This window comes from Pseudozyma flocculosa, assembly GCF_000417875.1.
Source record: "Pseudozyma flocculosa PF-1 unplaced genomic scaffold scaffold00006, whole genome shotgun sequence".
NCBI classification, from domain to species: Eukaryota; Fungi; Basidiomycota; class Ustilaginomycetes; order Ustilaginales; family Ustilaginaceae; genus Pseudozyma; species Pseudozyma flocculosa.
This window is the reverse complement of record NW_006920874.1, coordinates 37,020-159,538: the sequence shown is the minus strand read 5'-3', so window position 1 is coordinate 159,538 and position 122,519 is coordinate 37,020. Positions and strand designations below refer to the sequence as shown.

Here is a 122,519-nt window from a genome sequence, read left to right as displayed (position 1 = left end):
GCTGCCTATGGACAGCCACAGTCGACCCCGGCCGCGACGCTCCAGCGCGAACCCGCCCGCTGCCTATGGACCGCCACAGTCGACCCCGGCCTCGACGCTCCAGCGTGAACCAGCCCACTGCCCTTGGATCGCCGCTCTCGACCCCGGCCGCGACGCTCCAGCACGAACCCGCCCGCTGCCCTTGGATCGCCACCCTCGACCTCGACTGTGGCAGATCCAGCGTGGGCTGGTTCGCTGCCAAAGGACCGCCGCTCCCGACCTCGACTGTGGCAGATCCAGCGTGGGCTGGTTCGCTGCCCATGGACCGCCGCTTCCGATCTCGACTTTGGCTGATCCAGCGTGGGCTCGATCGCTGCCCATGGACCGCCGCTTCCGATCTCGACTTTGGCTGATCCAGCGTGGGCTCGATCGCTGCCCATGGACCGCCGCTTCCGATCTCGACTTGGCCACTTGTCGGACTCGCGGCGCGTCGGGATGGATCTGGCCTCCAGCGTGAGCTCGCTGCCTACGGATCGCCCGGCTGGACGGCGGACTCGCGTTCTGGACCATTTGTCGGGCTCGCCTGCCCGCCGTCACCGACACCGACCCCAGCGAGGGCACACTGCCTATGGATCCCAGCCTCCGTCTCGACACCACGCGTTTCGGACAACCACCACCGCTTCTTTCGTCTTGCCTCGTTCCCCTTTCACTGCACTCGCCCTCTCTCCCCGACCCGCCTCGCCTGGACCCGCCTCGACCCTCACTGACCCGCCTCTTGATCGACCCCCCTCTTCCTCGTTTTCTCTCTGCTCGTTTCTGGCCTTCGATACCGACATCGTTCATCAACGGCGCAACGACCACGGCGACGCCTCTGCCTCGGCCGACGGCGGGTGAACTTGGTGCTCACGACGACGCAAGACTCTCGATGGCGGACGCTCGCTCAAGCCCAACGGACGACGCCTCAAGGTCCGAGGTCGTTTACGAGGGCCTCAGGACCAACGCGAGACGACGACTCAGGGCACTCGACCGCTGACTCCGGCACAAGATCCTCGACCGTCGACGCCAGCCCAAGATCGACGCACAAGACGGCGGTACCTCTAGGACCTCACCTCGTCGACTCCGCGCCCCGCTCGACTCGACTCGGCTCGGCTCAAGACACAAGACGCCGGCATCGATGCCCGGCTCCCCGCGCCCGCGATCGCTCAGCGGTAGCGCGCGACAACGTCTCCGCGTTCCACTGCCCTCCCAGTCTCGTTGTACCGCTCCCCTCCGTCTCTTCGCGCTCGGCGACCGTCGTTTATGACTCTTGAGCAATCCACCTATTCGCTCGCTCCAGCGACGCACCATCATCTCCACGCTGCCCTCTCTTCCACTCTGGTCTGTGTTTCGCCTCCTTCTACTGCACAGCCGAACTCGCTCCTGGCTGGATGGACGAGGTGAGTGACTCTGTCGAGGCGAGGCGTGGCGATGCGAGTCGAGTCGAGGCAAGACGGGCACGGTCGCGCGGCCCGGTGGACGGCGAAGGAGGATGAACACAGGTGAGTGCGAGACTGGGCGCGGATGAGCGAGTGTCCGATTGAGATCATACGAGACGAGACGAGACGAGGCGGGAGGTTACAAGTACAGCGGCGGGTGAGGTTACACGGCGGGAGGGGCAACGGGGTTGGCGAGGAAGGCGTCGATGCCGGGGCGACGACGAGTGGGGTATCGAAGGGGGTGGAGGGATGCTGTCCAGGGCCGGGCGAGCGAGCAAGGAGGTCGAGCGGCGTCGAAGGACGAACGGCTAGGCGGCGGCGCGCCTGGCGGCCTCGCGGGCCTCTTTGCGCCGCCGCTCGGTCTCGTCGGCGAGGGCGTGGCGCATCTGCTTGACGAAGGTGTAGAACTTGCGCGTCGAGTTGAGCTCGTCCAGCATCGGCTCGAAGACGGCGGGAGCCAGCTGCGGGCGGTGCGATGAGACTGGGATCGGTGCACGGCAACAGAGAGGAGGGGGGTCGACGGGCGGCGAGTGGGCGGTCAGCGACGAAAGGTGAGTGGATGGCTCTTCCGCCCTCGTCCTCGTCGTCGAGCTGCACCGAGCGCCAGACAGACGACCGCGCGGAGTGGTCGTGCTCACCTGCGTATTGGGGCTTGCTGACATCGACGACAAAGAAGCACTCGTCGGACCAGTCGTCTGGATTGACGAGCTGGAAGGTGAACCGGAGCTGGTCGCCCACCTTTGTCGGCTGGATCGAGCAGCCGGTGCGAGACTCGAGCAGCTTGAGTTCGGGCCCGTTCTGGTCGACCTGGGCGCGGAAGCGTTGGCGCTGGGCGTGCTTGGCCTTCTTCTTGGCCTCGAGCTTGGCCTTTGCCTCGCTGATCTCGGCCTGGAGCTCGGCGCTGCGCTGCGAGAGCGAGGCGCGCTGCGAGGTGAGTGCCTGGATGCGCGATCGTACTTGTGCGTCGGCCTCTCGCTCCTGGGAGACGGCTGCGATGATGGCGAGGGAGGCAGGGTGAGGATGGTGTGAAGAGGAGACGGTGTCAGCCAGGAGGCCAGACGGGCGGGATGCAGCTTGGCCTGGCGCTGAGGACGACGCCGCCACTCACTGTCCCAGAGCTGACGTTGCGCCGACTTTGCCTCTTCGATCTCGCGGTCGAGGGTGCTGAGGTGGTTGGCGTGCTGGAGGCGGCCCGCGTCAAAGTCGGCCTTTTCGTCGTTGATGGTGGCGATGGCGTGGTCGGTGTAGGCCTTGAACTTGCGCTGGAAGCGAGCGACGGCGGCAACCATGTCGGAGAAGTCGAGCAGAGGCCCTGACCCGTCGTGGTCATCGGTGGTGGCGTAGTGGGACTGGATCAGGTCGGGCCCGTTGAGGGTGGAGCGCGGGCGGAGGCGGTGTGGAGTCGTCGTCGTGGCCGAGACGAGGGGCGTGCGGGTGACGGTGGCCATCGTGGGCGAGGCGTGCAGGGGCGGTGCGAGGCCGCAAGATAGTGCCGTGGAAGGTGCGGATGGATAGAGGCGGAGATGAGGTGGCGATGATGGTGGTAACCGCGGTCGAGATGGAATTGGCGGCGGCAGGTGGCAGGGTTGGCCCGGTGTTGGTTGGGTGGATGGGGGGCGGGCAGCGGGCAGCGGGCGGCGGGCGGCGAGAGGCGCGGGTGTCCGTGTTGCTCTCGCCCTCGCCTTGGCCCTTGGCATTTTCCGGACCGCTGCCGCCTGATTTTCTCGGCCGGATAGAAGCGCGTTGCTGGCACGTGACCTGCACGGGATGGGGGGGTCTGGCAAGGCGATCCATTGGCCGTGTGATGCCGCCCTCTCTGGCACCCAGTGTGAGCATGCAAGGCGAACCTTTGCTGCGCCTGCGAGTACGACGGGCGGTGGAAGGCAGCGAGGGGTCGATGCGAGGGGCGCGATGCACGAGCGCGGCCAGGCGGCGAGGGGCAGCCTGCTTGGTCTGCCTGGCCTCGGCGCACCACCCGACGGCTTGGCCTGGCCTGGCTTGGCCTGGCTTCGCTCTGACCGGACGAGGCAGAGTGGCCGGCGTTGTAGAAGAGAGATGGACGCCGAGGCGGCGCTCCTGGGGCGTGCTTGTCGGCCTCAAAAGGGAGGCGGAAAGGCCGAGCGAGGCGGGGCGTGGCAGGAGGGGCAGGTCGGTGTTGATGTGTTGATCTATCGGGCGCGGTGGGCCTGCAGGCAGAGGCACTCCACTTTTTGGGGCCTGGGCTGGCTTGGCTGGGCAGAATGAGCGTGTTTGGCAGGCGTGGCCGTTGACTGCTTGCACCTGCCATCTTCCAGACTGCCCACCTGCCCGCCTGCCAGCCTGCCTTGGCTGCACCTCGCCCGCCGCTGCTGCCCTCGTCATTGCCATCCAGACACCTCGACCCGCCCCACTCCTCGCCCTATCCGCCTCGATCCTCGCCGTCTGGCTTGCACGCCACATTCCTAGCACAGCGCAACAAACACTCGCACCAGCACCCCACAACCCTAACCTTCTCTCCATCCCATCCCTCCTCGCCCTGCCACCATTACCACCAACACAACGTCGTCCGCAGCTCCTCTCCCAGCCTTCATCTTTCCCACCGCCTTCCCCGACCCCACACCTTCACGCCACTCCGCCACGCCCGCCACCATGTCGCAGAGTGCGGCCCCCATCAGCCGCGTCCTCGTCGACTCGCGCACAAACACCACAACCGCCACCACCCCAGCCGTACCCAGTCCGCTCTCGACGTCCAAAAAGGAGAATAGCATGCCGCAGCTTCCCGTCGCCCTGAACCAGCACTCCATCCCAAAACCCACACCCGCAAAGCAGCAGCAGCAGCAGCAGCACGCTCATGAGACACCAAGACCCTCGGCCATCCAGTCCGCCAGCACCCTCGACGCCCGCAACGACGACGTAAAGGGAAGCTGGAAGAGCTGGCGGCGTGGAGAGGGGCTGCAGCCATGGGAAAACGAGATCGCACTCAGCCCAGGCGTACAGCGAAAGGCGAACGTCGCACAGCTCTGTAAGCAATCGCCACTCCGAGCCTCTTTGTCCGACTCTCTCTCGCCCTCGCCCGCCAAGCACTGACCCGCTCCTCCTGTGACTGCACCGCTCGGTTCCTATCCGCACCATCCGCACCCTGTCAGACTTCCTCAACCACTACTTTGACTCGCTGCGCTACCTCTCTGACCGCAAGGCAAGGTACGCCCGCTTCCAGGAGTCGACAAAGGCGCGCGGCCTGCACCCCGACTGCCAGAAGGACGCAGAGGGATCCTCCGAAACCACTGCCGCCTCCGTCACCGCCGCCGCCTATGCCAAGGAGCGGGCTTCGTACCTCGGCAGGGAGCGTGTCCTGCTGCGCAAACGCCGCACCCGCCTCCAGCTCGCCCAGTTCCACATCATCACCCAGGTCGGCCAGGGCGGCTACGGCGAGGTCTTCCTGGCGCGCAAGAGGGACACGGGCGAGGTGTGTGCCCTCAAGCGCCTCCGCAAGCGTGTGCTCGTCAAGATGGACGAGGTGAGAAGACGAGTGGACTCATTCCATCGGCAGTAGGGCAGGGCTGAACGTGGTCGGCTGACACCTGTGCATCGTTCCCCGCCTCGGTCGACTTCAGGTCCGCCACGTCCTGACCGAGCGTGATATCCTCACCGCGACCAAGACCGAGTGGCTGGTGCGGCTTCTGTACGCATTCCAGGACAAGGAGCACGTCTTCCTCGCCATGGTGAGTCGCCGGCGTAGCGACAGCGGGCAGGGTCGACCTGCCGACGGAGCGACCTGCAGGCACGCTGACGCTGCGAGATCCGCTTCGCTTCCTCTCTGCTGCTCCACCACCCTCGCCACCCTGCCTCTCCGCGCCTCAACAGGAGTACGTCCCGGGAGGCGATTTCCGCACGCTGCTCAACAACAGTGGGGTGCTGCGCGAGGAGCACGCCCGGTTCTACATGGCCGAGATGCTCGTTTCGGTCAACGAGCTGCACAAGCTCGGATACATTCATCGCGATCTCAAGCCAGAGGTATGCAGCGTGGCCTTCCTTCCGGAAGGGCGACCCCGGCAGACACCCGGACGCGACTCGCTGACAAGTTGGCCGTTTCCTTGGTCACACCGCAGAACTTCCTCGTCGACTCCGTCGGCCACATCAAGCTGACCGACTTTGGGCTGGCGTCGGGCGTGCTCAACCCGGGACGCATCGAGTCGCTGCGGTCGCGCCTCGACGCGGTCAAGGACACCGACTTCATCTACCGCACGCCAGCGGAGCGGGGCTCGATGTACAAGATGATGCGGGCGCAGAACGCGCACCACGCCGACTCGATTGTGGGCTCGCCCGACTACATGGCGCCCGAGGTGCTGCGCGGGCGCGACTACACGATCAGCGTCGACTACTGGAGCCTGGGATGCATCCTGTTTGAGTTCCTGTGCGGCTTCCCGCCGTTTAGCGGCGCGCAGCCCGACGAGACGTGGGCCAACCTCAAGAACTGGCAAAAGGTGCTCCAGAGGCCCGTCTACGAAAAGCCCGAGGACCTGCAGTTCAACCTGAGCGATGTGGCGTGGGACGCCGTGACCAAGTGAGTAGCTGGCGGCGGTCCGTTTGCTGACGCACGGAGACGATCCTGACGCTCGCCGCGCCGGCCCTGGCAAACCCCTCCTCGTCCGTCTGCTCCCGCCTTTACCCTCACCCGTCAACAGGCTGATTGACACGCCGGAGAGGAGGTTCAGCTCTCTGTCGCAGGTGCAGGGGCATGGCTTCTTTTCGCCGCTGCAGCTGACCAAGCTGCGCGAGATGAGCGCGCCATTCATCCCGCAGCTGGAAAACGACGAGGACACTGGCTACTTTGACAACTTTGACGACCCCAACGACATGGCCAAGTACAAGGAGGTGCAGGAGAAGCAGCGCAACGTCGAGGCGGTCAACGATGGCGGCAAGGGCGTGGGCGGCCGTGGGCTGTGGGCCGGTTTCACCTTTGGCAAGAATGTGAGTGGACTGCAGGGTGGCCGCGCATAGAGAAAGAGAGAGGGAGAGGGGGAGAGAGAGAGAGTGATAGAGAGAGCAAGGCGGAGAGGCGCTCGGTACTGACTGCACCATACGCTCGTTTGTGGGACTCTGCAGGGTGTGGGCGCCAACGGCAAGCCAATCGACCCGACGGCGCCGACCAAGGACGCCGGCGACGCATTTGCGACCATGTTCTGACGCGGCAGGTGCCACCGCGACGGCGTCAGTGGGTAGATGAGCCCGCGGTCGTCGGCGCTCTCGCCGGTCAACGTCACCACCCGACCAGCACGGACAATCACTCTAGCCATCCCTGTAGAGTTATACCCTCGCCCGCATCCCCCTTTTTACGAAAGCAATGTTACTTTATGAAGACCTTGCGCGGACCGACGGCAGCGAGACGGGGTGCGGCGGTGCGCGAGCAGGCAGGCTGGACCCCAGCAGGAGGGGGGGTTGGGGGCCTGGCAGGCGAGGCAGGCGCTGGCAGGCGCGGGGCGGAGAGCGCGACGCGGCTGAGGCCAGGGCTGGCCAGGGCTGGCCTGGGCTGCCCCGAAATCCGAAATTGTGGTTTTCTGGCGGGCAGGCCAGGCCAGGCCAGGCCAGGGTGGTGCAGGCAGGGCGGCTAGTTAGAGGACGGACCTGCTTGGCTCGCTGAGCTCCACACGCGGCCAGGCCGCTTGACTAGCCTGTCTTGCCTGGCTTGCTTGGCCTGGCCTCAGCACCCCACCGCACAGTACCGCGCTCGACCCTTTCACCTTGTTCCCTCCCGTCCTCCATCCACCCTTGTCTCTTTCACACACACCCTCGCGCTCCATATTCACCACTCGCTCGCCGGTCGCCCCTGCGCACCGCCTGGCTCTGCTCCGTCCCCCGCCAGCAGCGACGACGCGCCACCGTCAGCTGTCTGGACCAGTACAGCACCACCCCGCTGCACGTAGCCCCTCCTATTCCCTCTCCCACCACCTGTTCGACGCTCGATTCACACACCACTTGGCTTGCCTTTTGACCGACGCCACGCACCGCCACCGACGACTTGCCACCCGCATCCATCCTCATCTTCAGTCCCCAACCTCCATCGCCCCTTTGTAGTTGCGACCGAGGCTCCAACCCCAAACCTCTTTGCTTCGGTCCCTTTCAACGCCATTCAGCTTTGGACAAAGGGGCTTCGGCCAGACAACCTCCCGAGCCCGCCGCCCACGCTGCATTGCACAGTACAGGATCCGCCCTCTGGCCCCTCGCACTGGCGCCGCGGCAAGCTGGCGAGCCCGGCCAGCTCGGGCTTCCCTTCGAGCCTAGCGCACCCTCCATCCTTCGATCCACGCAAGTCAGATTGCAGCTCGCCGCCGACCAGCTCCCCTTGGTCCTCCCCACGAGCCTGGACCGGCATGCTGCTCGCCTCTCGTCTCTCTCGTCCGCGAACCCTCGCATGAACGACGACCCGGCCGTCACCCCGCCAGACGCCTCTTGGTCTCGCCCGCATACGTACCCGCAGCCAGTAGCGCGGCCGCTGCTGCTTCCGTCGCCGCCATGGCCAACAAGAGGAGCAGGCCGTCGTCGCATGCATCCACCTCGGCGCGCCGTGGATCCGACTCTGACGATGCTTACCAACCTCCCAAGCGCAAGCGCAGCCGCCTCACGCGATCCCAGAGCCGCGGCCGTGTCAAGGAAGAGAAAGAGGAGCTCGATGACGACGACGACGACGACAACGTAGCACGCCCCTTTGTCTACATCAAGCCCTCGCCAAAATCATCGAGGAGCCCAGCGCATCGACGCTTCTCGCCCTTCCTGCACATCTCCTCGAGCGACCTCGACTGTCCGGGCCCCAGCAGCCGACCCGCGCAGCGGCCGACGGCGTGCGACTCCGCGGCCGACGACGACGACGACGACGATGGCGAGATGGACGAGCCGCATACCGAAAGCGACAGCGAGAGCGAGAGCGAAAGCGAGAGCGAAAGCGAGAGCGAAAGCGAGAGCGAAAGCGAGAGCGAAAGCGAGAGCGAAAGCGAGAGCGAAAGCGAGAGCGAGAGCGAGAGCGAAAGCGAGAGCGAGAGCGAGAGCGATGGGCACCACAAGGCGCCGCGAAAGCGTCGAAAGGTGCAGGCGCCTGTCAAGCGCAAGTCTGCGCCCGTTCGGAACAGCGAGCCAGCCACGATCGTCGAGGTGGTCATCGAGCAGTCCAATCGCCAGTCCTGGCATACGCCCATGCGCTTCCACAACAGGCACGGCCAGCCGAGCGCCATTCCGCAGAAACGGTCCTCGCCGAGCAAGAAGCCAAGCAAGAAGAAGCCCGCTCCGACGCCGCGGAAGCGCCGTTCGCCTTCAACGGACCTCGACGTTCCCGACACGATCATCACACCACCGCGGCAGACGCCGGCTGCCCAGGCTCCAGCCGAGCCGGCCGCCTCGCTGCGCCTGGCACCGAATGGCATACCTGCGCGTCGAAGGATGGTCGAAGCCGAAGAGGACGACGAAAAGGAGATCGCGCTGCTCGATCCCCCCAAACCACCGACGTCCTCGAAAGCGGGCAGTCCAACGAGGGCGCACGACCAGCAGAGCAACGACGTGATCGTCGTGTCGTCATCTCCGGCGGCCGTCGCAGCCGAAGAACCCGAGCCTGAGCACGACACCAAGCAGCTCGAGGAGGCCAGGGAGGAGTCGCCACCGCCGGCCGCCCCGCCCGCCGAGGAGAGCGACTCGGACGATGATGCCATGCTCGAGGAGCTGCGTGCGCTGCTCGAGGCAGACGGCGCCGGCAGCGAGACGGACGATCCGAACGAATCCTACGAGCAGAAGCGCCAGCGCCGGCTTCGGCAGAACGAGGCGCTGCTCGCCCAGCTCGGACTCGCAGACATTGATGGCACACGCCCCAATCCGGCCAACGACGGCAGTGCTAGCCAGAACGTCGGCGAGGACCAGGGCGAACACGCCCTTGAGCACGCTCAGAATCCCGGCGAGTCGAGCCAGGCGAACGGCGCAGCCAGCGGCGCCCCCGCGGCGACCAAGAAGCGCAAGAAGTACGTGCGCAAGATCCGCTGGGCCGACGACGGCACCACCAAGGACGATCCGCTGCCCGGCACCAAGTTCGCCGTCGCCTACGTCGAGATATCGCAGATGCGCGAGCGGCACAGGAACGAGTACCTTCGCCTCGAGGACCTACCCGACCCCATCGTCGAGGAGCCCTGGAGCGAGCCGGAGGAGGAGGAAGACGGCGACGGCGACGACGAGGCCGTCGACGAAGGCGGTGCGCCGAAAGCGGGGGGACGCGGCCGCAAGGGCGCCAAGAGCAAGAAGCCGAAGCTGGACGTGGGGGCCAAGCCGAAGAAGGTCATCGACTGGAACGCACCCGGCACCACGTGCCACCAGTGCCGCCGCAAGACGCTCGACGACAAGATGCGCTGCACCTGCACTCGGGGCGACTCCGCTTGCACCCTCTACTTTTGCAAGCGCTGCATCGAGATCCGCTACGGCCTCGAGTTCGACGCCGGCGCCACCGACTTCCACTGCCCACGCTGCATGGGCTTCTGCAACTGCTCGTGAGTATCGCCCGTCGCCCGCCCTCCAGTCGCCTTCCGCCCGTTTGCTGCCCGCCTGCTTCCTGTTACCACATTCTGACATCCTCATGCCCCGCATGGCCCCTGACCTCGACCCCATCCTCTCCTGCCTTGCCGATCTGCAGCATCTGCCTGCGCAAGGGCGGCCACGGCAGCCAGCTGGTCGAGACGGGCCCCAACAGCAAGCGCATGTTCTCGCTCTCGCACATCGTCCGCGGAGCCAAGGGCGACCAGCGCTACAAGAGCGTGCGCGACTACATCCAGGCCGTCGTCGGCAAGCAGGAGCTTCAGGGCGCGGGCGAGCAGGCTCAAGAGGACGGCCGAGCGGGGCCGAGCACGAGCACGAGCGCAGGCACCGGCGGAAAGCAGAGTCAAAGGCGACAGCCCACACGAAACGAGAGCAGCTACGGCGCGAGCGCAGACGGGCAGGACCAGCTCGTGGATACCCCAGCGCAGGCCGAGAGCGAGGCAAACGGGCCTCTCGACGTCACAAGCGCCTCGCGAGGCTACAGCCTGGCCCAAGCAAGCAACGAGACGCCAAAGGAACGGTGGCCGAACCTGGATGTCGGCGGGGACCCGCTGCGAGAGGACGACAAGGGCCGGCAGCGCGCAAGGGACATCAAGCACTCTCTTTGGGGCACCCACAGCATCTCGTCCGACGACCTCACCTCCGACGAGTCATCGCTCTCGTCTGCCGAGTCCGACCAGCCGAGGACGCGTTCGGCCTCGTCGTCGCTGTCGGCGCCGCATCCGCCCCCGACGCCGCGGTACAGCACGGTGCGCCTTCTCGACGACACCGGACGGCCCTCGCTCAAGTTCCGCTTCGTGCCGCAGCGACGGACGGCGCTGAGCGTGGCGGAGCTGGCGTCGAACCCGGTCGATGAGGCCGGACGCGCCATCCTGTTCCGAGGCGCAGCGGCGACGGCCACGCCAGAGACCAAGACGAAGACGAAGACGACGACGGCGACGACGATGACGAGGGGCCTCGCTGGCCGACCGCACGCGGCCAAGATTGCAAAGGAGGAAAAGGACGTGTGGGTGCGCGGACCGGCCGACCTGAGCAGCGACGACGAGAGTTGTGGCCTGTCGGAGTACGAGGACGCCAAGCTCGACGTTCAGCTGGGCTCGCGGGCGTAGGCCCCGCGGGGAGGACCAGGGGATGCGAGAGGGACCAGGTACCGACGATCGGGACCACGACCGGCGCGACGACTCGGGACGGCATCCTTGCGTTACCGCGACGACGACGACCGCCGCAACCAGGATCGGGGCGGAAGCGGCGGACCGCCCTTGCGCCTGCTTTGCGTCGCGTGACGGACGTCGGTGTATAGTCCCGCAGGTCCGAGTCGTGACCTTCTGTCGCGAGAGCGGGGGAGCGGGGAGCAAAGGGGCAGGAGCATTCGTATTGTTTTGTTAGCAAAGCGCGCCGATCCGCCCCCGAAAAGGGAGGCTTCTCGAATCGAGCAACCGCTCGGCATGCCGAGTGCTCTCAGCTACCCAGGAGGGGAGGTCTCCCCCACCGCGGGGGAGCGGGGGACCTTGGCCTACGCACCGCACTTCTGCACGGCGAGGCTGCTCTTCAACACAAGGCTGGCAAGCAGACTTACCCTGTCTCTTGGTACGCTTGGCGGGGGGAGGGGACCCAGCCCGGCCAGGGATCGACGTGCGGTGCGTCCCGTCCCTGATCGCGCTGCAAGCCACGTCCTCGACGCACGTAGGATTTATCGTCCAGCGCACCTTTCACGCCCCTCTGACGGAGTGGCAAAGCCAGAGCCAGAGCCAGAGTCCAAGTTCGAGTCTGAGTTCGAGGGCGCCGTACGTGGCACGGAGACTGGGGACGCGCACGCCCATCTCGGTCGGGTGGAGCGGCGGCACGATCCATTGGGCCTCTTTGCCCTACCCTAGCCTACCCTACCCCTCCCCCCGCCTCTTGTGCTTCTTGGCCGCGGTGAAGCTCGAGCTCGGACGAGATCCAGCTTTTGAGGTCTGTACCCCGGTCATCGCAGGGGAAAGTGGTATCATTGCGGGCGTCTCTACGACCGCCACAAACGAGGCGCGACGGGGTTCTAAGCTCGTATCGTCGTGGACACTTGTGCACGCACAGCCGGCTTCGGGTCGGGTTAAGCCTTCTGAGCGGGCTCGACGTCGCTCACGCCCGTCTTGGTCGCGAGGGCGTAGCCTGCCTTTTTCTCCAGCCCGACCTCGGCATCGCACATCTCCAACGACGACGACGAAGACGACGGCAACGGCGAGGCGGCGAGCGTATGCGTGTTTCCCGACCCGCCGGCGACGGCGGCAACGTTGTACCGCCGCGTGTCGACGGGCCCGATGGACCATGCTTGCGTCTCTTCGAACTGCGCCACGTTTGAAGCGGGATGGGCACCAGGCGACGTCAGTATCTCTTGCGCGACTCTGCTCTCCCGACATGGCATGGCGCAGGATGCCCAGGATACGTACCAGCTTGTCGACCGATTCCAGCGTCAAACCTTTCGTCTCGGGGTAAAAGAAGAAGGTGAGAACGATAAAGGATGCATTGAAGATGGCAAACATCTGCGAAGTGCGGCGTGGCGGCGGCGGCGGCGGCGGAGAGAGGGTTGGCCGAAGCGGTGACGGCTGTCAGTCCTCGGTCGCGCTATCGCTGTCTCTCTGTCTGACGGACCGAGCAGGACCCACTCACGACGTAGGTCTTGTATCCGATGTTCTGCACCGACGGCGGCGTGATGCACACGACGAGGTAGGTAAAGATCCAGTTGGAGCACGTGGCGAGGGCGGCGCCCTGGGTGCGGGTGCGCATCGGGTTGATCTCGGCGGGGTAGAGCCAGGGGATGGCGAGCCAGCCGACGGAAAAGAAGAAGTTGAAGAGAAACAGCATGACGGTGGCCACGATGCCCTTGGCCGTGTCCCCGACCGAGACCGTCATGGCGGCCAGGACGGCCATGCAACCCATCTGGCCCGCGGCGCCAAAGAGCATGAGCGGGCGTCGTCCGAGGCGCTCGATGAGGAAGATGGGGACGAGGGAGCTGAAAAAGTAGGCGAGGCCGTTGAAGCCCGACATGAGGAGAGAGAGGTTGTGCGAGAACCCGACCGACTGCTGGAAGATGACGGGGGCGTAGTAGGTGATCAGGTTGATGCCCGAGAGCTGCTGGGCAAACTGGCTGCCCATGCCCAGCAGGGCGCGCTGCAGGTAGCGCTCCTTGCCGCTGTTGCGGAAGATGTCGCGCCAGGGCGGCGAGCCGGCGGAGAGGGCACGCTCCTCTTCGATCGTGGCCTTGATGACGTCAAACTCGTGGCGGTAGTCGAGCGCATGCGCGGGGGCGTCTGGAGCGGCGGCGTCGGGTGTGGTGGCGCCCTTGCCCACGACCTCCTCGGCGACCTGCTGCGAGACGTCGAGCATGCGGAGCACGTCGAGCGCCTCGTCGTCGCGGCCCTGGAGCAGCAGCCACCTGGGCGACTCGGGCATAAACGAGATGAGGCCGACGGTGACGAGGGCGAAAAACACCTGGAAGGCGAGCGGGAAGCGCCACTGGACGCTGCTGCCGTGGATGAAGCTGAAGCCGTAGTCGATCCAGTAGCTGGTGCACACGCCGGCGATGTTGACGGCGAGCTCGATGCATACCGCCCGGCCGCGGTCGTGGGCCTTGGACGTCTCGGAGTGGTAGACGGGGATGGTGGCCGTGGTGAAGCCATTGCCGACGCCGGCGACGATGCGGCCCACAATCAGCTGGGGCACGTCGAACGACGAGGCCTGGATGACGGCACCGAGCGAGAGGACAAGCATGCCGTAGATGATCATCCTGCGGCGGCCCAGGCGCTCGCCCAGCCAAAAGGTGGCCAGCGCACCCGCAAAGCACCCAATCTCGTAGAGGGCCACCACCTGCCCCTGGAGCGTGGCGTCGTCGGCCATGCGCGGGAACTGGGCCTGAAACGGCGGGCTGGCCAGGAGCCCGCTCATTACGCCTTGGTCGTATCCGAAGAGCAAGAAGCCGGCTCCGCAGGCGGCCATGATGCCGTTGAGGAGGGTGCGGGGCGAGGCGCGCGCGATAAAGGCGCCGTAGGGCCTAGAGAGGGGCTTCATGGTGGGGTCGAGGCGGGTGGCAGGCGATCGGCAGCGGTGGCGCTGGAGGGGAAGAGGCTCTCGGTGGGGAGCTCGATGCGGGGTAACTTAGGGCAGTCGCCATGGGGCCGGAGGGAGGTGGTGCTTATAAGCTTCGAGTCGAGAAGGAGCCACCGGGGAGGGGATGCACGCGAGCGAGCCGAGGCGGTGTCAACGTGACAGAGCGCCAGGCGGCATCGTGCGTGGTCATGAGTGCCTCGCTGTCGTCGTCGTCGTCGGCGGCGGCGGCGGCGGCAGGGGCAGGGGAGCATGGATGCGCTAGGGCAGGGGACGAGCGGTGCCTGTGGGGCCCCGCGGGAGTAGAGGGGGAGCGACGTCGTGGATAGGAAGGAGGAGGCGGGCGGGGCGATTGCGTAGCCATTTTCCGACGATGAGCGACCGGGGTGCCGTCACGGCTGCAGGTATTCATGATTGCGTCGATGGATCGACCGACAAACAGCCGGGGCAAACGCCGGTGCGGGCAATGGTGGCGAGCAGAGGTCAGGGCGGTGGATGTGCAGGGAGACGGGCGAGGCAGCGAGCCAAAGGGCCGGCGGCCATCGTGTGGGGCCCCCTCCTCGCCCCTTGGCCCCCCACGCCGACGTCGACGGCGTCTGATTTGGCCGACGGGTAAACTGGTGGAATGGCAGCCACCATCTTCCGATGGGGCGAGACGTAGGGCCGGTCAATTGGACGCCCGACCGTAGTCACCGTATTGGTGAGCGTATAGAGCGGCAAGGTGCCGAGGAGCGACGATGCGATTGCGCACCATGGCCCTGCCCTGCCGCTTGACCACGCCGTCGCCGCCTCGGCGCCAGATAGAAGGAAGTGGTCGGTCGAGGCGTGCGGTAGTTGGCCTCGTTTCTGCGGGGCGCGGCGAGGCCGTCTGCCATCTGCCATCTGATGCCGGCCGAGGAATTCGAAACGCGGATTTCGGGCAAAGGGTCAGGTGGCGGCCTACTCCACATTTAAGCGTTCTAAAAGCCTCTCTTTTTTTCCCTTTGGCCGGCAGCGCTGTCGGTCTGGACGCATGCCCGACCCCCTCACCACCATCCTCTTCTTGACCGCCCATCACCACCACCACCACCACCACCACCACCGCCGTCTTGCCAACGCAGCCGACTTGGCGAATCGACTGCACACGGCTGCCGCGCGCTGCACCCCCAACAAACGACCATGTCGGCGCCCGTCCAGGTGGTGCCCCTCTACCGATCCATCCTGCACCAGGCACGCCTCCTCTCCCACACCTGGTCAGACCACACCCTCCTCCGCTCCCACGCCCACCTCGCTCGCCGCAACCTCGAGCCCCTTCTACCTCGCTCTCCTCCTTGCGATCCCGGTCCCAGCTCGAGTCGCAGCCGTGCGCCGCATCCACCAGCCCAGCCCCCGCTGCTCGACGACGACCTCGACCTCCAATGGCCCCCCTCGACGACCCAAAAACGCATCAAGCGCGCACGCATCCACCTCCGCCACCTCGCAGACGCCAACATCGGCTGGCCCCATGCCGTAAAGCGCGCAATCGACATTGCCTACGCCCGCCGAGGCAAGCTCCGCCGCGACGCCCTCGCCCTCCTCAGCCCACAACCCTCGTCGGCACCCGAGGAGCAGCGCTACCCGCGCCGGCTACGGCACAAAGACGTCCACCCCATCCTTGCCCACCTCCTCACCACCCAGGAGTCGATGCGCGGCGCAGCAGCACGACCCCAGCACCTCAAACGCCTCCCTCCGCCTTACCTCCCGGCGCTCGACGACCCCGTGCTGGTCAAGTTTGGCAAACGCGTGGGGAGAACGAGGATGGCCAACGCCTGGCGCAAGTGGGCAGGCGCACAGCTGAAAAAGGTCATCCTGCCCATCGACGTGCAGGTGCCGGGCGGCGGCCAAGCGGAGCGCTTCAGAGGGATCGAGGAGCGCGCGGCCAGCTTGGACTGCCCGCTGCCAAGGCGGCTGCGTAGCGGCCAGGCTACCACGACCGCGGGTGCGAATGCGGCATCGTCAACGCTTCGAGTCGACCCCGGGCCTCGCAAGGCGCCATCACCGCCCTACCTCGACCATGCAAGGGCGGAGGCGGATCGACTGAGCTCCGGCATGCGCCCACAGGCCATGCGCAAGCAGTCCCTCCGCACGCACGGCTGGAGCCGCACACCAAAGGACTATGCCAGGCATGCCAGAGCACGGCGGCGCATCTACGCTGGCCTGCTGGAAAAGTCGCCGCTCCTCCGCCTTGCATCGACTGCCGAGGCCGAAAGCGTCCAAGCATCGATCGACTCCGCTGTGCCATCGGCGCCCGGATCGGGTCCACGAGGAGGGGTCGGCCGGGATCCACTAGGCCTCAAGGCGCAGCTCCGCGATGCCATGGATCGGCCTAGCAAGGCGTCAATCGGCATCTCGGAGCATGCCACCAGGAGACGCGGACCCAGGGGTGCTGCGCCTGGGTCGGAACGCGCGCTGACGGATCAAGAGATCAAATTCCTCGAGCAGGCCGGCATCGTCAGCGCGTCCAGAGCGTGACGGGACGCAAGTCAAGTTGCCTCTTTGCCGGCGTCCGGACCGATCACGAGGCAGGCAGGACACAACGTCGGCCATGCGCGAGCAGCCCAGGAGAGAGAGGGCAAGCTACCCGGGCTCTAGCATGGAACTTCCCTTTGACTCGGGCGGCTCGTCGCCTTCGTGCTTCAGGACCAAAGCTCGCAGGCTACAGCTAGCCCGACGCCGCGCGAGAGCAGTCGCGGGGGAGCAGAGCTGCCCTCAACTGCCCTCCAGCTCGGGCAGCTCGCCTGGCCCCCTTTGGCTGCTCGCGCAAGACCCCTGAACGGCAGCGGCAGCGGCAGCGAGGGCGAGAGCCGGCGCGGTCGGCCAAGGGGCAAGTGCACGTCTCTTCCGCTGCCGTTGCGTCTCTTCCGCTGCCGTTGCGTCTCTCCCGCTGCCGTCGCGCCTTGCCATTGCGTCTGACCAGCGTCGGTCAGGGGGTTCATGCCGTGCTGCGACAAGGTACAGATCGACATGACAGAGAGTCGCCGGACGGTCCGGCAAGAGGCGGGCGCGCGCCCCACATTGCGCTACGCCAGACCGCCCGTCTCGAGAGGCGCCCGCTAGTACGAGTAGCGGAAGTAAGGGTTCTGGCGATCGGTGACGTCCATTTGAGCCGTCTGGTCCCTCTGGACGACGACGTCGATGCCGTCGTCGCGCATCCGGCGCAGCTGCTCCTCCTTTTCGCGGTTGGAGCGGACGAGCGAGGCGCGGAGGAGGAGGAAAAAGGTGGCCTCGAGGACGTTGCAGACGAGGATGCCGACGATGCCGGAGCGGTAGTGGGGCGCCTCGTCGTCGTGCATGAAAAAGGGACCGGCGATGTTGCCAATGGTGAATCCGATAAAGCTGGCCGAAATGGTGAGGATGCGCTTGGTGTGGCCGCCGACGGACGACGTGATGATGGAGAGGTAGAGGACGTAGGGCGCCTGGAAGCTCGAGGTGAGGTAGTAGCACCACAGGCGGCCTACCTGGCTCGACTGCGGGGCGAACAGGAGGCCGAGGGCGCCCGCGATGGTCGGGAGCATGTAAGCCGCCGAGAGGAGCAGCCGCGTCTGTCCTGGTAGGCGTTGGTTGAGCCAAACGGCGCTACCGATCCAGAATACGACAATGGCGCCATAGGGGATCTGGAGCAACGTGGTGTTGAGCGTGGAAAAGTCGAGGCCGCGCACGATGAGGGTGCCAAAGTTGGAGAGGATGCCGTTGGGCGCGTTGCTGACAAACGCAATGGCGAGGTAGAGAAAGGTGCGGTGGTCCAGCACCGCCTCCCTCGCCTGGTCGGGTTTGAAGCGGCGTGTGGCGATCCCGGACTGGTTGTCGCGGACGCGGGCTACGGCGCGCAGGCGGTCGTCGCGGCAGAGGCCGACGAACGTGGCTGGATGGTCTGGACAGAAGGCGATGATGACGAGGCCCCAGAGCAGGCAGGCCGCGCCCACCAGGAGGAAGATGAGGCGCCAGCTCGCGATGGGAGCGTCAATCTGGCCTATGCCGTACCCGATCAGCCCGCCGGCCGAGAAGCCGACGCCATTGGCAAAGTAAAAGGCGGCGATGCGCAGCGGCTGCTCGTCGTTGCGGTAAAACATGGCGATGAGGACCAGGAAGCACGGGTCGGCGATGGACTCGACGGCGCCGCTAATGGTGCGCAGCGCGACGAGGGCCGCAAACGACCGCACGCCGCCCTGGGCCATGAGGAACGCGCCCCACAGGACAATGTTGATGCCGAGGAACTTGCCCACGGGCGACTTTTGCAGCAGCAGGTTGGCCGGGACGGCCCATACGAGCCAGCCCAGGTAGAAGCAGCTGCTGAGCCACGCGTACATGTCGCCCGTCAGCGCCAGGTCGGCCTTGAGCCCAAAGATGGCCGCGTACGACAGCGTCGTCTTGTCAATGTAGTACCACGCGTAGCACACGGCGATCAGCGGCAGGATGATGAGGTCCAGACGCCGCCGGATGCGCGCGTCGTCGGCAGCGTCCAGCCCGCCCTCGCCGCCGTACCGCGCCAGCGCCTCTCGGTAAAAGGAGCGCGGCACCTCGCTCTGCCAGAAGCGCCGGTACCACGGCCGTGGCCCTGCCGCTTGTTCGTCGTCGCCGTCGTCGTCGTCGTTGTTGTTGATGATGTCGCTGCTGGTAAGGACGTTGCTCGCCTGGCCATCGGCTCCCGCAGCAAGGCCCCCTTTGGCCGCCGTCGATGGGGCAGGCGCGATCATCGCATCGCGGGTCTCGAGCTCGAGCTCGGTCGAAGGCGATGTCTTCTCCTCCTTCGTAGGGGAGCCAGGCCGGCTGCTAGGGTCGAGTGGCTCGGCGGCCTTCTCCACGTCGGCGTGTTGCGTCATGCTTGCGATGCTCTTCTTGCTTCGGTGATGTCTGAAAGTCGGAGAATCGAGGGAGGACGAGATCGCGGCGAGGTCGGGAAACAGTGCCGTAGCGGCGTCGGCGAACAGCAAGGGGAGCTGTCACCGCTGCTCTTATGTATCCCTCTCGCGACACATTGGGGGGCCGTTTGCGACAGGAAGCGGGGAAGAACCCTGTCGCCCAGCCAGCTGCCAGAGCGATGGAGCAGGGAGTTGGGCCACAGGCCCTCGGCACGACAGCGCCCCAACAGTCGAGATGGCATCGTCGTGGAGCCCCGCGCAGACCCTGTGACCAGGTCCTGATCAGTAGCACGGCGCTAGCGCGTAGTGTGGCTAGCGTTGGGCATCATGGGCGAGGGAGGGGCTGACGGTGGTGGCCTGTCGTCGAGGGGCCTTTGCAGGGCTCGCGCTCTCGCGTCCGTGCGCTCGAGAGACCTGGCGCGGCCAACGAGAGGACCTGGCATGGTCGCAGTGCGGAAAAAGCGCGGAATGCGGCCGGCGACTTTGTTGTACGTACGTACACACGCGCCGACAGGCGACCTGGCCTCCGCCGTCGCCGCCGCCGCCGCTGACGCCGCCGGTGTCGGTGAATTGAGCGGTGGAAGATGGCGGTGTTGGACTGGACCGCCTGACGTGACCGACTCCAAGACCCTGCCCAGGCCAGGGGCTTCACGTTGGACTAGCGCCGTTGGCTGGCTTCCATTCGCTGCGCTGCGCTGTGCTGTGCTGTCGTACAGCGCCCGAGTTCGCTCCTCCCCCACGCTCACGCTCGGCTAGAGGGAGACTCGAGAGCGCTCCAGGTCGGCAGAACCTCCTTTTCGAACGCAGCCTGTCTTGGGATGTCGTCCGCAGCTGGCAACGACGGCCTTCGTCGCGCAGCGCGCTGCTCTGTGCCGACCTGGCAGGCGTCTGCATGGCCGTTGATGCCAGCGCGGGGCCCCATGACCGCCCGGACTGAACGACTGGACAGACAGGTGGACGATCGACGCCGGACCAGCCATCCCACGCCGGGGGCCGAATCTGGGCCGCACTATAGCCGCTGGCTCGACTGTGGCGCCGCCTCGTGGCGTCTGCTCGGTAGCATGTCAGCGAAGCACCTTCTGCTGGCCATTTCTCCTCTTTCGATCGCCTGCCGCCGCAAGAGTCGAGAGTGGGCCGCGGGGCAACGAGAACGTGCAGGACCGGCGGGCCTGGACGGCTCCAGAGCGGCGCCGCTCGGCGCGGAGTTCTGGCGGAAAAGGCGAGGTAGCCGGCGTCGGTGCCCTGAACCGATACAAGCAGGCGGTCTCGGCGCCAGGCTTCTGCTGAGTGGTGTCTGCTGAGCCAGCTGAGCGCAGTTCATCCACCATTGCTGGATGACTGGGCAGAGACGGTGAAATCCGCAGCCGTAGCAGCCGCCGAAGGAGTCCCAGCAGGCCAGCAGGGCAGCGTCTCTTACCGGTGGCGCGTCTGCCCACCGCAAGCTGGACGACATCGGCCGGACCGGAGGCAGCAGCAGCGTGATGTTGTCGAAGCATGATACAGCCGGCGTCGGATCGCCACTCAAGCACCGTCAACGTATCCGATGAGGCAGAGGTCGCAGTCCGAGCTGCGGTGACCGCGATATGACCGGTGATAGGCGGAGTCAGCGGCACAAAACGGCGTCGGCTGGGTCGGAACGGGGCCGAGCGGGGCTGTGGCCGTGAAGACATCCAGCAAAGGTCGGGATCAACAGCATGAGGAGCGCCTTTCTCGTGGCTAAGACAGCCAGATCAGCCCTGAAGTGGGGCGATCGTGTCCGTCGGCGTGCAAGGGTACGGCTATGGGGGCAGCGCCAGGAACGGCGAGGCCCGATAGGACAATTCGCCTCATTCGCGGACCCTGTGTCAGAGTTCGGGTCCCGACGGGCCCGTACCGGGCTGAGAGCAGGTATATGCTCGGCGACGAAGGGGACAGCGACATCTCCGCCTGCCCATTGGATCATCGGGGAAGCCTGCGAAGATGCTGCGCGCGATTTCGGGTGGCTTGAGGCTGTCTGGCCGGTCGAGGCGTGATCGCATCGAAGACTCGATGCCGCGGCACGTTGTGTTGGCCCGTGACGACGGGTTGGCCCGTGACGTCGGGTCGCCGCCCTCAGTCCTGCTTCTTGGCCTTGGCGGCGACCTCATCGCGCGACCATGTCTCGAAGTCCTTGAGGCCGGGGAATCTGGTGCGCAGGTTCTTGATGTTGGCGCGGTAGCCGTCCTTGATGAAGAACTGCAGGGAGGTGGAGCATCGAGCGAGGGAGTTGTTGAGGGGAACCGAGCCGACGTTAGCTCAGGGTCGGGCCGCACCTTGCTCTCACTGGCTTCGAGCGATGGATAACGCCCAGGGAGAGGGGAAAGGGCCCGCATGCAACTCACCTTGAACATCATCTTGAAGTCGTACGGCATAAAGGGCAGCAGGAGGCTTCCGGGCAGCCACATCTTCCAAGGCCAGGTGCCCGTGCCCCTGTACCAGGCCTTTTGGATGTCGGGCACGGTGAGTTCGTCGCCCGAGAGCTCGATGGTCTGGCCCTGGAACTCGCTGGGCTTGAGGAGGCACTCTGCGGCGACCCTGCCAATGTCGCAGACGCCGACGTACTGGAGCTTTCTGCGGCCGCCGAGGAGGCTGCCAAAGAGGGAAAAGGCGAGGAAGCGGCCGATGCCCGAGGGCGGGAAGTTGTCCATGAAGGCGGCGGGGCGGAGGATGGCCCAGGGGATGCCGCTGTCGCGGAGGTGGTGCTCGATGTCGTTCTTGGAGGCAAAGTGGGGCACCTGTGTGGCCGTGTCGGCGCATCCGACCGAGGAGAAGACGATGTACTCTACGCCGCCCCGCTTTGCGGCGTCGATGAAGGCGATGCCCTGCTGCCTCTCGCCGTCGGGTCCGCCCTTTGCGAATGCGTCGGTGACGAGGAAGGCGGCGGTGATGGCATTGTGGCGGAGGGCGGTGACGAGCGAGTCGGTGTCGAAGATGTCGCCCTGGACGACTTTGATGCCGCGCGCCTTGAGGGGCTTTGCGCGGGGCGAGTCCGGGTTGCGGGTGAGGGCAAAGAGCTTCGAGGGGCGCTGCTGGAGGGCCGGGTGGCGCTCGAGGGCTTCGAGGACGGCGGAGCCCTGCTTGCCCGTTGCGCCGACGACGAGGATGTGAGCGGGGGGCGACGAGGGTGCAGACGAGGGAGGCATGGTGGCGGGTGTTGATGGGGGTCTATGAAGTGGTGGGAAGGCTGCTGCGGTGGTGGTGGTGGTAGGGGTCTAAGCAGGCGATGGGGTGGCGAGCAGCTTGCTTGTTAAGAGGCGGGGCTCCAAGAAGAGGCTAGGCTGGGGGGAAGACGTAGGTGGTGGTGAATCATCGCTGGCTGGCCTGCCTGCTGCTTGCCTAGGCCTGCCTGCCAGGCCGGCTGCAACCTCGACGAGGACCCTGGCTTAGCTTGCCGCTGGCTGGCTAGCTGGCTAGCCGGGGGGCAAGTCGGAAGTTAAGGCGAGCCCTGAATCAGCGCCCAGCCGTATGTCTGCTTGCCTGCTTGCCTGCTTGCCTGCTTGCTTGCTTGCTTGCCTGCTTGCTTGCTTGCCTGCTTGCCCGCTTGCCCGCTTGCCTGCTTGCCTGCTTGCCTGCTTGCCTGCTTGCCTGCTTGCCTGCTTGCTTGAGAGGCCCGCGCCGTCTGCTTCCCGAAGTTGCAGCCCAGCCCGACCGACCCCGCTGCGTGCGTGCGTTTGTCCGCTGCTGCTCGACTTTTGCACCCTGCGTGCGTCGAAACACGCACAGGTAGACAGACGCTGCAGGCTCCACGCCTATGCACCGGCCTGGCCTGGCGCACTGGCCATCCGCCGCTGCCCCTCCTCGCTCTCCGCCATCTGACCACCACCACCGCCGTGCACCGTACGACATCCAGCACCCATTCCCTGCTTCCTTCCACACCGTTATGATTCCACTCCTCGGCCGAACCGACGGCTAGGCCAGGCTACGGCTGGGCTGCGAGGAGGTCGACGAGCGGAATCCTGCGCAGCGGAACGAGGCAGGGGGGCCGGATCGTTAAGTCCGAAAGCGAGGCGCAGAGCCCGGCGATACCCTATCGTTCCGACGCCGCGGTCCTTGCTCCTTCTCTCGGTCGTCTCGCCGCTCGGGATGCCCTCCCGCTCTCTCTCGCTCGATTCATTTCCGTTGCACTCGTGATGAAAGGCGATGCTGCGATCCTCTCTGTGCTCCGAAAACCCTGCCGGTCGATCGGAGGGCATCGACGGACTTCCCTCCGCTCTCGACGGCATCGCTCGTCTTCTCCGACTGCCAATCATCATCGCGCCCGTCTTCTGCCGCTGGTGGTCCTCCAACACCGCCTTCCACCGTACCGCCCCGGCTTGCTCGCAGCGGAGCCGACATCCGAGATACATCGACCAACTCGTGATTGCAACGGTTTCTCGGGCGCTGGATCGACGCGCTCGTCCATACATCTGCGACGTGCCCACTCGCCGATCTCGACCAGCCCCCAGGTCTCCAGACCGAAGACGACGAACACGACAAAGAACGACGACCGCATCGCACCCAGCCCCGCGACGCTCATCCCCAGGCGGCCTTGATCTCGTCGTACTGGGCCTGGTTGACGGGCTTGACGGCGCCGTGCTTGAGCAGCTTGGGCATGCCCGGCGGGAAGCCCAGGTCCGTGTAGCCGTACTGCGTGATGCCCTTGTCGGCCGTGTACGGGTAGTAGCCCGGCGGGTTGCGCCCGTACTGGTCCAGGAAGACCCACCACTTGTCCGACAGGTTGTCCTTGAAAAACAGGCAGGCTGATAGTCCCACAAAGACGATAAGGACGAAGGCGAGGACGAGGCAGGGAGTCAGGGAGTCAGTCGCGATCGTATCCCAAGCGAGGTCGACCGCACCCCGCCACGCAACGCAACGCCACGCCACGCCACGCCGCCGCCGAAGACGACGACCGCACTCACCTTCGGACTGGTTGTTGTTGTCGACGTACTCCTTTGCCGATCCGATGTCGTTCCACTGGCCGTCGATGCCGCTGTTGCTCACCTGGCCGCGGCACTTTGACACGCTCTCGTCCTTGAAGAAGCGCACATACTGGTTGCCCTGGCCCGTCGGGTGCATCGTCAGGTCAATCACGCCCGTGCCGGCGCCCAGGTCGATGTACACCTCGGGCTGGGTGAAGCTGCGGAAGTCGGTCGTGTATGCGCGGTAGATCTTGTCGTAGTCGGGCGTGCCCGAGTGCTGCAAGGGCGGGCCGAAGTCGGTCGAGGCGCGAAGGTCAGTTGCGGCGATCCCACATGCTGGACCCCACTCCAGGTCATTCCCCCCTATCGACCGCCCGCACCACTCACCGAAGCGTCGGCGTACTTGTTCGAGGACCAGTAGACCATGAAGCTCTTGCGCTCCTCGATCCACATGGCCTCGGGCGCCCAGGCCATGCGGAACTCGGGCGGGACGACTTCGACGAGGCGGGGCGCCTTCCACTTGGTCAGGCTGGGACCCTCCGAGTCCCAGATGACGAGGCTGCGGCTGAGGAACTTGCCGCCGAACCCGCCGACGGCCGTCTGGTTGAGGTCGGTGGCGATGATATAGTGCTGCGACTCGTCGGGCTTCGAGACGAGGTACATGTCGCGCACGCCCTTGGTGCCCACGGTCGAGGTGAGGAGGGGCGCGCCGCCCTTGAGCGCCGTGTACGAGATGGCATTGTTGCCGTTCGACAGCTGCCCAAACACCTGCTCGCCCGCCGGGTAGGTGCTGTAGTCGCCGGGCGACTTGTAGTCGTCGTGGAAGTGGACAAAGAAGTAGCCCACCTTGTCGGACGCTGCGGCCCTGGCCTTGGCCGGTTGCTGCTGCTGTTGGGCGATGGGCGAGGCGAGCGCGGCCAGCGCCAGTGACAGGAGAGAGGTCAAGAGGAGGAGCCTCATGGCGGCGAGGATGGATCGGGAAGCGGCGGGTCCAGGAGCGTGGTGCCAAGCCGATCGAGTCTGAGGGTGAGGATCGAGGGTGAGGTTGAGGAGAAGTCGAAGTCGGGGAGGATGACCAGCAGCGGGATCCGCTCTTCTTATAGCGCTGGATCGCCTGGCTCCATGACCGCGATGCGGCCAGGGGGGTGGCAGGTCCTGTGCACACCTGAGGTCGAGCGCGGCCCCACATCCCAGCTGCTGTACCGGTAAGCGGCAGCGGATGATGACGGTGGTGGTGCATGGTGGGGCGGCAGGTGGGGTCGAGGTTGGGACCCACAAGGCTGCAGATCACCGTCAGACAGGCAGGCGGGACATGGTGGGTCTGGTCAGCTCCCGACCTCGGCGCCGGCTCGTGGCCATCGCTGCCGGTCGGGAATCAGCGTGCGGGGAGAGATTGCCGGTGCGATGCGGTGCGGCGCGGCAAGGCGGCTCCGTAGTGCAGAGCAAAGCCGCCCGCCGTGCGATGATGAGGTCGAGGATGAAGATGGTTGGTGGCTGTCGAGAGCGAGGCCAAGTTGGCGGGGGCTCGCTGCTCGCTGCTCGCCATGGCGTTCGCTTGTGCCCGCAACCTCGCTTGGGGCCCCGCACCAGCAGCGCTCTGGACGGCTGCATCGGCATTCTCTTGAACCGCCTCGACATTGCCGACGCAGGTGGATCTGGTCGGACATGCTGACCCGCCAAGCAGCATCGAGCGTGGCACCTGAGCGTACGGTTCGCCCGGGGGTCTCTGGTCGCTCACCATCCAAAATCAGCGGTACGGTAGCAGCTCAACCACTCACCAAGCCGCTGGACGAGCCCTGTCTGCCCGGTCGGAGTACGGTGTCGGCGGCAAAAAAGGCTCCGAAGCTGAGCTGCAATACCGCCGCACTTCTATCGCACCGCACCGCACCGCACCGCTTCCATGCGAGCCAGGGGCCTGGCAGGATGAGCGGCCGGCCGAGGGGATGACGATGCATCGGCTTTCTTGCCCCGCCCCCCGGTCGGTTGACTGGTGGCATTGTCGCAGATGCCGAGCGATCGAATGTGCGGGGAAGGTACAGGCGGTACCTACAGCCGCAGATGCAGACGCCCAAGATATGTATGTACCCATTTGTGTGCCCGTTGTGCGTGTCGTCCTCATTGTTGTTGATCGTCCTCCCCGCCGATTTGCACCGCCCGGCTTGGCAGGCGAGGCCAAGCTCCAGCTCGCTCCCAGCACGGCCCCTGGACATTTTCCCCTGAATTTCTAGGCTAATTTCACCCGCCCGCCTCTAGGCACCGCTGCCCCGACCAGCCTCCCTCCTCCTCCTCCTTGGCCTGCTCGGCAAAGTAGCAGCATCACCGCATCGACATCCACATTCATATCCGCGGCGATCAGGCCATCTAGCACGGAAGCAGCAAGACTGAAAGTACGGTGACAATGACGCTCAAGGACATCGACGGACGGACGTCGAGGTTTCGGCATGGTCGCAGCGTAATTACCAAGCGCAGTGCTGTGGGGAGCAAGAAGGAGAGAACGAGGGAGGGTGAGTAAGGCCAGTCAGCGTCATGGCCGGTGCAATTTGCAACGGTACGAGCTTCTCGCGCTCCGCAACCACTCACCCCACCGTCGATGCGCATGTCTGCGCCCGTCATAAACGAGCTGGCCTCGCTGGCGAGAAAGACGGCGGCGCCCTTGAACTCGCTGGGCTCGCCGATCCTGCGCATGGGGTTGTCGTCGGTCCAGCGGTCGAGGAGCGTGGTCTCGACGGCGAGGAGCTGCCTGGTCATGTCGGTGGCCACGTAGCCGGGCGAGATGGTGTTGACGCGGATGCCGTGCTCGGCCAGCTCGACGGCGGCCGAGCGGCAGAGCTGGTGCACGGCCGCCTTGGACGAGTTGTACGCCGCGCCGTACAGGCCGCGGTTGGCCACCTGGCCCGACATGGAGGCGATCAGGACGATGCTGCCGCCGCGCGAGTGGGCGCGCATCGCCCGCGCCGCCGCCTGGGTGACGATAAAGGAGCCCGTCACGTTGACGCGCATGACCCAGTCAAAGGATTCGGCATCAAAGTCGATGAGCGGGCCCTGCTTCTGCACCGCCGCCGCATGCACCACGGTGCGGAGCGGGCGGGCGGCGTCGGCTGCGGTGCGTGCGGCGTGGTCGACGACGGCGTTGATGTTTCCCGAATCGGTGATGTCGGCCTGGATGTAGGAGGCATTTAGGCCGAGCTCCTTTGCGCGTGCGCGGAAGGCGAGCCACTCGGGCGCGTCGGATGGCTCGTCGAGGAGATCGAGGCAGGCGACGTGGGAGCCGGCCTCGAGCAGGGCTGCTGCGAGCGTCAGGCCGATGCCGCGAGCGGCGCCAGTGACTGCGGGACAGTGTAGATGAGATGCGGGCAGACTCAGAGACGAGAAAGTATGGTCAGAGCTGGGCGGCGGCTGTTACGGGCGGTCAAGGCATGGCCGTGGCACCTACCGAGGCTGGTGGTGTCCTTGAGGGTGAAGAGGTTGTTTGGGGCTGCGGAGCGCTGGCCCTGGGTGGCTGCGAGGACGGCGTCCTGTACGCTGGTGGCGGCGCGGGTGCTGTCGGTGCTGGTGGGCATGGGTACCATGGCGAAGAGGCGTAATGGAATGGCTGGAAGGATGTAGTGGAGACGAGGATGGTGGCGGAACGGCCCCGAGCACTCTGCTTGGCTTTTAGGCCCCGGCCCCGGCTCTGAGCGATGATGGGACGAGCATGCTGAGCGTCGGGGAGCACGGTGGCCGGTGGAAGAGTTGCTGCCTACTGAGGGCCGAGGTGTCGAGACAGGATGACCGTGGGCGGTGTTCGGAAAAGCGCCTGACGTTTGAGCCGGACGGAGGGGGTTTTCGGTGAGTCGATCCGTAAATTGGCCGAGGTCGGTCGCTCGCCGCGTGGGTCGGAAGACCGGGGATGGGCGATATGGGGGAAGGTGGGCGCATGATACCGACCGGTCAAAAGGGGGCGGGGGTCAAAGCTATCGGCAGGGAGGCAAGAAGAGGCGGCAGCGGCGGTGGTGGTGAGGAGGGTGGTGGCAAGAGTCCAGGCTAGCCCATGGCGAGCGAGCCTCGGCCCCCAAAAAGCGGGGGGGTCCCTGCCAGGCCGAGCGGCCATCGGAAAATGGCGAGCAAAGACACCGGCGGGCAGGCAGGCGAGTGCGGGAAAAGCCCCGCCCATCGTCGGAAGTTGGCCAAACAGGACGCGCCGGCCTTGGCACCAGCTGGCTGGCTCCTCTCGTCCTCCATCCTTTCTACGCCGCAACCACACGAGGCGCGGGAGCATGCCGATGCGATGCCATACCACTCACGCTCGACCCCGGCGGGAACCTACCGGCTGGCATGGCCTGGCCTGACCTGGCCTGGCCTGGCACCGCACCGCACCGCACCGCACCGCACCGCACCGCACCGCACCGCACCGCACCGCACCGGGTACGTCGCCGACTCGGATGTTGCCGGCACCGCCATAGCATCTCTTGCAGCCCCGCCATTGCCTCTGCTGCGCGCCACGCTAGCGCTTAAGAAGGTCGACCAGCTCACCCGTCGCACCACTCCCCACCGTCCGAGCCCCTGGTCGACCTCATCGCCCATCCCTCAAGCGCTCGCTCGCCCTTCGGTCCACCTGGTCAAGATAAGCCTCGGTTGCCGCCTCCCTTGACACGCCCCGCCCTACCGCCACTGCCTCCACCACCGCCACTGCTATCGCCACCGCCACCGCCAACATGGCTCCTGCACCCACCCTCGACAGCGGCGCGCCGACAACGACGGTGGCGGTAGTAGCGGGTGCCACAAAGCAAGTCCACCCCTCGCCGTCACTCGACAAGAGCAACGCCGAAACGGCCGCCGCCAGCGAAGCCATCCGCACCAACAGCGCCGAGGCCAACGAGTCGATCCTGGCTGAGATCCGCTGCCTGGCCGCCGACCTGGTCCAGGCCTACAAGGGCGGCCATCCGGGTACGCCCATCGGCGCCGCCTCAATCGGAATGGCCCTCTGGGGCACCGCCATGCGCTTCAACCCCGCCCACCCCACCTGGTCCAACCGCGACCGCTTCGTCCTCTCCGCAGGCCACGCCTGCCTCCTCCAGTACATCTACCTCCATCTTACCGGCTACCGGGCCTGGACCATGGATATGCTCCAGCGCTACCACTCCACCAACTTCCAAGGCAGCCTCGCCGCGGGTCACCCGGAAATCGACCCGCACAACGGCATCGAGGTCACCACGGGCCCCCTCGGCCAGGGCATCGCCAACTCGGTCGGTCTCGCCATGGCTTCCAAGCACATGGCAGCACACTACAACCGCCCCGGCTTCGACGTCGTCTCCAACACCATCTGGTGCTTTACCGGCGACGGCTGCATCGCAGAGGGCGTCGGTCAGGAAGGTGAGCAGCCGGGTAGCCGGTGTGGCGAGGGGGGCGCGAGGCGATGACGACGACGGCAGCGGCCAGCCTGCAATTAGCCCGACACTGATCTAGCATGCCATCCCCGCCCCTCTATCTGCCCTGCCCCGCAGCCCTCTCGCTCGCCGGCCACCTCGGGCTCGACAACCTCATCCTCATCTACGACATGAACAAGATCACCGTCGACGGCACCATTGACGCCACCTCGTCCGAGGACCAGCCGGCCAAGCTGCGCTCCATGGGCTGGGACGTCATCGAGGTGCGCAACGGCTCCACGGATGTCGCCGCCATCGTCGCCGCCCTTGACGACGCCAAGCACCGGCGCAACGGCCGGCCCACGTGCGTCCAGATCGAAACCGTCATCGGCTTCGGCGCCGAGCGCCAGAACACGGGGCCCGTCCACGGCGCCGCGCTCGGCGACGACGGCGTGCGTCACCTCAAGCGCGCCTTTGGCCGCGATCCGGACCAAAAGATGACGCTGTCGCCGCACGTCTACGACGCCTTTGCCGGCGCGCGCGCAAAGGGCGAGCGGATCCAGGCCGAGTGGGACGGCATGATGTCCGAATACCGACGCGCCTACCCGGACCTGGCGGCCGAGTTTGAGCAGCGCAACCGTCCTGCTGCCGTCGCTGACGACGCCGAGGAGGAAGCAAAAGAGGGGTCCGACGGCCTAATCGGCGGCCTGCCTGCGCGCTGGACGACGATGCTGCCGCCCAAGACCGACCTGCCCACCTCGTCGATCCCCACGCGCAAGGCGTCGGGCCTGGTCGTCGAGGCCATCGCGCCGCACTTCCCGCAGTTCATGGTGGGCAGTGCCGACTTGCTCGAGTCGACATTCGTCAGCTGGCGCGGCATGGTCGAGTTCCAGCACCCATCGAGGCGGATCGAGGGCGGCGACTTTGGCGGGCGCCAGATCCGCTATGGCATCCGCGAGCACGCCATGGCCGCCGTCGCCAACGGCCTCGCCGCCTACGCCCCGCACGCCTTTGTCCCCGTCATCTCGACCTTCTTCATGTTCTTCCTCTACGCCGCACCCGCCATCCGCATGTCGGCGCTGCAGAAGCTGCGCGTCATTGGCGTGGCCACGCATGACGTGAGTAGTCATGGTGCCAGCCACCCCGGTGCACGACGGTCTCTTGCCGGGTAAGAGGTATTGTGGCTGGCGTGATGACTGACGATATCTGTGTCCCTTCTTCCTTTGTCCCCCCCTCCTCCCTCTCCATTGCACTCTCCACTCTGGCAGTCGATCGGTATCGGCGAAGACGGACCGACGCACCAACCCATCGGTCTCGCCTCGCTGTTCCGCGCCCTGCCGAACCTGCAGTTCCTCCGCCCCGCCGATGCCGAAGAGGTGGTAGGCTCGTGGTACCTTGCCCTCGAGGCCGAGACGACGCCGTCGATCCTCTCGCTTAGCCGACACGCCCTGCCCCTCCTGCCCGGCTCGAGCCGCGAGGGCGTCAAAAGGGGAGGCTACGTCGTCCACTCCGCCTCTTCGCCCTCGTCCTCGAGCGGCGCTGCGGCCAGTGACGACGACGACGACGACGAGGCGGGTCCGGTGGTGCACCTCACCCTGGTAGCGACGGGGAGCGAAGTGTCTTTAGCCATCGAGACAGCCGACCTGCTCGCCTCTTCATCGTTATCTGCCGCCACCGGCCGACAACGGCGATATGCCATCAAGGTGGTATCGATGCCGTGCATGTCGCGCTTCGACGCGCAGCCACCGTCGTACCGGCACGACACGATCGCGCCGCACCACCTCTCGGTGGGCATCGAGGCGTGGGCGTCGCTGCCGTGGCCGCGCTACGTCGGCGCCGCGCTGTCGATGCACACCTACGGCCTCTCGGGCCCGCAGCGCCACCTCTTTGACCACTTTGGCTTCCACCCGTCCAACCTCGCCGCCAAGATCGACGCCTACGTCGCTGGTCGGATTGATGAGCCGAGTGGACAGATCAGGTTGCCGCGCGTCGGCGAGTTTGAGGAGTTGCTGCTCGGTTACGCCAAAGGTCACTAGGCGGGGCGAGGCAAGGCGGAGCGAACGCGGTGGAGGGTAGGGCGGGATAGAAGGGCGTGTACGTAGACTGCGCCATACAGAGCAGATCGGACCGGGCCCGGCAACTCGAAGTTCGGCGTCGAATTCAACGCGGTGTCGCGGTCGTCGAGGATGCTGCGAACGTTAGGGCGTGGTGCGATAGGAAGGGCAGGAACTGCGACAGGTCGTCCGGGTGGCTGATGTCGCTGATCGAGATGTGATGCAGCGCCGACGCAGAAGGCGGCGGCTGCGGAGCAGATGCCGAGATCGACGTGTTGCTTTCACTGCTGCTGCTGGTCGAGACGGCCGGCAGAGAGGTTGGCGGCGCCTCGGCGGGGCCGAAGCACGCAAACGCCGCGTTGGATAGCGTCGTGGCCGACGAGACCCACGACGGCGCCGCTGCGTCCCGAGGAGCGGTCTGTGCTTGCGCCTGGCCGGAGGACGAGGACGCGCCGGCGCTGGACGGATCGTCGATGATCGAGATGGGCTGCTCAGTCGAAGATGCCGTAGACGCCGCGAGACGGAGTAGCACTTTCTGCACCGCGGCGAGGCACCAGCGAGGAAGGCAAGGCCACCACCAAACCAACTTCAGTCAGCCCCTCGTCGCTCACATCGCGGCACCACCGCCCTACGATACCAATCAAAAGGCATCGGTCGACTCACCAGCTCCGAATGCGACAGCATCGTCTCGCCGCCCGCGCCCGCGCCCGCGACACCGCCATTCTCGCCGCCCGCTTCTTCCATCTTGCGCGCCTTGAGTGCGTTGGCGATCCAGCTCACGCCGAGCCAGCGCTCCGTCAACCTGTCCAGCGCATCGACGCACCGCTGGTACGCGTCCAGATGGGCCTGCACAAACAGCGACCGCGCTCCTGGGCCGATGGCGGGCGTCGACGTGCCGTTCCGCCACGACGGGGCGGTGCGGCTGGCAGCGGCGGATGCGCGGGCGGATGCGCTGGCGGCCCCGTTGCCGCCGCCGCCAGCCTGTCTGTGCTGCTGCAACGTGGCTGCCATGCCGACCTCGACACCGCCAGCAAGGCAGAAGGCCTGATTGGTAAAGGGGCATGCGAGGTGGATCGTCGGATCGACGGCATCGGCATAGAGGACGGCATTGCGGATCTGCGCCGACGCATGGCGCAGGATCTCGCGGCTCTCGTCGGCGCTCACCGGACTGGCGCGCAGCCGGCTGAGGGGCAGGCGGTTGAGCAGGATGAGCAGGTTGTGAAACCACAGGTGCAGCGAGAGGAGGCAGCGCGGCTCCGACGACTGGCGCAGCTGCTCGACGCCCAGCACCAGCTCCGGCGGCAGCGCATCGTAGTCGCCAATCATGGCCGCCTCGAGCCGGTCGAGCTCCTCGAGCGGCCGCTGGTCGTCTTCGTCGCCGAGGTTGTTGGCGATCTCGGCGAGTGTGCCGGCCTTTTGCATCAGCCGGGTGAGGTGGCCAAAGACGGATGGGCGATGCCGTGACGTGTTCCCACTGCCGCTGCCGCTGCCGCCGTCCAGATCCGCGCGCCTCCCTGTCGGGGCGGTCGGGGCGGGAAGCGACACGGTGAGCGGCGGAAACTCGAGGTTGATCTCCGAGTCCTTAAGGCTAGTGGGCCTGCCGGTGCCGATCGACAGGAGGCGGTCGAGGGCAAAGACGCACCAGAAGAGCGGCTGCCGCTGGATCAGATCGCCCGCATCCGCGCCGGCCGGCGAGCTGGGCGCGAGCCAGTGCTTCTTGACGCGGCGATGGAGGCCGAGGTCGATGGCCATGCGAAGGGCCATGCCGGCAAACATCCACAGTCCGCCCTCGGCGTTGACGGCAAACTCGTGCCAGGCGAGCAGGACGAGCGTGGCCACCGTCGTCACCGAGGGGCAGGTGATCGACGACATGACATACGACTTGGCACGTTCGGCAAAGGGAAGACCGCGCGAGTGAGGCTTCGAGCAGGATCCAGTGGTGGCGTCGAGGGACGAGGGTCGAGAAAGATGTGCGGACGCCGCTGGCGTCGACGCCGCTCCGGGCGAGGCTGTATCTAGCTCGTGTGGCTGGGCGAAGCGGGCCGACAGGGCGCACATTGCGTGGACGAGCGCCGGGTTGACGCGCTTCCCCTCGGCCAACTGCCGTTCGAGCGTGGCCTGGCTGATGAACGGGAAATGGTCGCCGAGATGCAGGAAGAAGCGTTTGAGTAGCAGGTCCCGCAACGGAGGGTCTGGAAGGTCCTCGTGCAACGCGGTAGCCGCGGGCGGCGTCCATGCTGCGCCTTGGCCTGAAGCCATGCTAGCAAAGAGTCCGGACCCCTGCGATGGCGAGGCCTCGCTGGCGGTGGCCGGATGACTTGGCACCATCCTCGAAGTGCCGAGGAGCGCATGCAGGTCGAGCGATTGCGGGTCTAGGCTGCTCGATGCGGGGTCAAAGAGGGTGCTTCGGTTCTGGGCCTCGAGGAGCATCGACTCGAGCTCGGCGGGCACGCGGATGCGCACGCTGATCTTCTTAAGGCCCTGAGTGACGGCCGTGGCCCCACCAAACGAGCGGAAGTAGTGCAGCTGTGGAGCGGGCAGAGCGGCGGCACCGTCAGGAGGCGGAGGCGCGGCAGCAGGCGATGGCGACGGAGACAGCAACAGCGGAGGCAGACGGCGGCACGCACCTGAATGACCCTCTCCTTGCCCGTGACTCGGCGAGGCGTGGTGGACGGCTGTAGGAGATCTGCGAGCATGGGGTCGAGGGCGGCGACATCGGCCGCATTCGACCAGGACGGCTGCAGCGAGGCGTGAGCGTTGCTGCTGCCGGCAGCGCCGAGCTCGTTTGCTGACGAGGTGTTAGAGTTGCGCTCGAGCTCGTCGAACCAAGCGACTTTGCCCGAGAGCGCCTCGATGAGCTCGTCGGGCAGAATGTGGGAAGATAGAGGCGGGGCGGGCTGGGCAAAGAGCTGGGTCGTGGCGTCGACCTGGCTGGGGTCTGGCGGCTGCGGCGGGGGTGGTGGTGCCCGGTGCTGGCCTGGCTGCCCGGGCAAGCTCTGGTTCTCCTGGTGCTGAATCTGGTCCCGTCGTCGACGTTGCTGTTGATGCTGTTGCGCGGGGGCATGCTGTTGCTGTAGATGGCTAGAAGATGCCGACGGTGTCGGCAGTGGCGGCAGTGGCGGCGTCGGCGGCATTGCAGCACGTCCGCTCAACGGTGGCGAGGCTCGACCTTGCAGCGGCGGCATAGATGCAACGTCTTCTGCCGTCGTAGCATCGGACTGGCCCGCTGCTGCCGATGAGGCCCGTCTGGGCCCGTTGATGCTGGTCTCGTCAGCGGTCTGAGGGGACGGCGGCGGTGGTGGATCCTTGCGACGTCGCTTCGAAGGGCGCTGCTTGCGCAGGTCGCCCTCGACGTAGACGCAGGTGCGTGAGAGCCTTGCGCAGTAGGAGCAGGTGGGCCTGCGAGCGTCGCAGCGTGTCTTTCGCGCTCGGCAGGCCTGACAGGCTTTGGATGCGCGCCGGTCATGGCGCGAGGGCGTGGAGCGCGCCGGCCCGTCCTCCTGCTCGTGCTCGCCCTCAGAGTCCGAGTGCGATTGAGTGTTGGTGTCTGTGCAGGGGCGGGCATTTCTGCACCTGGGCGTGTCTGTGGTCGAGGTGGACGGAGGAAGGCGAGGTTGAAGTCGAGGTCGAGGTTGGCCGTGCTGCCACTGTGCTGCTGCGACGCGAGCGAGGGTATCGATGCCGGACGGTAGGCTTGGGTTGCCGCTGCGTGACGCGGCCACAGAGGAGCGAGGCGATGCGCGCATGGCGGTGACGAGGTGGTGGCGAGCAGAGTCGGCGCCCACGGGCGAGCGATGGTGGCTAGAGGGGTACCATGCCGAGGCTGCGTATCAGCTCAACAGCGGGCGGAATCAGGGCAAGATACGCAACGGTGGCCGCACCAAGAAGGTGGAGGGCAGGATAGATGGATCGGCCAAAGGGGGCATGCGAGATGCTGGCCTCTAGCCTCGAAGAGGAAGGGGGGAAGCCGGAGGGTGGTGACGATGGTACTGGTGGTGATGGTGGTGGTGGTGGTGGTGGTGGTGGTGGTTGTGCCGCAATCAATCGGGTCCAATTGGCGCACCTCCGGCCTCCGGATAAATTTCCTCATTTTCCGAAGGGAAACCTCGAGGGGCCCCGGCCCACAACTTAAGCCGAGGCCACCCCACGAGCTCCATTTTGCCCTGCCTTTCACGAATTTAATTTCGTCGATCGATGCGGGCGGCGTGCCTACCTTCGCGCCGCGAGCTTGCCGGCGCCAGCCTTGCTTGCCCGGCTTTCCGTGCGGCCTCCAGGCCCTTGTAGGAGGCAGAGGGCCGAATCAGCTGGTACACCACACCCGACGGGACAGCACAAGCACAAGGAGCCCACGTCGGTTGCCTTGTTGGATAGGTGCACCGGATGCCTACGATTCGTCCCAGAAGTCCAGCGGGTGGCCGACAATGTCCCCACTCTCTGGCTTCGAAGCCGGTGCCCGCCGCTGTCGAGAGGCGCCGGCGTCGGCCGCCTTCCGAAGTTTGGACGCTGCCGGCAGGGTTGCTCGACCGGCCTGGCCAGGCGCAAGTCTGAGGCAGGCTTTCGCCCGAGTGGTCGGCCGGGTTGTCGCGTCAGAAATCCCCCTATTCACCATGGCGCCGCCATACGCGGTGAGCCGGCGCGTGGACTGCCCCTTGCGATCCTGTAGAAGTTGGAAGAAGCCAAATGTGCAAAAGCAGGTGGGTTTTTCGTTAGTGCATCGGCCCGCATCTCTAAGCCGAAAGCTTTCGGCAGAGGTTTGACGCCCCGAGGTTGTCAAGGGGTACGTGCCCCGGTCGGCGACTCGCCACTTCCGAGAGAGGAGCGAGCTCGCTCAACTGCTCCCGGTGCCTCGAGCGACACTTTCAAGCATCTGCCAGACCTTCCAACCTCGTTGAGCGGTTCCACGGCATCAGAGCCGGGTCCACCGACATCTAGTAAGAAACTTACAATCTGGGCCAAGGTCGGGTTCTGGTTGGCGAAGGAGAACGGCGGTTGAATGTGGTTCAGGATGGAAGGACGGGCTCTCCCGGCTGGTATTTATGTCTTCCCCTTCGCCACGCTTGAGCCGCCGGCAACCTGGCTGGACGCGTTGAGCCAAGCTCACGCCTGCCTTTCAGACCCAAAGCGCGTCAGACCGGGAGAGGGCCCCCATGTGAAAAACCTAATTACGGGAGAGCAGAAAATGACGGGAGAGCAGGGGAAATAACGGGAGAGCAGAGAAACTACGGGCGAGCAGGGATCGCGGCAGAATCTTGACTGGTCCTGAGCGGATTTCCCCCTTTCCGCGAGAGGGGCGCGAGCGTCTCCTGCGACAAGTCCTAGGACTTGTTCCCTGCCAGCACGTCTGACTCTTGTCCGGGGGCCGCATCGTCTCGCTTCTTGCAACCTCAGCATCTCCTAGCACTTCCCTTGCCCTCCGATCACACCAGTTACGCTGCATCAGGCTTGAAAAATTGTATTGCGAGCTATGTAGCTAACAACAATGGTCGCGCGCTTTGCATCCTTGTGGGAGGCAGGGCACGGACGATGGCGGCAACGTCCGCGCAGAGGCAGCAGAGGGCAGCAGACAGACGCAGAGGTCAGCGTAGCTGCAAGTCGGACGGCTGACTGCGACATGGCAGCAGGGACAGCTGCAACCCACCAGAAGGGCACGAGGGGGCCGGCTGTGGGGGATCGAAGCGGTGTGAGCCATCAAGGCTCGGGCCACCTGGGAAGCAGGATTGGCTGATGGCCACATGAATGAGGCAGCGGGCAGCAGACGGCAGGCATCAGGAGGTAGGCAGCGGGCAGCAGGGAGCAGGACGGCAGGCGGGTTGGCAGGCGAGCGATAGTCGGCAGGGCGAGCCGGTGGTGGTGGTATGTAGAAGGTCGACAAACGACACACCTTTTGGCACCTGGTGGGCCTTGCTGTTCCCCTCCATGTCAGCTCCCAGGTCAAGCAAGCCCTCTGGCGGCTACGACCTCCATCTTCATGTGCCTGCTTCCCTCATGCCTGACCCGCTTGCCCAGTCCAACCGAACACCTCTCGATGCATGCTTTCTAACCGCTGACTGCTATGTAGCAGAGTCGTAGAGTAGGGTGATTTACTGCAGCTGCTATGATGGCGTAGGTCGGAGAGGCACGGCCAGGCAAACCTTCAAGGCGGGAGCCACAATAATGCATGTTGGCTTGCTCATACGTCAGGCTTCGTCTCGATTCCCACCATAACCCACCGTTTCTGCTGCTACGTCTCCTGTTTGCCGCCATCATCGCCCGGCCATGTCAAGTCGTCCGCCCGGACAGGTCAGTCTGGGCGTGCTCTCTCCCCGCGACCGATCAAGCTTCAGCCCGGGGACAGCCTGCCTGCCATGTCGTAGCAACGCAGCGGGGCCTCGAGAATCGTCGACGGACCCCAAGGTCCACCAGCAGCCGCAGCCCACGCGACGACACCACGGACGAAGCGAGAGGACATCATTTTCCGCCGCCGGGTTCATTGCTCTTCCGCTCTCGCTCTGACAAAAAGGGTCAAGGTCCGCCGCCGCACGACGAGAGATGTGGCAGTCCGAGTCGGGTCGAGCTCGCTAGCCTGCGGGCCCATCCGCTACGCCAACGACGCGCTCAGAGGCGGGCGCCCTGGCCGACGAGGAGCTGGCTGCCGTTGCGGAGCACGGCCGAGGCCTCGTTGACCATGTCGTCGATAATCTCACGCGCCGGCTTGATGTCGTTGATGACCGAGGCGCACTTGCCCAGCAGGAAGCGCTTGCTGGCGCCCGCCTCCTTGGTGCCCTCCTCGTCGTCGTTGTCCAGGTCGTGGTAGACGGGGATGATGCCCTGGTCCGTCAGCTTCTTGATCTCGTCGGGCTTCGACTCCCACTCCATGATGTACGGCGTCTTAAACACGCGCAGCGGGCGACCGGTAAAGATGATGGTCCGCACGTCGGTCTCGTGCGTCGACTTGAGCACCGCCTCCTTGTGCGCCTTGGGCGCGCCCGACTCGACCGACGCAACGAAGCGCGTGCCCACCCACACGCCGTCGCTGCCGTAGCACAGCGCAGAAGCGAGGCCGCGTCCGTTGAAAATGCCGCCGGCAGCCACCGTGATGATGGGCTTGCCCGTCAGCGGCGACTTGCGGCCGCGCGTCAGGTCGACGACGGTCGGGGCCAGAACCGAAAGCGGGACGTCGCCCGTGTGGCCGCCGCCCTCGCCGCCCTGGTAGATGATCATGTCGACGCCGGCGTCGAGCACCTTGCCCACGTGCTTGGGGTGGCCAATGATGCCAGCGACGACGATGCCGGCGTTGTGCAGCTTCTTGACGACATCAACGGGGGGCACGCCGACGGCCGAGACAAAGAGCTTGGCGCCGCTCTCAATGATGATGTCGATCAGCTGGGGCAGCTGGCCCTGGGTGTAGTCGGTGTCTGCGGGTGGAAAGAGGGAAGGGTGGCAAAGACGCACGCAGGGCTCGAGTGTCAGCAGCCTGTTGCATGAGCCAGCATCGACCGCAGGGCGGCGCCACTCACTGGTCTTGCGAGCGCCGTCGCCGACCTTGGGCAGGAGAAGGTCGACGCCAAAGGGAGCGTTCTTGTCCTTGAGCTCGGCCTTGAGCTCCTCAATCTGCTGCTTGAGGAACTTGGGCGTGTATCCGACACCTCCAATGACGCCAAGGCCGCCTCCGTTGGTGACGGCAGCAGCGAGCGAGGGTCCAGCGGCTGCAAAGCGACAGCGAAGGGGTAGGAAGCGCAGCGTGTCAGCACGAGATCCACCGAGCGCCTAGGGACCGATCCAGCTGCAATAGGAGGATGCTGAATAACATCAAGGCTCGACACCTACCGACGTTCATGCCGGCGAGGATGATGGGGTGGGTGATGCCAAACTGCTCAGTGAGCGGGGTCTTGATCTTCTGAGGCGAGGTCATGGCGGCGATGATGCTGCTGCGGTGCGGGTGGACAGGGCTGGGGTTGGTTGCAGAGGTCTAGAGCTTGTGAGATGATGCAGACGCAGAAGAGGTCGTAGAGGTGGTGGTGGTGGTGGTGGTGGTGGTGGCCAGAGGTGTGGTCAAGGTGCGGGTGGCGGGCGTGCCCAGTCTGGCCTAGCTGGCGGCCGCACGAAGCAGCTGACGGCGGTCGAGCGAGTGGCCCGACAGCCACCGAGGGCCCGGCTTCTCGCTGTGGGCGGCCACCGGCAAAGGCTCGCGTTGCTTTGCCGGAGGTGGGCCTGACCTTGCCTCTTTTGCCGAGCCAGCACAAGCGGCGGGCGCCGCGCTCGGGCCCTGGGCGCAAGGCACCCGTCGGCACCGAATTCGCCCACGTAAGCCAGCAGCCGGCAGGCAGCCAGCAGCCGTACCGCTGGACCCTGGCGAGCCTTTTCGAGCGGCCTGGCCCGGCCTCCGCCGCCGCCATCTTCCTCGAGCTTCACGCACTCTAAGACTTCTTCTCTCGGCCCCCTTAGCTAAGGGCGAGGGACCCACGACCTTTCACAACACCCACCCACCATCTCCACTCCGGCCACACTACCGCGTCCACCCCATCCGGAGCAAACCGGGTCTCGACCCGATATCGGCGACTGCCCCCCTCCCCTCGAGCCCGGCGATGGACCCAACGACGACGTCCGCCTCGTCGGCCGACGACGCTGCGCTGCTCATCACCCAGCGCTTCATCGACCGCACCGTCATCGTCCACATCCCCGACGGTCGCGCGTTCCGCGGAACGCTCCTGTGCATCGACAACGGCGTAAACATCATCCTCAACAACACCTACGAGGTGCACAGGGCACCTTTGCCACGGGGCGATCACCCGGCGGCCGCCAATGGAGCCCCGCATCCCGCTCCGACCTACACCGAGCGCAACGTCGGCATGGTCATGGTGCCCGGTGCCCATGTCGTCCGCTTCGAGGTCGAGCATGAGACGATGGGTGCGGGCAGCCGTCTTCTCGGGTCTGGTCCGTTCCCGACCTCGAGCATGGCGCAGGCGGGGTGGCCAGACGATCCGGACATGTACGGCTGACCCCGCTGTGGGCACATCACCGGACGCATTCACGCCGTAGCATTGCGGGCTCGACAACGCAGCATATTCCTGGTCATCGCTCGGCATCGCTCTCAAGCCCCACGCAGCGCCGCGAGCGCATCGTCCAGGTCGAGAAAGGCATCGCCCAAGGAGCGGCTCGGCCACTCTACGCCTCGGCATGGCCCGATGCCGTCGCATGGAGAGGACCACGACGACAGGACCTGTTCGAGCGTCTCTTGGAGCAAGGCGGCATTGGCAGGGGCCGCCTCGCCGCATAGGGCGATCTCGCGCAGCTCCCAGACCAAGACGTCGACGACGGACACCACCAGGCCCTGCAGCCGGCGCCTTGCTTCACCATCGATGCCCTCGCGGCGCGCATCGCGGTCTGCGCTGAGGTCGTTCCGCCGAGCGTCATCGGCCTCTACGGGAGCCTCGAGGCAGTCGCTTGAGGTGTTATCCGCTGCGAACAACTGCGACGCGATCGCTTCGATCACCGTGCTTGCCAGCGCCATGCCGAGCTCGAGCTCGCGCAGCATTATGCGCTCGATCGTGCAGCGGAGCACGTCGAGCACCTCCGAGCCACGCGCGAGGTTGCTCGCAACCGCGAGGTCGAGCGCGAGCGGCAAGCAGCCGTAGCTGAACTGATCGAGCAGCTCAGCGGCCGAGCGGTGTGACAGCATCTCGCAGCTCGAGTCCAGTACGATGGCCGCAGCGCCGAGCAGGCCGAGCACCATTTCCAAGCCATGCTCGCGCGGGTCACTGCCTGATGCAATCTGGCTGGGGCTGGCCAGCTCGAGCAGGCTTGCAAGGACGCAGGCGACTTGGTCGAGGACGGCGGCGCCCGTCTGCAAGCACCACCCTTCGTCGTCCTTGGCTGTGGCGGCGTCGCGCGGCATGCCAATATAGCCCTCGATCAGCATCCTCGTCCCGCTGAGGATAGTGACCTCGTGCGGCGTCGCAGCGGGCACAGAAGGACCTTCCTCCGCCGCGAAGACAGCGGTGTCGAAGGCTTGGGCGAGGATGTCCGATGCGACCGCGTCGAGCTCGAGCAGCTGCGGAAGGGCCGAGGGCCGCATGAGCCAGCAGCGAGTCTGCTCGATAAAGGTAGCCTGACACGCATCGAGCCCGGGATGCCGATGGTCGCTGGGCGCTGCAATGCGAGCGGCGGTTCGAGAGATGAGTCGGGCGTCGGTCATTGTCCCGCACCCAATCAGGAAGTCTCGCCGCTGCTCACCTTCGGCCTGTCTGGCCCGGTATGGATCGCTGATCGCCTGCGATACCATCTTGAGGAAGGTCTCGAGCGCGCCATCGGGGGCGCCGTCCTCTGCCTTGCCGCCAGCCGCCACGCAACGGAGCAGGCGTTTGGCCCCGTAGACGGCATCGTGCTGCGAACGTGGCCGAGTTCCTTTTCCAGAGCGGGAGAGGAAGCGGGAGCGGCAGGACAGGCGGAAGTACGGTCAGACCATGTCCCAGCCTGGTCCCTGGCCCTCGACGCGGCACGACTGAGCGCTCTCACCCCCGCCTCGATCCGCGGTGACGGCCGACTGCAACGCCATGTCGAACGAGACTTTGTGAGGATCGTCAGCCCTTGCTCCGCCAACATGCTCTGTGAAACGAAGGAGAGTAAGGCGTAATGGCTCACGAGTGCGATCTTGAGGAGGCAGGCCGGGTCTAGCATCGCTGCGAGCGCCGTGCGGAGAGCGACTGAAATCGAGTCAAGCAGGGAAGAGGACGAGCCTCGACGCTCCATTTATCTCCCCGAGCGCCGAGCGGCCCTACTGTGCGCGGCAGAGGAGCCTCATGATCCTTTTTGGGATCAAGCCCGATGACAAGCAACAGAGACGGAGGGAGGTGCCTCGAGGCCGGGTGCAACGAAGATCGCAGCGCGGCAGGCGCGCCTGACTCTTCCAAAGAGACGGGTGGGCCGAGTCAAGTTTGAGACCGGCTCGAGTCCGAAATAGAGGGAGTCGCCGTCCGCCTGGTTTCGTGGAGGTATGAAGCATCCTGTCCCGGCTCGGCCGTCAAGCAGTTCATCGTCGGGCCAGCTCTGACTCGGGCCACGGCGCACGTCGGAACGAGCCGATGGCGGTGTCGATCAGCTGCCCGACACCGCGGGCAACCACTGCTGCTGCCATCTCTAGTGGCCTTGTGCGGAGTGAGCGGATGAAGAGCGGGGTACGGTGGCGAGCGGACGGAATGCGAGGGTGGTGGAGGAGGTGGTGTTGTTGGAGAGAGCGGAGGAGAAGCTACGGACGTGCGCAGGGACCGGGCAAAAGCACGGCGTCTTGGGTTCGGGAAAGAAAGCGGGCGTCGGTGCGCTCGGCCATCGGCGTGGGCCGAATGGCCGGAGGGGGCGAGGTTTCGGCGAGGGCCGCACCCTACCATCCCGCCTCCTCCTTCCCTCCCTCCATCGGCATTGGCCACGCCTTCACTCTCCAGCCCGCATCTCGACCTTCATACCACAGTGTACGGCACTTTTGCCCGCTATGTCGACTTCAAACCAACCCAGCAGCGGTTCGGCCGCGGCCACGGCGGCCAGCCCGGCCACCGCTGCGCTCGACGAGGACATTGTGCTGGCGCTGGTGCAGGACAGTCCCGTCGCCTTTGATCAGGCCGGCAGCCTGGCCAAGCTCGGAGTGCTGACCAGGCAGGCTGCGCAAAAGGCGCGCGACAGCCTCTCCCGCCCCAACCCGGACGCAAAGGTCGTCGTTGTCTTCCCCGAAGCCTTCCTGTGCGCCTACCCGCGCGGGCTGGACGTAAGTCTCGTGCCGTGCCCACCCCTGACCCCGCCTTCGCCTCCGGTTCAGAGGTGGTTCCCTTCTGCCGGTCCTGACACCTCTGCCTGCTTCCCCCCTGTCGTCCTGGCACACCTCCGATCTGGCTGGCCAGTTTGGAGCCAAGATCGGTTCGCGCACGCCCGAGGGCCGGTCTTGGTTTGCGCGGTACCACGCCTCATCGATCCCCGTCTCGGACGTCGAGGGCGCACAGATGTCGGCCATCCGCGCCGCGGCGCGCGACAACAACATCACGCTCGTCGTCGGCGTCATTGAGCGCTGTGACGGCCCAGAGACGGGACCCAAGCGCGAGACGTACGGCAGCAAGAACCCAGGCGGCTCCGGGACGCTTTACTGTGAGTCTACAGACCGGCGGACACGGCAGCCCGTTGCTGCTTCGATAGAATGGCCTGGCCAGCGTCGTTTGTGCCCGGGTCGGTCGGTCGGTCGAGCTTGGCATCTGACGATGCGACTCCTCTCGCCGCCACCGCCGCCGTCACAGGTACGGCACTGACGATTTCGCCCCGGGGCGACCTCCTCTCGGCGCACCGCAAACTGACGCCGACCGCGACCGAGCGGCTGGTGTGGGGCTTTGGCGACGGCGCTGGAGTCCGCGTCGTCGATACGCCCGCCGGCAGGCTGGGCTGCGTCATCTGCTGGGAGGTGAGTCTATCCGGTCGCTCGCCACGCCTCGCGATCCACAGTCCGCTGATCCTCGTCCCGACAACCGACCCTTCGACCGATAAACGGCGGCGGCAGAACTACATGCCGTTGCACCGCATGGCATTGTACGCCAAGGGCGTCGAAATCTACTGCGCACCCACGGCAGATTCGCGCGAGACGTGGACGAGCAGCATGAAGCACATCGCCGCCGAGGGGCGCTGCTTTGTCGTGAGCTGCAACCAGTTCAACACGCGTTCCGACTTTCCCGACGACTACCCGGCCTACGAAGGTGCGTGTTCCCGCCTCGCAAGGTCTCCGGGAGCAGCCAGACACGCCTGCGCTCCTATTCTTGTCATGTCCGCGCTCACGTACGCCTGCCTGTCTACTCGTCCTCTTCCCCCTTTGTACGACCGTCGATGCAGGCGCCAAGCCCGACGAGATCGTCACGCGCGGCGGATCCGTCATCGCCGGACCGCTGGGCGAGACGCTGGCCGGCCCGCTGTGGGACGAGCGCGGCATCCTGACGGCCGTCGTGCGCCGGTCGCAGCTGACCGAGGCCAAGATGGACTTTGACCCGACGGGCCACTATTCGCGCCCGGACGTCTTCAGGCTGGTCGTCGACGACGGCGCAAAGGAGGCCGTCAGCTTCAGCTGATCCGTTCGGTCCGCCCAGCCCAGCTCCGCCACCCCTCTCTCCTCTCGCCATGTCCCGTCCGTCGTCTGCTGCTGTGCTGCAATTAAAGATTGTCGGATTAGACGGGGGGATATATCGAGTATGACGTCCTGCTGCTGCTGTTGCTGGTGCTTCGTTCGAGTCGGGACAGGCCAAGAGGGAAAGCGTGTAGGGGCCAGGGCGTGTGCGTGTGTGTGTGGGCGCGCGCGCGCGCGGGAGGCAGCGTCTACTCGAGACCGCGGTCCTTGCGCCAGGCGTGAATCCACTGGATGATGCGTTCGACGTTGTCCTCGACGTCTCCGCTCTCCTGAGAGCGCAGCTCGACGATGGCCTCGGCCGGGTACGAGGAGCGCGCATCGTCGAGCACGACGCCCATGATTTCCGCCTCGTTGTTCTCCTGAATCTTCTTGAGCGTGTAGCCGCTGCAGGCCGGGAGGGGACGGAAGTGGTAGGCGGTCGCGGTGTTAGCTATCTGGTGGTCTGCGACGGCAAGGACCGAGCCAGCGGGGAATCGATCGGATCGGTGGGACTAGGTCCCGGAAGGAGGGCGGCGTGGGGGCACACTCACCGTTTCTCCAGCCTCTGCCACAGAACGGCATGGTCGCAGCGGAGCACGACGACGAGATCGACCCATCGTTCCGGGTAGAGATCGCAAGTGTGCCAATCGAGCACCAGGCCGCCGCGTGCCTCTCCCTCTCCCTCTACATCCTCTTGTTGCTGCTGCTGCTGCTCCTCTGCCTCGTTTAGCGGTTCGGGTGCACGGTTGCCCGTGAGCGGCTCGAGGTGGTCGAGGACGGCATCCTCGTTGACCTCGTACGTATCCCACTCCTGGTCGTAGTGCGTGTAGAAGCCCTCGGACTTGACCAGCGCCGACACGTCAATCTGCCGCAGCGCCGCCGGCGTCCCGTCCGACGGCGCGTAGAGCGAGCAGAGCAGCGACGACGTCGTCGATTTACCCGTCCCTGGTGTACCGGTGATGACGATGTTTGGGTAGCTGTCGGTGGCGAGGGCGAATGGTCATGGTGGTGGTGGTGGTGAGGAGGAGGAGGTCCTGGGACCTGTCAGTTGCCACGGGCCGAGACGAGCGAGCGCAGGCGCCAGTGCACGGCTGCATGGCGGAGAGGCTCACCTGCGGACCATCTTGACTCTTTCCGACGCTGCGTTGAAATAGCTGCCGGCTGTGGTATCAAAGTGTCGAACGTAGGGTATGTGCAGGCGGTGTCCGCGGCAAGACGACGAGGAGGGGTGGTGGCCCGGAAGCAAAGGCGCGAGCGGTCCGGCGGAGCGAAAAAATCTTGAAACAAAGCGTGGGCCTCGGGCCAGGGCCAGGGCGGCGCAATCTTAATGTGGAGCAAGCCACAGGCTGGCTTGCCTGCTAGGCCTGGTCCCGCACGGCCGCCCGGCCGCGTCCCGATGCTCAACCGCCGTCTCCGTCGAACCCATCTCGTCCCATTCCGTCCGCCGTCCGCAATGCTCGATGCAGGCGGAACGGCGGAAGCAGCATGGCCCAGCGGAATCGGTATTCAGTTGACAATCGAAAGAGAGACAAAGATGGGGCTACAACAGGACAGAAACGGAGGCGGCGAGCGGACCTCCGTCGCAAAAGAAGATGGCATCCTGAAAAGGGGCGACTCAGAGGAGCAGCGGCCGCACGACGGAGCGACAAGAGGGGTCCTTCTGCGGCTGGGGCAATGCGTCGCGGGCCTCCGTGGGCCTTGGTCCGGGTTGGTAAGCGGCGAAGCGGCGCAAAGGCCTCGCGCTCGGAGGCAGTGGAACACCAAGCCCGTCTGTCCATCCGCTCGTCTGCCTGACTGGTCGCCGGCCAGCGCTGCCGGTGCCGCTCCTCGTGATCGGGGCGCGAGGGCCTGGCGGCCTACTCGTTGGCCGAGGCGGCCGCCAGTCGCGACTCGAGGTTTCGCAGGCTCTCCTCCTTTGCGAGCAGCTCCTGCCTCTTTTCCTGGATCTCGCGCTGCACCTTGAGCTCGATCTCGCGCAGCTTGTCCTCCTCCCTCCGCAGCTGCTCCTCCTTCAACCGCACGCTCTGGTTGGCCAGCTCCTCGCCGGGGATCGACGTGTCGGCGTAGTCGCTGTGCACCGTCCTCGAAAGCTTCTCGGTACGGTAGTTTTCGTAGAGGAAGTCGTGCGTGATCTCCTTGAGGTCGGTCAGGTGCGTGTTGAGCAGCGCGCTGCGCAGGCGCGCAAAGTCCGAGTGGGCCGGGTTGTCGACCTCGACGATGCCCCACGGGTATCGCCGGGCGCGCACAGGCTCGCCGTTGACCACCACCTCCTCCTCGGAGCCCACAATGGCGAACGGCATCAGCGCGCGCAGCTCCGAGTTGTCGGCGATCGTCTCCTCGTCGTCCTCCTCGACGTCGTAGGGGAAGTTGTAGACCGGGATGCCGTAGTGCTCGATGTCCTCCATGATCTGCAGAGGTGCGGGCGACGCAAGAGTAGTGTTGGGGATCGGGCATGAGACGAGGCAGGGAGTGGGGTCAGTCGACGCCCTCGTGCTGCTGTCGCCGATCAAGCAGCTGCAGAGCATGCATGCCCGCCGCCGCCGCCGGTGCCGCCTGCGCCACTCACCCTCTTCTTGAACGCCTGCCTCTCGGTCTTGGTCATGCTGTCGGCCTTGCCGAGGACGGGGATGACGTTGACCCTCGGGCTCAGCCTCCTCATAAGCTCAATGTCAATCTCGCGCAGCGAGTGGCCGGTGGGCGTGATAAAGTAGAGCAAGGCGTGGACACGGTTGTCGCGGAAACGCGGGTTACGCTTGATGCGCGACTCCTCGGCGAGAATGTCGTCGTACTGGCGCTCGAGGAAGCCGACAATCTCGGAGAAGCTGGCAGGTGGCAAACGGGAGAGTGAATGGGGAAACGGCGGTGGCAAGTGTCAGTCGATGGTCTGGACGCTGCTTGTGCGGCCGAATGTTGGCGGGCGGTCGAAGAAGTAGCGGCGACAGCAGCCGAGACTCACGCATACTCGTTGTCGATGTTGTCGCCGAACCCAGGCGTGTCGACGATGGTGAGGCCGATGCGCATGCCATCCTCGTCGAGCTCTACGGAGGGGTAGAGGGCGGACAGAAGAGAGGGTCAGAGGAGGGGCTGAGCATGAAGCTGATTAGTGAAGCCAAAGCGCCATGCGCGGAACTCACCGACGTGGACGGGCTTGATCCGGATGCCCTCCTCGATGTGGGCCGTCTCGGGGTTGTCGGAGATCTTGTGGCCAATGACCTCGGACTCGCAGAGGGTGTTGACAAACGTGGTCTTGCCTATTGGTCGGGAAGCGGGACGGAGCAGCAGCGGCAGCAGCATCAAGGACGACAGCAACCAGGAGTATAGAGCAGAGAGGCAGCGGAAGGAGGGATAGTATAGAGCAGAGAGGGTCAGTCGCTCTGTGCTGCGAAGACGGGGTCGATCAGCTCCGAGGAGCGGTTGCTGAGCCATTGCTGAAGACGCACCGGTACCGCTGGCGCCGACGACCATGAGGCAGAAGGAGACGCCCTTCTTGGCAGCACGCCTTCGGGAAGCCATGTTGGAGTGTGTTGGCGGAATGACGGGCGATGGGCGAGGGGGAGAGGGCAAGGGCGCTAAAGAGTGTGGCTTCGCCGGAGGTGTCGTCGGTGGTCGGCGGTCGGCGAGAGAGATGCTGTCGGTCGAGCGGACAGACGAGGCGGGGTGGGGCGAGGGTCGGAGAAGGACGAGGTCTCTGCGACGAGACGGATGTGCTGGATTGTCGCAACAGCAGTCGTACCGTGTGCGGGGCGGTGCAATTTGGGTGACGAGGGTGTGACCGGGTCGAAGAGAGGGGAGACGGAGGCAAGGTGAGGTGAGGCAAGAGGTGGGTGTGCGGGCGGTGGGGATGGTGGTGCAGGAAGGGAGGCGGGGTCGGTGTTGGGCGCGGCGCAGCGCAGCGCTCTGGCGGCGAGCGAAGTGGCCTGGGAGCCAGCCAGCCAGCCAGGCAGAGACGGACCAGCAGAGGCACGCAGAGGCAAGCCAGAGGGCGCCCGCTCGACGCCTCGCCTGCTGGCCTGCTTGCCCTTGCCCTTGCCCTTGGCCTGCCCTCGCCGTCTTCGCGCTCTGGTCAGAGAGGGCGTGCGTGCGTGGGTGCGTGCGTGCGTGTGGGTGCGAGCGTGTGTGTCTCTGCCTCCCTCTCATGGGGCTGGCCTGAGCTCGCCTGGGCTCGACCTGAAAGCAGCCTGCCTGCTCTGGGCCAACGCCCGGGCGCCCGTGCACGTCCGCTCGCTCCTTCCAGCTTGGAATTTTGAATTGGCCCATGCCGTTGCCTGCATTATTCAAACGCCCTCCCCTGGCGTGCATTTTGTATTTCCAGCTCGCCTGGACTTTGAATTGCCTGCACACGGGCAGGGCGCTGCCCCTCGCTTGCAGGTGCGGTGCGCTGGAAAGAAGGAACGAAACGCAAACGCACACCCACCAGCGGGCGGCCGCAGAGCCAGGTGGGTGATCCATGCGCAGGCCCAGGCAGCGCCCCCCCAGCAAGCGCCAGCAGGCAGGCAGGCAGGCAGGCTGGCTTGCTCAGAGGCGAGCGAGGGTCGCTGCTGGCCGCCGCTGCCGCTTGCCGCTTTCGTCCGAAAGCATCCGCGACCTTCGTCGTCGAGGTGAGCGACGAGTCTCGTCGTCGTCGTCGCCGTCCCATGCCACCGTAGCACCTCGTATCGGCCCCGCCCGCCCTTGGCAATCTTGAATCTATTCCTCCTCCTCCAGCACGCCGGCCTGCTGCTTGAGCTCGACGGTCCAGTAGACGGGTTGGTCTGTCTCGACCTCGACCTCGCCGTCTGGGTGGGCGAGGTGGTTGGACGTCGACAGGAAGCCGCCCAGCGTCGATGGCGGCTCGCCCTCGAGGTCCCATTCGAGCCCTTTTGTCGAGATTCTTGCACCGGCGTTGCCTACGCCGAGGGGGAGGAGGCCGCATGTCTTGCCCATCACCGCCCTCGACATCCGCAGCCGGTGTTTGCCCGGCGACAGCAGCCACGCCATGCTGCCGTCGCCCACCACGTACGTCCGCCGCCGCTTCCGCAGCTTGCCTCCGCGCCCGTCGCTCGCCGCCGCCTCGGTCTCGCTCGGGTCCTCGACGCCTCCCAGATCCGCAGCACCCGGTGCCAGCTGCCACAGCACGTGCAGCGTGTGCACGCTCTGGTCGAAACGGCCAGAGAGCCCGCCAAAGATGAGCAGCACCAGCTCTGAGCTCCTCGCGCCGTCCCCGGCTGCGCTTGCCTCGTGGTCCTCGACGGCCTGGATGCACTTTTGCAGATCGGTCGCATACTGCGATGGCCGCAGCAGGATCTCGACGCCCTGTCATGGTCGTGGTAAGAAGGTTTGCATGCGCGAAGGCAGATGGAGGAGGGGGCGGGACGGTCAGGTCAGACGCTCGAGTGCGCACCGCCAGCGATTGTCCGGGTCACTCACCTGTTCTGCAAAGAAGGACTTGACCTCGGGCCGCACCGAGTCGAGGTCGCCGACAATGGCGTGCGGCAGCGGCATCTGGTCGCGCGTGCCCTTGACGAAGCAGTCGTACCCGAACGCCTCGACCAGCCGATTCGCCGCCCCATCCGCGCACAGGCGGTACTTGGCCGTCTCCCAGATGCGCACAAGATGCCGCTTCTGCACGTCGCCGATGGGCGAGTTGAGCAGCACGACGGCGTGCGCCTCGCGTCTTGTCACATCGTCGAGCAGGTACGGCGAAGGGTCCCAGTCTCCGTCTCGGCTCTGGTACTTGGCTGCCGCAGGGGTGGTAGCGACCACCGCCCTGGCCGAAGCCTTCTTGCTGCTCCTCCTGGCGTAGCTCGCCGTCGAAAAGGCGGCAGGGTGCGGCGGGTCGGCGTGCCACGTCTCTCCTGGTCGCGAGAAGGGGACGTGGCGGGACGCCACCCTCGGTCTGGGCGGGACATCGTAGACGAAGCCGTCGTACGCTGCCTTGACCTCGAAGCCGGGCTGGACATCGGCGTCGGTCGTCATGGCGCCCCCGCTCCCGCCCTCGCCGGCAGCAGCGGCGGCACGCCAGCTCTCGGCAGCCTGCGACTCGAACTCGCGCATCACCAGGCTCCTCCGCTCGGGCTCGCCGAGCTGCCTCGGCCCCTGCTTGCTCGCCGCGCCGGGACCCGCGCCTCCTGGACCACTGCCGTTGCGCTCAGTTCCGCTCGCGGTCGTCGATGCTCCATCGTCGTTGGGGCCGCCGATCTGCTTGCCAAGCAAGTAGTGTGGTGGTGCCGGGTACCGCACCGAAAAGTGGTTGAGGATGAGGCAGCCGGCACGTACCAGTGCCGCAAACGCGCCGGCGCCCTGCGGCGTAGAGTGGCCGCGTTCAGCCGCCTTGACCATGGCCTGGGGTCTTGACTCGGCCTTGCCGTCCCTTGTAAGCGCAGCGGGCAGCGCGATGTTGGTAGACTCGTGCACGAGCACGTCGGAGCCGCGTGCAAGCGCCGCCATGCCGCGTGCCTTTGCCTCGGTTCCCGCGAGGCCGTCGAGGAGTCCGCCCGTGGCGTCCGACGTGTCGCCCAGGACGGTGACCTTGCGACCGGGCAGATCGAGGGGCGGCGGGTGGAGCATGGTTCCGTCCGGCAGGAGGATCGACTCGCGTTGCTGGGTGAGGCGTGGGAGGAGCGAGAGCGGGTTGCGGATGTTGCGCTCGTCGAGGAGCGCCTGAGCGTTGGCCTTGAGCAGCTCCGGGACGGCGGCGTCGAGCGGCGACGTGGCCCACTCCTCTTCAAACGTGTACCCGAGCGTCGGGCAGCGGTGAGTGATGGGCGCAGCGCTGATGTGCACCCGCGGGCACTGGCCGTGCGCCTTGAAGCTGGTGAAGCGGGTCCAGGCGGCTGGACCCAGCTCCATCGGGATGTCGCGGCCGGGCAACTCGCTCTCGTGCGGCGGGAGGGCGGGGATCGGTCGATCTGGCTCGTCGAGCAGGGATGTCGGGATGGAGCCGCCGCTAGCGCTGGTGTGGGTGTCGGGCCGAGGCCAGGTGAGCTCGTGCACGACATACTTTCCGCTCAGCTTGGAGTAGCACAGCGTCAGTGTGGTGCGTATGAGGGCGCGCAGGCCGCGAGGACCGAAGATCTCGACCCTAGGAGCCTGCACAAGGTCGAGAAAGAAGGTGATGATGATGAGAATGGCAAGCGAAGAGGTCGGAGAGCACATCGTGAGCGACCAGAAGGCCAACAGATCAGTGCGGCAGACGAGCGGCGACTGTACTCACGTCGCTGGCGCTGGCAGCGGTGCCCGAGGGACCCATCATGGACATGAGGAGCGGCACAATGCCGAGCACGTCTGCAGGTGAGAGTGGTCGGACGAGCGGTCAATGCGCCGCCGTCGCAGGGCCATGCATCAGCGGCCACTTCGTTGGCGTTCGCATCTTGCCGAATCGAGGTGGTATGGATGATGGTCGCCCGGAGGGGCGGGATGGGGCGGCGGCACAACTCACGATCAGCATGGAGATGGGTGACGAGGATAGTCTTTAGGTTTGCCATCTTTTCGTCTCCGCCGATGTAACGGGCCTGGAATTGACGCTGCGTCGATTCGCCGCAGTCGCTTTGAAGGAGGCGAGGCAATCGTACACGACGACGAGGAGAGCGTGGGCCAGGGCGTGAGTGTAAGCGTGAGCGTATGCCAGCGCGCGGTCGCATCGCCTACTCGAGCCTGAGTCGAGGTCGGAGGGCAAGGGAAGGGGGCACTTACACCATGACGGTGTGGTTGTCGACCTTGACCAGCAGACTACTCGCTCGTCGACGGAGAGAGGGCGATATAATGTGGAGTGATGAGTGGGCATACATAGGCGATAGCCCTCGTCCCGTCGTATCCGAGGGGATGGCGGACTCACCTCGAGTAGTTGCGAGTGGCATTCGGCATCGACGACGTGCCGAGGAACTTGAGGGATATGCGTGGCGGTGCCATCTTGTCCTGCTTCTTCTCCGACTTCCCTGGTGCTGCTGCTGCTGCTGTGTCGCCCAAAAAGTCGAGCTCGGGTCAATGGTGGTGGTGGTGGGGGCGGTGGTGGTGGTGGTGGGGAGCAGGCAGGGAGCGAGCGAGCCCGGCGTCCTCTGAGCGGCCAACCTCCACTCGACCACATTTCTGGCCTCCGACTTCCGAAATTATTGCGAGCAGAGGTTTCCCTGCCTGCGCCCCTCCTGTCGCCCGTTTCCGATCCACCCGTCCCCCTTCTCCTTCGACCCCGCGGCCCCTTTCGTCCCAGTCGAACATCCTTTGTGTACTGTCCCGCTCGAGTGCGGGCTGTAGATCTCTAGAAAAGCCAGGGAGGACGAGGCGAAGGAGTGGCCCATGGAGTCGGGCGAGTCGCAGCCAGCCTGTTGCCGGGCTGACGTCGGAGCTGCGACGTCGTCCGCCGACGTTGCGCTGCACCTGCTTGCACGCCGGTCGCGATCTGAAGCTCGACGGATGCATGGCCGGCCTACGACGGCAGCTCGCGGACGATGGGGAGAACGAGAAGCGGTGCTCGCCTCGGCCTGGCTTGACCCGACACTCCGCGGCTCGTCGCGTGGCCAGCGCTGGCTCTATCTGTACGTGGTCGGATGCGGCCCGCGGATCTGCGCCGTGCGTCCGACATCCGAAGGGTTCCTGCAGCTGCTTCGGCCCGAGAAGTGGAGTTTAGCCCCCGTGCTTCTACCTCCACTGCCAAAGCCTCCGCCGGCTTCTCCTCGTCTGGAGTCGACCCCGCTTTGCACCATCGGCCCGAACCTGCCCCGGCTTGGTTTGGAGATCCGGAGATCCGGCGTTGGCCACACGAGCAGCAAGCATCAGCGTGTCTCACATGGCCACATCCGCTCAACCGGCGGTCCTGGCCGTCCGACTCCTTGGGTTCGGACCGAAGCGGCGGGGCGGCTCTTCACCGAAGGAGCTCCATCCAGTGCGAGGCAATCCAGGCCGCCGGTCACGCTTGCAACCCCGCAGTACTGTGGCTGCTGGCACTACCTGACTCGTGCCGGTGCGGCTGTTCTGTACGGCTCTCCTCGGCGCTTCAGCGCCGCCGGCTGGGGCTTGCCTTGCTGAGCCAGGCGTCCGGGACCACATCGGGCGACCAGACCTCTGCGCGAGGGGGTTATAAGCAGGCAGGTCGAGCGGAATTGGCAAAGTCTTCCCCCATCCACCAACAACTTCTCCAGACATCCTAATCCCACCCTTTGCACAGCTGCAATCGCCCACAATGCCCGCATCTCTCGTCAGCTCCACCCTCGCCGTCGCCGCCATTGCAGCCGGCGCGCTCGTCTCCAATGCCGGGCTCGCCTCGGCCGCTCCCGCCGGCTGCCAGATCATCGGCACCGCCCCCATCGGCTTCAACGTCGACAGCACCCGAGTGACGATCTACACCGACAAGTACCCCGCCGTCTTTGCCACGTTCCAGGGCCACCGCACCGCCGACGGATTCCAGTACCTGCAGCCCAGCAACGAGCCAGAACTCTTCGACTTTGTCAGCTGCCAGACGACCATCCCCGAGGGCTACGGCAAGGGCTCTTCGCTCGTGCAGAGCGGGTGAGTGGCCGTCCTGCTCTCCGAGCGCGCAGAGGTGCGGCTGAACACGAGGCTGACGCTCGACCCGGCCTACCTACCCCTTTCGCTACGCCTCCGTCCGTCCACAGGTACATCGCCTCCCGCAAGGCGCCCGGCTATTGCCTGACTGCCACCTCGCTGACCGGCAATGACGAGCGGATCGTTTCGAAGCCCTGCAACTTCATCGACGGCGCGCCCTCGAAGCACTCGTCCTTCCAGTTCAGCTTGAACAGCTTCTTCAACTACCACGTCATCGACTTCCTCGGAAAGGCCACGCCCGGTCCCGCACCCTCGGGCACCGACACCTACGGCTTCCCCTTTGGCAAGAGCGGAAGCGGCTACCGCTACACGATCCAGGGCAACCCGGGCGAGGCCGACTCGTTCCTGCGCCTCAGCTACGACCCTCAGAGCCCCAACCCCGGCACCGTCGCTGACCTGGCGTTCAACAAGGCCTGGACTGGCAACATTGACGCCCAGCCGCAGTGAGCGCCGAGTCGGTGCTGCCGCCCTTTCCTGATGTACCTATCGACCGATCGAACGACTTGACGATCTTGGACAATGTCATGCTGCGATGCCGTTTGAACCCCTCAATCCGGAGAGAAGGTGTGATTTGCTATCTGCGCGCCGCTGCTGCTCGCCGACACCGACTCGCCGAGCTGATCTCACGCAGCTCCTGCCGTTGACGCTGATCAGTGAAGCTGCTTGCGCAGAGGATGGCGAAACAAGCTTCTTTGACTGCTTTGTGGCTGTGAGGCGGAGTCGGGTCGAGCCGGCCTCGCCATCGCCTCTCAGGGCACCATCGACCTGTTCCACATCTCGAGCTCGCTCTCGAACCATCAGACCACTCTGATATCCCGCAGCTAAGCCCTTTCGGATCGGCTGGAGAAGAGGCAGCGGACACAGCTGCACATCACCAACATCAGCTTGCTCGAACCAGGCGTCGTGAAGGCTCGGCGGCAACAGACAGACCGATGCAGAAGAAAGTTGAGGAAAGACGTACTAAGCTCGGCAGGTGCCAGAAGACGGCCCCAGAGGAGGTGGTCGTGTGCTAAACAGACCGGCTTGAGCACGTGTGAGATACTCTTTGTGATGCTGGACCAATAGAGCGGCGCAAGAGGCGCTGCCAGTACGAGGCCAGAAACACGGCGCTGCAGAGCAGCCAAAGCAGGGACGGCGCAGCGCTGTTCTGAGGCCAAACTGAGGCCGCATTTGCGGCCTCTCAACGGGGCAAAGCCGAGGCCGCAAACGCGGCCTCTCAACGAGGTCAGAACTAAGGCCGCAAACGCGGCCTCTGGCAGCGCAGTCGGATTGAGGCCACAAACGCGGCCTCTCTAAAAAGGGTGGAAGCGAGGCCGCAAATGCGGCCTCTCACAGTCGGGCCAGACTGAGGCCGCAAATGCGGCCTCTCACATCGGGACAAGACTGAGGCCGCGAAGCTGGCCCCGATTGAGGGCCAAGACAAGGCCACAAATGTGGTGCTGTCGTTCAGGTTCGAAGCCGGGGCGTTTTGCGGGCCAGTTGAGTGGCTCACAGTGAAGCCTTGGCAGGGCGGGCGTCAGATCACGCCCGCAATGGCCCCGCTGGAGCGGGCTTCGGGACGCGGACTGCTGACCTCGCACCTCCGGGGGCGGGCGGGCGGTCCTTCGCCGCATCGGCGCACAGCAACCTGGCCTCATTACCACCACCACCCGCACCGCCCGCACCATTGACATCACCTTGTGGTCGATTTCAGCCCTTCCGCACGCACTCACGCAATACAGTGCCGCCTTCGTCGCTTGCGCTGCTTCGTCCGCTGTTCCATCGTGGTTCCGGCAATCTCTCGTCCGGTTCCGCTCCGTTCCGACCGACGCTCGACAGCTGCGACGCTTGTCACAGCCAGAACGCCAAGGCTCGACTGGGCCGACGCTCTCTCGCTGCATCTCGACTCGGGGCTTGCCCTGTCTGTCTCAGATCCACCGACCCCGCCCTTCGCGCTACCTGACTGCTCGCGAAGACAGCCAAGATGCCAAAGCATATGAAGCTTACATCGCATCAGCGCGAGGCCCGGCTGCTGCACACATACCACCTGGCCGTCCGCCACAAGGTGGTTACGCTCGACTACAATCCCAAGCCACAGCCGAAGAAACCGAGCACTGATTCCTCTACCACTCAGCCGAAGGGCACGCGCCAGAGTGCGCGAATCGCGACCCGCAGCACGGCTGCCGGATCCAATACCTCTTCGGCCAGAGACGAGGCTGGGCCCCCCTCACCCACGGCTTCCGACGAGGGCAGGGACAACTCGGCACGCTCGTCTCCGCTCTCGGACGAGGATGGCAACGTCGCACCTCTCTCTCCCATGTCCCTTGGCGAGCTCGAAGCTACTTCCCCTCGTCGTAACGCGCCCGAGCCCGAAGCTACATCGCCTCGTCGTGCCTCGCCTGAAGACGACGCTGGACTCATGTCGGTACGCTCGTCTCCGCTCTCGGACGAGGATGGCAACGTCTCACCTCCCTTGCCTCTGTTCCCGAGAGAGGCCGAGCCCGCTGCACACCGCGGTGCTTCGCCGTCGGGCGAGGCGGACGGCGCCGGAACTACCGCACCTCTCCCGATGTCGTCGACAGACACGGCCGGGGTCTCGCCGTCAGAACCAAACCACGCTCAGGCCTCCGTCGTTGGAGCGCCCCCTCCGCCGACACCCGCGGCAGACAAGCCGACGGCCGTGGAAGAGGTGCACAATCTGGTCGACGACGAAGACCGCACCATGTACAAGGACGGGACTCCGAACATCGTTTTTAGAAGGAATCTCACCCTCCTGAATCGAGAAGGAGATGTTCTGCTGCAGCGCTTCAGACCGCCGTCGTACAGGGCGCACAAGAAGATGGAAGCCGAGGCGGCGAAAGGCCGAGCCCTCTACGACCGGGTCGTCAAGTACGCCAGGTGCGACCATCTCGTCCCGAGCAGCAGGACAGCCTCCTCGTTCCCGCACTACCACTTCGGCATCTGGAACGGTCAGGGCCAAAGGGATCTCGTCAAAACGGCCGAGACGTTACAGAGGGGCAACAAGGAAGGGCAGATGGCCGTCATGGCTTTCCTCGCGTGGCTTCGCAACTACCTCACGTGGTACGTTCAGTATCTGGTCGACGCCAAGCCATCCGACCCTGCAATCGGGAGCGACGGTGAATGCGAGATCGATGGGCTTCATCCGACGTATGTGCAAGCTTACAAGGACCGCGAGGAGCTCTACAAGTGGCTGAAGAGCGAGATCCTGGACGCCGATTTCTTGTGCCACCCGCTCTACTCGACCTGCTCGCCCTTCCACGGCTTCTCTGAATCGGCTCACAAGGATGTGTCCGACCTTCCCGCCACCATCCTGCTCAACTTCGGCTCCCAGGCGCTGCTCGAGCTCCCCGACTACGACGCCAGCGTGCTCCTCGAACCGGTCGACACCGTCTTCTTTGACGCTCGCACAGTCCGGCACTCGACGCGCCCGCTTCCCATCAACGTCAACAACGGCGTCGACGAGGCAGAGAGGTGGGCCATTTCGTGCTTCTATCGATCCGTTGTCAACGACCGCAGGGAGAACGGCACGTTCCAGACCGGCGATCTGCGCACCATGGCCGCCTGGCACGCCGAGGCCTACCGAACCCCCAAGAAGCGCAAGACCGGGTCGTCCAATCGATCGACCGCCGCGCGACGCAGCTAGCTGTGCGAGCGCCGCTGTAGCATCGATTACGTAATACAATCGTGTGTTTTGCTATGTGCGTGGGCTCTCAGCATCGTTGGCATCTACGCTCGGGCAGCGGCCGTGTTCTGCTAATATGGCCCCCCCTGAAATCCTGAGGTTAACCCAGAATGATGGCCTGGTCGCATCTGCAGGGCCAGCCAGGGCATCAGCCAGCCCTGGCAGCCTCTGCAGACATCATCAATCCATGATGGACACTGCTTGCAGCTTTTGGTGCTGTTGCTAGAGCCACAAGTTGATGAACAACCTGACTTACAAGCTGATCTGGTGCTTGGTGCAGGAGCAGCTGAGCAATCAGTCTGTGTCTGCCATCCTCAGTCTGTTTGTGCCACACCAGGCCAGCTGGGGGTCCTTGAGACACAGTGTTTGAGTGAAGGCATGCTTGTGATGGCACATTAGACAGCTTGAGCAGGTCAAACTGACCTCGGATGCTTTGACAAACGTTGACTTTGAACCATCCAACTGCAAAGCCAGCATCATTGACAACAAGGTCCAGCTCATCTGCCACTGCTTCCCAAGCCAATGACATCTCAAACACCAGCGCAACAAGCTGCTGGACTCCAAGAGGCAGCCCAAGCTGTCCAAAAGCATGCTGGTGAGGCTGAGGTGACACACTCTGGGTACATGCATAGTGCATGCTGTGCTGCCAACAACAGCAGGCTGATGCAGCTGGTGAGGTCTTACTGGTTCTGAGCAGCCCTGTTTGTCTGTTTGGGATCCAAGAGACTGATGATGGTGGTGTTGGCCAAATGCACACATTCACCAAGCCCATCTAGCACCAGGGCTTCACAGCACTTTTGATGGCTCTGGTGCTAGATGTTGCCTGATGCACCTGCTCAGCCAAGAAGATGTTGCTTCATCATGCCCTTCCTCTCTTGCAGTGTTGGTGGGTTAGTGTAAGAGGCAAACAAAGAAGTTGTCAGATGCCACCTTCCTGGCAAAGTGAGGCTGACAGACATGTGTGGCCAAACATGCTGTCGAGCTGCTGGCAGGCTGAAGCGGTGCAGAGTTGGCCAATTGTGCCTGCAGGAGTTCTGATGGTGGTGCAGCATCTGCTGGTCCAACTACAGGAGGTTCAGCGCCGGCTGGTGGTGAGGACGCATCGAGCCTCCTGGTAGGAGGTCCAGTGTCAGCTGGTCGAGTGGACGCATCGATCTGCCGGAGGTCTGGTGGTGATGTAGCGTCTGCTGGTCCAACAGCTGGTTGCAAGGATGAAGCGAGCTACCGGAGGTCTGGTGGTGGTGCAGCATCTGCTGGTCTGCCAAGCTCCTGGCCAGATATTTGCCTGGTGATAGACCCACAGGTCAACCTGGACATTGTTGTTGCAGAATTGTGATGGGATGGCAGCATTGGCAGAGAAAGGAGGCAGAAGGGCAGGTGGCTGAGGTTGGTGGCAAGATAGAAGCATTTGCTTTTGCACATGATGCTAGAGCTCAATGGGCTGGACAGCCAGCGCTTCCTCTGGTCATCTCAGTCTTGCTGCTGTACAGGGCAGCAACAAGGAAGCACCTTGCTCGTGCACTGCACACACAATGCAGTCCAGGGCATCTGTTTTGCTGCCCAGTCACTGATGATATTGCCAAGCATGCCTGCAAGCAGCACTGTCTAACAAGGAGAGGGACTGCTGATACATTAGACCCTGCTTGCAAGCCAATGATGCTCATTGAAGCATCTTGTCTAGAGGGTCCCACCTCTCTCCTTTTCTTCCTTTGGGCAAGCTTGGTGCAGCAAAAGGCCTCTGCCATCAGCCTAGCCCCATAGCATCAGCCTGCATCTGCTGTAGGCTGCATCCAAACACCCATGAGCACTTTCAACAGCACCCTCAAGTATCACCCTAGGATGACCAAGGACACCAACAGGATCTTGGAGATCTCTGCAACCACAGTCAAGATCAACAGTAGGCATGAGAAGTTGCAACCTTTGACAGCAAAACAGCTGCAGTGCCTTTTCTGCTTCTAGACTGGCCTCTGCTGCCGCAGGCCAGTTCATTACCAGCAACCCGGAGAACAAATCCATGTGGTCTGTGCAGTTGCAAAGCCCTGTTTCACTGCAACATACTGCCACTGATCTCACAGTGGCTTTGCATCTGTCTTTGAGCTCTCTCATCAATCTGTTCCATATGCAGCGCAAGACCCGATGTTTATGCAGCAACAAGCTTGCTTGTATCAAAGGGATGATGCTGGATTGGGGGTGGGGGTGGGGCTGGCAACGGGGGGCATGCACTGCCCCGGAACTAGGAACAGGGACCCAGGCTGCCCTGCAGCCAGCCAGCAAACGTCAAGTTCACAAAGGGTTTCGTCCACAGCAAGCCGAGGCCAACGTGGCGGCCATCACCGAAGGCGCTATGTTGCCCAAGGACTGTCCCTGCCGCCAGTGGACGCTCGAGCACCTGGCATCACGCTGCCGCCAGTGGACGCTCGAGCACCTGGCATCGCGCTGGCCGAACTGTTACTTCTGTGAAGTGGTGCCGATGGTGGTGTGCATTGCTAGGCGGCTGACAGGGCCAGGGACATGGGGACTAGCTAGGCCTCCAGGGCGATGCAATGCTGATCGGATGACAATGGAGGATAGGGGCGAGGTGGTAGTAGCCCGATGCAGGCCAATCCTGGGCATCGGGATGCTGCCCGATCGCAACAACTTCCAGTACGAGGCGGTGCAGTGCCAGCTGACCACCTATCTCAGCTATGGTAAGAGCGTCCATCGTAGCAGATCTCGCAGCGTGACGTTGCGGTTCGACGGCTGCAGCAGCTGCCGTTGTGATCGTAACAAGCCTGCTCGGAGTCGGTCTGCTTCCGGTGCCCAACGAGCTTCAGCTCAGCTACCAGGTCGCGGATGGCGGTGCGTGAGGCTTAGGACGGCCTCGAGGAGCGTGCGATGGAACGAGTCAAAGCAGTGAATAGATCCTTGTTGGCGGTATCGGCCAAATCGATGTTAGCGGCACCTTGGCCGAAGAGTCAGGCATGTCCACCTTGGCCATGCCTTAGCGGCCAGGCGTCCAAGATCGACTTCGCGGGCTTGCTGCCAGCATCGACTCGGCCGCACCGCTTTCAGCTCCTTCTTGGCCGATCCACCGCCACCCCTTCCTTGCGTTGTCGCTCTTTTCTGCCTGGCCGTCCCTCGAATTTAGACCTCGGACGCTCGCTTCCAGCATGTTTGTCGTCTACTTGAATTGCATTTGATCTTGCGAGGGACAAAGCCCGCATCAGGGCGAAGAAGGGAGGAGCATGACTGATGTTCGGCAGCGAAAGATGCAGTGGATGGAAGGGATGCTTGGTCAGCGTCGTCACCGGGCATCGCGCAGATGCGATGTGTAACGCACTCACCTGAGAGGCAATAACAGCGGCAGCGAGAGTTTAATAGGCACAGAAACCTTGCCATCGGCGGTGGTCTGCAAAGGAGCCCTGCCGTCATGTTGAAAGCCGGCAGAGCAAAGCAGGAGAAGCTGGTATGAGCGGCAGCGGACCGAGGCGAGTCGGGCTGGGCGGCGGTGATCCACCATATCGAGGCTGACTTGCCTGGGAGCAAGGAGATCATGCTGTTGTCAGCGAGACGAGGAGGAAGGGAAGAGGACGGAGAGGCAAGGGTACAGGGAGAAGGGGAGGAGAGGTCAGCATAGCTTGAAGTCGAGGAAAGGAGGCGGCCTTGGTGGGCGCGGCAAGCAGCGAGAAGCAGAGGGTACCCTTATACCTTCATTGCCTGCTGCCAGGCCGCCGATAAGGTGCTGGCAAGGACGGTTTCGAGGGCGCTCCAGAACTCACCGAGATGCTGCCCAAGCCGAAAGCTAAACCACGCGCGCGTTCTTGGCCCCGGCATCGGAGGTGGGTGGCTGGAGCTTGCCTGTTAGGAAGCGAGACAGGGTGATGGCGCACATCGGTCCATACGGTGAGTGGCAAGAAGGAGGAGGTGCGGGTCAGCCGATGCTGCTGCCGGATGGGCCAATGGGCGCCACGGAGCAGCGCCGCCGCCAGAGCAGCTGCTTGGCCCATGGCGGAGAAGGCGACGCCTTGTAGGGAGGGCTTCGATGGAGGTGCTGCTCCCTGCACCATCCTCACTCTCATCACGACGATCACTCACCAATATGCCTTCTCAGACCGGCGACAGCAACAACGGCGCCCCATTCTTGCAGACACGAACCAAGAGGGCGGCCGTGGCGACCGCATCGACGCCCGCTTTGAGGCCGTGATCGAGGGCAAAAGCAATGCTGGCCTCAAGGATCGTTTAGAGACGCCTTGTTGCTCGAGCTGGCGCCAGTCCTAGCACTGAGGCAGGCGGAGGCAGCAGGGCAGCGGACGATGCTCGAATCGGCACCCTTGTCAATGCCCGCCTCGCTGCGGAGCTCGACGCCCGTGTCGATACCGGCGTTGACGCTCGACTGGAGGAGCTGACGCCTGCTGCCGGATCAACGGAGAAGGAGAAAGAGGTGCAAAACGAGGTGAGAGCTGCCATCCGCGCCAAGCTTCGAGAGCAGATGCACCTGGGTAGCACTGCGGCCTTCTCGCCCTACCCCATCGTCTCAGGGCAGCATCCGAGGGCTGACGCCGGCTGGATCGACATCTCCGGCATGGTGCAGGGCACAGACCAGAGCGAGGCCACCTCGACAGCCGCCGATCTGCCGCTACGCATCGACTGGGAGCCCTGGAACGCGGCGAGAAACTCACCGAGCGCCTGGTCACCAGCTTGGTGCGCCGCTAGGATGCAAAGCGCGACGACTACGACATGATGCCAACTTGATCGAAATCACCTTGCGCCGCGTGGCCTGGAAGACGAGGGTCACGCCATGGACGCCACGCTGCCGAAGAAAAGGGTCGAGAGGTGGATGGTCAGCTTGGTCTGGGAAGAGGCGCACCGCAAGATCGCAGCCAAGGTCGGCCTCGACACGCCGACTCACCACGGCCTAGGACCGGAGGACTGGGGCACACCCCTGCAGGGGGCGCTTCCCGGGCGATGTAGGTGCGAGGCGCGTGGAGGCGAGGGAGCGACGGGCAGCAAGGGCGGTGATGCAGCAGCTGCTGCTGCTACGATGGACAGCAATGGCTCTGGATCAGGATCTGGCGAGGGCGGCGAGGCGGGCGAGGGCGGCCAGGGCGGCGAGGTGGTGAGGGTGGCGAGGAGGGTGGCGAGGGTGGCGAGGGTGGCGAGGGTGGAGGTGGGGGTGGTGGTGGTCGGAAGGGAGGAGACAAAGGGTTGATGAAGCGCCTGCAAGTGGGCGTACACGCGGCCTCTGTCCCGCGCCTCTTCGATCGGATCCGCTCCGGATGACGCCTCGGGGCTGCCTCAGCCAACTATGCGAGGACACACCGAGGATCTCCATTGCCTGTGCAACCGCTTCTGGTGACTGCCGGACAAATGCGAACAAGTTCCCGGTCAAGGCGTTGCGTCGAGAGGCCGCTGAGCAGAAGTGGAGCCCTCAACAGATCACTCCGGCATGGCAGCTGACCAAGCCTGCAACACGGGTCAGGCCTTCTGATGCCATCAGGGTGTCCTCCACGTAGGCCGGCTCGTCCAGCGCGCGCTCCGCTTGCAACAGGGCAAACACTCCTGAAAATTTGGGGTGGCAAGGCGGATCAGGCTCCCACGATTGGCATGGGAGGGGTCGAGGCAAAACGCCTGGCTCAGGTGGTACGGATTGCTAAGCTCGATGCGGTCCAGGTCGATGCCAAGCGGCGTGTATCGCTCAGTCGCAGCATCAGCGATGCCGAGCGTCCGCGTGACCAGCTCCCGAGCCTCTCCGATGGCCAGGCGCGAAACGAGATCCTCGAGCACGCTCCAGCCGTGTCAGAGCCGCAGCAGCGAGCGCTCGACCTCTCCGCGACGCCGATACGACCGCCTACCATATGAGCGTTCGATCGCCCTGCTCGGATGGAAACGCCCAGAAGGATCGTGGCGGGCCAAATGCGCGGATGTGGTCGCCGATGTGGCTATGGTCGCCGATGTGGCTGATGTAGTGTGAGTTGGGCGTGATCAGGGGGATTGTGGCGAGGGCAGCGACAAAATCTTTCGCATCTTTCAGCAGCGTCGATTTCGTCGAGCGAGAGCACGGCCTTTGTGAAGACGGCGATGAAGCGTGACAGCGATCGCGCAAGGTGCTCGATGATCCAGCCACGAAGCCGACGATGGACGTCCTTTGCCTTCGGCGGCGCCAACGCTTTGTTCCTACTGCGAACGAGGGCGGAGGTCGAACGTTGAACGTCGCGCGGCTTGCCGGTGCAGCAGACCGAAGAGCAGAAGTGCGGCCTCCAACTGCGGGAATAGAAATTGGTGGGATTTGATGGGGGTCTACCTACTGGAACGGAGAACAGGGTACATGCCGACCAGGACGAGTCAAACCGCGATCAGGAAGGCCGTTGTCTGGAGGGGAAAGACGCGAACAAAGAAAGGGTTTCGCGCAATATGCTGGAGCTCAACGTCCTGGACCGCCAGCGCACGGAAAGGCAGGGTGAAGAAGAGCAAGGGAGAAGGTGTCAGCGAAGATGCCCGAACAGTCAGTGGCACAGGGCCAGCCCTTAACTCACCACGGGGTTCGAAGGGGCAGCGCGTCCGCCTGTGGCGCGCCCCGCAGAAGGTGCACTTGTGCTCTCGGACGCAAGCGCGGCAGGCCTTGTCGGTGTTGAAGCGCTCGCAAAACTCCCCCGCTTCGGCCGCGGAGATTGGCACGAAGTCGCCCAGGCCCAGAAATTGAGGAGCTGCCTGGCGAGGCATGCCGATGTGCTGCTCGTGGGCGATGAGGGTGAAGTGGTGGCCGTCGGTGCGACGGCGCAGGTCCGCCACCTCGTCCCAGAGGCGGTGGACGGTGTTGACGAGGTTGCGGATGAGGTCCGCATCCGTGATTGGCTGAGGGTTCCTGTTTGCAAGGGGGCTGTAGTGCGGATCGTCTTCGTCGTCGTCGTCCGGGTCGCCGAAGAAGAGGCTGCCCTGCCCATTGCTGTTCGTATGGTTTTCGCTGGCCCCCGAGGCTTCCTGAGCCATCCTTGCCTGGTCGGCCGATGTGTTGAGTGCTGGGATGGTCTCCTCCACCTGGCCAGGAGTAGCCGGGATGGGACCGGGGGAGGAGAAAGGTGTCCAGAGCGGGGAGAGGGGCATTGGCTGGTCGGCTGATGTGTCGAGCGCTGGGATGGCTTCCTCCACCTGGCCAGGAGTAGCGGGGACGGGGCCCGGGGAGGAGACAGGTGTCCAGAGTGGGGAGAGAGGCATTGGCTGGCAACGGTGGGCCAAAGAAAAGAAAAGAAGGTGAAGGTCAGCGTCATGCTGAAATGAGAGGCGAACGCTGGTCGAACTGATGCGGCGCTGGTGGCAAAGCCAGGTGGCGGTTGGGTCAATGCAGCGATGGAGATGGACAGGAGAAGGGGGGCAGGGCAAAAGCTAGGATACGGTGCTGAGGACCACGCGGCGAGAGCCAGGGCGGCACGGCGACTGGGATCCAGACAGCGAGCATCAAGACAGTGCAGCGATGGACAACAGGCGACGATCGTCACGACAATGCAACGATGAGTGCATGCGGCGAGAGTCGAGACGGTGTGGCGCTGAATACCATGCGGCGAGAGTCGAGAAGCTGCGGAGCTGGAGGCCATGCGGCGAACGTCGAGGCAGTGCGGCGGTGGTCACCAAGCAGCGAGAGTCGAGACAGTGCAGCGATGGACAACAGGCGACGATCGTCCCGACAATGCAACGATGAGTGCATGTGGCGAGAGTCGAGACGGTGTGGCGCTGAGTACCATGCGGCGAGAGTCGAGAAGCTGCGGAGCTGGAGGCCATGCGGCGAACGTCGAGGCAGTGCGGCGGTGGTCACCAAGCAGCGAGAGTCGAGACAATGCGGTGGTGGAGACCAGGCGGCGAGCATCGAGACAGTGCGTCGGTGGAACCAGGTGGCGAGCATCGAGACAGTGCGTCGGTGGAACCAGGTGGCGAGCATCGAGACAGTGCGTCGGTGGAACCAGGTGGCGAGCATCGAGACAGTGCGTCGGTGGAACCAGGTGGCGAGCGCCTCGACAATGCAACGATGAGTCCATGTGGCGAGAATCGAGGCGGTGCGGCGCTGGGAGTCCATGAGGCGAAAGTCGGGATGGTGCGGCGCTGGGAGTCCATGAGGCGAAAGTCGGGATGGTGCGGCGCTGGGAGTCCATGAGGCGAAAGTCGGGATGGTGCGGCGCTGCGAGTCCATGAGGCGAAAGTCGGGATGGTGCGGCGCTGGGGGACCATACGGCGAGAGTCGAGACGGTGCGGGAAAGACGAGAACACAGGGGAACCTTACTCACAAATGTAGCGCTTGGCGGGGTCGATGGAGGAAGGGAAGACGGTTGTGGGGAGACTGGAAGGGGGGGATCTTATACTGGTCTGGACAGGCAGTGCGAGGACATCGGGCGCTCGCTCAGAGGAAAGTCTCTCGAGAGGAACAGCCTCCTCTGGGCTTCCACCCTTGCCTGTTTTCGCCCAGCCTGCTGGGCTCGTGCCCCTGGGCTCGTTCCAGCTGGGGCCTGTCTGTTCAGGCGAGCAAGGCCCAACGCCCACAGACTGCGCTGCGAAAAGAACCACGGGAGACCTGCAGGCTGGGAACCAACGACGCCTGCGAAGCACGCCCAAAAAAATTACGGGAGACCCCTGCTGATCCCCTGATCTCTGGACTCTCCCGTAATTTCTCGCGTCCCTCCTCAAGCCTAGCGCCTGAACACAAGCTGGCGCGACCGGCGCGTCACCCTGCCCCCTAAGCAGCCGGACAGGCAAGACGCGAGGAGCAGAGGCAGGCAGATGTTTCGGTCGGAGCAGCGCGTTCGGGTGTTCAATCGCGTCGCCCGAGCTGAAACGTTGCACTCTCTCTCTCTCCCCGGATTTTCAGCCGCCACGTCACCCACTCCGGTGGGCCTGCTGGATTCGGCTTGCAAAAGATCAACGTGTTTTGCTGACCAAGGACGAGCGTGAGCCGGTGGCATGGTCGCTGCGCTGGCCCCTTGACCGTTGAACCTCGAGCTGCCCGTTGGTCGCACGAGGCGAGGGGGCTGTTTATCGTGGGCGACCTGGAGCCAGCCGCGACTCGTTGGCCCGCGTGCGCGAGCTCCGACTGCAGGGCCCTGGCGCATCCCGTGACCGTCGAGAGCAGTTTCTTGCGCCGGCTCCGAAGCACTCGTCTCCTAGACACCCCTTGGCCGACCTCAGCCTGCAACCGATAGCCCCCGCCTACCCCACTGGCCACACTGCGACGCCAGCAACAAACGCCACATAGACTTCGAGAGACCTTCGCCGCGCTCTGCTCTCGCCTGAGATGCATCAGCAGCGGGATCATCAGGCGCCTGAACGACCTGGGCCTCGCCGGACAGTAGTGCCAATGGGCAGGCCTGTAGTCCGTCTTCCTTTCACCCCGCGTCGAACCAAGCGGCTCACCTCCGCTCCCTGGGCAGCCGCGACGATCCGTACCCGGCCGACGTGGAAGCCTGCTACGACGTCCGCCACACCCGTGCGCCCCATGGAGCGGCTCGCCCAGGCTCGCCCAGCTGGACCTCGCCTTTCCGTCGTTGTATAAAAACCGCGCGATGGAGCCAGACTTTGGTCAGGACCGGCCGCGCTGGTGGCACGACTCTCTGCGTTTCTGGTCGAGGACGTCGCCGCTGGCCTCCCTCTCGCCACACTGGGTCATCCACTCTTTCACCAACGCGGCCGGCAAGGCCCCTTCGACCTCGGTCTCCTCCAGTTCTTGTCCCTCTCTTGCAGCCTCGTCCCATCTATCAATGTCTCTTCCCGCGCACTGTCCCCCTTTCGGCTCGCCGGAGTCGACGTTGAGCAGGCCAAATGAGCGGACGCCGTAGAGAGCCCGGTATCGTTTGTCATCATGGTTGCTGCTGGTGGCGGATTGGTGATCAAGTGGCCAGGTCTTCTCCCCGAAGAGAGAGCTAGAGCTTGACTGGACCTGGTGCTGGTGCTGGCCATCTGGATGCCTCGGACCCTGGCTGCGGGCCGGCGCGTTGTTGAAAGCGCCAGGCCTCTCCCCTGCCAGTCGAGGGACGGGGCCTCGCCCCCGAAAAACAGAAATGAATTCATGAGCAAAAAGCGCGCGCGCCCGCGGTCCCGCCTCCACTTTCCGCACCACCATCATCCCTGCCACCCTCACCAGTTGCGCCGCCGACCTTCCGTTAAAGCTCCTTTAGGACGTCGTCCTGGGGAGTGGCAACGGCGGTTGTGCCCCTCGGCAGGCCGTTCGCTCAGGTCGGCTTGCGCTGGTGGGGAGAAGCCTGGCCGGGCCTGCCTGTCAAGGCACCTTTAGGGCATCGCCCTGGGGTGATGCGACGGCGGTTTTGCCTCGGGGCAGGCCGTTTTGGGCGGGTCCGCCGGCGCAAGGCCCAACAGTCCCGCCCTTGTCTTCGACCGTATGCTGCACCACTCAGCTGGCCAGCCAGAGCTCCGCATCCCTTCCGCCATCGACCCTGCCCGTCCTTTTCCCTGATTTCTCCTCGACCTGACATATGCTGGCTTGATGGAGCAGCGCCGCGCCCCTCATTCGCCTACGTCGCCGCCATCCAGTCCGCTTGGTCAGCTTGCAGGCCTGCTCCTCGCCAGCAGCAGGGGGAGCCACGTCGCACCGACAAGACCACCCACGACACCAGCGATAGCATTTGCTCTGCCCACGTCGACCAGGGCCTGCCCGTCCTACTGATCCACGGCCAGCGCAAAGACCTCCTCTGCGGAGACGCCGAGCGAGTTGGCATCGCCCACTCGATTCGCTGCGCAAAGTTCCTGCGTCTCGATTCCTCAAAGCAGGCGTCCATCGGTCCCGGCAGCCTTTCATACAGCCAGGGATGTCGCTCTCCTCGCCGCCTGTTCACGGCGCCTTGGGCAGGCTTCTCGCATCCCGCAGAGGTCAACGCCACCTGAATCGGCGGGGGTGACATCAACGCACTGGGTCGACGGACGTCCGGCGCTTTCGGAGCGAACAATCACCGCTCGCTCGAAGATCTCCAGCGCGCCGCCGGGACAACCCTTTGCCGGGACAACCCTTCGCCGGGACAACCCTTCGCCGGGACAACCCTTCGCCGGGCCGTTGAGGCGGGCTGCCGCAGCCTTTACCCCCTCCCGGGTCCAGTTATCGACGTCGGGCGGAGCAGCTACGGGCACGCGAGCATACCAGTCAGCGCGCTCGGCATGCTGGGGCCTCATGATGAGCATCCCTCGGCGACCCCAGCAGGCATTGACGCAGGGCCTGCTCTCGCGACGCCTTTGGCCATGGGCGCGAGGGGAACGGGACCGATGGGCATGCACCACGTCCCAAAGCCGCAGTCGCAGCGACAACCTACAGCTCCGCAACCACATCAACGAGATACCGAAGCACGGTTCCGTCTCGCTTCCTGGCCGTGATGGTGCAGCGAGGCTTTACTCCGCTCGTCTAGGGCCGCCGCCGCATCGCACGTCGCGCTGGTGCTGGCCGGAGAGCCCGCCGAGCCAACCCAGTGGCATCCCGCCGCCGTCGACGCATCATCGTCCTGGTCGAACAGCTGCACGCAGGTGAGGCGACTTCCTTGACGCCACGACCCCTGCCGGTCGTTCACTTCATCAAGGCACCGCTACAGGTGCAGGCGCAAGCCGCTGGAGCCCGGGCGGTCCGTTCACCTCGAGCTGGGCGCGGGACACGGAGAGCTAGGCGCGAAACGCGGAGAGCGGAGCGCAAAACGGCAGCCGGACACCCGGTCCAAAGGCGTGCGCGGGCTGGCCGCGGAACCGGGCCGGTAGCGCACAGACCTCGGGAACGCCCCCGTTTCTCGACGGCAATGGCGCAGCGGCTTCGGAAGCCGCTTCGGGAAGGACTGTCAGCGCCCGGCCTTCTTCTGGGCCTCCTGTCCATCTATCGAGGAAGGCGACCGACGTGGGCACATTGTGCTCGAGCTGTTCCGTCGGACGTGCCGTACCAGCTGACTCGACCTGGATCCTGCTGTCAGTGTCACACAGAGGCAGAGGCGCCGCACTCTAAACGGAGAGAGCGAGGCACGGGAAGAGAGAGCGAGGCAGGGGGAGCAGCGGCGGCCCAGGTCGTGCCGAAAGGGGTGGGTGGCACGCCGCCCGCATCGATCCGATCCAAGGAGGCAGGGGGACGAACTCGTGGGTCGTTAAGCGCCTCGGCTAAAGTTCAGTGGGGAATCTTCCGTTTAAATTTTCCAGGAAAAGTTTACCCGGCGGGGGCGTCGGGGTTGCACCGACCGGACCCTGCCTGTCGGCCGAGTCTTGGCCGGCCTAGCCTGCCTCACCCGGCATGGCGGGCCACCTCGGCCCGGAGCGCTCAGTTCCGGATCGACCGTGCATCGAGGGCGCATCGAGGGCAGGCCGGCCGAGGGTGGGCGGAAGGCGGACCAGCCGGTGGAGCTGAGCGGGGGTCCAGCCGGCGGCACAGCCTCGGCGGCGGCTTCGGAGCGAGGATGGAGCGGCGTGCCTCGTCGTCGGCCCCTCCGCCATCCGCCTTCCAGCTGGCTCGCCCACTAGCTAGTACTCGTTTGCTCTCTCTCTCTTCGCCCTCGGACCCCGTTTGGCCCCTCGCCCCGCGCCGCAGTGCCGGATTGGCGCTGCCGCCGGCAACGACCCGCTAGCTCGCAGCTCGCAGCTCGCCGTCGTCGCTCCACCACTCCCACCACCTTCCTCCCCTTATGCGGCCTCGGAACTCCCCGTCCCGTTAGACGAGCCAGCGAGCGAGTTGCAACGTGGACCGAGCAGCCGTACCCTGCTTCGGGCCGACGGCCGCAGCAGCTTCGCACCGCTCTTCGTCCGACCATCCTGACCCGCCGTCACAGCCTCGACTGCTCGTCTTTGCGCTGCTGTTCCGTTGGTCCCTTGGCGCTCTGTTCGCCCCTCGACCAGTAGCTCGGTACGCTGTCGGTGCAGTGGAACCCTCGCTCTGCGAACTTGCACTTGTACATATACCGGTCACCGCTGCCTCCAGTCATCCGTTGAATCTCACACCACTAGCCATCGCTCCCTCACTCGAATCTGCATCGCACACTCGCTGCCACCTTGCCCACTCAGCTCGACACCGCTCCCCAATCGCACGCCGCCCAACATGTTCGCCCTCAACACCGGCTTTGTCGTTGCCTCCCTCGCCGCCCTCTGCTACGGCACAGCTGGCGTCCAAGCCGCCCCGGCCTCGTGCAAGGTCGTCTCGACCGCGCCTCTGGGCTACGGCGTCAACACCATCCTGGGCTCGCGGGACCTCCCCAAGGCGTACCTCACCTTCCAGGGACATCGCACCGCCGACGGCTTCCAGTACCTGCAGCCGAGCAAAGAGCCCGAGCTGTTTGACTTTGTCGCCTGCCACGACCTCATCAACTCGAACGGAGAGTTTAGCAACGAGGTCAAGTCCGGGTGCGTCCCTCGAGCCGCTCATCTGCCGCCCTGCCGTCGATTACCTGCGCGACTCCGCCGCCTCGCCGACTGACATGCCCTGCACCTCTTTGTCCTCTGTCCGCCGCACGTCTCCGCTGCGCCGCCACAGGTATATCGCCTCTCGCAAGGCCTCGGGCTACTGCCTCTCTGCGACCTCGCTCACTGGCACTGACGAGCGCATCGTCTCGAAGCCGTGCCACTTTATCGACAACGACCTGTCAAACCACCAGCGCTTCCAGTTCTCGGTCAACTCGGCCGGACTGTACCACTTCGTCGACTATCTTGGCAAGGACCAGGGCCCGGCGCCCGCCGGCACCGGCCCCGACGACTTCCCGATCGGCAACAGCGGCAGCGGCTACCACACCAGCATCGTGGGCGATGCTGACAGCGCCGACAGCTTCCTCCGCCTGGCCTACTCGCCCGACGCTCCCAAGCTTGGTGCCGCTGCTGCCATGGCCTACTACGACGGCTGGACGGGCAAGAGCATCGCACAGCAGTAGGCCGATTGCCGAGTGAGCGAGGAGAGTGCACCGCCGTCTCGCAGCACCATGGAATGCAATGTACCTTGCTCCCTCTGCGAATGTCTTCTCGTCTGGATCGTTGCACATCAGGCGTTGCGTGGCTGTAGAAGCACGAAGCTGGTGGTCTCTGGGCGTTGCGGGTCAGGTGGAGGGTGGTCCCATGTTGCACCCATCGCGGGCCTAGAGCAGGCGAGTAACCGTACAGTCTACGTGTGAGCGCCGGCCGCTGGGCAAACGACCGTCGGGACCCCGAGCGAGGTTTGCTACTCTGCCGCTGTTGGCCGTCCGCTCCGTCTGCAACGCCATCGTCGCGGTCGTCCTCGTCGTAATCCACCTGCCCTGCTCGGACAGCGCCTCGATGGTACCGGCAGCATCGGCTGCCGCTTCTCAGGGCGCCGTCGCACGGACAAGGCCTCGGCATTACCGCTCCTCAGTTCATTTGCGGTGCAGACCGCGACGCAGAGGCAGCTCGGGCCTTTGGAGTTGTGGATCACCGCCGGCGGGCATGCCCTTCTGGTAGCGCCGCCACCGTCTCCTTCTCTCCTCTCCGTCCATCGCCCCGTTCTTGCCCAGGCTGCTCCAGAGGCCCGGGACTATGTCTCTAGTGCTCGTATCAGTAGGCCAGATCGTATGATAGCCCACTTTGCCGCTCGTCCGGTCCCACTCCTCTGCTAAGCCTGCCCCCGAACAGCCACGGTGCCGCCTCCGACATTGCTCACCCACAGCGGGAAGCCTCGCTCCATCCACAACGCGAGGCCAAGGGCGCTGAGTCAAGGGCCGTCTGAAATGGCCTCGCCAGGCGGAGCTGGTCCGAACGAGGCGATGGTGCTGATGAGAATCTCCTGTGCGGTCGCGACGACCACGAGTTGATGGAGCAGGGGGGCCGAGCGACGTTATCAGCCCTGTTAGTGATGCTCTCGATGATGCTGCCTGGCACGGTCGACCTCGATGCTGCTCAAGATGCTCGCTGTGGACAGGATCAGATCCATTCTGGCGGCCTAGGTAGGCGGATCAAGAGCCGGGCAGGACGGGCACAGTACTCTGTAGACCGGGCGAGCTCGACTGCTGCGGGGGCGGCAGGTACACTGTGGGCCGGGCAAGCAGAGATGCGGTATCACGTAGGGGCTGCTTGACTGCTATGGTGGTCAGTCACTTTTGCTTGAGCTGATGGCGTGATACATCTCGTGCAGCGCTGACCAGTCTCGAGAAGATGGTGGTCAGGAAGGAAGACGATTTTGGCCAAAAATTTCGACCGCTTTTCCGAATCGGGGGAGCGGGACGGGGGGACGCGAATCAGGAAAGCCCCCGACGACTCTGATTCCCGAAGGTAGGCAAAAAAGGAGAAGCCCATCCGAACCCGTCTCACACCTGCTTGGGGCAACGTCGCGTGGACTCCTGCTGGCCGAGCACTCGTGGTCGAGCGGCTCTGTGCGAATTCAGAACGAATTGCACTGGATCACAGTCTCGGTTGAAGAGACAGAGGGCGCGGCGCCATCCCCTTCAGCGGCCGAGGACGGATGGTCGAGCGACCTGTGCAAACATTAGGGTCGACGTCGACCCGAATTGCTCTGGGGCACAGCGGCGGTGTGTGGATTCGGGTCGACGTTCGGGTCGACGTCGACGCGAATTGCTCTGGCGCACACCGGCGGTGTGTGGATTCGGGTCGACGTTCGGGTTGACGTCGACCCGAATTGCTTTGGAGCACAGACAACGTCGACCCTTGATGCAGCGGGGTGAACGCGATTTCTCTCCCTTGAACCCTGCACCTCTTCCCCCCCGGCAAGGGGCCGGGGAAGAAAATTACGGGATGGAGAGGACGCGTCCACGCGCGCTCTCTGATCCGCTGATCCAGCCTGGTCTCCCGTAATTTTTTTGGCCCCCCCGCGCGGCAGACTTGCCCCTGGTCCACTGATCTCGACTCTCCCGTAATTTTCTTGCTGTAGAGGCGCGCCAGTCAGAGTCAGAGTAGCTGGCCAGGGTGTTCCCCCCCCCTGCTTCTCCCTCCAGCTTGGCCTCTCTGACGCTTCGAGGAGCTGCTCTCTCTAGGGGCCAGGAAATGTTTAAATAACAGACTTTTGCAACCTTTCCTCCTCTCTCTCAAACCATCACCTCAACTCCCATCGACAGCTTCCTCAGCCTCTCCAGCAACAGCCCATCCCATTCCAACTACCGCTACCTCGTTTCAGTAAGCTTGCTTCGCCCCTCCGGTCTACCCTGTACCCTTCCCCCCTTAGCTGACCCTCTTCGCCTCGCCTTCCCCCCTCTCCCCCCTTCAGCCGCCATGCCGAGCTTCCGACGCCAGCAGCGCCTGCGCGAGCGCAGGAAGAGGGCCCAGCTCCGCGAGCTTCGCAGGATCGCCGCTGAACGCGAGCGCGCTGCCGAGGAGCAGGAGGCCAAGCGCCGAGCCACCTTCTATCGCGCCCTCAAGAAGGTGGCCGCCGAGTGCCTGCCCAAGAGCACCGCCGACCTCGTCAGCCTCATGGACTTCATCTCGACGCGACGCGACGCCCTCGGCTATCTGGAAATCGCCGTCAAGATGGCCAGCGCTGCCTGCAAGGCCTACGGCGTGTTCCAGAATGCGCTCGATGAACCCGTGAGTTTTCCTACTCGCCAGAGAAAGGCGTGTTGCGCGGTCTGACCGGTTTTACCGGCAGCAGGACCTTAGCTTTCGGATCCTGTCCGAGCTTCCCCCAGCGGTCTTTCGGCTGCTACGGGCGCACAGCGCGATCAGAGAGCTCTCTGACGGTGCACCCTCATCTGACAAAAAAAAGCAATCCTCTTTTCCTTTTTCCCCCTCTGCAGCAGCAGATGGACAACCGCCCGGCCGCTGAACCCGTGAGTCTTACGATTAACCAGAGAAAGGCGTGTTGCGCGGTCTGACCGGTTTACCGGCAGCAGGACCTTAGCCTTCGGATCCTGTCCGAGCTTCCCCCAGCGGTCTTTCGGCTGCTACGGGCGCACAGCGCGATCAGAGAGCTCTCTGACGGTGCACCCTCATCTGACAAAAAGGCCCCCTCTTCCACTTCTCCCCTTTGCAGCAGCAGCAGGACAACCGCACCGCCGCCGCCGCCGCCGCCGCCGCCGCCGCCCCTGAACCCGTGAGTCCTATGATTCACCAGAGAAAGGCGTGTTGCGCGGTCCGACCGATTTTCGGCAGCACGACCTTAGCTTCGGATCCTGTCCGAGCTTCCCCCAGCGGTCTTTTCGGCTGCTACGGGCGCACAGCGCGATCAGAGAGCTCTCTGACGGTGCACCCTCATCTGACAAAAAACATACCTTCTCCCTTTTCTTCCTTCGCCGCAGCAACAGGACAACCGCCCGGCCGCCGCCGCCGCTGCCGCCGCCCCTTAGAGCAACGGCACCGAGGCCCCTTGGAGCGGACCCTCATTTCCCTGCTTCGCCTATTCTCCCTCGTTCCGTTCCCTAGCACTGTTCCCCGTCACGCCTCTCTGTCCCCGTCACGGATTCCCCTCACCATACCCATATGTACACATGACTTGACCGTCTCTTCAATCGCAACTTTCCCTCACGCACTCTAGCAATCTCACGTACTATTGTATTCTATGCATGACTTCTAGGAAAAGACCATTTCGACTGAGCTGGGATTCAGCAACCCCGAGTTCTGGCTACAGGAAGTGGCGCTGCTGGACCATCGGACGAGGTGGTTGTTAGCGCAGTGAGGCCTAGATGCGCTCGAGGATCGTCGTGCGCTCGAGGATCGTCAGCATCGGCAAAGGACCAACAAACAAGCAGCGATCGCGGCAGCGGGCCGGTCCAACGGCGGAACGGGGCGATGTCCCGAGGCTGACGGAGCCGTCTTGGTGAGTTCGGCATCAGTTTGGAAATTCGGACGGCGAGCGAGCGGGCCGATGCGCTACCGAGGCGAGCACACCCTGCCTCGGCTGGACCGAGGCCGCCCTCGTGTTCGAGCAGCCGCCTGTGCCGCGCCTCCTGCCTCCGGTTCTGGTCAAAACACACAACGACGAGACAAAGATCATGCCGATTCACAGCTTGAAGGCGCACGACCACGGCGCTCCTACCAACAGCCGTCCTGCCGGGTGCGGTACACCTTCTGGCGGCGGTCGGCCGGCTGGTACCGGTAGCGGCGCTCCTGTCGATGGTCGTGGTACTAGCGTCAAGCGCCCGCCGGCGTTCAGATCACTCTCAACGTCGTCCAGTAAGTCAGCCGATAGCGAAATCAACCTGCAGGGCACTGCAGAGGGAACCATCGGCGAGTTCAAGCAAGTGCTCAAGGTCTTCGCCACGAGCGTTTAAGTCCAGTTGACTAGCAGCGTCGACGGCGGTCGGCTAAGGCAGCGCGAGTACGGACGGCTTCATCCAGCTCTGCATCAGGCAGCCCGACCATGATGCCCTTTCTCGCTCGTCTGAGGGCCCACCCGACGTCGCTCGCGACGCTGCAGGGCGACTTTGCCAGGATGGAGTCCTCGATGTCGGCTCGTCTGGCTGCCCTTCGAGACTCCGCTGAGTTGAGGACCGAGTCGCAAAGGTCGACGTAGGCATGGAATGTTACCATGCTGTCGAGCAGAACGTGCTGGCCCTCCGTGGCGTCGAATGTCGAACAGGATTGGTTCCGGAGGGCAAAGCGGTGCGAAGCTGACAAGAGTAGAAGCGAAGGTGGTGGCGTCCACCTTCTTCATCGTGAAGAGCGGGCTACGTGCGAATGCCTCGACGACGGCGTCGCTTGCCGTGCCGCAGCCATGTTCGCCTCTGTCTCGGCGCTCGAGGAACGCTCGCTCGGTGTCTGATGATGCCGGGCAAGACAGCATGCATCCCGTCGACCGGCGCTCGCTCCACTAACGACCAGTAAGGCAGCGTATGCAGCGGCGTGTAGTCGGCGCCGGTAAGCTGGACCTGGCATCGGTCAGCGGTCTGATTGTTGGATCGCTCCTCGGCCTGTTTGCTGTGGTGTCGGTGCTGCGCTGGACTCCGGGGGTGCGCCTTTGGCGGCGGCGTTGATCTCATCGCGCCGTAGCGTACAATAGGGGCAGAAACAGCCGCCCGAGGCATGGCTGGGGAATCTGCACACCTTGCCGCGAGCAGGGCGGTCACCGCAGAACAGGTTGATCTCGGCGCGGAGGACACGAGCCACTTCGCAGCCGCCAGGTCGAACTGAGACGCCGCGGTGGAGCAGGAGTAGGTCGTCGACTATCGGATCGATGAGGTGCTGGAGATGACGCGGCGCTCTGGAGCCAGGGGTAGCCCAACGAGGAGGCTGTGCAACATCTTGTTGCGCAGCCGCGAGGGCAGGTTGTCAATCCGAAGGACGATGGCGCCGACACTACATGTCTGTCCGCTCTTCTATGGCTGAGACCGATCGATCTTGGGCGTCACCCGCACAGACAGATCGTGAACCACGAAGCGGCGCCCGGCTGTACGAGTGATCCATGCTGCGCTGTCGTACACGTCGTCGATGCGGCCGCACCGAGGCGTGCGCTGGCGCCAATCGTTCGGGAGGTCAACAAAGCTTGGATTGGTCTCGACAAGGCTGCGAAGCCAGGCAGATGGCGAGCTAAAGATGAAGAGCTTCAACGGTTGGCCAGAACGGGGATCGGCAAGCTCAGCGCCGCAGGTGCAAACGCTGAGCTCCTCGGGTGCAGTCGTGTCCACTCTCGCAGAGCGCCCGCCAGCCAGCCGTGGCCAGCCGCTCGACGACGAACGCGTACGCACGTACCGTGCCCGACGCGCCGCGCTGCCCTACGGATGCCAGTTGGCAGAAGGTCGGATCTGCCCAGCCTGCCCATCGCATCTTCCTCTCCTGTCTCTCTGGGGTTGGCGCGGTCGTCGAGGGCTGCATCGTGGGGGCTGAGACCGAGGTCCCGACATCGTCGTCGCACCGTCGGAAGCCATACATGCGTGGACCTGCCATGCCGTGGGCTCGTGTCGCACCTTGCCTCGCCTCGCCTTGGGTCTCGCAGCATGGCCAGTCCAAGCCAGGCCAGGCGACGACTCGGATCATCCTGCCCCGAAAGTCAGGCGCTTCGCCCCATCCCATCCTGGTCGCGTCTACGCCCTACCGCTGCTCATGGCCAGACATGCGATACTATCTTCTTGAGGACGCTTCAGCACGCTCCTGCTCTGTCCTGTACACGGGCTGCTGGGATCGGACCGCCGTTGCTTGTAGCGTACTGTACACCGCCTAAGCACACGCTGTCATCATCTCATGCCCCGGCCGACGAGCCGAAGGTGTGCTTCGGCCGGTTCGTGCCGTCGGAACGCACAGGTGCATCTGCTGAACCCGGCGTGCGCGTAGGGTAGGGAAGGGCAGGGCAAGAAGGATCGAGCGGCGAAGGCGGTAGTTAGTGCGACATTCATACCGGTACCACGCCAAGATGAGAAGAGCCGGTGCAGCCCTCCTGAGTCGTCGTTCGGACAGATGGCGGATCGGACCAAAGACGGGACGTAGGCGAGTCGGCAAGGCAAGACAAGTGGGAAGGAGAGGTGGCAGGGCGAGGTGGCACGGCGCGGCGAGACTAGGCGAAGCAGAGCGGGTCGGCAGGTTGATGGCGAGGACAAGGGCAAATGCAGGGCACTGCGAGAGTGGCCGCAGCATTGGCAGCAGGGGATTTGGAGAGGAAAGAGGAACGGAGCAGTAGGCGTCAGTCGGGACAGCGGTTAATGGCACAGCAGGTGCGCCGGCAGGCAGGTAACAGTGCTCACGGAATGAACCCACGGCCGTTGCTGACAAGTTTGGGCCTGCTGCTACGGTGGTGTAGGGAGGGGAAGGTAGAGGCGAGGCTGAAGGGCGAAGAGAGAGAGGCAAGGAGAGCAAGCGGAGGGTCAGCAGGACTCATCTCGGGCGGAGCAGCAGGGTCGGTGGCGAAGCGGCTCGCCACGTTGATGTTGTGGGTCTTGTCGAGGCCGCCGCCGATGCGGTTGATGCGATAACAGCAGGGCAGGAAGCGGGCATGGGAGCGGACAGGGGAGCGGAAAAGGGAGCGGAAGCCGAGACGAGGGAGCGCAAGGGCGAGTCGACGCCGTCCACCGCCGGGGACGTAGGAGAGAGCTCTCCAACGCTTCCGTCGATTGGAAGGGCGGTGGGCGGGAAAGCGGCGCGGCGGCTGAGCTTGGCGGCCGGGGCAAGGCAAAAGGGAACGCTGAACGATGCAGGGATGGTGTTGCGGGGGTGGTATGGCCAGTTTCGAGGATGCCAGGCAATCTCGAGCGCACGCTGTTGAGCAGGGTGTCGACGGCTGGTATGCGGATGGCTCGGTTCGTCTCCCGAGGCTGCCAGCGCGAGACGGCCGTTGAGCGAGAGCGGCTGGGCGGTGGATTGGCTGCCGGGCGGTAATCTGATGAGGGCGACGGGGCCGAGGCAGAAGTGGGAAGCATGCGAGAGCGGCGGCGACGGACAACGGCGAATACCGGTGCGGCTACGGAGGTGGTGGGCCGGTGGGTAGGAGCAAGAACGAGGGTCAGCCAAAGAGAGGCAGAAACCGTGTCCAGACGCCCGCGCCCTCTGCCTGCATGCCGCTACGCCAGGCTGACTGCAGCGCAGGCAGAAAGGCCCGAGCGCAGACGCTGTGAGGCCAGCTCGGTCGCTGCCCTGCACTACACACAGCCCGGTTCCGGCAGCCGACGACGAAGAGCTTGAATTTCTACGGGACTGCGGCCGAGCTCGATAGGCCACCCGAGATGTTCCGGATCGGCTCGCTGGGTCAAGATACGAAGGGATCGGTGCTCTAGACTAGGGGATCAGGGTAATGGGCCTCGACGACCCAGTGACTGCGAGTCGTCCCGCCGAACGCTGCCCGAGGTGGGCCCTGGCCAAAGGGCGGCCGGCGACGCGCAGGTCCCATGTACCCGCATCCGGCCGGGCGAACCGCCGGGTGTGACGAACGTCTTGTTGGAGCGATGCCGAAACGGGGGACGTGTGGTCCTTTGTCGTCGGTGCAGCCGGTAGCTTGCCGGCCGATGGGTTCTCGTATTGCCTGTGGGTATCTTCGTGGCGGAGGCCCGACGTCCAAAGCAAACGTCAGTACAGGCGGTACACGGCTGTGATCTGGCCCCGGAGAGTGGTGAGGCGCGCTGTGCCGTGGTGGGGTGCCGCACCTTGGCAAGGCCGAGGAGACTTACAATGGATGGATCTAGGCCGCGGCGGGCTCGATGTTGGAGACAAGGGCAACGGCCGAGGCCGAGTACGTAGAAGCCTGCGAGGGGTGCTGCTGCTGCTCGACGGACAAACGTACCGTCAAGCGGATCAGCGAGCCAAACAGCCAGCCGAAAAGAGTGTTTATTTTGTTAGCATGACCAGTGCACGTGTCATCGCAAAGAAACCCGCTCTGCTGAACCTGGTTGGCTCGACGTGCCGAGCGCACTTGGAGTGTCCGAAGACCTCCAAGCGGGGGGCCGGCGGCCGCTCAAGAGGAACCCTCTCCAGGGGGGCGATCAAAGAACGCCCCTCCCTCACAACTGCGCTAGTGAGCGAACTCACCTCGGTATCCGCCGGACCGCTGTCCTCGTCGTCGTGCTCGCTCTTGACCCCGGGGTCGTCCGGGATAGACGCGGCGGTCTCGGCAGCGTCTTTGGGCTTGGCCTCGGCCTCCTGGGTGGCCGCCTCGCTGCTGCTGGGCTTGGGCGCTGCGTCGGTACGCTCGTCGTCGTCCTGGGGCTGCTCGGTCGGGCGCTCGGCTTCCTTGCTAGATCCCGCGGCGTCGCGCTGGCCATCAGACTCGGCCGTGCGCTCGTTCTTGCTCTTCTCGGCCTCCGCGGCTGCCCTCTTGGCCTTGCGCGACGAAGTCCAGCTTGACCAGGCCCGGACGGCCATAGCGCAGGTGCGCAGGAAGATCTCGACGCAGGCGGCCGTGTCCGAGGTGCGCGCAGCGAGCTCGAGGATCCTCGCGAAGTCGGACGCAGCGTTCGGGTAGCGCTCGGGCGCAGGCGCATGGTTGGTGTCGGTGGTGCTGCTTGCGTTCGCGCGAGTGTTATCGTCGGCAGCTGAGTGTGTGGCAGTGTCGGCGTTCCTGTCGGCGTTCCTGTCGGCGTTCCTGGGGGCGCTGTGGCTGGGACCGGCCTCGGAAGCGCTTCGGCGGGCGGACCGAGCCAGTTTTTCTTTCGTTTTGAGCTTCGACCTGATTTTAATACGGGAGGTCGAGGTCGTCATGTCTCGGATGATATCGACGTCGTAGCGGCGGAGGAGTTTTTTCATGTGGCGAAGGCGTGCGCGTTCCTCCTTGGCTCGTCCCATTGTTTCGTGTCGTCTAGCGCAGGGATCTGGAGGGCTGAACCTGTTGATCAGAGCAGCGGAAGGGGGGGACCAGCGGCGGCGAAGAAGAGCAGGTCAGCACTCGCCGAGGTAAGCAAAAGCGGCAGGGGAAGGGGCCAGGGGAAAGTGCAAGGCTTACCGGCCTGGACGAAGGAGAGGATAAGGCACGCTTGGTAGAGGGAGGAGTGAGTAGAGAAGAGGGGGCTGTGGCGTCGAGAGGAAAGAGCAGATGAGGGATGATGGAAAGAAAGATGAGGGGAGGTCAAAATCGCACCTTTTAACCCGTTTCCGTTCCCATCTCGAGGCCGTAGAGAGGGGATCTCAAGCTCGGTACACTGACTGCTCTCTGCTACGTGGAGAGCACGAGATTGCACTGCAGTGGCCCGGTGCAAGACGTCGCTGTCCATTGCTGTCCATGAGGCGCCTTAGGCGGGATGCCTCTGGCTCTGCTTCAGCTTCCCAGGGGGACGGTAGCTACGAGCTGGCTTCCACGTCAGCACCGTCCTCGACGGCGAAAGTAGCCGCTGTGCAATTCAGCTGCAAGCCATAGCTGCAAATACCGTGGCATCGTGGACCACATGCTTAGGACGCAGACACCGTTTGTGGCTGCTCGTACACCCATGCCCATCCGGGTCCAAGAGCCGGCTGAGCAATGCTGTAGCAGCATCCAGACCTGGCCAGATTTTGGATCTCCGGAGCAGTAACGTGAAGCTCAGTGCACAGGCATCTGCACACACTACTGGGTGGCTTCGCGGCGATGCACCCATCTTGAACCCAACTCTAAAACTGGCAGCCGCAAGGCCGAGCGCAATGCAACCATGCTGCTGCGCCTCGAGGCTGCGACGTCCCAACGCTGCGTGTGATTCTCACGCCCGCACCTGGCTGGTCCACGACACCCTGGCAGAGGCTGCCTTTCACATGGCGGAGAGGCTTGCCGGGCTTTGCCTCTAGCTTGCGCCCATCGTTGGCTGCAGCCGTTCCTGCAGAGGATAAGCCACGATCGTCGTGCGAACGAGGACGAGGAGGCAGCACAGCCACGCCACGTCTTCGCACCATGCCCGCTCCGAGTCATACGACGCTGAGGGAGGGTTCAGTTTGCGCGCGCCCCTACGAACCATGTGGACGCTTCTTCGAGGCAGCGTGGGAAGCAGGGACAGGGGTACACCGCAAGCTGATCGTCGGCAGCTACTTGCAGACGCCGGAGGGGATAGAGGCGCGGCGAGCAGGCTAGGACTACTACTACTACTCTGCTCTGGAAGGAAGTCTGGGGCTGGGCAGGACGCGCACAGGCAAATGCACGGCTGCATGCACACGCGCCCTCTGCCGGTTCAGCCGGCGTAGCCGCCTGCCACATGGCAGGCCAATGGGTCCCACGCATATGTGCAACGGCCGCTGCAGGCTGGGCGTAGCTTCGGTCTGGCTGCATTATCCCAGGTTTCAGGGAGCACCTCACAGGCGTAAGGCTAGCAGCTACTCTCCTTGGTAATCGGCAATCACATCGAGGGTTGCAAGCAGCCAAGCACGCTCGAAGTACGCCTTCTTCCGCTCGTGGCCGTCTCACAGTCTTGCCTCGACGGTACCAGCGAGGATCTACCCGCTGGCCCGACGACGGAGGCCTTCATCGTCGCTCGCCAGGAGGACGAGACAGGTCAGGACGAGTACTGCATCGCACGTGAGTGCCAAGATTGCAGGTCCACAACGGATCCGCAGTGCGCACCGCCCCAGCCACACCGTCGCCGAGCAGGGCCACCGAGGCAGCGATAGTGTCTTCGGGGCCGGGATCCTGGTCTACGTTCGATGACATTGCCCAGGCGGCACATCCGCCACCCCGACGCTACTGCTACTCGCTCCTCGAGTGTCAAGCTGGGAGGGCTGCAAGCCCATCTTAGCATGGCCAAGGCGCTTCTCGTGTTCGATGGGTGCTGCTACCCAACGCTGTAGGCCTCGCCTCGCGCCCTCATCGAGAACTGCTCGACCTCTCTGCTGCTCGCTGGGTCGATGAAAGGCATGCTCCCTCTGCCTACCGGGCCGAACAAGCGTGTACAAGGCAGTTCTACTCGATGCTGATGGAATCCCCCTGTATCCCAGCCTCGTACTTGGGCAACATAGAACGACGTCGCATCCACTCGGCTGGGACACGGCTGGGTCCGAGCAGACACGGCCGTGTCCCCTCTTCCCGAGCCGCCTTGTATGTTTTCTCAAAACACGCAACCATCCGTCCAAGCAGTCACACGGGTGCAGCGATAGAGGTAGATTCAACGGCCAGGCGAGAGCGGAGACATTCTGTCATTTCAGACTAGCGGAACATTTGCCACGACGGGGGTCCCGGCGTGCGACAAGGCTACGACACTACGCGGCTCCGGCCACCGTGATGCTACGAGGCTGCAGGCGCTTTTTGCCCAGCACCCGGCGGGATCTGTGTGATCGCCGCGAGACTCCTTCTCGCGTGCGAGCAAAGGGCCTTGGAAAGACCTGCTTCGGCATAGCGCCTGTTGCTTCTACACGCGGTCGACTTCAGATAGAAGACCAGGTGAGGCTCGGGCGCTCGGACTTGCTGCTGCGCGGCTGAAATCCTGTTTGTGCTGGATGACGGAAATCCGACATCCAAAGTAAAGGCCCCCTTGATATTGTCAGTATAGGTCGCACGGGAGACGTCAAGATGGCGGGCGTGTCCAGGTCCCGAGGTCTGGCGAGGCCCGCCGCCGTGTCCAGTCATTGAGCCAGCGAGGGCAGCGTGAGTGTCCAGGCCCTATTCTCGGCCTGGCGAGGCACGCTGCCGTGTCCGACTCAACCGAGCTGGCGAGGGCGACGGGCGTGTCCAGGCTTGAGAACCGGGCCTGGCCACGCTCACTGCCGTGTCCAACTCATAGGAGCTGGCGAGGGCAATGGGCGTGTCCAGGCCCGAACTGGCGAGGCCCGCCGTCGAGTCGTGTGCCGCACTCTGGCAAGCCCGGGGAGAACTTACAAATGTGGACTCGGACTTGCTGCCAATCGGTAGGTGTCCTGTCGTGCTGGATGACAGAAATCCGCCATCCAGGATAAAAAAAGGGGCCCCCTTGATATTGTCAGTATAGGTCGCACGGGAGCCGGCGAAAACGACGGGCGTGTCCAGCCCAGGAGGACTGGCGAGGCACGCTGCCGTGTCCGACTCGAGGGATCTGAAGAGTGCGACGGGCGTGGCCAGGCTTGAGGTCCGGCGAGGCACGCCGGCGTGACCACCGCGAAAGGGGCAGCCAGGGCGGCGCACGTGTCCGGGCCCCAAGGTCTCCTGGCGAGTCCCGCCACCGTGTCCAGTCCTCGAGTCGGCGAGGGCAGCGTGCGTGTCCAGCCCCGGAAAACTGGCGAGGCTCGTCGCCGTGTCCGACCCCAAGAGGCTGGCGAGGGCGACGGGCGTGTCCAGGCTTGAGCGCTGGCGAGGCGCGCCGGCATGACCACCTCCGAAGAGGCAGCCAGCGGTGCGCGTGTCCAGGCCCAAGGTCCCGGCGAGGCCCGCCACCGTGTCCAGTTCCCAGAATCGGCGAGGGCGGCGTGCGTGTCCAGAATCCCGGACTGGAGAGGCCCGCCGTCGTCTCCGGGTGCCGCACTCTGGTAAGCCCGGGGAGAACTTACACGATGGTTGGTTCAGCGCGACAGCTCTTCCTCCTGCATCGCGGCGATCTTGCAACGGTGGACCGGGTGGTTCGCGCGGCAAAGAAGACATTCGTGCGGGTTGCTGCATCCTTTGCAACGCTTGATGTTGAAGTTGACGCACGGAGTGTCGCGCGGTTCGTGAAAGCCGATGTCCTTCGGTTTGGTGGAGCTGTAGGCGGCGACCTTGGCGTTGAGCCTCTTGACCGTCTTGTTGAGTGACTCCTGCTGGGCGGCCATGGCGTTCAAGCACGTCGGCTGGGATCGGAGTTGCTTGCACATCTCGTCGAGCAGGACATGGACATGCCCGCCGTTGACCGAGGCCGTGGTGGGGCGAAGCAGGGTGTCGAACTGTAGACCGGTGCTGGTAGAGATCTCGTACTTGCGGTGCGGGCCGAGCGTGTCGATGCGGTGCGAGTGACGGTGCTGGGCCGGGGTAGGCATCTCGTAGCGATGTCGGATGTTGGCTGAGGCGCGAGACGATGCCGAAGACGAGGTAGGGTCGGCCGCGCGCTTGTTCGGGGCAGCGCCCCAGGAGAAGATGTTGCCGATCATGTCGAAGCCGAGCGTCTGTGAGCAGACCAGTAGGAGGGTGGAGGAAGGGCAGTCAGCGATCCTAGCAGCAGGCGTGAGTGTGATCCGATGAGGCGGAGGGCAAGCTTACCGAAGGGAGGCTCGGAGGTGGTTGGATGGGGAGTGATGGAAAGGAGGGAAGAAGATGGGACGACGACTGGCCCCCTTTTAAGCCTTTCGACGAGCCCTTTTTCCTCTCTGTTGGATCAGCGTCTGTTCCCTTGGACCACAGCGACAGGGCTGCCCTGCCGTTGGCGGCGGTGCCAGCTTCCTGGAGCAGCAGCGGCGCTACAGGCCGAAGGACAAGACTGAGCCTTGTGCGGGCGCTTGTGGGCTCAAGGACCGAGACCGCGGCGCCGTGGCCGCTCTTCTGCTGGCTTCCACGTCAGCGCTCTGACTCGAAAAGTAGCCGCTGCGACGAGCAGGGACGGCGGCGAGCCCTATCAGCATACGCCAAACGTCCAATCACGAAGGCGGACGAGGCTCGCTGGCCGCCGTGGTGCTGCACAGGCGTTGCGATGTGAGGCGGTGCGGTGCGTTGCTTTCCCACGCCACAATTTGGCCTTGGAGCAGGCAGCATCTCTTTGGCAGTGCGAGGCGGAACGACAAGCCACGGACAGCTCTCGGGACTCGTGTGCGAGCACGACGGAGCCAGAAAGCGTATGGCCGAGGGCCGGTGCTCGAGGCTGGGGCAGCAGATGCTGGGCAGCGGCCAGAGCGTGTGCTCGCCCCTCGGCGGTCCTGTGCCATCGGTTGTAGGCTGGCAGAGGCGAGCGGTAGGTAGCATCGCTGCAAAGCTGTAGGCTAGGTAGCGTGAAAGACCTTGGCGGCAGACCAACCAGAGACGGGCGGTTGGTAGAGGGCGCGGGAAATGCATGCATGCATGCGCGCATCCCGGACGATGCAACCAGCTTAGCCGCCTGCCACATGGGTGAACGGTCGGCGTGGCCACACACTCGCACGCCCAACGGGCGCTGCAGGTAGCTAGGCTGGGCGGGGCTGGGGCTGGGCCCAAACCTAGCCCAGCCTCTAGCCGGGCCCGGCTGCATTCCGAGTTCAAGCAGGACCTGGGCAGCGTCCCTCCCTCGCAGAGAATCGGCACCCAGCCAGGCGTGCAGACAGGCCGCCATGGCCGGTAGCCCCGTGCCCTCCTCGCCCGTTTTTTCCAACGAGGGACCACCCAGCCAATTCACCATCTCTGTTCGAGGGGACCCGCATCGTAGCTGGACATCGCTCGGACCCAAATGGTGACATCGTGCTCGATGCCGTGCAGGCAGCAAGCCACCCTGTCCCCCTACGTCGGCATCATGGCGATGGCAGCTGGCATCGTCGGCCTAGACACAGCTACGGGGCGACATGCGCGGTCGATGATATGGCGCACCGCACCAATCAGAAAGCGGCACCTCGACGTGGTGAGAGAGCGGAGCTCGCCCCGGCCTTTGCACAGCCGCAAAAGGGATCCGAGAGACAGAGCGCTGCGCCATGCCATCGGGGCCAACGAGGCGCCGCAGCAGCTCCAAGACGGACGACGGTCTCGCAAAACGTCCAGCCGCTCCGGCCGAGTAGACTGCGAGCGCGCGAGGGCCAAAGAGCGGAGCGAGACGGTGCGGCCAAGAGCGGATCGGCTCGGCCCTTACGAGGCCAGCCCAACGGGTCGCTGTGCCCTTCCTCTGCGACCCACAGGATGCCTGTCGGCAGGGTAGCGAGAGAGGCTGGGCGAAGCTGGGAGCAGGGGAGCTGGCTGGCGCTCGAGCCTGCCTCTCGGCCGGCGAAGCTGGGAGCGAGGGTTGTGGGTGGCGCTGCACCCTATCTCTCGGCCGGCCAAGTTTGACTCGTAGGCGCGGAGGCACCGAGGCTCGGACCCGTTCCACTCGACCTCGCCCGTCGCCCGCTGGCGCCGGCCAGGGCGGGAGAGGGGCTAGGCGCGTCCACTCGTCGTCATCCGTCCGTCTCCTACCTGATCACCATGACGGCCGTCACCGCCATGCCCGTCTCGAGCAAGCACGCCCGCCTAGCTGCTCTGCTTTCCAGCCTTGCAATGTATCCGTCCATACGGCGGCAGATCCTTGGTAGCACGGGCCCTGGGTCGCCGGCCTTCATTTTTTCCTACAACGCCCTCGACGCCCCGCTCGGAGTGACCTCGGCGGGGTAAGGCACGCTTCATATCGCCTTCGAGCCCTAGACTCGGACGCACCCCACTTCAACGCCACACGATACTGCAGCACCAACGCCCGCTGACCGAATACGCCCTCGGTCGGGGCGTCGAGGTGACTTTTTGGTGCATCTCATTTCCCTCGACGTCGAGTCGGGCCGCCGGGGTGCAGTAGTCCAGTGAAGGACTCCCTCGGAGGCTGCTGACCGAGTCAGCTTCCCTCTTCCACCGTCCTTGTCCTCTTCTCCCTCGTCCTCTCTCTCACTCGATATCGTCTTGCTCGCCACCCCTCTCGTCCCATCGCTACGCTTCGCTTTCTCACCTGTACCACCGAAACCCACCACCCCTGCAATACGAAACATGGCACGCCCGTCCTTGCACCTGATCGTCTGTGTCGCAATGGCCGCACTCCTCTGCAGCCTCTCTGGCGTCGAGGCAGGCCACGGACGACGAATCCAGGAGCCCTGCAGTGAGTGGTGGACCTTGCCGTCGACTCGCGTCGTCTCCCTCCCCGATCGGCCCCGTCTGACCTCCTGCCATTGTGCGTTGCCTCTTGCACGAATCGGACCAGCCTACAAGCACGATTGCTACATGTTGGCTGAAGGAGGCGGGCCCGAAGGCTACGGACACAAGGTCACCTGCGCCATCCCGCTCGATGCACAGGGCAAGGAATGCAAGCGAAAGGGAGACTTCCAGGGGTAGGTTCCCCGTGGTGGCGGCCTCGCCTCTGTTACTTTTTGATGGCGCACAGACTCACAGACCACTCCATCTTGCACACGATACGGCGGCAACCACGTTCGAGCAGGTTGTGCAAGTACGACGGCGAGCTCGATGTCAACGAGGCCGGCTGCGAGTGCGGTATCAAGAACTCTGTCCTTTGCACCGAGTCGAGCCCTTTTGATCGCCTCAACGACCTCACGGCCTACTACAGTAACTGAACCTCCGCCTCGTACTCGCGATCGCCGCTCACTTCGGTTGGCTTGTCCGACGATGGGATGTGACAACGGCTTTCCTTCACGCTCAGCTCCGCACAATCGTCTACACCCGTCCCGCCCCGGGCTACAGTGGTCCACGCGAGCTCTGGGAACTGTTTCGACCTCTCTACGGCCGTATATGGCCCTCTCCCTCGGCGTGCGCAAGGCCGCGTGGTTCCGCAACCTCTTGTAGTTCATGAATCCTCTCCCGACCATCCCCTCCAATCCCATTCCCATCGTCATCCACACTGAAGGAAGTGGAGCTCAGGCAGTCCCTCAACGCGGAGGCGCCCATGGTCGGTCCAAGCACATCGACGTCCGCCATCACTCCGTTCGCGACGCCGAGCGCGCCCGCCTCACCTTCGTTGCCCGTGTCCCTGGCCCCGAAACCCCCCGCAGACTCTTTCACCGAGCTTCTTCCCCCTTCATCTTTCTCCAAATTTAGGGCCAAGATTGGTCTTACGACTCACGAGGTGGCGAAGCTGATGACATCCGCCTGCAGGCAGTTGCGAAAGAGGCGCAGGAAGCTGGAACGGACAAAGCCACCGCCGACGAAGCGGAAGAGCACATCGCCGGCTTGGGCCGCACGCTGGGCGTGCCAGGCGAGGAGGCGTGTAGGACGGCGGTGGGACAGGTGCAGCCGTCAGTTGCGAATAGAATGAGCCAGAAACCACGGCCGCCGATGTCGGTCTTGGAAGCAGGGATGCGCAGCGAGCAGCCAGATGCGGCCAGGCAAACGTCAGCGACGGAGGGGTGCATGCGGGCCAAGAAGGCCCCGGACCAACAGACTTTGCCAGACCGAAGGGAGCCGTTCAGAGGGCCGCAAAGGCTGCGCGCAGGGCCAGGGCCTCGTCTGTCGGGAGCGCGAGGCGGTAGGAGCCGGCAATCGCCAGCTCGAGGTGCGCCACGGGAAATGGTGTGGCCTGTCGTGGTGGACGGGCAACGCCGGCTCAGGCATCGCCCCGGAGGACCCGCTGGACCCGGTGATCGGCGAATGGGAACAGAGGGAGGCTTGCGTCGACGTGCCACGAGCGCAGATTGGAGGAGAGGGCCCGGAGGGACTTGACGCCTGCCCCCGTCCGGAGGAACTCCGCGGCGAGGAAGGCGAGGAGGCCCTCGGTGGAGACGAACGTGACGGGGTTGCCGCGACGGGCGGCAAAGTCGCCATAGCGTCGAAGGGCCGCGGCGTGCCCGTGTGTGCGTTCCGGTGTGTATGTCGCGGGCAAGGCCAATCCATCCGAGCAGCGCCGTCGCCGCAGTTGGGTATCTCGCCGCTTCGGTCAACACCCGGACCGGGGCGTCCAGCCGCCAGCCGACCGGGTGGAGACGAGGTCGACGACGCGTCCGAGGGAGCTGAGCGGCAGAGCTGTGCAAGTCTAGGGTACGCCAGGTCCAGACGGAAGCGGGAGAGCGGGTCAGCAGCATTGACAGCAGAGGAGACTTGGACGCAGGAGAAGGAGGAGGACCGGTGGAGGGCCAAGTCGAAGAGGCGGAGGATGACAGGAGCGGCGTCGCCGCGGACTGAGCCCGCGAGGAGGCCGTGCCGGACGCCCTCGTTGTCGCAATGGAGGGCAAGGTGCGCCCCCGCCCGCAGGACCAGATTGACCGCGATGATGTGTTCCACGACGGTCAAAACGGCCATGGCCTCCTTGAAGCCCATGGGCCTGTGCCAGTGACGGGCCCTGATGCGCTGTGCGAAAGCGTCGAGGGCTGCCGCGATAGGGCCGGGTAGGCCGCCCGGTCCGTTAGACACCACGCAACCACCGTAGCCACGCGTGCCGGCCGTATCGGTGGAAGAGTCGGAGGTCCGGTGTGGCGAGGGGGAGGCCAGGAGCGACGTTCCGGACCAGGTTCGCAGGCCGGCCTGCCAGCAGTGCACCTCGGCCAGGGCCGGCCGGGAGAGGTCTTTGGCGGCGCGCTGGTGACGCCGAGGAGCGGCAGAGATCTTGCAGGATACGCAGCGCGGCGACGGCGTCGTCGAGGTCGCCACCGCCCGAAGATGTGGTCGAGGAAGTGCTGGCACGAAACGCCGCACATGTCCGCCATCTGATTGAACGCCTCGGCCAGGATGTTGAAGACCCACGGGGCGGAGCGGGGACCGAACGGGACAGAACTGTCGCGGTAGTACAGGCTGTCGAGGTGGAAGCCGAGAAGCCATGCACCATCTGGGTGTCGCACCGCCCAGAGGTGGCAAAAGGCGTCGGCAAGGTCGGTATTCCAGAGAAAGCAGCCCGGCCTCAGCCGGATGAGAGCGAGGAGGCCTCCCTGGCTCGAGGGCCTACCAGCTCAGCATTTGTCGCCACAACGGCAGGCGGGATAGAGGGGACCGGCCGACGCCAGCTGCGCCACGGTGCTCACCAGGCGGACGCGAGGGAGAGTGTTGAGAGTAGGCCTCGCCTGCGCGGGCCACACCATCAGGGAGAAAGGGTCGCCGCGGTGCGCAACTGAGTGCTCGAGCAGGCGGCCAGAGTCGAGGACGGGGTTCGCGGCGGAGGGCCACTTGCTTGCCTACAAGGCGGGAGGCGCGGTCGGGAGGCGCGGTCGGGAGGCGGGGTCGGCGAGCTTGGACAGCTTTGCTGAGTTACACAGGCCGGCGACGATCTCGCCAGGGGCGGTGTGGGTGATGGTCTTGGACTGGCTGTTGTGCAGGTCGAGGGTCTTGTTGACGCGCGCCCGTGTGGTCCCCTCTGCCAAGTCGCAGCTCCGCTGCTTCCGGAACTTGGCCTCCGCCATCCTGCAGAGCGGGCAAGTGCAGTCGTACCGATCGGGGATGAGCGCGACGGCGGGGCCGGATGAATCAAGGGGATGGGGGGGAAGGGTAAGGGTCAGTGTGCGCAGGGAGGGATGGAGGGTAGGGGCAGAGGACAACGCGGTGGCGCTCGAGGGTCGGGCACGCACCTGTTCTTGACAATGATCTTCTCCTTCTTGCTGCCGTCCTCAGCGCGGAAGTTGCCGACATCGCTCTCGGCCTTGGATATGGCCTTGTGCTTGTTGCGGCGCTCCGCCTGGGCGTAGAAGTTGGTGGGCGGCTCGACGAATCCAGCGAAGGTGCGGTCTGTGGGCCTCTTTGCCACGCGCGCTGGCGCGCTCTTCCCGGGCTTGCGCCCCGCCGCGCTTGCCAGCCAAAAAAGCCCCGCAAAATTAAAATTAAAATTCAAACAGGCGGGGCGAGCCCCCGGCCTCCCCGACTCGCTGCTAGCGGGCCAGCTGCAGGCAGCGGGGCAACGGACCAGCGGGGCAGCAGGCCAGCAGCAGCCAGCGGCCTCGCGGCTTGGGCCTCACTCACGGATCCGGGACCGAGACCGAGACCGAGAACTCCACGAGGCCAGCCTCGGCCAGCCAAGGCGACGAATGCGCATTGAGACTGGCCTCGCCCGCCCGATATGCCTTCGGCGTCGAGCGTGTGCACGGTGAGGATGGTGTCAGTAGCGCCGCGTCGGGATGAGGGGACGGCGGACCTCCCCTCAGAGGTGCTTTCGGGGGGGCCAGGCGCCTCTGCAGCTGCTCCAGACCCCCAGACCCCCGTCTGCTTGCTCGGTGGCCCTCTCCGAGCCCCGTCCCCATCCTCGAACCACGGGCGAGCAGGCAGGCCGACGTGGCAGGCCTGCCGCCGTCCTGCCGCCGTCGAAAACCACGGGCGAGCAGGAGAGGCGACGTGGCAGGCCTGCTGCCGTCGAGACCCACGGGCGAGCAGGAGAGGTGACGTGGCAGGCCTGCCTCAGTAGTCCTGCTGCGGCGGGACGGGCAGAGGGAATGAAACACGCCCTAGGGGGAGCTCACATCCAGCCGTTCATGCGGTCCCACCAGCAGCCAGGCAGGGTCGCGCGTGAGAGGTCGGGCGACCCACCGGGGGCTCACCTCGAGCGCGTACGTGGCCAGTCTCTGCACCCGCCTTGCGTGGCTTGGGCGTGTGGCCGCCATTTTTTTCGATTCGCGTCGACGGTCTGCTGGAGCGTCGACCCGAATTCCCGGCCAGCAGCAGATCAGACCCACGCAGGAGGGGAGGAGGGGCCTGCACTCTGCCCGTCTCTGGGCCCGCCTCGCGTGGCCAGCAAGCGCGTGGCTGCAGTCTAATTTTTCTAATTCGGGTCGACGGTCCAGAGCGTCGACCCTGATTCGCGGCCGGCAGCAGAGACACTACGGGGGACGGGGAAGGGGAAGGGGAGAGGGGTCTGCGCCCTGTCTGCCTGTCTCTGTACCCGCCTCGCGTGGCTAGGCCGGGTGGCTAGGCCCCGTGGCTGCTTTTTGCCATTCGGGTCGACGGTCTCGAGAGCGTCGACCCGAATTGTCGACCGTCGACCCGAATTGTGAGCGTCGACCAGACTTGTCGAGCGTCGACCCGAATGGAGGACCGTCGACCAGGAAATCCAAACTTGCCGCGAGGCCGAACCGTCCGGGTTACGCGGGCGAGGGCGCCAGCGTCTTGCATGCCATTTCGGGTGGCTTGAGGGTGCAAGGAGGCCGCCGGCGTCGACTCCGACTCGAGCGAGGCAACGCTGCCCCTATTCCATGCAGCGAGAATTTACGGGAGACCAGCTCGAGCTGGTCGGTGTGCGCGCAGAGCTCTCGGATCAGCGAGAGGTGAACGTAGTTTTTCGCCCCAGGCACTTTGCCCTTGATCGCGCCGAGGAAAAAGAAAAACTACGGGATGCTCGATTGATCCACTGATCCTCTGGTCTCCCGTAATTTTTCGAGGGATCACGTCGAGTGTGAAAGCAGTCGTGTGCTTCGAGGGACAGCCTGCCCTGCCCTGGCCCTCTCAGCGTCGCAGCGAAGCAGCCTGGCCTGCCCTCGACGGCCGGCCGTCGCAGCGAAGCAGCCTGCCCTGCCCTCGACGGCCGGCCGTTGCAGAGAGGCTGCCTGGCTTGCCCCGTCCCTCCTACTGAGTGAGCTTGGGCGGCCGTTTGCAGGCCCAAGAAATGCTTAAAAGGAGCTCAGAAGAGAGGCAACTTCCTCCCCCTCAAACCACAACAATCGACCACCGCCTTCCTATCCTCCCAACCTTCTCAGACCACCTCTTCCCTCTCGACGACTCCTCCGGCGCTCTCAGCTTGCCTCAGGCCCCCTCTTCCCCCTCGACTACTCCTTCGGCGCCTCCGGCCACCCTCGGACCCCCCCGCCTCCTCCTCGATCTCGCCCGGCGCTCTCAGGACACCTCGACGACACCTGGCACAGCTTTTTATCGGTGAGTTCTGCTCACCAGTTCTATTAGCGGTCCGGCACCGGGCATTGTCTCAGCCACGTCCTGTACAGCCTTTGTTCGGTGCCTGGAGCAGGCGCCGCGGGTCTCTTTGCCTCGTCGTGCCTGGAGTTGACGGGTACGGCTTGTCGGGAGGTACCGCGGCGTCAAGGCAAGGATCCCTCTTTTTCGGCTCGATTCGGGGAGAGGTAGGCTGACGAAATAGTACCCATTCCTCTTCTCGCATCTTTTTGCAGACTCAATCCAGGGCTAGAGCAAGTTCTACAGTCGACTCCAAGGTCCCTGTAGGTGAGTGATGCTCAGTCAGCGAGTTTAGTGGCTCGGCATGGCGGCGGCCCCGCCATGTCTGGTGCAGGCACGGGGGCGCGGTTGGGCGCGTTGTGGTTTGCCTTGACCTGCCTTGCCTTGGCTCGTCCTGGCCCTTGACTTGCCTAGGCGTGTCTTGGCAGAACGCGACTCGTACAACCGCGCCTCGTTCGGTGTCAAGGCGAAGAGTACTCCTTCTCGAAGAAGGGAATGAGCTGACAAAATAAACCCCCGCTCCTCTTCTCGCATCTTTTTGCAGACGCAGTCCAGGGCTACAGCCAGGTTTACAGTCCGGTCAAAGGTGAGTTACCCTCAGTCAGCGTTATCTTGTGGCTCGGCATGGCGGTGGCCCCGTCATGTCTGGTGCAGGCACGGGGGCACGGTTGGGCGCGTCGCGGTTTGCCTTGACTTGCCTTGGCTCGTCCTGGCCCTTGACTTGCCTTGGCGTGTTTTGGCAAACCGCGACTCGTCCAACCGCGTCTCGGTGTCAAGGCGAAGGGTCCTCCTTCTTTCGAAGGGGATGCGCTGACACAAAATAAGCCCCCGCTCCTCTTCTTTGTCTGTTTGCAGACTTCAATCCGTCCGTCAGGGCTGTAGCCAGGTTTACAGTCGACTCGAAGGTCCATAGGTGAGTTTCCTCACCAGCTTATTAGTGGCTCGGCATCGGCGGCGTCCGGACACCTACTGCGCCATATAACACGTCGATGCCTGGTGCAGGCACTGAGTCGCGGTGGTTTGAGTCGCGATTTGCCTCGACTTGCCTTGCCCAGGCTTGTCCTGGCCCTTGACCTGCCTGGGCTTGTGTTGGCGAGTCGCGACTCGAACAAACGCGCCTCAGTGTCAAGGCAAAGAGTCCCTCTGTCTCCATTTGAGAAGGGGTAAGCTGACAAAATAAGCCTCGCTCCTCTTCTTTGTGTGTTCACAGTTCTATACAGTCTTTCCCATCACGAGGACAGACACGCTTCCAGACAAGCACACCATGAGCGTGAGTTCTTGGTCCGTCCTCTTGGCTTCGTCGTTCAGTATGAGTTGACCAGTTTTCACTTCACCCTTTCCTCCAGCAGGCCAACGCGATGCAGACTCCTGGCTCGCCGGTCTCGGTCGTGTCTTTCGCGTGGAGCGACTTCACCAACTGGGTCCCCAAGGCTTCGGAGAACAACACGACGGTTCACCCTGCCAGCGCGACGCCCACTCCTGGCTCGCCGGCCTCGGGCGCGTCTTTCGCGTCGAGCGACTTCACCGACGTGGTCCCCAAGGCTTCGGAGAACAACACGACGGTCCACCCTGCCAACCCGACGCCCACTCCTGGCTCGCCGTTCTCGGGCGCGTCTCTCGCGTCGAGCGACTTCACCGACGTGGCCTCCAGGGCTTCGGAGGACAGCACGTCCGTCGAGGCTTATATCGCTATGTACGCGAAGATGCACAACATCCCGATGCCCAAAGAGCGCAAGCCTTGCCCGGGATTCACCATCACTCTCTCGAGGCCTCCGGCAGTCACGGGCGGAGAGACTCCCAGCTCCAGCGGCGAGACCGATTCGACAAGTCCGGCTTCCAGCGACGACGGCCGCGCCCCCACGGTGAGCGAGCGGATGACTTGGGTTTCTGAGTGGAGCGACGCCGGCGCTCCAATCAGGAACCGACGCCGCCGTCCTCCTCCGCGAGGACCCCTAGTGCGCAAGCCGGTGCAGGCGGACAGAGACCGCCAACAGGCCGTCCCGGACACGATGCGCCTCCTCTCGGACATTGGAACGCTGCAGGAGCAGTTCGAGGCCGAGCGCGACATCAACTCGGGCCACCGCAACAACCTGCAGAGCACCGTCAACACCCTCGTCGGCACGGTCACCACACTCGCCGGCAGCGTCAACGCACTCCACAGCACGGTCACCACGCTCCACGGCACGGTCGACACGCTTCACAGCACGGTCGACACGCTGCAGGGCACCCTCGACGCGCTCGTCGCCACTCACGAGGTCTGCTACGCTTTCAACAGGGAACGCAACACTTGCCCCCGCACTTGCAAGCGCCTCCACATCTGCAACATCTGCCGTGGTCGGCACCCCGAGACCAAGTGCGAGCAGCCCGGCGCGTCGCGCTGAAGATGATCTGGCTCGACGTCTCAGTAGTTCTCGTCCCGTCTTCTCAAAACTTGACCCGTCCTCTAGTGTAGCGTAGTTAGTAGGCCTCGACGCCTCGGATATCGTCCCGTCTTCTAAGAACCTGACCCGTCCTCTCGTATGTAGGCCCTCATCTCCTGTCTATCCCCAACCACGAAAATGTATATCTCGAACCACGAAGAATACCACACTATTGGCCCGCCACTGGCCATCCCCCCCATCGCCCAGCCTTGCCTGCCTCCGCGGTATCCGGCACCATCCTCGGCCTCGGACGAGCGAGTGGAAAGTCGCTGCTCCACCCACCAGCCGCCGCGCCGCCACTGCAGGCCTCCACCTGCCCCGCCGAGGAAATACGACGCCGCAGCCACGGTCGCGCTGCTCGGATGCCGGATGGACCTGAGCCGGGAAAAAAGCTGGACCCTTACCCGACACGCGCCGATATGAACATCCACCAGGCCGGGATGGCATCCTCGGGATGCAGCGGTCGGGTGGCAAATTGGCGCGCGTGTGTCCCTCGAGAAGCGCAACGCGCTCCCACCCCAAACAGCATGGCAGATTGCCCGCACCCTCCCGACCGCACCGGCCTCTGGCCCTCCCGCATCTGTCCAGCCACTTCTGTCATCCATCCGCGAATGTCGATTGTCTGCCTTCTTGCCATGGTGATCACACTCGCACCGCGCCGGTCATGCCCGTTGCACCTTGCCTCACTCGCTGTACCGGGTACCTCGCACACCGACGAGCACCAGCCTCACACATCGACGAGCACCGGCCTCACCCATCGACGAGCACCGGCCTCACACACGTACAAGCAGGGTCCGTTGTTCGATCGATCCCGCTTTGAGTTCCCCTGCCCGTATCCAACGCCACAGCCCGACCTCATCGAACCGAAGAAGCGCTCGCCACAGCAAAGGCTGACATGGAGCGTTCCTGACCCATCGTGACAGCGCGGGCGCAGGGACATCCCAGACAGGGTGTCTCAGCCCATCTGGCGCTGCGCCCAGCCAACGTCTCGGGCAGGCGGACGGCGTGGCCCCGTCCCGGCTGCCTCGCAGCCTCGCTGACCTGCTGCTTCCGCTTCGGGCCAGGCCCGCGGCAGCCGGTCCAGAGGACGCGTCCGCGCCCAGCTGGTTCCTGGTGCCTGAGACCCGCCGACCGCAGCCTGGCCGATGCCGCGCCCGAGCTCGTGATCTGCCCCCACTACTGCTCGCGCGTCGGTGCACCCGATTGGTTTGAGTGCACCCCGCTCGCCAGTCGTACTAGCTAGCGGCTCGCCAGCCGCCCTTTCGCCCGCGCCGCTCAACCGTCCGTCCCTCCCAAGTGCCCGCGGACGACCCGCTGCCTGTGTCTGGTGGAGCGCCTGCACAACCTACGCCGAACCAGCAGGCTAGGCTAGGCAGGCTAGGGCAGGCTAGGGCAGGCTACGCTAGGCCAGCCGGCATGCACGGGCATGCACAAAGGGTCCAGCCCCACAGCTGGCTTCCCGGGGAAAGCAACGCGGTCTTTCGCCTGGTGCCGGCCAGTAGGGCCCCGGCGGGCAAAAAAATAATAATGACGCGCCCGTCCGACGCCGTGCAGGTGGGGCGCATACGAGCCCCAGCCTGCCTGACGGCGCCCATCCCCCGTCCCCCACCGGACGCTCCCTCGGTGGAGAGTCCCTCGACACTCGCCCGACTGGCGGCTCGACGGAGCCGAAGCCAGCGCATGGGCCTCGCTGCCAAGCCTCGTCACTCGTCGGATCCGCCTCTGGGGCCCGCCTCCTAGCCAGGTCAGCCAGGCAGGAGGTGTCGTCGCCAAGGCTCTGTCGCCACGCCCAGCCGGCTCCGAACTCGGCTGTGGCTCGGCCACCGGTACGGCCGAGTCGATGGTCTGTCCGCGTCCGCCGCCCGTTCGTCGCCCGTTCGTCGCCCGTCCGCCTGTTCCCTTTCTACCATCCGTGGGCTTCGCTCCTCGACCTCGGCATCGTTACCTGACCCTCTCGTCGACTTCTTCAACGGATGGGCTGACACCGCTCCCCGAACCTCTCTGCTCATCAGAACCTCTCCCTCGCAGGTATACTCGCTCTGAGCTGCTAGCGATGCGCACGCCTGCACGCGATGTCGGCGCTATCAGCGATCCGATGATCCCGAAAGAGCTGGCGCACTCGGCGGACTACGAGAGGCCAGTGCTCCACACCCACGCCTCCCAGTGCCGCTCAGCCCCCTCGTCTCCCAGTGCTGCTTAGCGCCGCAGTCCGTATCGACCACCCTTTTGCCCCCCGCACAGATGCGCTGGTCAAGACGCGCCTCCTCAGCCCCATCGTCACCTGCCACATGCGCGCGACCATTTGACACGAGGGCACCGGCTGCAAGAGTGCACCGCCAGCTGCGGAAGCAGGAGATCGAAGGACGTGCTTCCTCGGCGAGCAGCTTTCTGTTGAGTGCAAGGCGGACCGCTACCTGCGCAAGCACCTTCGCATGCTGATCGAGGCGGCAGCCGACCATGGCAGGAGACAGCGTCGTCTGTCGGTGACGGCGGCGGCCTGGGTCGAGGCTTGCCTCCGTGACCAGCTCGTCTTGGATGCACTCGGACAGAAGGCGGAGGACCTAGTGCGGACCGAGGCGGCTCAACGGACGCAGGCCTTCGCTGCTACCCTGACGTTGCCCGCCGCCGCCGCTTCCGCCACCACCGCGAGGCTTAGCACGGGCGAGCCCGCATCTCAGTTGGCGCATGGCGATGATCGGGCCACTATCAGCGCACGCACAACAGACCGCGCCTTCCTTGCAGACGGATAGAGCAGGGAGCAGGCCGGAACATCGATTGGCCCAGGCGTGACAGCCGACAAACGTCCCGCCGGCGCGCCGACTTCCCAAGCCAGCTCGCGCACGGCCGCCACGGTGCCATCCGGTCGCTTTGACTTCCCACCCATGGCGGCAGTGGTAAATGGCTCGCTCGCTTTTTTGTCAGCCTCTTGCGAGGGGCCCGGCCACCCTCCTTGCAGAGAAGACGACGACGTAGAGATGACCGACAAGCCCGCACTGCAGGATCCGGCGGCCATGCCTGGCGCGCTCGGGAAGGAGAGCGGAAAGACAAAAGCGCCCGAAAAGGCACTCGCTGGCCCAACGATGACGCCGCCCAGATGCAGCAGTAATTCCAGCCGCGCCCATTCCAGGCCGCGCCATGCTCGAACGGCAGACGAGGCTCTGCTGACCTCGACCGGTCGAACCACGCTCGGCGCCCAGGACGCCGTCGACATTCAAGCGCCAGGACAGCTCGCAGGCGACCAGGCCGAGCCGATCGCCCACCGCCCGCAGCACATCCAGCTCACCGCCGACGACGTCCTCGAGTTCATCCAACCGCAGCTCGCCGCAGAGGCCGCTCGCTACCCTGGGAAGCACAGCCGGGCACTCGACGCTTGTCTTGATACCCTTGTTGACGCCCGTCTCGCCGGCCTTGTTGACGCTCGTCTCACCGGCCTTGCTGACGCTCGTCTCTTCGGCCTTGTCAACACCCGCATCTGCGCCGTTGTCGACGCCCATTTGGTGCTGCCGTCGACACCCCTCTCGGAGGCCTCGTGGATACCCGACTTGGCGCCGCCGTCGACGCCCGCATCGGTGGCGTTGTCGTTGCCCGACTTGCGGCCCGCAATGACGGCGGAGAGGACGCCCGAATCGATTCTGCCGCACGGGACGTAGTCGGTGTGGGCGTCTGGAGTCGTCGATCACTCGCCACGCGGCGTGGGCCCTTGGCCAACGCCGCCCCCTTCTCCCACTTCATTTCTTCTCTCCTCCATCACTCCGCTCCCTCCCCCTCTGCCCGGCTGCCTTCGAGCCGCGGCTCTTTGCTTCAGCTGGCCGATGGCCGGCTCCGCTGCATGGACGCCAACCTTCTGAGTGCTGGCTGCAAGCAGCACCGCGCCATCGCCAACTTCTTCCACGCCACCCAGCCCCGGCGCCAAGTCCGCACCTGCCGCACCTACCACAGTCATCTCCTCATCGCTCCTCTGCTGCAAGAGACGCAGCTCGCCGAGTCGCGAAAGTAGCCGTCCAGCGCACCACCGACGAGGCCGCTGCCGAACGCACCTGCCAGCAACAGGAGCCCGTTCTCCGCCAGCCAGCGCGCCGAAGCGGACTGCGCACGTATCCTCGCCCTACAGGCCGAGGTCGAGCAGCTACGCCAGGCTCAGACGCCGCCCACTGCCCCCTCGGAGCTACCGGTCGCCTTCGCCCAGCTGCGTCAAGACCTCCACGCCCAGCTGCGCGGCGACTTCGTCCGTCTGGCCGTCTCGTTGCCAGGCGTCGTTGCCGCTTCGCCACCAACCCCACTCACCGCGCCACCCAGCCCGCCTGCCCTGGCTCCCACGGCTGGTGAGTCAGGCACGTTCCACAAGCCCTTGTTCCCCTGGATCTCTGCGGATCTGTACGCAGACACGCACCCTGCCCACGACCTGCTGCACCTCGCCGACGCTGCCTGGACCGTCGACGCCGCCCCGGAAGCCACGACTGTCCGGTTCAACGGCTTGGCTATCACCACGCAGACGCAGTCCAACGCCATCCGCGCCTTAAGTCGCAAGGAGGGACGAGGGTGTGGCACGTCGACGCCGCCGTCCGCACGGCCGCCTCGCAGGGCCGCTCCCTCAGCGCTGCGCTCCTCAAGTTTCGGGACCACCTGGCCGACCTCGACGCCACGTTCTCGTGGGACAGCGTCTCCGACAACACTCTCCGCGTCTGCTGCGCCCGCTACACCGTTGCCCCAGCAGCGGTGTGGGCCCATCTGGACCACGAGCTCTACGTCCCCAGGCTCTCCGGCGTTCTCGGCAAGGCCCAGCCCACGGCGCCGCCCCCGGACCCCAGCTTCAGCCTCAGCAAGAGGAAGCAGCACCCGGCGCCGGCCTCCAGCTCGCCGAAGGACAACGTCTGCTGGAACTGGCACTCTGGTCGCTGCCAGGCCGACCCGTGCGAGCGCAAGCACGTCTGCCACCAGTGCGGCCAGTCCGACCATTCCTGGAGGCGCTGCGACGCCCCCTCGAAGCGTGGCACCCTCACCAACTAGCCGCCCGCCGCCGCGGAGCGCGCCCTTGGATTCTACCGGACTCGGCAGCGCGGCCTCAGCAGCACTTCCAGCACCCTTCCACTCGCCGGCCCGTCCCCTTCTGACCACGCCGGGGGCCACGACGAGCTCGGAGGTGCCTCCCGCGGTGCCCTCGCACCACCACAGCTGGCCGCCCGGTACTGCCAAGCGTGGTGGCGCAACGAGCTCGCCTACCCCGTCTGCCGCGCCCTCAGGCTCGCAGGGCAACCGCCCGACACCCTCGAGGCGCTCGCATCTGTCCCCTCTCGACCTGCCCCCAGTCGAGCGAGGCGTGCCAGCGCTGCTCGCTGGCCGCATCTCTATCCCCTGGCCTCGCCCCAATACCACCGTCCCCGACAGCCTCTTCCACCCCGCCGACCGGACGACTGGCGTCGGCTTCACGCAGCTTGCCGTGGAACGCAGAAGCTCCCTCCTCGCCGACTACCCCGACCGCCGCACCGCGGACGCAGTCCTCGGCGCCATCCAACACAGTATCCGCCTCGGCTACGCCGGCCTACCCGAAGGCGAGGCGTGGTAGGAGCGCGCCGCCGACCTGCACATGGACGAGCAGGGCCTGGCGAAAGTCCGCGCAGAGGTCGCGCAGCGCCTCGCCGAGATCTGCCTCGTCGAGTTCCACCCGGAGTCTTGGCGGCTAGTCTGCCCCCCCATCGGTACCGTCCCCAAGCCCAGGTCAACGAAGCTGCGCATCATCCACCACCTCTCCCACCTGCGCGCTCCAGGCTCTGGCCTACCCTCGGTCAACCCCGGCGTCGCCCGCTCGTCAACGGCGATCCAAGATGTCACGCTGGCCGCGGTGCTGGACTACGTGGCCGCCAACCTCGGCTGCCGCCTGTGGGAAGGCGATGCGGTCGATGCCTTCCTGCGCACATCGTGGCCGCGCTCTTCCAGGCCCGCCTCCTCGGCCGGATGCTCGACGTCCACTTCTTCGCCGAGACGGTCCTCACCTTTGGAGGCAAGAGCTCGCCTCTTCTCTTCGACCTGTTCGCCGAGATGCCGCACTGGATCATGGCGTCGTTTACACCGCACCCGGTCGAGCACGATCTCGACGACCTCTTCGGCGCGGTATCGCCTGGCTGGAACGCAGCCGCGCCCGTCCGCGCGCTGGCGATGGCTTGCCACGCTCTGGATCTTGCCCTTCCCCTAGCCAAGACGTTCTGGGGCTCGACGCGCCTAGGGATCTTCGGTATCGGGGTCGACACAGTGCGCCAGACCGTTGCCATCACGGACGATCGCCGCGATAGCATCCTCGCCTCCGTCGCCTTCCTTCTGGACCGCAGATACGCCTCGCCGCTGGACGGACAGCGGGTTGCTGCCCTCCTGCAGCTCGTCACGCAGGTCATCCCACACGGCCTCGCCTTCCTGCGGCGCATCTACACCGCGGCGAACCGCGGCCTTTGCTGCAGCCGCCGCTGCCGATCTATCCATCCGACCTCGCAGCACCACCATCGCCAACGTCGACCTGCCCGACAGCATCGACCTACCGCCATTGACGCTTTTGTGCCTGAGCTATCAAGCACCAGTTCGACCCTCTTGCGCCGCCGTCATGCTAACGGATCCGCAGCAGCTGCCTCTGCGACTCGCTCTCTCCCGACCTCGACTGCCGCCCAACCCCGACTGCTGCCCAACCCCGACCAACGCCCGAGCAACTCGCACGCCCGCCCATGCCCGTGCCCTCGTGCTGCGTCGATGCTTGCCTGCCACGACCTTCTCACCCCGCCAGCAATTGCGCCGCTGCTTCCTTGTCCGCAGGTCGCCTAGATGAAATGCTTGCGACACAAAGGCATGGTCAAGCTACTGCCGCTGGCACGGAGCGGTGGTGCGACAGGCTCGATGGCCGACCTCGGCACCACCGCGATGGAGCACCGCGCAGCGATTCCGCAAGATGGCCGACTGCAGCCCTGCTGCGATGGCCGACGCCCCGACCGAAGCACCTCTGCAGCTTGCCACGCCATTCCAGGACCACAGTGGCCGATGTGATGTCGTCAGCGGCTGGCGCTTGCAGCCACGCATCCCTCCTTGCGCTCTACGCTTCTCGTGCCAAATCCGCGTCATTCAGACTGAACCGTGGCAAGGCGACTATTCCTTTCTCGCAATGATACGCGGGAGGAGTGGCAAGTGAGGGCATCGATCGGCACCCCTTCATGCAGCAAGGAGCGGCGATTTCCAGGCCGGGGGCCTGAACTCGACACCTGCGGCGCTTCGGATGATGCCACGCGTGATGGAGGGGAAGTAGGCTAGCAGGCTGACAGCGAGGTTGCGCAGACGCTGGAGGAGGCGGTTGGTGACGAGGGCGAAGGACATCTGCCTCCTCGACTCGCGGATACAGATCTGGCCGATCCGGCGTCGTTCCTGCGCCCAGGCGTGCAGCGCGGCCGAGCGCTCTTCCGACGCGGCTGCAAGTGCCGAGGTGCGGAAAAAGGGGCGAAGCGCCATGGAGAGCGTAGCGGCATCCCTGGAGGCGGTCGTTCGACACCAGATGCCGAGGAACGGGGGTAGAAATATCAGCACGATGACCTCCCCCCCAAAGGCCAGCGAGGCAGGGTCGAGACGGGGCAAAGAGGTCGAAGCACTCACTGGATGCCCGTGTTGAGTCCGCGCCCGCCCATTGGGCTGTGCACGTGGGCCGCATCGCCGATCAGAACCACCCTGTCGGTCTCGTGGTCGACATAGGATTTCACGAGGCCGTGGTGCACCTTGAACGTCGTCGCGAACCTGACTTCGACGCTGCGCGCGGCGGTTTGGGCAACAAGGAAAGATGACACAAAGGTTAGCCTCGGGTACGGTCGATTGCGCCAGTGCTCGACCAGCCTCGCTGGCGGCCGGCGACGGGGACTCACATGTCTCCCGGGCGGAGACCCTCCTTCTTCTCGGCGCCCTCTCGCCACTCGGCGCCCGTGGGCAGATACTGGTCCATCGTCCATTGCAGCTGCTCGATGCTTGGTCGGTTACCCTCCTCGTGCCCGCCGATGCCCTTGCCCGTGGTGCGGCGATAGACCTCCTGGAAGCCCGGGGGCAGGAAACTGGCAGCGATCCGCATCCAGTTGCCAGTCATGGGGATCGAGATGCCGAGGCCCTGCTTGCAGTACGCTTGGCAGCCCTCGAGGCCGTCGTAGCCGAGCTCCGGATAGCTGTAAGGCCACTGCGGATCGGCCGTACGGATCTCGGCCAGCAGTAGGGGCTGTTTCTGCGGCGCGGATAAGGGCGAGGGAACAGGAAGCGGGTGGGGAGCGTGAGCGGTTCCACCATCAGCTGCGGGCCCCATCTTGGCGCGAGCAAGCTACGCACCATGGAGGAACGGGGGAATCCGAGCCCGACGAGCTGGCGTACGAGGCTGTGGCCACCGTCGGCACCGATGACAAAGTCGGCCTCGACCTCGTGGCTGCCGAGCTTGTCGTGCTCGAGCGTGACGGCCACTGGCGCCGCTTTGCCTCGTCGCTCGAGATGGGCGATACTCCAGCCGCCTTCGATACAGCCTCCGAGGGTGGCAAGTCGGGCTCGCAGCGTGGCGTCCGTGAGGCGCTGCGAGATGATGCAGAACTGCTGGTACTGGCTGTCGCGCAGCGCGCCCGGAAAGTCCATCGTCATTAGCGGCTTGGTCTTGCCCGCCGACCTGAAGGTGATCTTGGTCAACAGGTTGCCACGCTCGAGAAGCTACAAAGGCAGCGAGAGGGGCCAGGTATGGACCGAGGATCAGAACTGAGTCCGAGCGGTGCAGAAGCAGGCATGGCCACAACGGCTCGCACTCACACTGCGGGTGACACTGTCGGTCCGCTCCGGGGGGCTACTTGGGTCGCTGACCAGAGGGATCTGCTGCCTTCCGCGCACGCCGACCTGTTGCTCGCGAGCTTGGGGATCGTCGACCGTCTCGGCGAGAAGTTCAAAGGTGCGAGCGTGAACCCCGATGGCCCGGGAGTGCGTAGGCGAGAAGCTGTTGATCGACTCGTTGCTATCGACAATGAGCAGTTTGAAGTCGGAGCGCGCCTCGGCGTCGATGTTGTTGAGGATGGCGCAGGCCGCGGCCGTTCCGACGCTGCGTGGTCAAGGACAGAGGGCGCGACGGATCAGCTCAGCAGAGCATCCGACGTAGCGGCGGCAGGGAGACGACGTCGGAGCACCTACGGTCCAGCGCCGACGATGAGGATGTCGACCTTGTTTGGGAGCGGCATGGCGGGAGACGAGACGATAGGTGGAACTCGTTGATCTGGCTGGAGCAAACGGAAGAAGCGGGAAGATGGGCCGGTTGGAGGGGATGGAGAGGGTGGACGGTCAGGATGTCGGTCTATATAAGGGCAGGTTGCGCCCGGTCGCAGCGCTTTGCCAGGATGAGAACACGGACCGATGGGGCAGAGTACCTGGGCGCGAGGTGAGCGTCCGGGCGCAAGGACCGTGTCCGATGGTCGCTGCTTCGGCCATAAACTCAACGCGTCGAGCTTAGTTTGTGGCAAGGAGCCACCGGCTCTGCTGATCCGGAGCTAATGCAGGCTTGCTGGCAGCGGCCATGGGCAGGGCGGAGCGAAGATGAAAAGGGCGTGGTACTGGCAGGTTGGGTGCGCGATAGATGGCGAAGAAACCTTACGGACCCCCCTGCTGGATGAAAGAAGCGTCGAGGCGGTGCGGTCCGGTGGGAGCGGTGCTGCTCGTATGAAGGGCAACCAAGCGGCGAGCTCGGCTGTATGGGCGAGCAGAAAGTGGCGTGCATGTGGCATGTAAAGCAGGCTTGAGCGAGAGCGGCAAGCATCCTTCTGAGCTCCGGTGGCGGCGTCGAGCGGCCGAGGCCAGGGTGTGGTGTTGGTCTCGGTTGCTCATGGCAGCGCTCGGAGCCATCGGACCAAATCTTGGCGGGGGATCAAGTCGCACACCTGTGACCCCTGCAGCGGAACATCGGGGCCGAAGAAGGACGCCAGCCGGGGCAAAGATCGAGCCAAAAGAAGACCGCGCGGATGTCAGCGTGGCACACGATGAGGGATCTGTGCGGCCAAGAAAGAGGGAAGGGGGGCGATCCGAGGTCAGCGAGCGGCACGGATGCATGAGTAGTGCCGCTGCAACGCTAGCGGCGCCCTCGGGTACACACGAACCTGAGGCCGACAGGTGGCGAGAGGATGCATAGGGTACGGTGGTCTTGGCAGGCAGCAGTACGAGGGTCGAAAGCGACAATGGTGGTGGGCAAGAGGAGAGGAGGAGACACTAGTGTTGTATGTAGGCGGCCAGGCTCGTGAGGAGCGGACCCGACCCGACTTTCGATTGGCCAGCCGGTGCATGGGCGGTCAGAAGGAAGCCGCGCGCCCCACGCTAAAGCAAGCTTAACAACGCGCTTCGTCCGTTCCGGTTTTTTCGCCCCATGCAGCTCGGACCCCCTCGCGGCCGGGCAGCCCTCATGCCGGCGACTAGGCAGGCTGGCAAGGGCATTTCTTGCTACGGATGCGGATCCGAAGAAGGCCGAGGCTTCGCAAGGATAGAGGCAGGGTCTCTCCGCCTTGGCTTCAGAACCCCCGGCGCGCTGGCAGTAGGTAGGGTGAGCGTCGAGGCAACATCCACCTACCTGCGCCCAACTACCCGGACGGCGTCGGACAGGCTCCTAGCCTATGCAGCCTAGCCTGCAGCTGCTCGCTGGTGCCGTCCGGCCGGTTGATGCATGCCCGCCTGACTGCCGGCCTGCCGAAATTTAATTTTCCGGGACGCCAGCTCCGAAGCCAAGGTGGACCCTTGCTGCATGCATGCCCACCGGCCCGCCCGTCTTTGGCGTCGAGGCGGACGACGGACCGCCGGTCCTCGACCTGGCCGCCCTCCAAGCCTCTAGGTAGCGGCAATCTCAAGCACGAGTGGCGCTCGACCTGCCAGCCGTCAGCCGGAACGACCTCGACCTCGTCCTCGACCTCGTCCTCGTCCTCGACCTCGACCTCGGCCCCTGTCCTTCGCTCACTCGAGCGCTGTGGCTGCGTTGCACCCTCCGCTGCTGCTTCGGCCGGGAGAAGCGGGTCGGAGCCGACTGTTGCGCCTTCGGAACCATACCGGATCCCGACGGGCAGAGCCGCGTTCAATTACAGTAGTTAGACGCAGCGGCTGCGCCGTCAGGCAGTCAGGGGGCAAAGCGGCCTGGTTACGGTTACGGTTCCTCCTCCCCTCCCTCCTCCTCCTCCTCCTCCTCCTCCTCCTCCTCCTCCTCCTCCTCCTCCTCCTCCTCCTCCTCCTCCTCCTCTCTGTCTCATCCGTACTCGATCGTGTCGCCGAGGCTGTGCACGAGGTCAACAGCGTGCCTTCGCTGGACGCGAGGCGAGACCGGTCCTCGTGTCAAAGAGCAGCAGGCGAGGCCAGCCATCGGGCGTAGTGCGGCGGGCGCGGGGTGGACCCGACCAGCTCGGCACTCCCGTAGCTTGCTTGCGCCTTTTCCGCCCAAAGCCGTCGTCATCTTCGGGACGGGCCCGCCGTCGCTTCGGGGCTGGGCAGTAATGCCGTCGCGAGAAGCCGTGCACGGCACACTCGAGCCTACCACCTCGAGTCGGACCAAGGAGGCAGCAGCATTCGGAGGGTCCGAGGCTGGTCGAAGAGGGATAAGAGGTTTGGCCCAGCATCACCCCACCCTCGCCTCGACACACTGTCACGCCGCCACCACCACCTCGACTGCCACCAACTCCTCTTTGCACCGCTCGTATTGCTTACCCGGTCTGCCAGAGAGGCGTGCCTATATTCTGCACCCCGAGCCCCTCTTCCCTTGCGATCAAGCCGATGAAGCAGCAGCGGGACCCCCTTGGTCGGCGAAACCTCGGGATGCGCCCTCGGACGGTTGAAACGACCACAGGCCAGCTTGCTCGACGAACCCGCATCTTTCCACCGCCGTTCATGAGCACCGAGGGATCCTTGCCAGTCGATCGCGACGGCATCGTAGAAGCGAAGCCATGCGTCTGGCTCCCGGTCCTTTGTTTGGCCCTTTGCGCGCTTTGAGCTTCGCGTCCGGCGAGACACAGTATTGACACGAACCTCCTCTCTCCCTTCCGCTTTCCTTTCTGTCGTGCCGATGCGCAGTCTCACAACCCTCTCTCCTCGTTGATTTCCGCTCCTCGTCTTAGCGTCGGCAAGTACCGTGCCTCTCCATCCTCGCTCCTACACAGCGAGTCAGCGCTGGGGCAATCGTCGACTCACCGCGCGCGTCTCTCCTTTCTCGAGGCTGCGCATTGTCTCGTAAGGCTGCAGGGACGCATCTCGTTTGGCCGTCTCTCGCGCTGCCGTTCTCGCAACATTGCGTCATGCCCGCCTTGTCCCAGGCGTCATCGGTTCGTTCGTCAAGAGACCGACACGTGTCACCGCGCACATTCTCGCCTCGAGTGCCGATCGGGCCTCGACAGCTCTGCAAGCTTGTCGCTCCGACGTCGAGTCGACCTAAGAAGACTTCCACAATCACAGGCACCCCAGCAATGTCGGATCGACCTCAATGGCATCACAGACAGAGGCCAGGCCGAGCCTGCCGGCATCTGCGGAGCGATGATAGCGTAGGACCGCGAGCGGCGCGACCTGTGCTAGCGGCCAAGAGCCAGGACGAAGCGGTCGGCCTGAAATGCATCGAGGTCCGACGGTCGGTGACGACGCTGCTTGGTACGATTCGAGCAGATCCTACATGGCCAGACATCGCGGCGAGAACAAGGGAATGGCCGTGTAAAGGCGGGATGGGTCGGGTGCTGATACAGGGCTCCGGGGCCGGTAGAGCCGCGGCCGGATCACACAGCCCGTCGTCACGAGTCCAGCGCTATGAGTGGCGCTGGCCGGGCAGATGAGACGCTGTGACGGTAGCCTAAGGACGGCCGCGCCCGAACGATCGAGTTTGCGACACTGGATGGGCTGACATGAGCAATGCGACTCTGCGCAGCTCACTCGTAGCGATGTCTATTGCAACGATACGCTCTCGGTACTGACTCGGTGCTGTGGGACCCAGCGGCTGCAGTCCTCTTCGGTGCGTCAGAAGGCTATGGCCTGGCCAGGTAGCCAGCGGGGCACTCCATCAGCCGAACTCGGCAGCCGCCTGGGCCCAGATGCGCCGGCACGGCGTCATGTAGATGGTGCAGCACTGTGTGGCGGTGTAGATCCGCTGCGGGAAGGCGCGCGCGTACGAGATGACCTGCGTGACGCGACGCAAGGGAGGAAGCCAGTGAAACGCTGCGAGTCCAGCACAAGGCCAGCCTGCGCTCTAGGAGGCAGGCGGTGTCCGTGATGCCGATGGTCTGGCGCTCCGTGTCGACCTGGATGCCGAGAGCATCGACGAGAGTCGTAACCCAGAAGGCCTTGGCATGAGAAACGGCGAGGCCGATCGCCCGGCAGCTCACCGCCATGACGCGGACAGGCGCAGCGGCATCACTGCCCTCAGGGGCCGAGCCGAACAAGCAGTTGAGGCAGAGTTCGACCGGCTTCGGGATGATGAACCCCGGGAAGCCGGGTCGACTTTGTCGATGCGTCCTGCGACCAGACGCTGCTCAGCCTCTGATCGGATATGTCCGAGGCGCTGCTTGTCCATGGGCAACTTGGCGAAGCGGGGGTACTGTGCCTCGGTCTCGGGGTCGAGCGGCCCGGCAGAGCCCCGGCGGACGCCGAGCCGGACGGCGCCGAGCTTGACGTGAGCGGCGTAGCGGTTGGAGTAGTCGGCGACGAGGTAGCACCAGCGAATCCAAAGCGCGCTGCATGAACCTGACTCTGGCAGGTTGGTCGGAGGGGTGGAAGAGGCTGTCAGGGACAGCGGCGGTGAGGCGAGGCGGCAAGATGGTGATGCGGCCAGCGAGGAGGGCTTCCGCGAAACGCTTGAACGACGGAACGGCAGGGCGCTAGGACTGCGTGCGCAGCAGGAGGGGTGGGCGGGCGTGTCGCATCACTGGGCTCCGCAGCGAGGGGCGGCCAGCTCGGGTGGTGCAAGGGCTCGGCGTGGGGACACGTCGGGCTCGTCGCGGCGGCCGGCGCCGTCCCAAGAGTCGGCCCTCATCGGAAGTGTCCGCTCCGTGGTCTGCTCCTTGGACCTGTGAAGACAAGCAGAGGGGAAGCAAGGCAGGGCGAGGCAGCCGGAGGCGAACCGCCTGCGGCGCTTCGTCGGGCATAGCAACAAGGGTGGCCGTGCGGCGGACACGGGATGGTCGAAGAAGCAGAGCCCAAGCAAAGCACGAATCGACGTAGCGGCGGGGTTGGGGGCCAGTGATGGTATCTTGAGCATGGGCATGAATGACGGGCAGTCCCTTTGAGGATGGAGCGCTCAGGCGGTTCTCGGACGGCTTAGGGCAACGGCTGGTCCGGTGGCGGGCAGGCGCATGGGCAGTGGCAAACGAGCGCGGGCTTGCGACCGGCCGAGTTGGAGGCCGACCTTCATCGCCCTCACCGGCGGTCCCACACCTCGATATCGTCACCCGTTGTCGTGGTCAACGTCGACGTCGATGTCGTCTGGGCTGGGCCCTGTCGCGGATTGGCGTGATGCGTGCCTACGGCTGGATCGGGATGGCCGGCGCTGAGGCGAGAGGGTGCGACAGCGTCTGCTCTTGCACCGGCAGCCAACGCCGAGGTGACCGGGCCCTGGGGATAGGCCAGCTTGGCGCGGAGCTGCTTCTATTTCTCGTTTATCGATGACGTTGTTGGTGGTGCGGTCAGCGACGACAACGACGGGTCGGCTTCACTTACCGACGGCGGCGAGGACAACAACAACGACGATGGAGCATCCTGGTTGACTCCGAAGGGAGACTTGACGGGGACAGGGGCGCCGTTGCGGATGCGCATCGTCTCGGTGGAGTCGACGAGGCGCTGGATCCGCTCGCTCGATGTGGTGATGCTCTCTGTCCTGCGACCAACCTGCTTGGCCGTTGCAGCCGCGGCACCCCTCCGTGTTGCGCCCTCTTTGATGCGGAGGTGGCCTCCGCCCTGCGTTCGTCCTGCGCTGCCCTCGATGCCGCGTTCTGCCTCGTGCTGCGCCCTCCTTGATGCGGCGGTGCCCTCTGCCCCGCGGTCGTCCCGCGTTGCCCTCGAAGCCGCGGTCTCCCTCGGTGCTGCGTCTCTCTCAGTTCTGTGTGTCCGTCGCCTCATCATGGCTCGCGCTGCCGCGAGCGCGGCCGCGGACGCCGCCGGCGCTATCCCGGCCTAGACGTAGCGGTCCGCTGGGAACTGCGTCGCCAAAGGCTCTGGATCGCTGCCAATCCCCTTGACTCAAATGACTCTGTGCTGTTGACTACCGCCACTTTCTCGACGTCGATCCCATGCCGCCACCGGTTGTGTAGCTGTCGTGTGACCTGCGTCGATTCTCCGTGCTTTGAGCGACATCGGTCTTATGAACGCGGCCGGTGTCAGCACTTCTCGGTGCGGCGTCCCTCACGTTGCCCTGCCGCCCTGGATGTCCTGTTGCCCGACGCGGCCGGTGGGAATGGGTCTCGATGCGGCGTCACTCACATTACCTTGTCGCCCTAGATGTTCTGACGGCACACCGCCGCCCTCTTGCCCGCCCGTGCCGGCTCGTTGCGATGGAGTCCATATCAGGGCCGATGAGGATGACGAGGCCGCCAGAAGGCCGGTCGGCGGCTTGAGAGGAGAGCGGCGGAAGGCCGAGAGTGCTAGCCAGTCGAAGCGGTAGAAGTCGTCACCTGGAAGGGCTGCGACACAGGCAAGAGGAACCGGAAACAGAGCGCGGTCAATGAGAGATCGTTAGACAGAGCCAGATGTTGAGATCAGCGGACGAGTCCGGTGGACTGGTCACGACAAACAGCAATGGAGCGGACTGCTGGATCTTTGCCTCTGCCTCGACGTGCTGCGGCGCTGGCGTGGTCAGAGCGGTGTCCGCTCTTCGCGGGACGAGGCGATGGTGTGACGTACGACATCTAGCGATGGGCAGCGGCCTGGGGCGGCCCTCAAGACTTGCAGGGCGACGTGCTGGGGCAATGGCGTGTGCTCTCAGAGGGATGAGGTGGTCCATTCGGAAGGTGCAAGGAGCCAGAAAGAGTCGGATAGCGGCGAGCGAGTGAGCAAGCGAGCAAGAGCAGGACAGGTCTGCAACCGTGATGCTGGTGCAGCCCAGTCGAGGTACTCACAGTAGGGCCAAGAAACGGCGCATCGACGGACCAGACGAAAAGAGGGCGAAGGAGAGGCGAAAGACGCATCAAGCGAGAGCGGATGTGGTGTTGGCGGTAGTGGTGGCGGTGGTGGTGATCAAAGCGGTGGCTGGGGTGAGGCAATGGTGGGTTGGAAAATGCACGCGCGGCGGGGCCCAAGCGCGGACAGAGCCCAGCCTTCAGGAAAAAAAAAAAAAAATTAAAACTCAAAAATACGGAAATTAAATCACTCGCCAGGGGCCTCTTCAAGCGCACCGCACCGGGGGTCCCAGCGGGGCGTAGGCCAGCTCTCCGTCGCTGTAGGTGGCAATGCGATGGACTGAGAGGGGGGCAGCCTCGCCCGGTGGCCGTGATTCTCGGTATCGCAGGTGGGTTGTCGCTGGTGGGACTCTGGCGGCCGGCCGAGAAAGAGGGCCGAGCCGGTCAGAGAGAGGCGAGCCGCTGGGAGTGTCTGCCGCCAGCCAGCCGGCCATCAAGCCAGCCGGCCAGTCAGTCGGCCAGCCTCGAGCGCCACGGATGCGGAAACAATGGTCGGTCCCGAGCCTTTGGTCTGCCGGCCGGGAGCAGGGCGTGGCTCCCTGGCCCGCCAGTCACGGATCCGCCCAGCTTCGGGATCATCGAGCCCGGCTCCCGACCGCAGCAGAGAGCTCCTCTGGAGGGTCTTTGCAGGCCGTCTAGAGGGTCTCGGCCGTGAAAGCCTTCTGGAGGGTCTCGGCCGTGAGAATTTGCATCGTCGCCGTTTCTTCGCTTCCGAGGGCAGATGGGGCAGATGGGGCAGACCGGCAAGCCAGGCAGCCGGGCGACAGGGCAGCAGGGCAGCAGGGCAGCCGGCCCTGGCCCGTCCCAGCGCGACGCGGCGTGCAAGCGGATCCGATCGGTCGAGGCGGTGCTACGGCCCTGTGTTGTCCGTCGGCTCTCGTCCGAGTGCGAGAGGAAGCCTGGGCCCGTTGGCGCCATAGACCGGCCAGGCCACTCATGCGCTGCCCTCCTTGCTTCGGGCAAGGCGTGAGAACCATGCATGGGGCTACGTGGCTTGAGCAGTCTGCCTGCACAGCTGCAGCGCCGCTGTTGCTCGAGTTTTTGCTGTGCCGTGCTCCGCCGTATCGTGCCCGTCCTTTTTCTCGCAAGGGGTCCTCTCCAGGTCTTACCTTGCGCCTACCGGGGGGGTTTTTTTTTCTTGCTCTCCAGGTGGTGCCGTGCCCATCCTTTCGGCCTGGGCTTCAGAGCGGCCGACGAACGAGGGAGCAGTGCTGGGTCAAGGGCGGAGGATGAAGTGTGAAAGAAGGGGAGGGACCATCCAGGCTCGGCCAGCAGCAGCCCCCAAACGGCCTGTATATATGTCGAGCTGGCTGCGCACAGGAACAGGTGGCTGTGCTGGAGCAGCGGCAGCAGCAGCAAGGCCGGAGCACGGTCAAGAAGAAGTGAGCAGTGGCAGGAGAGGGGTGCACGCACGTACGGCTCTCACGAGCATTCTGGAGCCCTGGGGGCCGTGGTGGTACCAGCTGGCTGAGGCTGCCCGTGCCGGGCCGAGTCGCGCAGCGGTACTTTGGCACGGGCGTCTGACCCAGCATGACCCCGGGACCAGGCGTGAAAGCAGCGTCGCGATCGTGATCCGTTCAAGGCATCACTGGTGCTGCGCAGCGCGATGGTGCACAAAGGGGGGTGATGCGGCTGGACGGCGATGCTAGAGAGGGTAATCCAAGGGAAAGGGAGGCGCCGCTCCGCCCAGAGCACAGCACACGAGGAGGACCAGGGCGAGACCGAGGCAGGCAGAGAGCGAGGGCCTGTCTGGTTGCCTGGTGCCAGTATCCTCGACGCGACGACCACGACGGCTTTCACGGCCGATTGTGCCAGGTCGGGGCAGGGCAGGGAGTGAGGCCGTCTGCCTGCCTGCTGGCTGGTTGGTTGGCCTGCCTGATCAGGTCGGGGCACTCGGGGCATGCGCACGATCGGTTGTATCGCTGTACGCCCACCGCTGCACGGAGTCCGCTGCATGGTTGCACGAGGGACACGAGGGCGCGCGCAAGCGCTCGCGGCTTCTCCGCCTCGGCTGAGACCAATTCCCGGGGCGGCTACGTAGCTGTGGTACATCCGCCCGTCGCGTCCCACCCAGGGTTCCCGCTGCCACGCGGCATGCCCTCGCCTGTGCCTTGGCGTGGCCGTCTGTCCCGAAACCGAAGTCTCTCCCGGTTTCCGCTCCGGTCGGGACGCGTCGAGGACTCGCGTCGTGTTCCAAGGTGCACTGCCGCTGCCCTGCCTGCTTCCCTGCTTCCCTGCCCGCTGCCAACTGCCCTCGCCCAGGTCGCGCAGGCCGCCTAACCCTCGATAATCCGACCGCCCAGGCTGCCCCTCCCTCGACACTCACGATCCGCCCCGGTCCCGATTAGGAATATACAGAGACCACCCGAATCCGCGTGTATTCGCTGTCCGAGCTCTTCGCAACGCCCCCTGTTTCACAGTGGAAGGTAGCCGCCTCAGGCACACAAATGCAGCGTGGCTGTAGCCGCCGATCGAGGAGCTGACGAGGAAGGTCGAGCAGGCGCTCGAGTCAGAGCGGAAGGTGGCCGCCGCTCGACGACGTGGAAGGAAGAGAGGGCCTTCCAAGGCGAAGCTGGCAGAGCAGCAGGCCTCGAGGAGGTGACGTGGAAGGTCGAGCAAGCGCTCGAGTCAGAGCGAAAAGTAGCTGCCGCGACGGCGTGGAAGGAAGAGCTGGTCTTCCTCCCTCGAGTGCCCTGCCCTCCTTCGAGCAGCATAGCAGCGTCCGCTCCAAGGCAGCCAGAGAGAGCCCCCCAGACCCACCGCGTCTGCCCTGTGTGCCCTGGTGCGTGCCCGTCCTCCAGCGCCGCTGGGCCTGCTCTGCTGGGCAAAATCCCCCTCGCTCCCCAGCAAAAGACAGCCTGCTCCAGCGACGACTGACTCCCCTCGAAAGGCTTAAAAGGGGCCCTCCAAACCGTTTTCCCTCTTCCCCTCAATCCACCACAATCATCAGCTATCTCCGGCTCCTACCAAACTATCCTCCCTCGACGACTCTCCTCCGGCCAGCCTCTCCTTCCCCAGCCCGACCCACCTTCGCCTTCTCTTCGGTCGGGCCCCAGCCCCGCCTCCCCGGACCGACCTCCCTTCTCAGCGTCCGACCCAGCCTCGTCGACCACCGCGCACCAACGCGCCGACGCTTGCGCTTCGAGCTCTCAGCTACCGACGCTTGGCCTATTGTCTCGTGAGTATCCTTCGCCGTGGCCATCTGCTCCCGTCCATGCCGGCTCGCTCGTCGCTCCCAGTGTCGCTCACCCCTCTGCCCTCGTTGCCTACCCTCGTCTCTGCGTGCAGCCGCCCGGGATCTCATCAAGCCTCGAGCATCGTCGGTCGCCCTCTTCCTCGTACAGTGAGCATCAGTCCACAGCCTCCGCCGCCGGTCGCCTTCAGTCTCGCTCACGCTTCTGCTGCTCGTCCTCTTCCGCCTGCAGTCACGCCTCAAGCCGTCTACTTTCGCTCCGCCGCAAGCTCCTTCGAAGCGCCGCAAGCCCTGTCACTCCCGTACGTCGCCCTTCACAGTCGTTCGTCATCGTCGGCTCCAGTCAGTATCGCTTACCTCGGCCGCCTTGCTCTGCATTCCTTCTCGCTCAACAGACACCCGGACAGCCAGGCGACGCCACCACGATGCTCCCGCTGATCAAGTACTTCACCGGCCAGGGCGACGACACCGGCACCATGGCATCCCCCTCGGACAACGGCAGCCCCATGGACAGGCCCCTCGACATCCGCGGACGCCCCTTCCGCTACGAGACGCCCACCCCGGCCTTCCGACGCCGCCGATCTCGCTCGCCCGTCGCCACCAAGCGCCACTACGACGAGACGCCGCGCCACGACAGGCACGACTACCAACACAGCGGACAGGAGGGTCGCGTCATGACGCCCGGCCGCTCAGACTACGGCCGCGACAACAACGACAATGACGACACCCCCTGCCGCCACGTCGACCTCCCGTATGGTCACATGAACAGCCCCGGCGCCGCCTCCTGCCGAACCGACCGCACCGACGTCGCCATCTGGGGCATCCAGAAGCGCCTGGACCAGCAAGAGGCCGGCCAAGCTACGCTGGCCTCGAAGATCGACAGACAGTCAGCTGCCCTCGACATGATTCTCACCAGGCTCGACGCCCAGCCCGCGACCACGGCGCCTCCCCAGCAGCTCGATGGCAACGGGGCCATCAGCACAGCCATCGCCAGGTACACCTGGGTCCCTCGCGATGTCGTCGAGGCCATCGCCGACAACCGCTTCATTCCCGAGCAGCTCGCCATCCTCGTCAACCCCGCGTACCGCCCTCAGCATCACCCGGCGCGCAACGACCAGGGAGAGCGAGCCGACGAGCCCCTTTTCCAGGCTCTGAGCTGCATCGGCGCTCTCTGCGACTCGTGGTCGACCTACGTCGGCATTGTGCTCCTCGTCGGCAGCCGAGAGCAGCCGGACCTGGCCCCGGGCCTCCTTGCGCACCTCGAACACATCATCGTGTTCTCGAGCCTGTACGAGTGGCGCGGTGTGGTCGGCTACCACCTCGCTGTCTGCCGCCGTCGCCTGGGCACGGCGAGCGGCGCTGAATGGGCCGCCATCGACGCCGACTTCTCCAACACACACCTCCGTCCCATCGACCCGCGCAGCAACAACAACAACCCGGCCCAGCGCGACGCGCAGCGCGCCCGCCCGAAGGTGTGCAAGAACTTCAACCTCAACCGCTGCGCAGGCCAACGCTGCGGGCGCTCTCACAAGTGCCTCGCTTGCAATGGCAGGCACCCGGTCTTCCGCTGCCACGGTCTCAGGCTCGAGGATGCCTAGGCGCGCCGCGGGACATCAAGACGCTCCCGGATCGATCAAACACAGTGAGTATAGCGATATGCTCGCCACGTCTGAGGAGGCACCTAGCGGCGTCGCTGGCCCCACAATTAGCTGTCTCATGGCCTGGCCAGCCCATAGTTGCGCCCCCGTCACCTCTGCAGGCATGCAGAGGCGTTGCCTTCTTGCAAGCATGCAAAGGCCTAGCCATCATCCGCATTTCCTGACAACAAATCCACTCCTCGTCGCTCCTCTTTCTTTCGCCACCTTGCAGGTCTTTTCCCAACCAGCCGACGGACAGAGAACACAGTGAGTATAGCTACCTTATGCTCACCAGGTAACGTCGGCACCCCGCAGTGTCGCTGTTGGCCCAGCCGACCTGCCACCCAGCCTGGCCAGCTTATAATTGCGCCCCCGTAGCCTCTGCAAGCGTGCAGAGGCGTCGCCTTTTGCAAGCGTGCAAGGCGTTGCCGGTTATACGCTTTTCCCTGACAAAAAATCTACTCGTCGCTCCTCTTTCTTCAGCCACCTCCCAGGTCTTCTTTCTCAAGTCGAGCTGGCCCGGGACCGATCCAGAATACAGTGAGTATAGCTATCCCTATGCTCACCAGGTAACGTCGGCACCCCGCAGAGTCGCTGTTGGCCCAGCCGACCTGCCACCCAGCCTGGCCAGCTCCCAATTGCGCCCCCGTAGCCTCTGCAAGCGTGCAGAGGCGTCGCCTTTTGCAAGCGTGCAAGGCGTTGCCGGTTATACGCTTTCCCCTGACAAAGAAACCGCTCTCCTTTCCTCCTTCTTTCGCCTCCCCCAGACGACAGACACGAGAACAGCACAAGCGCGACGCGTCGCTACCACCTACATACAAGAGCCGCACGCGCCATACATAGCAAGAACTAGCATCGACGCGCCGAGACCATAATACGACCCTCAAACAACCAAGACTCGAATCGAGGCGGCGCCGGACGGTCGAGGATCCAAAAAGCAGCGAGCCCCACCCCGCTTCGCTCCATACCCCCTCGTCGCGCCGTTTTCCCCTTAGTCTAGCAGCCTCCTGTCCCGAGTATCGGCCGAGCCCCTCCGCATCGTCTTTGTATGTTGTACACGACCTAGCTACCGAGCCACCGAGCTCATCCACCAAAACCCGACAAAAAATTCCAAAATCCCCAACCAGTCGAGACTGTCTGTGTGCGCCGACGGCCCGTGAGATCGCCTGTGCCGAGCACTTCTGCTCCTCCAGACTGGCTGGAGAGGAAATGAGCCGGCTGGCTGGCCGTCGGGCAGGCAATAGAGCAGAGCCGATTCCGAAGCGGCGTGCGAAGGGACTCGCGAGGACCTGTAACAATCAAAGCAGTAAAAACGTGGCTCGTGGCGGTACCTACCAAGTCGACCCTGGCAGGCACCTTGGCGGTCGTCCCGCAATGAGTACCGTGGCAGGATCTTGGAGAGCTTGCCAAGTTGACCTTGGCTGAGCCTGCCTGCCAGTACAATCTTGGCAGCCGTCCTCTAATGTCCGCTTGGGCGGGCTGCTCTGCAGATGCTCAAGTACCATCAATTGCAAGACCACTGCGATGCTTCTACAGCTACAATACGCACTACTTAGCCACTTCAAGAAGCAACGACTCAAAAGCAGAGTAACAGCGTGTGCCAGCCTGAATGGTGCAGAGCAATGCAGGGAGGACTATCAGCAGCCGCAACCAGTCAGTGGGGGGATCGCGTTCCGAGGGCCAAAACCACATGCCATTGATAAAATACAGGTGCTGCAGGGAAAGACAAGATGGTGGGGAGAAGGGAACGGAGCAAAGTAGGTCAAGGTGGGTTTATATCCCCTGACCCCAAGCCTCTGAGCCTCGTTGGTCATCTGTCAGGATTACCGCCTGCACAGCCACAAAGTGCCCAGCCGAGCGTGCTTTCCTGATGACCCACCGAAGTTGCACCGAAGGGTCATCGGAACCGCCGACGATGTTGGCAGCTGTCTTGGCGGGATGCCAGCCTCCTCTTGGCGGGTACTACCGCCAAGGAGGCGTCAAGATGCGGTTGGGCGGCACCTTGGCGGCAGAGCAGCCAAGGCGGGGCTAGAATACCGCCAAGGTGCCTTCACGGACGTCTTGGTACCACCACCTAGGAACCATATTTCTATTGCTTTGAATACGAATTGCAGGGCCGTTCGTTCGGCGGACAGGCGAGATGATCCGGTGCGACGAGGACGAGGACGAACACGAGGACGAGGGGGATGAACGGGGGAGCGAGAAGCCCAGATGGGGGAAAGCGACGACGGACGGTATCTGGGCGACGGCCATCTAGGCCAGCCTCGCCCGCTGCGCGGAGGCGTCCCAGTCGCCGAAGTAGTCGGAGGGCACAGCCGCCCAGCTCCTCCCCGCGACCTTCTTTGTCGGCTGCAGATCCCCGAGCGATAGCGCCGCGGGTGCGCCGAGCGGCTCGCCGCCGACATCCGAGTCCGGTGTGATGGCCATGTCGTCGTCGCCGACGGGACGGGCCGCGCCCTTCCTGGCACCTTCGCGCGCCTGTGCAACAATGGCGTTGAAGCGGAGCTGTCGAGGCGTGCAGTCGCCCTCGCTCTCGGACGACGACGACGCCTCCCGCTCCAGGCCCCTGCCCACCTGGCTCATCTGGCTAAGGCGAGACTCGGCCGCCTGCCGACGGCTGTACGCCATGATGCTGGCCAGCGTCGATGATGGCGGTACGGCACCTTTGCCGACCGTGCTGCCGACCGGGCCCGGCCCGGCGCTGATCGAGCGCTTCCAGGCGTACGCGGCGGGCTTGTACGACGGTCCTCCGCACTCGAGCTTCGAGAACTGCGAGCCGGAGCTGACGGTCGGGTCGTCGCTGTGCGGGCTTGGCGAGAAGGAGGACGTCGAGGCGTGCACCGTCTCGGCCCGGCGCGGGGGCTCCTTGACGACGTCGGCGGCGACGATCGAGTCTGTGCGTGGTGCTGCCCTTGTCGCCTTGGAGGGCGTTGCTGGAACCGTCCTTGACCCGTCCGACTGCCGAGGAGGCTCGTGACCCACCGCCTTGCGGGCTGACGAGGCGGCAGAGGCGGCAGGCGACGAAGCGCTGATGGCACCCGACATGGCGGCGGAGAGCATCCGCGCGCCCGTGTAGTCTAGCTGGTGGTCGACGAGCGGCCAAAAGCGCTGTTGCTCCGGCTGAAAGGTAGACACCGCCGGCGCGTCGCGAAGGTTGACGCTGGGGCATCGCCACCCCACTGGAGCGGTCTCGGTGGCCGAGAGCAGGCTGAGCTGAGGCAGTGGGTCGTCGCGTCCATCGTCGGTGGCGCCGACCGCGCTGCTCGGGACCAGACTCGGCCCGGGCTGCTGGGCGAGGCCGTGGTGATGGCCGTCTGCAGCATCTGGAGGGGCGAAGCGGAAGCGGTCGTTGTAGGCGCTGGCGGTGGTGAGCGAGGAGCGCCGCTTGATCTGCTGCCAGCGAGAGTGGTGGGAGCGCTCGACGACCTCTTCGAGGGTGATGCACGACTCGGACGATGCGCGGCGGCACTGCAGGGGGCGTTTGCCCCAGTCGGGCATGGACTCGCGCATGGCCGCCTCGTCTTCTTCGCACCGGATCTCTTCGGATAGCCTGTCGAGTGCGCGCTTGGTGAGCTTTGAGGAACCCGCAGTGGCCTGAGCGGGGAGGTCGATGCGTCTGGCGGCCTTCTTTGCCACAGTCAGCAGTCGCTGGCGGCAGCGCTTGGCGCGGTCGCTCCGGTCGGATGTCGAGTCCGGAGCCTTGCGCTTGCCCGCGAGGACCTCGGAAGTGCCGACGAGGGGAGGCGGCTTCGTTCCGTAGAGGCGACCGAGGTGCGATGTCGAGGAGGCGGATCGGTTCAGCTCGGCCCGCGATGGACCCCGAGGGGCAGGCGGGACGCCTCCGAGCTCGTCGCTCCACGGGAGTGCCGAGGTGACGTTGCACGGCGTATGCGGTTGCTGGTGCAGAGGTGGCGGGGTGGCGAGGGCCTTGAAGCGGTGCTGCTTGCCGTCGGAAGAGCCGCTGGTGGCGCGGTGGTCGAGCGAGGGGCGGAGGGCCCGACGGAGGAAGCAGGCTGTCTCCTTGGCCGGTCGGCTAGCGTGGCCAGGTTGCATGCCGGTGCCAGGACCGCTTCCGTGCTCGCCGCTGTTGCCCACGCTGTCGCTGGCGCTGGTGCTGGTGCTGGGGCTGGGGCTGGGGCTACGGCCGTGGCTGGAGCTGTGGGATGTCTTCTCTGGCCGGTTGGCCTGCTGAGCCGCCGGAACGCTGAGGCTGGGCGGTTGGTGCATGGCTGGTGGCCGTGCTGCTGGCGTGAAGCTGGGGCAGGGGAGAGCGTCGGCAGGTCGAGCAGTCGATGGTAAGCGGCAAGCGTTGGATAGGGTGGGTTCGAAGATGGCAGCTGGGGATGCGGGCGGGGTTGGTGGTTGGGACGGTAGAGAGGCAAGTCGGCGAGTGTCGAGAGAGGGCGAGATGGAGCGCAGTGGAAAAGAGTGCGTGAGGGCGAGAGCGAGAGGACGAGAGGACGAGAGGACGAGAAGACGAGAGGAAGAGAGGGATAGAGAAGGACGACGAGGTCGGGCTCCTCGCCCTCCGCCCGGTGGCGATCCCGAAGGCGAAGGCGTAGGCAGGCGTAGGGGCGCTGCGGGCTGCTACACAAGGTAGGTGGGCAGCCCAAGCTGGGATGCCGCTGCGCTGATGCTCGTGGGCCTGCTGCCCTGCACTGCGCTGCCCCGCCTCCTGCGCTGCCCTGGGCCTGGCCCCCTCGTTATGCACGCGGCGCAAATTAGAGTTGCCTCGCTGCCGAATGAGCACGGCGACCACCCGACCCATCCACCCAGCCGGCGCACCCGCCACACCTCTTGCCTTTTTGTTTGGCGCTGCGTGGCCCCCCGGATCTCTAGCGTGCCTAGCCCGCCACCACTCGATCCCGAGCGTACCTGGATGCGACCTGCCTGCTCGCGCTGGTGCAACGTCAGCAGGCTGTCGTAGGTACATACCAGAGGCCCTAGCCCGGCGAGGCCTCATCGCCTGCTCGCTGCGTCGAGCTCGACGAGAGCGGGTGACGCTGGCCAGAGGGGGCCGTCGGCCAAGCCCGATGAAGGCGACGGGACCGGATGACGTGAATCGCCTGCCCTGCCCGGCCTTGCCTCTCCCTCTGCCTGCTGGTTCGGATGGACGCGCAGGTCAGGTCAGGGTTCTCTTTTGGGTGTGCACGGAAATCGGCGATGGCCCTGGAGCCCGCTCTGCCACCCGCCAACCGCCGCCCCGACCACCACCACCGCCGCCTGCCCGCCCGCCCGGCCGCCCGCCCGCTCCCCTCCCGACCTCCCGGGAGCGACAGCAGCGGCAACATGGCCCTGTCCCGGTCGAGCCTCGCCGACCACAGAGATCGCCGCACAACGGGCCACGCCATCGCAGCCTTGCCACTGTCTTTGACCCAGCGCTCAAAGATGGTCTGTCCTGGCCCGCTCTTAGCCGCACGCCATCCTCGGCTCCGCGGAAGTCGACCGTCCTCCATACACGAGATCGGATGAAAGGTAGGGATGTCCTGCAAAACTGGAGTCCGAGGTCTAGAGTGGGCTGATATCGCACCGCTGCCCTCGCTTCCTTTGTGGATCGGTAACTGTACGCTTTCAGGTTGCCCGCCATTCCGCGCAAGATCGCCTGCCTGCTTGGCCAGTGTGAGTGCCTGACAATGGCGTCGGGGGTCATCGATCCACCCTCTGCGGGACGAAGAGCCGGATGCACAGCAGAGCAGCCGCCGCCATTGAGCATGCTCCTACAGGCCGCTGCTGTTGCTTCCTCTTGAGCGAGCAGCAGGTTGTTCCAGCCGCATCGGAGGACAGCAGCCAGAGATAGAGCCGAGCAGGGTCTAGAACCATCCGCCAGCGGCAACGCAACCTCGTCGTACGTTGCAGCCGGTCGACCTCGATGATCGACGATGAATACCGCCGAGG

The 122,519-nt window shown here is 64.9% G+C and overlaps 31 protein-coding genes across 31 annotated transcripts; 13 read left to right on the top strand and 18 right to left on the bottom strand.

Annotated features, from left to right (window-relative positions):
- Positions 1-1,762: 1,762 nt before the first annotated feature.
- PFL1_02189 (uncharacterized protein) lies at positions 1,763-2,902 on the bottom strand (the record flags this gene model as incomplete). Its single annotated transcript, XM_007879702.1, has 3 exons — positions 1,763-1,935; positions 2,093-2,443; positions 2,563-2,902. 3 exons carry the CDS (start codon positions 2,900-2,902, stop codon positions 1,763-1,765), a joined length of 864 nt encoding a protein of 287 aa, XP_007877893.1.
- A 1,180-nt stretch (positions 2,903-4,082) lies between these two features.
- Positions 4,083-6,620, top strand: PFL1_02188 (uncharacterized protein; the record flags this gene model as incomplete). Its single annotated transcript, XM_007879701.1, has 7 exons — positions 4,083-4,455; positions 4,580-4,950; positions 5,048-5,155; positions 5,298-5,447; positions 5,543-5,997; positions 6,119-6,404; positions 6,540-6,620. The coding sequence occupies 7 exons, from the start codon at positions 4,083-4,085 to the stop codon at positions 6,618-6,620; spliced, it is 1,824 nt and encodes a 607-aa protein (XP_007877892.1).
- A 1,326-nt stretch (positions 6,621-7,946) lies between these two features.
- PFL1_02187 (uncharacterized protein) lies at positions 7,947-11,107 on the top strand (the record flags this gene model as incomplete). Its single annotated transcript, XM_007879700.1, has 2 exons — positions 7,947-9,952; positions 10,096-11,107. 2 exons carry the CDS (start codon positions 7,947-7,949, stop codon positions 11,105-11,107), a joined length of 3,018 nt encoding a protein of 1,005 aa, XP_007877891.1.
- A 980-nt stretch (positions 11,108-12,087) lies between these two features.
- On the bottom strand, positions 12,088-14,042 carry PFL1_02186 (uncharacterized protein; the record flags this gene model as incomplete). Its single annotated transcript, XM_007879699.1, has 3 exons — positions 12,088-12,321; positions 12,425-12,517; positions 12,645-14,042. The coding sequence occupies 3 exons, from the start codon at positions 14,040-14,042 to the stop codon at positions 12,088-12,090; spliced, it is 1,725 nt and encodes a 574-aa protein (XP_007877890.1).
- Positions 14,043-15,236: 1,194 nt separating this feature from the next.
- Positions 15,237-16,568, top strand: PFL1_02185 (uncharacterized protein; the record flags this gene model as incomplete). The annotated part of the gene is made up of 1 exon (XM_007879698.1): positions 15,237-16,568. One exon carries the CDS (start codon positions 15,237-15,239, stop codon positions 16,566-16,568), a length of 1,332 nt encoding a protein of 443 aa, XP_007877889.1.
- A 581-nt stretch (positions 16,569-17,149) lies between these two features.
- PFL1_02184 (uncharacterized protein) lies at positions 17,150-18,916 on the bottom strand (the record flags this gene model as incomplete). Its single annotated transcript, XM_007879697.1, has 1 exon — positions 17,150-18,916. The coding sequence occupies one exon, from the start codon at positions 18,914-18,916 to the stop codon at positions 17,150-17,152; it is 1,767 nt and encodes a 588-aa protein (XP_007877888.1).
- Positions 18,917-21,046: 2,130 nt separating this feature from the next.
- PFL1_02183 (uncharacterized protein) lies at positions 21,047-22,116 on the bottom strand (the record flags this gene model as incomplete). Its single annotated transcript, XM_007879696.1, has 2 exons — positions 21,047-21,169; positions 21,316-22,116. The coding sequence occupies 2 exons, from the start codon at positions 22,114-22,116 to the stop codon at positions 21,047-21,049; spliced, it is 924 nt and encodes a 307-aa protein (XP_007877887.1).
- Positions 22,117-23,485: 1,369 nt separating this feature from the next.
- Positions 23,486-24,831, bottom strand: PFL1_02182 (uncharacterized protein; the record flags this gene model as incomplete). The annotated part of the gene is made up of 3 exons (XM_007879695.1): positions 23,486-23,712; positions 23,872-24,148; positions 24,259-24,831. 3 exons carry the CDS (start codon positions 24,829-24,831, stop codon positions 23,486-23,488), a joined length of 1,077 nt encoding a protein of 358 aa, XP_007877886.1.
- A 1,496-nt stretch (positions 24,832-26,327) lies between these two features.
- PFL1_02181 (uncharacterized protein) lies at positions 26,328-27,440 on the bottom strand (the record flags this gene model as incomplete). The annotated part of the gene is made up of 3 exons (XM_007879694.1): positions 26,328-26,342; positions 26,452-27,197; positions 27,305-27,440. 3 exons carry the CDS (start codon positions 27,438-27,440, stop codon positions 26,328-26,330), a joined length of 897 nt encoding a protein of 298 aa, XP_007877885.1.
- A 1,125-nt stretch (positions 27,441-28,565) lies between these two features.
- PFL1_02180 (uncharacterized protein) lies at positions 28,566-31,252 on the top strand (the record flags this gene model as incomplete). Its single annotated transcript, XM_007879693.1, has 3 exons — positions 28,566-29,223; positions 29,355-30,334; positions 30,485-31,252. 3 exons carry the CDS (start codon positions 28,566-28,568, stop codon positions 31,250-31,252), a joined length of 2,406 nt encoding a protein of 801 aa, XP_007877884.1.
- A 124-nt stretch (positions 31,253-31,376) lies between these two features.
- On the bottom strand, positions 31,377-35,016 carry PFL1_02179 (uncharacterized protein; the record flags this gene model as incomplete). Its single annotated transcript, XM_007879692.1, has 3 exons — positions 31,377-31,805; positions 31,934-33,796; positions 33,898-35,016. The coding sequence occupies 3 exons, from the start codon at positions 35,014-35,016 to the stop codon at positions 31,377-31,379; spliced, it is 3,411 nt and encodes a 1,136-aa protein (XP_007877883.1).
- Positions 35,017-37,864: 2,848 nt separating this feature from the next.
- PFL1_02178 (uncharacterized protein) lies at positions 37,865-39,161 on the bottom strand (the record flags this gene model as incomplete). Its single annotated transcript, XM_007879691.1, has 3 exons — positions 37,865-38,664; positions 38,767-38,955; positions 39,077-39,161. 3 exons carry the CDS (start codon positions 39,159-39,161, stop codon positions 37,865-37,867), a joined length of 1,074 nt encoding a protein of 357 aa, XP_007877882.1.
- Positions 39,162-39,834: 673 nt separating this feature from the next.
- PFL1_02177 (uncharacterized protein) lies at positions 39,835-40,248 on the top strand (the record flags this gene model as incomplete). Its single annotated transcript, XM_007879690.1, has 1 exon — positions 39,835-40,248. The coding sequence occupies one exon, from the start codon at positions 39,835-39,837 to the stop codon at positions 40,246-40,248; it is 414 nt and encodes a 137-aa protein (XP_007877881.1).
- Positions 40,249-40,340: 92 nt separating this feature from the next.
- PFL1_02176 (uncharacterized protein) lies at positions 40,341-41,804 on the bottom strand (the record flags this gene model as incomplete). Its single annotated transcript, XM_007879689.1, has 3 exons — positions 40,341-41,398; positions 41,483-41,653; positions 41,765-41,804. The coding sequence occupies 3 exons, from the start codon at positions 41,802-41,804 to the stop codon at positions 40,341-40,343; spliced, it is 1,269 nt and encodes a 422-aa protein (XP_007877880.1).
- A 930-nt stretch (positions 41,805-42,734) lies between these two features.
- On the top strand, positions 42,735-44,340 carry PFL1_02175 (uncharacterized protein; the record flags this gene model as incomplete). Its single annotated transcript, XM_007879688.1, has 5 exons — positions 42,735-43,004; positions 43,138-43,378; positions 43,525-43,685; positions 43,782-43,974; positions 44,108-44,340. The coding sequence occupies 5 exons, from the start codon at positions 42,735-42,737 to the stop codon at positions 44,338-44,340; spliced, it is 1,098 nt and encodes a 365-aa protein (XP_007877879.1).
- Positions 44,341-44,584: 244 nt separating this feature from the next.
- Positions 44,585-45,498, bottom strand: PFL1_02174 (uncharacterized protein; the record flags this gene model as incomplete). Its single annotated transcript, XM_007879687.1, has 3 exons — positions 44,585-44,780; positions 44,927-45,352; positions 45,488-45,498. 3 exons carry the CDS (start codon positions 45,496-45,498, stop codon positions 44,585-44,587), a joined length of 633 nt encoding a protein of 210 aa, XP_007877878.1.
- A 733-nt stretch (positions 45,499-46,231) lies between these two features.
- Positions 46,232-47,888, bottom strand: PFL1_02173 (uncharacterized protein; the record flags this gene model as incomplete). The annotated part of the gene is made up of 5 exons (XM_007879686.1): positions 46,232-46,783; positions 46,942-47,197; positions 47,332-47,413; positions 47,510-47,626; positions 47,816-47,888. 5 exons carry the CDS (start codon positions 47,886-47,888, stop codon positions 46,232-46,234), a joined length of 1,080 nt encoding a protein of 359 aa, XP_007877877.1.
- Positions 47,889-49,061: 1,173 nt separating this feature from the next.
- PFL1_02172 (uncharacterized protein) lies at positions 49,062-52,262 on the bottom strand (the record flags this gene model as incomplete). The annotated part of the gene is made up of 6 exons (XM_007879685.1): positions 49,062-49,667; positions 49,782-51,443; positions 51,568-51,638; positions 51,793-51,899; positions 52,047-52,082; positions 52,189-52,262. The coding sequence occupies 6 exons, from the start codon at positions 52,260-52,262 to the stop codon at positions 49,062-49,064; spliced, it is 2,556 nt and encodes an 851-aa protein (XP_007877876.1).
- A 1,267-nt stretch (positions 52,263-53,529) lies between these two features.
- PFL1_02171 (uncharacterized protein) lies at positions 53,530-54,359 on the top strand (the record flags this gene model as incomplete). The annotated part of the gene is made up of 2 exons (XM_007879684.1): positions 53,530-53,855; positions 53,963-54,359. 2 exons carry the CDS (start codon positions 53,530-53,532, stop codon positions 54,357-54,359), a joined length of 723 nt encoding a protein of 240 aa, XP_007877875.1.
- A 1,516-nt stretch (positions 54,360-55,875) lies between these two features.
- On the top strand, positions 55,876-57,555 carry PFL1_02170 (uncharacterized protein; the record flags this gene model as incomplete). The annotated part of the gene is made up of 1 exon (XM_007879683.1): positions 55,876-57,555. One exon carries the CDS (start codon positions 55,876-55,878, stop codon positions 57,553-57,555), a length of 1,680 nt encoding a protein of 559 aa, XP_007877874.1.
- Positions 57,556-63,994: 6,439 nt separating this feature from the next.
- Positions 63,995-64,560, bottom strand: PFL1_02169 (uncharacterized protein; the record flags this gene model as incomplete). The annotated part of the gene is made up of 2 exons (XM_007879682.1): positions 63,995-64,002; positions 64,107-64,560. 2 exons carry the CDS (start codon positions 64,558-64,560, stop codon positions 63,995-63,997), a joined length of 462 nt encoding a protein of 153 aa, XP_007877873.1.
- A 6,058-nt stretch (positions 64,561-70,618) lies between these two features.
- Positions 70,619-71,441, top strand: PFL1_02168 (uncharacterized protein; the record flags this gene model as incomplete). Its single annotated transcript, XM_007879681.1, has 2 exons — positions 70,619-70,920; positions 71,051-71,441. 2 exons carry the CDS (start codon positions 70,619-70,621, stop codon positions 71,439-71,441), a joined length of 693 nt encoding a protein of 230 aa, XP_007877872.1.
- An 8,126-nt stretch (positions 71,442-79,567) lies between these two features.
- On the bottom strand, positions 79,568-80,583 carry PFL1_02167 (uncharacterized protein; the record flags this gene model as incomplete). The annotated part of the gene is made up of 2 exons (XM_007879680.1): positions 79,568-79,648; positions 79,915-80,583. 2 exons carry the CDS (start codon positions 80,581-80,583, stop codon positions 79,568-79,570), a joined length of 750 nt encoding a protein of 249 aa, XP_007877871.1.
- Positions 80,584-84,290: 3,707 nt separating this feature from the next.
- Positions 84,291-84,867, bottom strand: PFL1_02166 (uncharacterized protein; the record flags this gene model as incomplete). Its single annotated transcript, XM_007879679.1, has 2 exons — positions 84,291-84,327; positions 84,437-84,867. The coding sequence occupies 2 exons, from the start codon at positions 84,865-84,867 to the stop codon at positions 84,291-84,293; spliced, it is 468 nt and encodes a 155-aa protein (XP_007877870.1).
- Positions 84,868-87,436: 2,569 nt separating this feature from the next.
- PFL1_02165 (uncharacterized protein) lies at positions 87,437-87,975 on the top strand (the record flags this gene model as incomplete). Its single annotated transcript, XM_007879678.1, has 3 exons — positions 87,437-87,506; positions 87,609-87,735; positions 87,843-87,975. 3 exons carry the CDS (start codon positions 87,437-87,439, stop codon positions 87,973-87,975), a joined length of 330 nt encoding a protein of 109 aa, XP_007877869.1.
- A 2,544-nt stretch (positions 87,976-90,519) lies between these two features.
- On the bottom strand, positions 90,520-91,370 carry PFL1_02164 (uncharacterized protein; the record flags this gene model as incomplete). The annotated part of the gene is made up of 3 exons (XM_007879677.1): positions 90,520-90,745; positions 90,910-91,066; positions 91,298-91,370. 3 exons carry the CDS (start codon positions 91,368-91,370, stop codon positions 90,520-90,522), a joined length of 456 nt encoding a protein of 151 aa, XP_007877868.1.
- A 3,126-nt stretch (positions 91,371-94,496) lies between these two features.
- PFL1_02163 (uncharacterized protein) lies at positions 94,497-95,613 on the top strand (the record flags this gene model as incomplete). Its single annotated transcript, XM_007879676.1, has 2 exons — positions 94,497-94,502; positions 94,582-95,613. The coding sequence occupies 2 exons, from the start codon at positions 94,497-94,499 to the stop codon at positions 95,611-95,613; spliced, it is 1,038 nt and encodes a 345-aa protein (XP_007877867.1).
- A 3,868-nt stretch (positions 95,614-99,481) lies between these two features.
- PFL1_06940 (uncharacterized protein) lies at positions 99,482-102,456 on the top strand (the record flags this gene model as incomplete). The annotated part of the gene is made up of 6 exons (XM_007879948.1): positions 99,482-99,645; positions 99,703-100,191; positions 100,248-100,589; positions 100,708-101,211; positions 101,368-101,545; positions 101,587-102,456. 6 exons carry the CDS (start codon positions 99,482-99,484, stop codon positions 102,454-102,456), a joined length of 2,547 nt encoding a protein of 848 aa, XP_007878139.1.
- Positions 102,457-102,837: 381 nt separating this feature from the next.
- PFL1_02161 (uncharacterized protein) lies at positions 102,838-104,864 on the bottom strand (the record flags this gene model as incomplete). The annotated part of the gene is made up of 6 exons (XM_007879675.1): positions 102,838-103,150; positions 103,273-103,422; positions 103,536-103,882; positions 103,984-104,349; positions 104,446-104,728; positions 104,818-104,864. 6 exons carry the CDS (start codon positions 104,862-104,864, stop codon positions 102,838-102,840), a joined length of 1,506 nt encoding a protein of 501 aa, XP_007877866.1.
- Positions 104,865-115,412: 10,548 nt separating this feature from the next.
- Positions 115,413-116,585, top strand: PFL1_02160 (uncharacterized protein; the record flags this gene model as incomplete). The annotated part of the gene is made up of 1 exon (XM_007879674.1): positions 115,413-116,585. The coding sequence occupies one exon, from the start codon at positions 115,413-115,415 to the stop codon at positions 116,583-116,585; it is 1,173 nt and encodes a 390-aa protein (XP_007877865.1).
- A 2,292-nt stretch (positions 116,586-118,877) lies between these two features.
- PFL1_02159 (uncharacterized protein) lies at positions 118,878-120,851 on the bottom strand (the record flags this gene model as incomplete). The annotated part of the gene is made up of 1 exon (XM_007879673.1): positions 118,878-120,851. One exon carries the CDS (start codon positions 120,849-120,851, stop codon positions 118,878-118,880), a length of 1,974 nt encoding a protein of 657 aa, XP_007877864.1.
- Positions 120,852-122,519: the final 1,668 nt, after the last annotated feature.